The sequence below is a fragment of the Athene cunicularia genome (genome assembly GCF_003259725.1).
Source record: "Athene cunicularia isolate RWA chromosome Z unlocalized genomic scaffold, athCun1 chrZ_part3, whole genome shotgun sequence".
NCBI classification, from domain to species: domain Eukaryota; kingdom Metazoa; phylum Chordata; class Aves; order Strigiformes; family Strigidae; genus Athene; species Athene cunicularia.
The window spans coordinates 4431277-4548023 of NW_020799144.1; the positions used below are offsets into that span (position 1 = coordinate 4431277).

The window sequence follows — 116747 nt, forward strand, 5'->3', positions numbered from 1 at the left end:
GAGGTAAGGCGGGGGCGGCGGCGAGTCGGCTCGGTCCCGGCGAGGGGACGGGAGACGTCGGTCCTGCTGCCCCACAAACTTCCCGCCGTGAGCGGCCGCCGACTGGGACGCGCTCCCAGCGCTCCGCCCGCCCCAAATGGAGGTGCTTCTCCCAACTCCGCGGAGGGGGCGGCCCACGCTCTCCAAACGTGGGGGCTCGGCTGGTGCCTGCCTCCACCGGCGAGGATCTCCCGCTCCCCTACGCCCGTCGTGAACCGGTGCCTGGGGCCTTTCTCCCTCGGAAGGTGGCGGAGCAGGGGGGGGCGGAACCGGCCCCCTGTCCTGGCCGAAACGGCAGGTGGGCGCCGTGCGGGAGGACGGGACGGTCCCTGTGAGGGGCGCTTGGCTCCCCGGCCACTGACACTGTGTAGGCACACCAGCCGACTGGCCTGGAGCCCGTGGGAAGGTGCATTTTCCCAAATGCTTCTATTTATTTATTTATTCCCCCGACCCCCTTACCCTGTCTCCGAAAGGTAGGTCGCTGCGTGTTTTCCTCCAGCGCTCCAAGGGTTCGCTCAGGGGGCTGCTGGTTCTGCAGAGCTGTTGCCGCACGGTGGATGCCTGGGAGCCGCACCAGGGCAGGACCGGGCGGGAGAGGGTGCGCACAGATTAAAGAGAGAAATGAGGAGGCAAGTAGTCGTCAGACTTGGGTCTGGATGGCCTTTTCCCCTCTCTATTTAATCGTGTCCCCCTCCCAGCCCACTCGTCCTGCTGTCTTTCTGCACTGTACTCTGACGGGGGGCGGTGAGATCCAGAGCCCTGCTCGCTGGCCCTGTTGTACCCGCGCTCAGCAAAGCGATGGGAGACTCAGTACCGCAGGCTGGGAGTTTGTCATGGCAAACGCTGAGGCACAACCCATTTAAAATCGGCAGTTTTCCTGCTGATGCTGGGGATGAAGTTAGTGTCTCAAGAAACTTGCCGTGCAGCTGATTTGTGAGGTTTTTTAGTTGAGTGACAGGCACAGGGTGACAGATTTTATCTTTTTAGTTTTCAAGGTCACTCAATGAAAAACAGTTTGTGTAAACTCCTTGATCACTAGTGGAACACAGGATTTGAAATCTCCGTGTCTTTGCAGCATCACGATGTGACAGCCTGACAGCTAGCCCCTCAGAGTCTGACCCAGGGCTTGTTATGGAGAAACAAGTAATAGTCATTGGGAGGACCTGCAAACTCTAGAGGTACCCACTATAGGTTTAAAAGAGAATAGCTGCAATGCAAGCACAGGGTGATTCTGGTTGACAGGGGCTTCTGGAGAGTCCTGCTTGCAGCTGATTGACCCTACAGATCATCTGTCAGTTTTCTGGCAAGCCTGCTGCCAGCTGACATTTGAAGATGTAGGGAGCCTTCTTGCTCTCGCTTGAAGGTGAGATCAGTGTGCTCTATGGCTGGTTGTGGGCAGCTCTCATAAACAAAATGTTCCGATTGATGTGCAGGGGTGTGTCCTAAACCTAGTTAGAGCAAGGTTACCTGTATTATTATCAGAGGCATAAAAGGTGTTTAAGGATCCTTCCCACCCTTGCTTAGATTGCAGTGATTTCTTATATAGACAACAGGATTGTTTCTGTTCTCCAAGCCATTTAGTTGTGTTTTTACAAGCAGGTATAATTTGTATGTAATGAGGGATAGTCATGAGAAAATCTTCTGAACATTCTCAGACTGCAGAGTTTGCAGGCCAGATGCTCTGCAGATGCAGAGCCTGTTTCCCCCTTTTGCACCACAGAAAAGCATGTTATTGTAAAATTTGTAGACTCTTCTGAGTGGACCAACATTTGTGACAGCTTTGATTCCCCACTCTGTGGGGTAGAGAAAAGAGAGTTCCTGGCACAAGAGAAGGAGGAAACTGTTCTTTTGTAACAGGGTATGCACATCTCAAAGAGAGGGTGTTGGTCTGAAAGAAGATGAACACAGGTAGATACAGTACAGTCAAGAAATACTGAGTTCCAGAAAGTACTGAAGAGGAAAACGAGATGGATGGAGAATAGTGTGATGTTGTTTGGCATCAGGCAATTTGGAATGATGATTTAATGCTTTTTGCTGCAGTGTTAGGTTAGTAGCGGGTGCTGCTTAAGAGCGCATTAGTGAGTGATGTGAAATTTGGGAGTGGACCAAATCACTTCAGCTCCTTTGCTGCTATTTCTGTCACAATAAATGTTTCTTTATCAACTGCCAGCAAAGTACTCAGCATCATCTGAGATCTCTGAGGAAGGTACTCGCGTTCTGGAACAGAAACTAAGAGATAGAGAGGGCCAGGTGCCCTGGGAACATGAATCACAGGAGTTATTTAGAATAGCAATTGTTTAAAAATGTTACAGGAAAAACATTGTGCTGTTCTTCATTTAATACCCAGTCTTTATCATGAGTCAAGCAAACTGACATCTCAGATGGAATGGTTTATAGACAAAACACAATGTTATTTTAATTTTTCTGGTTTAGGATAGTATCTCAGGATTAGATGCTTCAGGACTGCTTTTGACACAGGAGTCTTGTGAGCCTCTTCTGAGCCAGGGACTTTTGCCTGTGCAAGTAAGATGGAGACAGAGAGCTGAAATGAGTAAGAGATAACCGGAATTTTAATGCTAACTACTGTACAATTAAATTTGCTTCCGGAGAAATTACTAGCTTACTACTGCAGTAAGCTTCTTTGGTGATGGTAATTAGCACATTAGTATATTAAAGAAAAAAGGCTTATGAATGAACTGCAGGTATAGGTGAAGATCTAATACTTGTATGTACACAGACTGACTGAGAGGCTCTTTTAAAGGAATTTGGACCAGATAACAACAGAAGAGGAGGTTTTGTTTACTTTTTGTCTGTGGTTGTTATGCAGTCTTGCTGCTGCATTCCCCTTTCTCTTTTGTGTAGGTTCTCATATGCAGTGGGTATTCTTCCCTGCTTTACTTTAAATCTTTACCTTGGAACAAAAGTATGGATTTTGTATGTTCGTTTTGTTTGGATAATTTCCTTTTGGTCTGGTGAGCTCAGGAAAAGATTCAACAAATGTTAGAGCAGGACAGAATATGGGATTGAAAAGTGGGAGAGGGAGGAAGAGACGGTGTAAAATTGAACCTTGTGAATTGTAACTTTAGTCTAATTTACCCCAAAAAGATAAAGAGGGACTTAAGCTAATCAAATAACTTCATGGGAACACACTTTTTTTACGAGTGAGGAGCTCTTCAGTCCATGCTTTACAAGATCTGTTTGATCTGGGAAATCTTGTGTTCAGATTTAATTTAAAGTATCTGCTGCTTTTGCTATTGAGGGTGTTTCCTTACCACACCAATACAATCAGAAAAAAAGGATTTTATATTTTTGCATGAAGATTGAACATACCCTCACACTATCAAAACATGCAGGTTTTTAATCCAGAAAAACTGTAGCTAGTAATATGCCAGGTACTTGATAATAGAGGACCTCTCCTCTTTTCAAAACATGTCTTTTTCCACTGTAGTAATCATTGGTTTGGGTTTATTATTTTTGTGATTTTACACTTAATACCACTTGGGGGTACAAAAAATGAAATTACTTATATCATAATTATGCAGCTCTGAAGTTTTAAAACAAATGCTAGCAGATAGATGAGTGCAGTCTCTAAATTGGGGACTGGAGGATGTGCTGAACAGGCATTTAAAAAACAGCTTGGAGAGGCTTGACACCAGCCCTTGACTGGGTGTTATTCTCAATGTGCTGAAACCAAATAAGTGTGGATGAGGTCTGTAAGAAATGAAGTTCTGTTTTATTTCTCACCTTTTGATCATGCATTCCTTACTCCAGCACTAAATCTTGGGAGAACTGCAATTTATCTTCTCCATCTCACAACTGTCTGTATTTCAAAGTAATCCAAGCTTTCACTGACCAGTACAACATGGTACAAATGCTAGCAGTGAACATTTCAGATAGCATTTCCCTGAAAAATATGGGCTTCCCCTTCTTCTTTTACCCAGAAAAATAGTCAAGAAACTATCCAGTTAGAGGATCTTGAAACATAGTAATTTTTTTTCTTAAAAAATTTTAAGTGACTTTGAATCTCCATAATAAGTCTAAGAGTCTTAAAACACCATTTTTACTTTCTCATTTTAGTGTCGCTTTTCCCATTGTTCTTGTGCGGAAGTACCCACTGACATGATAATAGAATGCTTGATAAGGTAGACATTGAAGTGGTGTGTATCCACAGTGTTATCAAAAGCAACAATCTAAAAAAACTTGAACAAATAGACATGTTTTTGTTTCTTTGGGTCTCCAGTTACACTAATCATAAAAAATTACAGGTGTTACAAAAAGTTTAATTGTAAAAATTACATGTAACAACAGTAATCTAGAAATTTTCATAGAACAGTGCAGTACTTAATTTCTAAGTACTCCTGTGTATTGGGTTTGCATGGCAAGGTTTTGGTAGTGAGAGGGCTGCAGGAACAGCCTCTCTGAGAAGCTGCTAGAAGCTTCCACAGTGTCTTGCAGAGCCCATGCCAGCTGGCTACAAGACGGACCTGCTGCTGGCCAAGGCACCTCTGGGGTAACATTGAAGAAGGGAAAAGAGAACTGTGCAAGGGCAATTGCATCTGGGAGAGAGGAGTGAGAATGTGTGAGAGAACAGCTCTGCAGACAGCAAGGTCAGTGCAGGAGGGCGAGGAGGTGCTCCAGGAGGCAGAGCAGGATTCCCCCGCAGCCCGCGGCGCAGGCCGTGGTGAGGCAGCTGTGCCCTGCGCCCAGGGAGGTCCATGGGGGAGCAGATCTCCACCTGCAGCCCGGGGAGGAGCCCACCCCGGAGCAGGGGGATGTGCCCGAAGGAGGCTGTGACCCCGCGGGAAGCCCGTGCTGGAGCAGGCTCCTGGCAGGCCCTGCGGCCCCATGGAGAGAGGAGCCCAGGCTGGAGCGGGTTTGCTGGCAGGAGCTGTGACCCCGTGGGGGACCCACGCTGGAGCAGCCTGTTCCTGAGGGACTGCACCCCGGGGAAGGGACCCACGCTGGGGCAGGGCGTGAAGAGCTGCAGCCTGTGGGAAGGACCCACCGTGGAGAAGTTGATGGAGGACTGTCTGCTGTGCGGGGGACCCTGCGCTGGGGCAGGGGAAGAGTGTGAGGGGTCCTCCCTGTGAGGAGGGAGTGACAGAGAAAATGGGTGATGGACTAAGCACAACACCCATCTCCTGCTCCTCTCTGCCACTGGGGAGGAGGAGGTCAGGTTAAGCCTGTTAAGGGAGGGGTCGAGGGAAGGTGTTTTAGGATTTGTTTTATTTCTCATTATCTTACTCTGATTTCTTACTTTTCCCAAGCTGATTTTGCTTTGCCCATGACAGTAATTGGTGAGCAATCGCTCCCTCTTTTTATCTTGACCCATGAATCTTTTGTTATAGTCTCTCTCCCCGGTAGTTGAGGAGGGGAATGATGGAGCAGCTTTGGTGGGCACCTGGTGTCCAGCTATGGTCAACCCACCACATCCTGTAAGGGAAAAGGTCAAGATTTAAAGTTCCTTGACTTCAAATAGTGGAAGACCATATTCAGTCTTGGACAGTGCAGCTCTTTCCACAGAAATAGAAAGTTGCAAATATATCCTCTTGGAGGGTTGAGACTGAATTCCAGATGGGAAATGTGAAAATAATATTGTCTACAGTAACTTATTTTTTTCTTCTATAAGATACCATTTACTTTAACTTGTAAAAGCAAAGATTTTTTGCAGAATGCTAGCATAGGCTCTTAAACACCTGTTCCTTATAAAAGCTTTGCTGACACCAGTCAGTTAAGTCCACCTGGATAACCCAAATTATTGCCTAATAAATGTATGGCTTTACAACCTCTCCATCTCCCTCTTTCAAAAAAACCTCTGCATCTTGAAATGGAAAAACAATACAGTACAGCATGCATGAGTTAATAGGCGTATCTGCTTTAGATTCATGGAAGTACACCACCCCCACCACCCCCCTGGCCCCCAGAAGCGCAGATGAAGGAAGCAAATGGTTCCACACACTGTACAGGAATGGTTTTTTGCTCATGATGCTGTTATTACCTAACCAAAACACGCTGTGATCCTATGAAGAACTGATGGAATTTAGTAGGAAGTGTAAGGTTGTGTCCAGTCGTATGTGCTAAAGTCTGTGCTGATTCTTGGCTTTTCAGAAACTGAAATCCAAGTGCAGATTTGAGCAAGGAGAAGTATGTCCATAATAGATAATAGGTACATAGATGCATCTTGACATCATCTTTCATGATGCTTTATGCATAAGGAAACCTCAAGTTCATGGGCTTCAGTTCAGCAACTTTCTTAGGTTGGGTATACAAACTTGAGCTCTGTTAATTCCACACAGTAACCATACATTAAAAGCAGTAAATTAAAAAAAAATATTAAGAATTTAATGTGCTTAATCATATTTTGCTGCTGTCAAACATCACTATGGTGTCAGCATAGTTGCAGAGTGTTTAAATTAACAAAACAGAGATTCCAGAGATTGATTAATGAGGTTGTTGGGATTTTAACATTTACTATGTGCCAAACTGGTCTTATGCTTCCTGTACAAGGTTAACTGTGCTGTTATGACTGTGATTGGAAGTAAATTTATATTCAGGAGTCTGAAACCCATTCTTTCCCGTCCCTGTTCCTGTAAAATAGAAGCACATGAGAGTGAACTGAATGGGCCTGATCTCCTTAGCTCAGTGTCTAATGTAGATGCCTAAAATTAAACAGTTGTAAGTATCCTGTTAATTGTACTCCTGAGATCAGGAATAATAATCGCATTCTATTAAGATGGCTACACGCAGAATTAGTTTTCCTTGGGTTTTTTGTTTGGTTTGTTGGTTGTTTTTGGTTTTTTTTTTCCCCCAAAGTAGGAAGGAATTTTGAGATACATATTCAGTTTAAATAAAGGAAAGACATGGGACTGAAGTTGCTGTCCAGCCCTCAGATTATCAGGCAAAATGTTGAGATTCTGTTCTCAGGTAATGGTAACAGCATGTTGCATTTTTTCTCTTCAGAGTATTCCCTTTTTCTTCACCAGTTTCATATACTCACATAAATATTTTAACTCTTTTCCTCTTACATTTCTATTCAACACATTTCATTTATGATAAACATATTTTAGGAATCAAATACTCTTAGAAATCTGAGGTGGGAAGAAATCCATGTTAGACCTCATCCGACTAATATATAAAGAATGGATGTGAGACAAGGATATTCAAGGTCTCTTAAGTAGCAGTTAAACTGATGAAGATGATGCCTTAAAGCACTGCTTGGGTCTGCCTGTATGAGGGAAAAAAAGGGGGGAGAGGGCAGAAATTTGGTTTTATCTGTATCCATATAGTAAATATTTTCAGATTAATCTTATCTGCTTATGAACTCAAAGCAGATAGAAGAGATACATATTTTTTATAGCATTGTGAACCAGCATAACTAAAAAACTCATGCTGTAGTTACTGAATTTGCGGTAAAGATGGGGTTTATGTTCCCACAGGATATAGAGATATTTACTTGCAAAATAAGGATCAAAGCTGGGAATTGAGTTTTCTAGCTCAGAAGGTCTACCCATCATTATTTTTGAATTTAAAGAAGTCCAAGTCATGTTAAACTCTCATCTGCTTTGTAAATTAAGATCTTTGTAGCATATAGGACTATGGAAAGGTCTGTCTTCCTTATGCATATCTGCATCTTGTACTTTTTTCTGCATTAGTGAAGTAATTCAAAAATAAAATCTATGTAGTGTCAATTCAAGAGTTTCAGGTCCTAAAACAATTTACATATTCTGTGGAAAGACTGCAAAGTTTTTTTATGGTGCGAAGAGAGAATACAGAGGAGCAATATCCACTTGTTATTTAAAGAACTTACCTTCTACAGAAGCAGTAGTGCCTCTTCACTTTACACGTTTAACTTAATGCGCTGAATGCTTTTTGAAAACAGGCCCCAGTTATCAATTTGTAAATTATTAAAATTTAGAAATTAAAAACCTATCAGAAAGGAGAAGATTGTCAGATTCTCACAAAGAATCCCAAAAAAAGATTATGTTACCTCTTTATGGCGTGTGTTTTTTCATAAGACTGTCAAAAATTATAAGACATGTTCTCAATTCCATTTGAACTGCTTTCCAGGAACAGTGGCTGTATTTCTTATCTTTTAGGAAATTGGTGATTCTTTGGAAGTACTTTTTAATGCGGAATGTAGTGCTTTTTAGGATGCATGTTTGAAAGCTGTTTCTTGCTTTTGATTGATCTTCTGATAAACATACCTCTAATTGCTCAATTTGCTGGTGAATTCCATTTTGGAATTTCTGAATCTTGCTTATATTCCAAGCACCAACAGGAAGATTTTTGCTAAACAGTTGGAAGATCTGTTGGAGGAACTCATAGATGATCATTGTGACATTCTTCTGTGTGACCTTGGTAATCTCCATGGGGAATCTGAAATCCGTTGTTTCACTCAGACATTCTTGAGAAGAATAGCCACCTATTGTCCACAGAAAGTTCATGTTGTAGTAGTTCACTTTGATTGCTTGGAAGAGGCAAACTGGATGCGAGATTTTGATGTACAATGCCAGTGTAATGCAAATTAGCAGTAAACTTCTCTGAACCAAGATGGTCATGCTGATGAAGTAGTCAGCACTTTTTTCCTTGCCTTTTTGCAGATCTCTGAGTTTGCAGTTTCTTGTTTGTCTTGTCTGTGCTCACATACTTATCTTTGGTGTCTCTAAATTTATTTCATTTGTATGACATGCTAAGTATTACTCATTTTGTAGGAATTGTGTTTTTGTCAACTGTGATCCTGCCAAGAATTTACTGTTTATTTCAGTTTCAAACAGTTGCAAAGGTTTGCTCATTTCTGTTTTGACTGTGTTTAACTGAAAAAAGAGTAAGTGAGTCAATCTGGCCAGTCAGAGGACATGGACGGATTAGCAGGTTAGAATCTGGTAAGGGCATTTCATCGTCTCATATTCTTAAAAGAATCACATCCCCAGATAACAGATATGAAAATATATGCTCTCTTTTTTTGTAGGACAAATTGTTTTGTTTGGGGAGTGACTTAAATTTTACTAGCAAACTAACCCTGTTGTTGACACAAGCATTGACTTACTAGGGGCATATGTTGCTATCACTGCGGTGGCAAGAAAATAAGTTTATACAATTCGTAAGACAGATGCTTTTTTCTCCAAAATGTCTGATAGTTTATAACTCAGAAGAGCTTTCTCCTACTTCATTACTTGATGAATTGCATACATTTTTAGAGCTGTAAAGAAAAGCATGCTTTTATGTAAAAAGAGGAATTCCTTACATTTCAGAGTAAGAAAACTTATGTTCTGAAGCCTCCTTCTGTGAAGACAAGCTGTCAAGGAGACTGAATTTATTTGTGTTGGTAGCAAAATGTCCTGTCTTCAGGACTACCCCAGCCAGTGTAATGCTGGAATGTGTCTCCCAGTGCCTGGCCAGTGTACTTCTCTGAATATCTAGTCTTTGGGCCATCTTGTAGTAGGACTGCAGGTAGCCACCAGTATGTTAACTGCCCAAAATGGTCTCAGCCTTTTGTGATGACTGTTCTGAGGTAGTGCTACCTCAGCACTGTGTCTTAAAGTGCTTGGTTGGTTCCTGAGTATGCACTAGCAAAGTGCCATGTTTTTAGGTACTGATGGTTTCCTCTAGTGCAGTACAGCCCTTTTAACTGGTTCCTGTAATCACAATATAAAAATTCACTGGTGACTGAAAAGAAAGACTGGGTTGAATATTAAGATAAGCAAAAGTTACAAGGCATTTAGCAGGCAGATTTGTTTCCCTGTGGAAATCGTTAAGGATTCTTAAATCTATACAAGAACCAAAGTGATTTGAGCCACTGAAATGTACAGTTTAGAAAGCTGTGAGACATGCTGATATGTAATTCAGCCTGCATAATTACAGGGGTATTTGAAAAATAATATGGAAGATATTGAAGCTCAGGAATGTTTGGTGTAAGCAGCAAAGAAACTCCTGGATGCTCTTGAGATTTTAAAATATTTTTTTAGAAAAAATAAATCCTGTTGATGCTTGGGAGGACCTGTTAAAATGTGACAAACTGAATGATTACTATGGATAAGCAGTTTCTTTAGCAAGCCACAGCATGACTTCAGCAGTTACACAGTAGGACTCTACTAATACATTCATGCTCCTATGGTTATTCTTGGTCTGCTACAGCTGATGCTAATGCTGTAGAAATGTTGAGGTATTGTTATAAATTATACACATCAAGGGATATTCAGAGAAGTTATTTTATGAATTAAATTGTGGGGATGATGGTTTTGTGTTTGACAGAGAATCAAGAAGGCTTTGGTAGATTTGATGCATGGATTTCCCCATATATCTTTTGGTGAGACACGGAATTATTTTCTCTTTCAGTTCTTACTTTTTTAAAAGACAGGATTATTATATTTCCATTGATTTTTGTTTGCTGTATCTGTTTGTATTCCTTAGCACATTTAAGATGTGTATGATTTCTAGTGTGTCAGGAGTCTAAACTTAGTTGGAGGAGTTGCCTTTTTAGTGTTGGTTTTTTTTGTTTTTTTTTTTTTATATCTGTGCACATATGGAAATGATTTAAGCTAAACTGTAAGTAGCATGTAGTGTTAACATATAGTGATAGAAAGATCAGAGCATCTAATTGAAATTTATTGTGATAAGAGGCTACTGAACTTGTACTAGAGTGGTAACCATAGAATCATAGAATGGTTTAGGTTGGAAGAGACCTTAAAGATCATTACCAACCTTGGAAGTGACATTAAAGATCATCTAGTTCCAAAGCCCCTGACACAGGCAGGGACACCTTCCACTAGCCCAGGTTGCTCAGAGCCCCGTCCAACCTGGCCTTTTACACTGCCAGGGAGGGGGTAGCCACAACCTCTCCAGGCAACCTGTGCCAGTGTCTCACCATCCTAACAGTGAAGAATTTCTTCCTTATATCTCACATAAATCTACCCTCTGTCAGTTTAAAACTGTTATCCCTCAATCCTATCCCTACACCCCCTGCTTAGGAGTCCCTCCCCATCTTTCCTGTAGACTGCTTTAAGTACTGGAAGGTCACTATGAGATCTGCCAGAAGCCTTCTCTTCTCCAGGCTGAACAACCCCAACTCTTTCAACCTGTCTCACAGGAGAGATGCTCCAGCCCCCTGATCATCTTCATGGCCTCCTGGACTCACTCCAACAGGTCCATGTCCTCCTTATGTTGAGGGCCTCAGAGCTGGACACAGCACTGCAGGTGGGGTCTCACAAGTGTGGAATAGAGACGGAGAATCACCTCCCTCAACCTGCTGGAAACACTGCTCTTGGTGCAGCCCAGGATACAGTTAACTTTCTGGGCTTCAGGTGTGCATTACCAGGTCCTGTTGAGCTTCTCATCAACCAACACCCCAAGTCCTTCTCTGCAGGGCTGCTCTCAATCCACTCTGCTCAGCCTGTATTTGTGCTTGGGATTGCCCTGACCCATGTGCAGGACCTTGCCCTTGGCCTTGAACTTCCTGAGGTTTGTATGGGTCCACCTCTCAAGCCTGTCAAGGTCTCTCTGGATGACAGTGCATTCTCCTGCAATTATCAGAAAAGGTCCCAGGACACAAAATGCATTTACTAGTTAGTCATTACACACAGTCTAAAGCAGTAGCAAATATGTTTCTCTGACTTTTTTTTTTTTATGTTGACTCAAAGTTATTGTTAAAAAAGGCAGTAGAGCATTATTTTTTAACTGAGGAGGTTATAGTGTCAGAAAATTTTGTCATTAATAGGCTTGACTGAGCAGAATAAAAATAAGTAGTGGACTGAATCAGATCTTGATTCATGGCTGGAAGCATATAGTGAGAAATTAGTTATGTATGCTGAGCTGAAATGGTTCATTCAAGGCATCATATGAGAATAAATCACATCACATTCATGTCTAGGTTACAGCTAGAGTAATCACATCAAGAATGTTTATACAGTAGTACCAGAGAGATGAGAGTCTGATCCAAAAGCTTTACCATCAGGAATGTGTTTTTTAATGTCTGGCCATGATTTGATAGTTCAGTTCAGAATTACATGCTAACTGATCTCATCTTTAATTTGGCTTACTCTCTACAGTAAAAATCTTAGGTCAAAATTCCAATTTGGTGTACACATGCATGGCTCTGCATTAAGTGAAACAACAACAATTTAAATCAGGTGAGGACAGTCCTTTCATCTACTAAAGCAACGTGAAAAACAGGTTAGTGTTGCATGACAAAGCTGGATCTGATTCACTGTTCAACACTTTTATTTTGTTTACACAGTGGAGAGCAGTCACATCCCCAGTCATGCCCTGTTTTACTTTCCACTGATTTCATAGGTGATCCATGAGCTATTTGGATGTTGTTGAAAAATGCTAAAATTTCAAAGGAAGATTAAGAATTAATTAAGAGCCTTTTAGCTGTTATTGGAGAAACTGAAGAAATTTTATTTTCTCAAAAAGGCAACAAGGAAAACCCATTCACAGTCACTCCTAGATAAGTTGATTGTGTGTGGTGAAGGAGAGAACCTTTTGGTCATGATTAGAGATTCGAGACCCGTTGGCTTTGTGCTGCTTATCTAGGGACAAGTAAGGATGATTACTTTCCAGGGAAGCTGAGTTGTCTTTACATGATACTGTGTGTAACTGCCCTACTTTGAGGACATCTGTTTCACCCACATGAAGATTACCATCTTCTAAATTAAAACTCTCCTTCACTGGAAACATAAGAGAGGAAGAAGAGATAGACAAATTTTACCTTGTAGTGCAAACAGTCCACCCTGAGACCAGTCTCCTCGCATTGACCCTTTGCTGGCTGTTCCTGCAAACATGGAAATACTTTCCGTGTAAAAATGAGAGGAATGGCTTGAATGAGCAAATCAGGAGCTATGGGTCTGTGTTTTTGTTTCAGGGCTTCAAGTTTTTCTAAGCTTTGCATTACATTCTTTCCTCTTAAACATCTCTCTGGAGTTTGGTTAAGGGATCCAGCATCACTGGATGAACCGTTTTTTCTCTAGTGAGATGAAATATGTTTGTTGGGTTTTGGTGGGTGTTTTTTACAGAATCACAGAAGGTTGGAAAAGACCTTGAAGATCATCCAGTCCAACCATTAACCTAACACTGACCATTTTCAGCTACGCCATATCTCCTCAGCGCTTTGTCGACTCTACTCTTAAACCCCTCCAGGGATGGGGACTTCACCACTGCCCTGGGCAGCCCATTCCAACACCTAACAATCCCTTCTGTAAAGAAATACTTCCTAATATCCAGTCTAAACCTTCCCTGGTGCAACTTGAGGCCATTCCCTCTTGTCCTATCACTTATTACTTGTTTAAAGAGACTCATCCCCAGCTCTCTGCACCCTCCTGTCAGGGAGCTGTAGAGGGCGATGAGGTCTTCCCTCAGCCTCCTCTTCTCCAGACTAAACACCCCCAGTTCCCTCAGTCGCTCTTCGTACGACCTGTGCTCCAGACCCTGCACCAGCTCCGTTGCCCTTCTCTGGACATGCTCGAGTCATTCAGTGTCCTTTTTGTAGTGAGGGGACCAAAACTGAACCCAGTCATCGAGGTGCAGCCTCACCAGTGCCGAGTACAGGGGTCAGATCCTTTCCCTGTCCCTGCTGGCCATGCTATTGCTGACACAAGCCAGGATGCCATTGGCCTTCTTGGCCCCCTGGGCACACTGCTGGCTCCTATTCAGCTGTCTGTCAATCAACACCCCCAGGTCCCTCTCTGACTGGCAAAATAATAATATAAAGATATAAAATAAAATAATTTTTAAATCACTCTATTACAGATTTTGTATGTCTGTAACAAGTATAAGCATCAATATGTCTTGTTGTTGTACTTACATAGGCTGTCATGCTTCAGTGAAGGCTAAAGAACTTTTCTTGGACTGTGGATCCCATTTTGTGCCAAAGCAGCTGAGGAAAATTCTGTGGCCCAGATGGGAGCTGAAAACAAAATACTGAAGCAACAGGCCTTAAGTACAAAGGACTAGGAGTCAACTGAGCGGAACTGAGATCCCAGATCTGAATTCACCTAGGTGATGCCTAGCTTCAAAGTGTCCTTCAGTCTTCCTGTATTTTAACTGTGCCTTTACAAGTTAGATACACCTAGCTGCTACATGCCTTGAGAGTTTATATAGCTTTCCCAGGCTCTATGTTAAGGTTGCCTAGCAGAAGCATTGTGAGAAATGCTGAAAAAAAGGGGAAAAAAATGGCTGCGACCTGATAAATACAAATCAGTTTTGAATTGAGATGATCTTAGTGTCTGAGAGAGAGGCTACTTTAATTTCTGGATTGTCTTTGTTTCACTGTTTGCTTGCTTGAGAAATAATGGTGATAAACTGTTAGTTTAGATGATAAAAAATATGCCTACACCCTCAGTGTAGAAAGAGACCTTGTTGAGGGGAGGGGGGGGAGCCTGCATAACACCCCAGCTGCTCCCAGTCCCATCACAGGATCCATCAGCCCAACAAAAGCCCAACTCCACAAACCCAGCAGAGCATGGGGCCACACTGGCAGGCAGGAACCCAAATTAAAGACTTGGAGGAAGGACCCCTTCCAGGATTGTCCTGGGGGAGCCTCACTCCAATGGCCTGGGAAGTAAACACATCAAGATGAATCAGTGCTGGAGTACCTTACGGACTTTCTGGGGGTTGCTGCCTAGAGGTAGAAGACACTTTATAGGATCCAGAGGAAGAGCATTTCAGGACCTATTATGGGATGGTTAGGGGAGGAGCCAAAGGTAAGGAAAGCAATGGATCTTAGTGGGAAGGAACAAGCATGTGATAATAGAGGGATGAAGAGATAAAAAGGACTGGTCATGTGTAAGTAGCAGCTGGTCAATACATTTCTCTGGTTGTGTCCTGTGCCTAAACAGCAGTATGTCCCTTCTTCTTAATAAACTCTTAAGTATTTTCCTGGGTGAGGGACTTTTTTCTGTAGGTGTGTGTGAGTATGGGGGGGTCTAAGTGCCAGCACCTAGAATCAGACCACAGGTAGGAGGGGCCCATGTGTCACTGGTACTAGCAACTGGAGAGACCAGAGTGAATGAATTTGAGTGCCAGAAGCTAGACAGCAGTCAGAGATGTGTGTGTCCGTGATGCCAGTGACTGCAGCAAGAGAGCATATTTAATAGAGTGTGTGAGTGCTAGAATCAAACTAGACTTACCAGTGAGTAGGTAGTGGGGGATGAGAGCCATGGGCGTGTCTGTCTGAGAGTGACACCACAGGAGGGGCTGGCTACTGGGAAGACCAAGGTCATCCCAGTTACCTGTTGTGGAACTCTGTATGTGTGTGCACATATGTGTGAGAGGGGGTCCCTACCTGCAAGTGGAGTGGGGCTGAAGACTTGGTAGCCAATATGTCCAGGTGCCAGGATCCAGAGACAGCTACAGGACCGGTGATGTGTCAAGCTCAGCTGCTGGAAGGATTAATTTTGTACCTATGTGTGTACATATATATCCTCCCTAGCAGATCTCCATCCTGCTCAGCAAGAGAGAGAAGGAAGAATCTATTGGTATTCATGTAACTGCTCTATGTGTCTGCCTGTGTTGTGGTCATGTTTATGCATATGTATGTGCTGTACATGCATGTGAGTGTGTGCTTACTGGGAATGCACATTCAACCTCACTACTGGTTGGACCTGGGGGCATGGGGCTGCAGTAACTTTGCCTTTGTTGGGCTTCTGGATTCTGCCCACTCTAACAAATTATGGTCATTTTCCCTTAGTCAGGGACCTGACCAGCAATTCCAGTAGGAAATCCATAGTCTCACCTAAGTGCTTTTAAAGTACCCATCTCACCTCATCCATGTTATTGAGGGCTGTGCAAGTGAAGGAACACTTGCAAGGATGAGTAGAAAAGATTGGTCTTTATTGGAATATCTGCCATGGGGAAAATGTAGAGGTCATAGCCTACCAGAAAAACAGGGGTGGAATATCCTACAAAGGCTGTTTGGTTTTCCAAGGGAATTTCCATTTGACTGCACTGTCAGACTCTTTGTGTTAGATTTTTGTGACTAGTGTTCTCATCTGCTTGCAATCAATTGTAATAAACAGTCAGACTAGCATTATTGTTCGTCTCTCTGTATAAGGTCATCTTGGCAGCCAACAAAATAACAGTCATGAAAGCATCTCCACAGTGATAGGAGATCTAAGGTTCCTAATGCTTTCTCACTCAGCTCAGTACTGCTCAGTGCTCGTCTTGTTAAAATTTGTGTTTGTGTGGTGAAATAAGAAACCAAAATGCCAGACTATCTTCGAGGAGAGAGAGTCACTTGGTTTTCCTGCTGAGCAACGTTTCTTTCTGGGAAGAGTGCAAACGTCACTGTAATTCTTCTCTCAGATGTGAAGAACCCTTAGGCTTGAATCACAGAATCCAATAAACATGATAGGGAAGGTTCCACCCAGCCAACTTGTTTACCCTTAACTGCAGAGGAAATGTTTCATGCTGCATGTGTTTTATAGAGATCTTTGTCAGTCAAATTACTCTTGGGAGCAAGCCTCCAATAGGGCAAAGATGATGTTGAGTTTAGGGTGAAATTTTACCACATACATCCTAATTGATCTATTAGCTCCTTACCCAGAGAGCTGGTCCTGTTTCCCTCCTGTTTGGCCTTAGGAGTGTTTCAGCTTGGGAGGCTTAAAGTGAGTGAAAAAGCCAATCCCCTTCCCTTTCTCTGACAGAGGCCAGGGGAGTGGGAAGGACAATTTTTTTCCTAATTTTCTACCTTGAACTGGCTAATCAGAGTAGAACTGGAGCTGCCACATAGGGACAACCAGAAGAACATGGCTATTAGTAAGCAGGACCTGCTTTCATCAGCAGGGAGCCTTCAGATCACCTGAGATAATATGTTTAGGCTTAGATGATCTGATCTTGCTGTTTTCCCATGACAAGACCTCTGAGGAAAAAAAAAGAATTATTTTCTTAGCTTTTAGAGTGATGTCAACAATTTGCATCAGGTCTTTCTTCCTGCAGGCCTTTCTAAGGGAGACATGACACTAAGAGGTAGTATTCTGAATTTAGGAGCTTGTGCTGTGTAGAAGGCAACCTGAAGTAGTCATGTGATCTTGTCTCATCATGACATCCACAAGTCCTATTTTGCAAGAGAGGGAAGCATTAGCTATATTGCAAGTGTCTCAGCTACTCATTTCTGGTACTGGCTCTAGAACGTGGAACAAAGCAAAACCATTTAAAACCAAATGAATAAAAAGCTAAGAACCTCCTCAATTTAATGTGAGATTTCTGACTATGGTATGTTGCTACAGACCTCTTTCTTACAGAGTTGGTGCCAGATACAAATCAGTCTGTGTTGTATGTTAGCCTATATGAGTATCAGAGACTACAAACATGCATTAATATTATCACACTTCAGAATATATGCATACAGTGGTTCTGTAGCCTATCCTGTATCATATTCATAGTAACAAATAACAGAGTATTTCTGGTTGCTTACATTGGGTGGAGGGGAGCTACTTTTATGATGTAATAAAAACTTCTTTATGTTGCTGGCAATGTGGCAGTTTGCTTGTGAAAAATGTCTTGAACAATCTGGCATGACTGTAGGAAGACTGCTAACTGAGTAGTGATGCAGAATTGCCCAGGCATAGTGAGGTGAAGACTTAACTGTACGTTCCAGGTGTGTTTATAATTCTTAAAATTCTATTTCACGAACTAATGAAGCCTGGTTTCTGACCTCACTGGATTCTCCAAATCCTTCTCCTTATGTTCCACAAATCTTTCAAAAGGTAAGACAGGACATATTGTAACTAATTTTCTATTTCAGTTCCACATGTACTGCATGATTAGATTTTTCTTTAGTGATGTCAGTAGTCTTGTTTTCATCCCCATCCAGCTGCTAATTTTGTGAACTCTGGATGACAGTATTTATTTTGAGGTTTGAACTGCTCTCTCAAACATCATTGAAGCTGGATGATGGTTTGGAAAATTATTGTGGGTAGCAAGACAGACAGTTGGACTCTGTAGTATCTTGTTTCTAGAAAATCGGTTGAGAAGTGTAATAGACATATAATTTTCCCTTAAAAAGTTGTTAGAAGTTAATAACACACATAGTATGTATTTGAAATTAAACATTATTGTCAAGTGTAGTTGCAGTGAGCTTTTTGTGAACGTCTCTGCAACAAGGTAAGGACAGAGTATTGACATCAACTTGTTTTAACAACAGGAGTAATGCCAGCTTCTGCTTGTTTGTTTTGTTTGTTTTCCCCAGGTAAATATTAGCTTTTCAGATTAGTTTGGTTGAAGGATTAAATGTTAAATGGTTACAGAGATACTTCACTCTGCGGTTGAGGGATTATCAGGGTAACAAAGTTGTTGTTGAAGACTCTCATAAGCCTTGACAGGAATGCGTGGTCCTATGTTCCTGCAGCAGGACAGACTCCAAGTTGGGAGCAGCTCATGTTGCTCCATGAAAATAAGACTGTATCTGCTCCCTGTCTGCCATGTGCATAGGAGTGGCTGTAGTACCATCCATTCTTACACTTTACACTACATAAAAAATAGTTCAGACTTCCTGCTTGAAGACCCCAAATGAAACCAGTGACATTCAGTTCACTTGCTGTGTAGATTGTGACTCCAGACTGAAGAACTGATTGTACTGTGTTTTGCTACTTAGTATTTTGCGGAAATCTTGTCTGTGAAAGAGGTAGGTGAGTTTCTTAATCATTTTCTTGGTCCTTTGCTCTATAGGAGATTGTTTGGACTGTAAGGGAGATTGCTTCTGGAATTAATGAATTGACACATGTGCCTTTTAATACTGTGCAGTTAGTAAGTGGTCTAGGCTTTTGGCACCGATGCTTATTTTGAAATTGTTCAGCGCAAATGACAGGCAACTGAGCAGGCTAGCACATGATATATCAGTGTTTTGGACAGAGTCAGAACACAGGAACTTGATGCTGCAAAGCTGTGAACCAGATCACCATAAAGCTTACTTCAAAGCCTATAGGAATGGCATCTTTAAAACCCTGGAGAGAATAAAGAATATAGGTTGCTGGGCTTCTGTCAGGACACTTGCATATTAGGCAGAGAGGGTTACTGTAGCAAACTGCCACAACTGGCTGCAGTGCTATAAATTTACTCATACCAGTTCCAGTGATTGACACTGACTAAGCAGCTGTATCCTCACTCCAGAGGCCTAGTAGTCACCTTCTGTGAACCATAATTCAGATTAGCTGTATGGATTTGTATCAGCATTGCAGTGGGATTGCATGCTGAATGCTGTAAGGAGAAAGCAGCTGTGGACCTCAAACCCCCACCTATTTCTAACAGTAAGGTTAGCAGGTTTCTGGAGAGGTTGATGATTTCCTGGAAAAAATGAAATGGCTCAGTGAATGTGTCCTCTTTTAGTCCAGTACTCCTCTTGACTGAAAAATAACCTGACCTGGAGACCCTGAGAGCTGCAAACTTTCCTAAAGCTTCTTTCATAAATGCCGCTGTTGCTTTTGTAGAGATTTATAGCAGAATCTTAGCACTAATGAGGAGAGAGAAATTCAAATCAGTACCAGTATTTTATTGTCATTTATTGTGATACAAAACACACACTGACCATGCAACAACATACTGAAGGGGCTAAAAGTTTTTTATTATGAGCATGCCCTTGGGCTGCTGTTTATGTGGCAGGATTTATCTGCTGTGCACACCTCTACTGAAAGAGTGAAGCAACTGAAATTTCTCTTGCAGCTCCCACACCACAAGGTGTTACAAGGTAAACCCCTGAAATGTACCAGTGTTTTGGCAGGTGTGTCAGTTTTGTTTACCTGTGATGCTATATCAAGTTAAAATAATAAACTAGAAATGTTCTGTAAGAAAAACTCTTGCAGCAGTGACATCACTGTTTATACGGTATCATGATAGTCTAAGGATGGGGGAAGAGAATTACTTTTATTGAGTAGATACAGTAGATAAAGTAACAGACAGGTTTTCTGGTAGAGAAGCTTTTTTTCTTGTAGGGAAGGGATGCCATTCAGAGGGACTTTGACAGGCTTGAGAGGTGGGCCCATACAAACCTCAGGAAGTTCAACAAGGCCAAGGGCAAGGTCCTGCACATGGGTCAGGGCAATCCCAAGCACAAATACAGGCTGAGCAAAGAGTGGATTGAGAGCAGCCCTGTAGAGAAGGGCTTGGGTCTCTTGGTTGATGGGAAGCTCAGCATGACCCGGTAATGCACGCTTTCAGCCCAGAAAAGCCAACTGTATCCTGGGCTGCATCAAGAGCAGTGTTTCCAGCAGGTTGAGGGAGGTGATTCTCCCCCTCTACTCTGCTCTCATGAGACCTCACCTGGAGTACTGTGTCCAGCTCAGGCCCAACATAAGGACATGGACCTGTTGGAGAGAGTCCAGAGGAGGCCACAGATATGATCAGGGGGCTGGAGCATCTCTCCTGTGAAGCCAGGCTGAGAGAGTTGGGGCTCCAGGGAGACCTTACAGTAGTCTTCCAGTACTTAAAGCAGGCTACAGGCAAGATGGGGAGGAACTCTTTATCAGGGAGTGTAGGGATAGGATGAGGGGTAATGGTTTTAAACTGACAGAGGGTAGATTCAGATATAAGAAAGAAATTCTTTACTGTGAGGCTTTGGCTGCCCCCTCCCTGGCAGTGTTCAAGGCCAGGCTGGACGGGGCTTTGAGCAACATGGGCTAGTGGAAGGTGTCCCTGCCCATGGCAGGGGTTTGGAACTAGGTGATCTTTAAGATCCCTTCCAACCTAAACCATCCTAGGATTCTGTAAAGAGCAGGTGTTGTCCACATTACGCTACTTGTTACGTTATTGCTTAAAATGTAAAAAAATTATTCTGGTTGTCCTGCATTTTTAAACTAAGATAGGTACTTCTGAGTCTCAAAGCCTCTATTTGAAAGGAAAGTCTTGTCTGCTACTGTGCAGTTAGTACCACATCTATTTTTCTGTTCAGAACTTGGACATTAAAAGAAGAGGTGAAACGGGATATGATTAGTTTAATGAAATAGAAATTTTAGTCCTTTTAATAACTCTCTGAGCTCAGAACAGGTTTGAGTTTAACCTAGTACTGTATGTACTACTCTTCAAGACTGCTGAAGTGTTTTTGTAACAAGAATGGAGTATGATCTTTTTTCAGATTTAATTGGCCTGGCTGTAAACAGAGCAGGGTTCTGATCTGCCCTGCAGATGGGTCATTTGGTAGGATAGCATTTGTGTGAGTCTGAAATTTCCCCACAGTCCAGAGTCTTTGGTAACTCTTAGGAGTGAAACTGAATAGGACCACTTTCTAAAGGACAGTTCCCACTTGGGCAGTACTATTATGTTTGTGATGGTAGGCAAGAGGACAGCCCAGTAAGTATGTCATCTTAGAGAGCTGAGAGAGCAATATTGGTAGTTATCTCTCTTCTACTTTATTTATTCCTCTGCTGTGACTGCTAGAAAGTTGCCTTTATTTTTTATCAGCCTTAGGTCCCAGGCAACCAGGACAGCTGTAGCTGGACTGACCAGTTTGAGAACTGCTGTTAAAAAAAATCCTTGACTTGTCAGCTGGGCCCCACAGATTCCATGTCAAGTGCAAAAACATACTTGCATGATCCTGATTACTAACAGAACATTCTCTGTCTACAAATGCTTGTGTCTTGGCAAGGTGATGAAGAGAAGTAACCTGCATCAAATTTTTGTGGTACTAAAAGGGTAAGGTTTTCCTTGCATTATTTCCCATTTTTAAAAAAATTAAAAATTAAAAGAGTATTTTGAGAAGTGGAGGGAAAGTGCTGTTTTGCTTTTATGGCTTTTTTTACCCATCTTATCTCCTTGTTCTGGGCCACATTTACTTTGTAGAGATGTTATTTCATCCACAAAGACAGTCAATTTGTTAACTTGGTGAGTGGTTTGTGGTTTGTTTCTTTTTTTCCTGTAGCTTATGCAGCAGCTTAATTTAACATGCTCCACAGGAAGGGTGTTGACAACTGATGTTGCTTGCGAAGCAACTAATAATTATATGATGCACCTACTGGCTCCCAGCGTGGGGTAAGAAGGAAGGGGAACTCCCAGCACTCACTGAGTGCTTAGCACTGACATGTTTTTTTCTGGACAGAATTTGGGCTGAATGTTTTAAGTCTTTGCATCTCTGTAAAGACAGTGGGATGGGATACTCACATAGACATTATCTTGAGCAATGGAGATAAATTGCAAACTGTTTCTAAGGAGTTTAATTTCTTGTAAAGAATGTCCCATAAGTAATACATACTCTTAAAATTACTATCTTTATAAATATCATGCATGATATTTTAATGGGGTCTTGAACAAAGTAATTCCTGAATTAAAGTATTTTTTCCTTAATTTTATTGTGGTTGTCAGCACCAGAACTATTATTAGCAAATAGAGGCCTGACTTCTTCCTTCAGTGGGATAATAATAATTCAGCTTGGAGGAGATACCTTTTGTTCACCTGATCCAAAGGACTTGGTTCTGGAAAACCGTTCATTGTGGTAGAGTCCTACCTACAACTTACACACAAGCTGGGATGTGTACAGAAATCACTTGATTAAGTTCAACCACACAGAGGCCTTTACTCTAGGTGCCCCAAGGTGAATGAGTTAACTTCTCTATTAATCACAGATTGATGAACAGATGTGCTAAATTGGAAAGAGGCACAGGAATGGGTGAGAAGATGCTGGGCCTTGGAACCTCAAGAGGCTTTTCGTTTTCTCTCATCAATAACGTTTGCCCTTAATACCATTTTTCTTTCTCTTCCTCAGAATTTACTGTTTTCAGACAGTGATCTTAGGCAACACCTTATGAAACTTTCCAGTCTAAAATACAGCTGTTTCTCTGGAAAGTGATACAGTTTCCAGAGCTAGGAAACAACACAGTGAAGAAGTGACTATCAGGCAGTTAGATGAAGGACTAGAGTACCTGCAGGAGACAAAGGTGAACTCATAAAGTAAATCAAATTCATCTTCTACTCTTACATCTGTCCTGAAAAATCTAATGAGTCATGTCCATACTTTTTCCAGTAACTTGAGCTGGCCCCTCCAACTTTACTATTTTCTGCTTTGCTTGCAACTTGAACATGCTAGATTAATAATTATGACCATACCTGTTCTAGTTTAATGACATTGAGATTTTAAGAGCAGTGCAATTTCCTAGTAGGCCAGAGAAAAAAACTTCTGGAGGAATAAGAAGATGTCAAGTTTGTGCTACCCATTTTTCTGACATCTGAAAGTCCAGACATTTAATTTCCAGTGTGAATCTATTCGATTCAGATGACTCTGTTATCCAGTGGAAATTGGGACGTAGCTTGAACCTGCCCACTGAAACACCGTGAGTTAAACAGAGGTGCCAAAGTCTGCTTCAAGAACATGTCTGGACTCTAGCTTTATGAACAGATGGCGACTCCAAATGAGGCAACTGTGATTTTCTTCCTTGGTCTTCTGCTGGCCTGATGCATGACCTTGGACAAATGACTTGCTTTCATGTTTCTTGCTTTCATCTGTTGTTCTCAAAGGACTTGAGGAGACAAATATTTTGTATAAGAGACAGTGGGATAGATTTTGATAAGAATTTTGTGGTTATATCTTACATCAGAGAGAGGGGACATTTGAAAACCAGGTCTTTTGCTATTATAATAAAGTAGCTTTTATACTCTTCTTTTTGGTTTATTGTACTGATAAAGACACCAAACACAACATGATTACATTAGTAGCCTTTAAAGAATTATAATGAAGGAAAATTCTCCTTGGGTTTTACAGGCCTGCAGGTGTAGGCTTCATACCTCCCAGCTTTTTCCAGTGCATTGTGCTAGCAATTTACTGGTTTATGCAGTGTCACCAAATGTGGCTGATTGCAGGGGCAGTGTGCTTCAACTGTAGGCCAGTGTAGGGGACAAGAGTCCTAACTAGTGGCATTCCACTGTAATCCCTGAACAAAATCTTGATTTGACACTACCTTTAAGAGACCTACCTCCCTTTTAACAAAAATGGTTAGGCTTAAAAGCCCTCTGCTGAAGCATCTTTCTCTTGGTGATGGAAGTAAAGAATAGAATGAAGTACTAAAAATATGGCTGATCTCTCTAGTTCACAGCATGGGGGTACATGATTTAACTCCCTTAGTGTCCTGAGAGCAAATCAATTACAAAAATAAATTTTTACTTACAGAATCCTTGGGAATTTTGCATTTCTTCCTGACTGCATATCTGGTTTTCTCTCTCTTTTATGAGGGATTTGGGGGAAGCAAAACTTTGCTTCTGCTTTTTGCTTTAGATGAGTTCTGCTGTGTGCTGCTTTACAAAATACAGTCACCCAAATGCCAGCCCCAAGTCACTTTTTTAGGCAGAATTGAAAATGATGTTATTAATGATTCAGCTCTTACCAGTAAAACTTGGAGCATGAGCTTGTAGAAGCCTGTGTAACCCAGACCTCCCACTCAAACAGGTAGGTTTGCTGCAGACAGTCTCCCGAATTCTCAAGTCTGGATGCTTTCCTTTGAGACAGGCTGCAAAATCCATACAGCATGATGGATGAGAGTCTGCTATAATTATCTCATTAAATGATATCCTTTTTAAGGTACTGTCTTCTGCAGAATACTATAATATGGAAATAAAACAGAATTTACCATATAAATAAAATCCTAGAGAGAAAGCTGTATCAGTCATCACCAGTATAGCTTCTATTTTCCAAATTCTAGCATAGCGCTATTCTTGTCTAGAAATTAGTTAGGATTTAAAGGTGGTTATAGCTTGAGGTCTTCTAAGAGAAATAAGGCAGGTATAAGGGGTTAATTTGTGCTGTAGTAGAAGGCTTCACATGCTAATATGGAGTGCATATTATTTATTAGATAAAGGATTTAGCCTTGAGAGTCTATTCAACTGGTTACAGCCCTTTAATGTGAGCCTGGTGCTTCATGGCAAACAATTCAATAAATGAAAATAAAATAAGGCGTCTGGAAGGAGACTGTATTTGTAAGAACATGGGTGGAGGCCATGTAAAACCATTTGAATTTAGCAGTCATTTGCTTTGGATGGGTAAGATCAAGAATAATTTCTGGAGAACTACCAAGATGGAACAAGAAAGATATGTTAATTTCTGGTGGTTTTTAGCAGGGCTGAATTGTTCAATAGATTACTAACAGTATTACTTAAAAATTGTTACTGAGCTCTCATCAGCATGTTTGCACTCAATGGAGTTTCAGGTGTTATACACCTTTGTAAGTAAAGTTACTTTAATGAAGTCCATGAGGGCTTTCTGTCTGCCATATTAGTGGTTAACCTGCTTAGATTTCTGAATTCTTTGTTATATTTTATATCTGAAGGTATTGAGTCAATGGAATTGCCTTGTGTTTAAGAGAAGTCTGGAAGAACTAACTTTTAAGTATCAGTGCAGTGTATGTGAGGACATCAGTGGCTGTGTTAACACCATAAGGCCCCTAATGGGATTAGGTAGAAAGTGTCAGGGTTTGTCTTTTTCTATTTTTTTCTTTTTATTGTCCGGTAGATTTCAAGTTGTATATGGCTAAGAATCTTAGTTCTCAGCAATATCATTTGCCACAGGAGGCACTTTATACTGCCTGTATTAAAATTCAGCAGAGAAGTATTACTCCTTTTCATGAAGACCCATGACAATTTTTACATAATAATTCATTTCTCAAAATGTCCAGCATCAGAGAAACACACAATGTTTTTCTTGGATGTATTAATGAAACCACATATAAGCATTACTGTGCTTCTGTTAAGACAGTAGACGTAAAATGTGCAGAGGACCATGCACATAATCTAATGATATGCTAATGGTGAGAGCATGAAGGGGGGTGTTAAGGATGGGATCTGCAGCTTCCAATTTATACTGTAAGAACTGCACATTTAGACTCATTACCTTAGACTGCCTTTATTATCAGGGGAGATGAGCATTTTTAAGTTTCGTGCATCTGTTGTATTTTACGTGTCTAGGATGAGATGAGTTTTGTTACAGAAACATATTTCTCTGCATTAACTGTAATGAGAGTCAAGAAACAAAAGTGTTAAAATCTACATAAATACCTACATTTGACAGATTACTCCCTTCCCAAAGGTTCTAACTGTAACCCCTCTGCTTCTTACCACTACCCTACATCTCATCCCAGAAGTAATAAATTTCCTGGGTTTATGTACTTTGCTGTGACACTAACGCATATGGCTTACCTGAAAGCTTTACCTTTTGCCATGTTCTCAATCATGTCAGTGGCAGCTGTGCTTGCTTTTGCTGGACTACTGTACTTATCTGTGCCAGAGCCAACAGTAACTTAGGTGATCAGGCTGTGCTGTATATGAAATTGTTTCCCTTGCTGGAATTGTTTTGTCCCTCTAAACTGTAAAGTCAAAATTTGTTTAGTTTTAGCCCTTTCAGAATTTAGCAATGTCAGTTCAGAGGCACAGTTGCCTTATTCTCCCTTTACCAGGTTTCTACCCTATAAGCTACTGATAGATAAGAGTTGCTGGAGTTGCTTGTTTAGGTACTTTGTTCATGCACTTATTTGATTTAATATGTGTGATTGTTTATTATGCTATATAATCTGACATTCAATCCGGAAAGGTAGAGTTGCTGAGTTATTATTTGTAGTTATTAGATTTCTAAGACAGGGCCATTAGTTGCTCTTACTACAGACTTGTGCTCAGGAATGCAGTAAATAAAGCTGATTGTAAATTAAGCTAATTACATTATTGTGTTGTTCATGGTAAAGTGCTGTCACTGGTGTTTAATTATGTCGTGATCACTGTGTTCATATTGCTGCAGTAACACTATCAGGCATTAGTATTAAATTCAGCACAATCTGTACTGGTTTGAGTGATCAAAAAGTAAGCTTCTCTTTAGACATGTCAGTCTTGTTCTGTTAGTTAAACTAAAGTAAGGCATGTACAATGGTCCAGTATATTTATATATTATATATTTATGTTAGAGCTATTTTTCAAACATGTCTAGGGCTCTTAAATTCCAGTATTTATTTTCAAAAGCATTTTATGGGAAGCACACAAAAAAATTCAGATTCACTAAAAGTGTATTTTTGCCATGATTTTTCAGGTTGAAAAACCAAATCTTTGTTGGCCCTCCTCTCTACTCTTTTACCATTTAGGCACAAAGGAGACAGAATTACTATTATTGGGCTGGTTAAGTAAAATATTATGTAAAGGAGCAATTGCAAGTGCATTTTCTGAAATGTTAAACCCTCATGAAGAAATGGCTCTTAAAACTTCGTAGTTAGTAGGTCCATTAACATCCCTTTGCATCTCATGGCTGACAGGTACAGTTTTTCCAGAGATGGTTCTTTCTTTTACAAAAATAGTTAAAATGGACTGTAACTACTTATCTTCTTCCAAAGGGTCATCATTATAGTTTTCCTCTGGAACTAATGTACTGCACTACTAAAAGATACTTGTTTCAAATCCATAAGCATAAGTGAATGTGTGTGGGTGCAACAGCAGAGAAGGACTGATACTCGGTCTACAAAACTGACATGGAAACTGGTTTTGAAATTTGAACTTAAATGGGAACATGTTTACTCACAAAAAGATTGATGCTTCACTTTAAGCAGGTGTTAATCTGATCATGGGATAAATTTAAGTCCTTACAGAATAGTTTTGTGCTATTCTGTGCTCCTTTTTGTCCTCCATCTTCGGGAAGCAAAACATGCCTCTGTTCTTCTTCTGTGCTTGGAGTGAGTATAGATTAAATGAGAATTTGTCTTTATACTGAAAGTTTATTCCTGAAGATCTTTCTGTGGGCATGCTAGTGTTCTAACTCAAAGCAGACAGTAGGATAACAGTAGACATTATTTTAGTTTTCAGAAACAGTAAATTGATTCCTTGTATTCCTCACAGATGTCCCTTTTCCTCAGTCCACTTCATTATACCTTCACACAAAGAGAAGAAGTGCAGCTGAAAAAATTTACTTTTTTCTGTTGCTGCCTGCACTCTTGGAATCTGTTTCAGTGAAGTCTCGTCTTCTAATGCTCATGTGAACAGTAGTACAGCAGTGCACCATCTGCACCTAGACTAATTGTAGTCATCTGGTAATGTCTTAGAAACCAAAACATGATGAAGTCTTAAGCAGACAAGAAGCGTAATGCTTCACATAATGTTTCCTGCATTTTTTTTAGAGAAGCTGTTCTGTAACATCTGTCTGATACTGGAATAAACCATGCAATTAATCTAACAGTTCTAATGACAAAGGGATGTGACAGATCAGAAGCGAGCATATAAAGTTACCCCTTACCCTTTAGCAACCGTATGTTGTAATCTCTTTTGTGTGAGGCACAGTTCAGGTACGGAGTATGCAGTTTCACAGTCTGGATACAGTATCTCTGCCACACAGATGAAATATGAGTCAGTATATGCAAAGACCTTTGTCAACAAGCAAAAGTTTTATGTGTCCAGCCTACCATAGATGACAACTGTTCTGTGGAGTTTTGCAGTGTATTATGTCTTTTGGCTTAACGGGTGTTGGATAGGTACCTGTGTATTAGAAATTAAGGGTTATATTCTGCCTCCATGGTTGTGTCGCTTGAAAAACTGGAGTTCACATCAAATGTACAAGCTTTGAAGGAAATTTATGGAAAGTGAAGGAGGCCTGTTTTATCTCTAGGCCAGAACAGCTACATATTACACTGAAATTCGAAAAATAATTTGGGATAGTGCCACAGAGACAAAGTTACAATCGTGGTGGAATATGGTCAACTTCACCAATAGGCCTGACATGCATAAAGTAACGACTTTTGTGTTAACAATACATGATACAAAATTAATCACCATACACCCCATTGTAAGTCTTGGAGTCAATTACAATGGGACTCTGCTGTACCCCTTTGAACATAAGACCTGGGCTATGAATACCGGTAATAAATGGCAAGCAGTAGATCTTGAACCCTGTATCATGAAAGAACAACAGGGATTTATATGTGAAAGTAATATCTTACTAACCCAGGATACCTGCTTAGATACTGACCAAAAGATTTGCCACTTTGAAGCACGCCCCAATGTAGATTTGAGGACCATTGTTGTCTATACCAGAAAGGGATGTGCATGTTTAAGGGCACTGTGTGACACAATAACCATAGATGGGCGAGAGAAGAAATTGATACAGCATCTAAATTATTGTATTTGTAATTTCACCATCATCCTGGGGTGCGATTTCACTTATTCTGCCCCGGTGGTTACACATTCCCTCTTGAAAAGCAACCTCAAGGTAAAGGTACCTCCTGTCCCCATAGGCTTAAATGTCAGTCATATAGAAAGCCTATTAAAACACCCAGATTTACACCGGATACTGGAAGAAGTTAAGGAAAAAGGGCAAGAAACTTTACTCACAACCTTTCATGATGGGGAAAGGATAAAAAAGGTCTTAAAGATGGTTGAGCAGGAAGGGAAACATAATTGGTGGGATACACTCTTCGGATGGTCGCCGACAACTACTGGAATCTTAAACAAACACAGCCCTTCACCCAGTGGTCGCTCTATTAATATCTGTAGCAATTTTGTTAATCCTTACTGTAGCTATATATGTATGGATCTGGAGACTTACAAAACGCTTGAAAGCTATGTATGATTCTTTATATCACAATCCGAGCTTTAAGCAATAAACTAACTAATTTGTAGGATAGTACTAACGTATTATAGGGCAAGGGAAATAGATTAAGTAGTAGATAAATAAGTAGTAAAAGAATTTACTAAGTAAGAAGAAAAGGGGGGAATGAGACAGGGAGTCTAAACAATCTTAGATTGTTGGTGCAAGGTCTGCGCAAAAACAAGGGGAGGCGTATGGGACTGTTCGAAAAAGACATACCAAGTACTGATAACGTTGCTAGGCGATTAACTCCTAGCCCAAAGAGAAGTCCCTCCTAGTCTTTGAAAAACAGACAGCCCCAAAACATTGGCCTGGAAAAAAGCCAGAGAACAACTGAGGCTGCACAGAGCGACAGGGAGAAAAGTTCATCAGCGAAGAAGAAGAGGAGACCTGATTACCATGAGAAGCGAGGGGAGGTGGGGGTAGACTATGTATATGTATAGGCGTTTTATGAATATGCACTATTTTGTAACATATAAGCCGGACGGGAGCTGCAAACGATGCGCATGCTTGTGGTGGAGCGATCCCCCATGCGCCCAGCGCTGAATAAACATACCCACTTTATAACCCCAAAAGTTATAGAGTGATTTCTCCGCAAAACATAATCTGCTTTACTAAATTACACTGGACTTTGAATGTTACAGTGTGCATGGGGCCTACACAATTTCAGAAGCACCCTTACATCTTTACGATATTCTCAAGATTTATCAATATGTTTATAATAAAGTAAATCTCAGGCCTGCAGAGAGGTCTGGATAGACTTCTGCAAGTTATCTGCTATCTTGAAATGTATAGGCATGACCATTTTACTGCTGTGAGCTTAATTTAATTGGTTCTGTTCAACTGACTGAAGGAAATACATTTGAATCTGAATATATGCTTGCATTTTTTCTGTATTCAGAACATTTCAATTTTGCCTATTGTTTTGACTATTTTTTTTCTTTCAGTAAGTAGTGGAAAGTGCTGTGCCAGTGTTCATATTTGTTTATAAATAAAACAGTTGGAGCTGAAAAAACAGAAGAGTGATGATGGTTTGCAGAATTTTGAAAATCATGATTTTCTGGCAGCAGTAGATTATTACATTGTAATTGTAACTGGTGTAGACAGTATTTTTGGTTCTTTCCTATATCATATTCCCTTACAGTGATCTTGTCCTCTAAATGTATATATTGCTTATACCACATTTTTCATGGCAGCTTAAGCAGGTATATTAAAGAATGAATCACAGAGCAGTGGATTTTGAATTCCCAGTTGTGCCACATCCGTCTGGCTCTGATCTAAATGGAGCTAATCCTGTTTTATTTTAGAGCAAGCAGGTGAAGAATTGGGTGATAGGCTCTGGCCTTAACAGGCTGTACGACTTGTACTATGCTGTCCTGTTCTTAAAAGAAGTAGTACACAAGATGAATACTTCTCTAATTGCATGTACTCCCACACACATACAATAATAATTTAATATTTGAACCTGTCTGCACATGATGATATAAAAAGCAGAAAATGCAGGTGGTTTATACTATCTGTGTATATTTGGCTGATTGTTTTCCATAATTGAACCTAGGGGTAGAAAAATCAATGTAAAACAGAATGTAGCCAACAGCCTTTGCTTTGGTGCCTACTGTCAGCCTTCTAAATTGCTGTTCAGATGGCACTTAAACTGAAGCCTGTTGCAGTTCCTGGATATGACTGGGAAACACCAAGTAGAGGAGTGAAGAAGGGGAGAAAGTAAAAAAAGAACAAGGAAAATGAAGAGGATATTTTGGAGTTAAGAGATGACTAGGAGGAATGGAAATGAATTGCAGAGAAAAAACAATAAGGGAAGGCATTTCTGAATCTTTTTCTGATTTCACAGCATTTCTAAGATGTGTGTTTTCAGCATGTGAAACAGTATGGGAAAAGCTGTCTATTAACTAACATCCAATATGCTGTAATCATGGGATCTTCAGATACACCTCCAGTAATTTGCACCTTGGTACTCCTCAGGTATTATCAGTGGTTCCTAAAGAAATATCTATAGTCTAAGTGTCAAATCTTGCTGGAGTCAGAGTAGTGGTCTGCAGGACAAAGAGTCTGCAGTCTGTAAGACCTCAGAAAACTGCTTGCTTATGAACTCGGTTATGTGGCTTGCCATCCTGGGTTCTCATGCATTTTTCTAAAGAAAACTTGGACTTCCATCCCTGCTGTGTTAGGACAGGGATTCAGTCATCTTAGTTAGTCACCTGTGTGGCATGCTTTTTAGAGAGCAGATGTATTATTATTTGGGAGTACTCTTGGGATCTGTGGTGATTGCTGGCTCAAAAATTATGATGGCATATGCCTCTCTAGTAGCAGATACCGTGTGTGATACAGCTGGGTTTACTTAAATAATTTGGAACTGGATCAAAACCATAATGCATGAAATTCACGGGTGGCAAAAGATCTGACTGAAATGGGATAAAGAATAGCAAGGTATCAATGCAATTTCCTAACCATTTCTTTATGTAGCAATTGGAATGATGAAAGCATTGTAAAGGGCAGTAGGACTAAGGCTTTTTGGGCTTAATGTCAATTTAGGAATAAATTACAGGTGCCAGAATTTGTGTGAAAATAATCAGTATTCTCAGTATTGTTAAAGATTGTGTAAAATTCTAATGGATAAATTAAAATGTTAAAATAAATACAATAAAGCCAGATAGCAGAAATGCTAAATAAATAGTGAGAAAAATACTCAAAGCCATTATCTTCTGGGTGTTGCAGGATGTATGTTTCTGGTAGAAAGAAGCAGAAGGAAAGAGATACAGAACCTGGACATAGAGACATTCAACAGCATATCAGATATTCGTTTCCATTATGATGTGAGCCAGGGTATGGCATCTTGGCCACGGTCTGGATGAGTGGGTGAAAAGTGTGGTACTGATCCAAGTGCCTCCCATATGGAAGACTGTACAAAAGTGAGAGGAGGGCTGGGGAAGGGTAGAAACCTCAGGTGCTAATAACCTGGTAAGACCAAGCAATAAGTGATGTTTTGTGAGGATATTCTTTGGTGTTATTTTTCTTCAGTTATATACAATTAAGTTGAATGTACAAATTATGATTTATATAAGGTTCTCCAAATTATCTGCAAAAATTGTGTCTTGCAGCCCACCTAGAAATACTTTTAAATCAGTTTTCCAGCAGCAGAATGTTAGTGGATAATGAAGTACCGTATATTCAGATTCTCACATTGGGAGTGAGCTGTTAAAAGACTAAGATAGAAGACTCAGAATCTGAGTGCAGGTAGTCCAGATGGTGCAGGTCTGCTTACTTCAGTGACTTCACACATTTTGGAGGCTTTCCTGCTTTTGCTCTCACAAAGCCCATTTTCTCTCTTCAGTGGTCTTCTGGGTTGTTTGTTTTTTGCTGGAATTACTGTGCTTCTGATGTCTTAAAGATTATTATACGAGTGTGTGAGTTTTATGAAATCTAATTTTGAGTGAATGAGAATCTTACTGGTGTATGGGTTATTTATACACATGTATTTAATGATATACTGGAGGTGCTGTGAATTTCTCTACTCCTGTAACTACCTGTTGGTTTAGATGTATCTTCTATAAAGATAGACTCCTCTGCAACATACACTCTCTTCCCCAGCATCTACACTCTCTTAGCAACTCTATTAGCAGTTCCCTCTAAAGCTCTACTGTCCAGCTCTGCTTTAGGAGACAGGAGGCCATGGAATGATGTATGCTGGAAAGTGGCCTTAAAGCTTCAAGAATTCATTAAGAAACATCACCACAGAACCTCCCTACTGACACTGTAGTTATACTAGCAAATAAAAGTTTGTTGTGGTGTTGCTCTGGTTGGGGCCCAAGATGGGAGACCTTTAGAGTCACAGCACATGCTACACACACATGTACAAGTAGAAACAGGAAGCTATCAGATTTCCTTCTTTCTTGGTCAGAAATTGTTGGGGGGTTACTGAAATTATGGTGTGGGAAACATGCTGCATGAACTAGTTCTGTAGGAGGAAGCTTAGCCAACTTGACTCCCAACTTCAAACTGTGCCAGCTTTACAGTCAATTTTTGATTAAAATCAGCAATTGGCTTTTAGTTAGAGCTAAACTGAGCAGTGCCAGGCTGTGGGCAACCACTCTAGTTCAAAGCAGAGTCCTTCAAAATGGCACCTTCCAGAGATTGTCAGCTGTGCTTTCCCCATTTACAGATAGCTATGGCTGCACAGACCACAAGAGGTACTCAATCAGAGTAAACTGCTTGCTATAATGGTCAGGAAAGAACCAATCTTAACCCTCCCTGCTGGTCATTTTTGCATGCTCTATGAATAATTATTTTTGTTCCCTTATTTCTGTAGTATTGGGTATTTACTGGTCACAGCTGTGGGCAACTTGGTTTGAAAAGCCAGATTCTTAGCTTGCAGTGAAGGGAGTTTTCTTCTTTTTATACCTGTTAAGAGGTTGGTCCTATAGCTCTGTCACAGTACATGTTTTTGTGTGTGGTTAGAAGCAGAGTAATACATAGTCCAGAATGGTTTAGGGGAACACTAAAACCTGATTTCAGGGCTAGTGCTGGATGAGAGTTGCTTTGGCCACAAACTGTAAAAAGTAATCAAATACTGCTGCCTGTAAAGTGCTTACCACAGGGACTAACTAAAAAGCCATGCAATCCCTCCTTCCAGATCAGTTTGTGAGGTAAGTTTTGTTTGCTGTGTTAAATGCCTTCTGAAGCACAGTATGGGTTAAGCAATATGTGGAAATGGCTTTAAAAGTAGTTCAGTTCACTAGAAAGTTAAAGCAGAATCATAAACTGGAAAGCTATTCTTTGGTGTGTAAGGGGAGGAAGGCAATTCCACCATTGTTCCCCACAGTGTACTGCTAGTGCATTGCTCCCCTAGTGCTGGTGTATTATGGTCTGTGCAGAGCTATCCAGTAAATACGGTCCTGGCCATTTACTATCTGCTAAACTTCATTAGAGGAGAGCACATTTTTTTCTGTCCTATACACATCACAGGGGAACAATCCTTGTTACAGCAATGGTTGTGTCATGCATTGGAGAGGAGGCTGGCTGTCCTCGTAGGAGGTAGTTACTATCCTCAGTGTTCTTTCCAGTATCAAGTGTTTGATATATCATGTCTCTGACTTCAATTCATTGCTTTCATTATATTTCAGGTATCACAGATGGCAAAGAAAACAGGTTTTTTGCTCCAAGTGAGTCCTAAAAGACTGCTCATCTAGAACTCTGGAGTGTGGATGATTACCTCGCCCTAGGTATTCTGTTTCTAGCCTGGTTTATGGGGGAGGTGCATATATTTAGCAGATTCTCTGTTTCTGCCTCTGTGCATAATAGTAGGTCATTTTGACCAAATGGTAAGATTGAACATGATAAAGTTGCAAGGTGATGATCAGAATCAGAATTGGAGAAAAATCTCTTCAGCCATCAAGTCAGTTTAGTCCTGCAAGTTAAGACCAATATATAAAAACAGGGTGGATTATTTATTTTTCTGAATTTTGAAAGCACAGATCACACAAGTAGATACTTATGACCCCAACACCAACTGCAAAGGCTATGCCTTGTGACTCCATGCTTTTGAAGCACAGTATGACTTGCCAAGTTGCATATTGAGCACTTTGATCCAAACCATGGGAAGCAAAGTTTTCTTCTGTGGTTTTGTACACTTAGCTTTTCTGATAATCATGCAGAGCTGTGGTTTAAAGTCAGTGGATTGAGTCCTACAGCTGCTGGACTTCCATTTCAGGACAAAGTTTTAGATTTGTGATATAAATAACTGAAAGATTAGAAATTAAATGGCTGTGAGTTTTTTACATATTTCTACATTTGTAGAGAACTATGCATTTTGCTTTGTCTTGATCAGCCCTGCTTTATAAAGACAAATAAATCCTATTTCCCCATTACTAATACTGACTTCACTGTCTTCCTTCTGGACGTTTAGTGCCCATAGCAATACCACTCAGTTTTGAGTTATTGGCAGTCAATTTGAGGGGCTGCATACGTCAGGCTTGACCTCAGTTACTGACTCACACATGATTTTTAGGCAAATTTTGTCTCTCAGCAACAAGGAGTTAATTTTTTGTAACTGAAAATCACCATGCCCATGTTGAGAATTATGTTTGTTAGAAAGGGTGCAGTACACCAGTTGATGTCATATTTTCCTTGCACATCTTTGCTTTGGAAAACATCTCTGAAATCCTGAGATTCTTAAGGCTGTTGTTGAGGCACTGTGTCACCAACCTGCCTCTCCCCTGTCTGCCCTCCCCACATTAACTTGAGCTTTGGTGGGAGAAGTCATATTAAGGCTAAGGGATCAGAATGGATGTCAGCTGACCTTTTTACATCTCATTCTCAGCATATATGCTTGCAGGAATTCCTGTTTTGTCCGTGGAGTGTTAGTTATTTGTCTCTGCCAGCATAGTGCGTATAACATGACTCTTCATTTGTATCTCTGTTTCTTTGCATGCTTTCCCTGGACAAGAGAGTGAATGGCTTTAACTGAAATGTTGCTGAGATGAAACATATGATTTAGACTTTTTTCTTAAAGCAGAACACATACATGGTTTCCTAAAGCTAAGATTTAGACCAAAAGTAAAACTTGAGTTTGGCTTCTGCATGCAGAGCAGGGTGCCTGAAGTTCTAGGAGATAAACTGCTGGTTTCTAGCAGATAAGCCACTGTATTGCCTTGTACAGAAAGACCTGCCCTCTGGTTGATCTGTTCACAAAGGAGAAAAGTAAGGCCCTGACAGGAGGTCTGATACCATACTTTTCTGTGTGAATGTTCTGCTGTTCCCTATCACTCATATGACTTGACTGGTATTTTTTCAACAGACTTAAGCAGATTCAGTTTTAGGCTTTTGTATGGGAATTGTGTGGATGTTCCCAGAGTGTAGGAGTGATCAGCAAATCATATTTTAACTCTCTCACTGTCTACTCAGTTGTGCCAGTGCTTTTAAAAGCCAGAATGTAGATGTAGGAGTGAATTAAACTAAACAGAACAAAGAGATTTGTGAAGATCAACCATAGTTTAATAAGGAGTTCTTACTGTCTTGTCAAAGGAGAGTGCTCAGAGTATAAAAGTGAGATTTTAGCTCTGTTGAAGTCAGTATCAGAACTCCCACTGACTGCAGCATAGTCAAAATTTAATCTTTAGAAACGGTGGAGTCAGAAATGAAACAAGCTGGAGGAGGCATGTGTATTATCATGGAGAATGACCATGTAATTTAATCTGTATCTTGTCTTCTTCTTCAAGACTGTTCAAATTTTCTTAATCCTTTCACCTGTCTTCTGTATATTGTTTTTAAAGAAATTAAAGCTAACAGTTCTCTGTTGGAGCAAATGATGCAATAAGCATGCTACAAAAGTGTAGCATGTACTGTTGTGGTGAGCACTCCACCCTCAGAAACAGCAAGGTTTTGACAGTGAGCTGTTCTATTGCTACTCCTGCTGCAGCAAGCTAGCCGAACCATCCAATCCACCTGTATGGTAACTGTTTACAAGAGCAATGATGCTGTGTTTTACAAGAGCTGTGGAAACAAGGCCTGTGCACTCCTAGAGGCTTTGCCTTGTTAGTGGAGATAGGACATAGCCAGTCGCAAGGGCTTGATAACTGAAAGCAGAGACTGTTTGTGTTCTTAGAGTGAATGCGGTTTAGTTTTGTGCATGTTATAGCCAGAGCTCAGACTAATAAAAGCCTGTGAGCCAGGAAGAGATCTGGAAAAGCCTGGGTGTGTAATAAAAAAACCGCATTCTAAGGGACTATCAGAATTGCATGCTTCACTGTGATCTGTCACTCTGTCAGACTTCAGCCTTGGTAATTGCTTGAGCTGGAGTGAGTTCCCCATGTTCTGTAAAAATCTGGGAGGTCTGAAACGGTCATGGTAAACACTGCAATTCACTAAAGTTGCCATGGCTGAAAAAGCATTCCCACAGGTTTCCTATTCTATCTGTCTGTCTCATTCTCTGCCTTCCACACAGACTTTTCCTTATGCTGTCATTTTCTCTGTGCTGTGTGGCCAGGCAGGGGATCAAATAAATTGATTGGGATGAAAAATTGGTTTGTTATTGCAGTTTATTCTTACTCTCATAGAGGTCCCTGCAAGGGAGTATATAACCAACTAGACCAAGTATCATAGGGGAGAGGGCAAGAAGGCTGGAACATGAGACGGGAGAAGATGAGTCAGGACAGACTTCTCAGAAAAAAATTGCAGCCATACATACCCCTACATGACTATCGGTCTGTAGAGGGTCAAGACCTTAAGTTCCGGTACGATAGAGGAACAGAGGCTGAGTTTTGGTGTAATCTGAACCATGCATTTTTTGCAGTTTCTTTAGTGTAGTTCTGAGAGAGGCCTACTTCAGTTGACCTTAAACTGTATGCTGCAGGAAGGTCCTGTTCCTGACTGGATTGTTAAAATATAAATGCTGTTAAAATATAAATTGTAGTGAAGAAGTAAGTGCCGGGGTATTCTTAGTATCTTCAGAGTGATCTGTGTACCTTTCCAAAACTTCAGATGATGTGTAATTACATTTAATACCTGTAAAAGGCACTAGAGTGATACTAGTTAAGAGTTGAGTCCTCTGTTAAAACAGATCTATCATCGTGGTGAAAAACATGATTCATTTGGGTTAATAAACAGCACTTACCACCTAAAATTCAAGCAGTCTTATCTCATTCTCCTGCTGTCAGACAGCTCATGTACTTCATCCTAGAAATGGTTGTTGTTTAAGTCCACTTTTAGTTGTTTTGTACAATTTTCCTAAAAGGAAAGGGGGACTTCTTTTTGTAGTCTCTGTAGAAGGGAGATTTGTTGAAAGAAATGGAATTAAATGGTTGTTAATAAAGCATTGGGATACTAAAATGCAACAGTTCTACCTAAAATCACCTCTGAAATATGCTCAAGACAAGTATGATAATATGATTAATGGCATTTGTCTAAAAAGGACTGCAAACTTCTCCACAGATGCCTGCCCAAGCCATTGCTACTCAGTCACATCAGAGGGACCAATCCTGTTCTTTAGCCATTTATTATTTTTCAATTTTATCCCTTCAAAAATGTCTGTATTTTGGCAGAATCATCAATTTATTCCCTTTGTCAAATGTTGCTGTAATATTTGCATACCTTACAGATTTTCAGGCAGAAGATGATTCAGTTTAGTTATTGTCACATGTTACATAACTACATTCATTTTTAAAGCACCCAGTTTTATAGACAGTTACCCATTGTATTTTGCTGGCCCTTTCCAATCTTTTACATTAGAAATGGGGTGGGGTGATTATTAGTCTAAACAAGAAAAGAATCGAAGGTCATTTATATTTACTGCTTTGAGCCTTGATATTTTGATTATGAAAATACTATTTATGCTATTTTCTGTGATCTCACACAACTGTGGCTTTTATTAGTTTAATGAAATGACTTGCTTCTTTTTTTTCCCCATGCACAGACAGAACAAAGGCTAGTTATTGCATGTCAAATGAATGGATGTTGCTAGTTTCTCGCTGTGGGAAGGCTTCTTTCCAGTTAGTGCATTTCACCTGGGTACCTACCTTGAGGCTGCAATGTTGGTACTGTGGTTATCACATATGGATTAGTGTAAGGTAATTCTAGTAGCTTTAGAGGAAAAGGAAGAACTTAGAGAAACCCCAGGAATCCTTTCTTGGGAAAGACATTAAGTCAAATTATCTTTTTTTTTTTCCTTTTTCCTAAAGTCCCTGGGACTTCTACGGTAAACAGAAGCAAATTCTTGTCCTGAAGCATCAGCAGGCTTCCTTACACTGGATCCTACCATTTACTATTGTTATTTTGTGTATTAAGTGACATGTTCTAGGATTCACATAAATAACGCAGAAACCATGGACAAAGGCTGCAACACGACATTTTTGTCCTCAATAGTGATGGTTCTACCTGAAAACTTTCACTGTAGAAGCCGTGGAGAAGCCATCCAAGGCAGCATGTGGCAAACTAAGACATTGTGGATACTTCTTCTAAGTCTTACAGTAGTAATCAGACACCCTTAATTCTGGGACCTTATGGAACTTGTAAGATTGTGGAGGATAGGATGGAATGTAGGAAAAGATACACTGACCCTTGGAACCTGGTTCCTGTGTTTGTATATGCTGCTTTTAAGAGACATATTCTCTTGGTATGATCCTTTTCCCTTTCCCTTTCAACTCTGGCACAACCATAAGGCAAATATTAAACTCCTTGTGTACATAATAAGTTAGTATCGGGAGGGGTTTTTTGCCCATGAAGAATATCTTCCCATATCATGAAATTTTCACTATGAATACAAATAATTGTAGAACTTCTTTTTTCCTCGTGGTTTCAGATAAAACTTAGCTGAACTGCATAAATTTGAGTATGTAAATAAGATATATGTAATATTATTGTTCCTGCTCACTTTGATGATTTTTACTTTGTAAATAGGAAAGGTGTTTTCAGATTTCAGGACAGGCCTTTCCTTGTTGGATAATTCTTTGTACTTCAGTGTGTTAAACAGAGAAACTGTTCATTGTATAATACAATACTGGCTCTCAAACAAGAGCCTGGAAATAGAAACAGCGTACGTTTGCTCAGTCAGAAAGGAGCGTGGTTATATGTATGTGCCTCCAAATAATGTGTTTGCTGCCCCAGTTATCTGATATAGCCATAGTGAAATGGCCCCTTGTATGGATAGCAAAGTACAAAGCCAAACATGAAAAGTCCACAAAAGGTTGGTCCTTAACGAGATTTGGATCAAATGTGTGCTTTCCTGCAGGCTTCAGCTGGCTTTGGATCAGACTATGCAAGTGTTCAAAATGGAGACTAATGTTTTGGAAAGAAAAATGTGAAAATCAGCTGATACTGAGTTGTTTATCAAACATGTATTGCTGGATAGACAGCTTACTGTAGGTTTGATGCTGGAGAAGTCATGTCTCCTTACTTTCTTGATTAATAAAAAGGAAATTATACCAGCTTCTTTTCCAGCAGCCCTCTGGAGTTTGCTTAATGCTCAGTAGAGTGCTGTGATGAAAGATGTGTGGTTATAAGCAGTATGTCATTTAGCAGTCTTATTACCTGTGATTTAATAGAAAGTATATGACGAAATGATACAGTATGTTTTTAACTCAGCAGTGACTCAGACATGATGGTGATCACAGCATGTGATTTGTTGTGGGTGGTTTTTTTAGTGGTATCTGCATGGGTAGGACTGGTTTATTATTTCCTATGTTGACTTGATATACCTGATACTTAGACTGAGTCTCTCTGTATATGCATGTTTCTACATAAAGCTGGGGACATCATTGATTACTGTGGTGCTGATGCCATGGATGAAACTTGTGAGAGTCTGGTTCTCTGTTCTGAGGTCATCTCCAAATCTGCAGTTAACCATTCTCAGTCATGGCTCTGCCAGCAAGTGAATTCAACCAACTGGATTATTAATGCCATGAAACAGTCCTTCAGAAAAAGCTGTTGGTGACTGTCACACATCTTCAGAAATACATTGCCCTGAAAAGAAAGAAGATGTAGTGTTGGAAGAAGTTATCTGCCTGAGCTGCCCACACCAGGACAGACATATATTAAGCACTAAGTTTAGAAAAGCATTCAGAATCCAAACACCATGAGCTGCACCATCATTCTTTATGCTCCATTGTATTGTTAGGACATACATAGTCATAAAGGATCAGAAGCCAGATTCTATCAGCTTTGGCACAAGTATAAGTCAGGAGCGGTGCTGCTGGCATTACTGTGATACAAGAGGAGACTGCAAAATACCTGTTAGCAATAGTAAAATTTAATTTTATATGGAGGAGGGTGGGTGCCACTGTACCACAGATTTCAAGGAGTTATAATTCTATCTAACCAATACTGCAACACTGTTCATAGTGTTTCATCTCTGAATTAACTCTCCCAAGACCAGTTGTGCTGATGAAACTGGGAATGTTTCTCATTATCATGGAGTGAAAATTTCCATGGAAGTGAATGTGGTGGTCAGCAAGCCAAGTTACATTCTCAGTGCTTTAAAAATCAGGTTTTGCTCACCATTTGTTGTTACCTGGTAAATTTTCCTTTTGCTAATGCTATATGGTTTTGAAGCAATAGCTTTGCTTTCTAAGTTCAACACTACAGAGTTTTAATTGACAGTATGTGATCTGGGGTGGAATGACAAACCTCTCATCACTGGTTGTTGATTCAAACACAGTGCAGCAACATGTTGGAATTCTAATGGTGAATGAGTTCCTGCAGTGGCTTAGTGATTCAGTCCAAAGCAGGTGAGTGGCTATCCTACCATTAACTAGTGATGCTTTATTGCCTAAGCAGTAAAGATGCTTTTAGAGCCCACAGACTTGAGCTAGAGTATTCCCATTAGCTTCAGCCTTTGAAGAATCCAAACCTAAAGTGTATATGTTTAATCTCTGATGAAAATCGGGTGAGCCTGTTCTTTTGCCTCTTGTGAGTAAAGTGAAAGCTGCTTTATTCAGGGAAATAATGGTGGTGCTATTTGTAACTGTTAGAAAAGCCTAACTGAGCTGGTTGCTTGAGTGGTGGGAGTAAGGGCAGCTGTGTAACCTGCAGGAAAGCAGTCGGTTTCAGCAGTGAGGGGGCGAATCTCAGAATTCTAGTTTCTTTTTTGTTAGCATTTGCATGAAGACAAGGGTTAATTAGATAGCAAATACACTCAGGAAGCAGCATGCAAGAAAAAATATTTTGGAGGGCTGATTCGACACAGTATTTCTGTGAAATCCAGGTCATACACTTCTCTGGTTTGTATTCTTGCATGTGGAAATGCATGAGAAAGTAAGTTTATCCATACCCTGGATTTGCAGAGTCTTTGGTCACCTTTTAAGAGAAAAAAAAAAAATCATCTAGCAGAGCTAAGTCTCTAAGAAAAATTAAACAGTGAATTTGAATTCTGCAGTCCAGCTTTGCAAAGATAGTATGTGGTTTTGTTCTGTGTAAAGTGATAGAAAGATGAAAGAGGAAAAGCATCAGGTTTTATTGCAAGATACTGAATAGAGGATTCTTCAGACAGGTAGAGGAAATTCTTGTTCTGATTCTGTTTTGATGGGTTAAAGAACAGTTTCATCTCAATGTGTAGTAGAGTAATCTTTTGGATTAGTCTTTGGGTTGAATTTGACCATGATGTATGTGTGCTTCCACAGGCAATTTCAACATGTAACCCTGGTACACAGAAGACTTCCGAGAATAAGTTGTTTGCTGAATGTTTTGGTTGCTTTTATTCTATATGAATTAGTTTTAGGTAGACTTACTGAATGTATGGAGAGGAGTGGGAAAGAGTATGTATTTGATATGGTTAATTATGTTTGCGTACTCAGTAGAAAACAGCTTATAAAATGTGGTGTTGGAAAAAAGTTTAACACCAGTAAGTACTGTGCTTCAAAATGAGTCTTCTGAAAAGGAGTTTTATTTGGTGCCCAGCTTGTTTTAAATAAAAACTCCTTGAATGTTCTGGTGAATATTTACAGGTGGGGAAGGGAGTCAAAGTAGCTACATAAGAGCACCAGGTATATTAAAGTGGGAAAAAAGGTAGTTAACTATAAAACTGTGGATCTAACATCCTTATTGAAAAATGGGACATTGGCTCCATGCCATCTCAAAGTGTGTTAGTCACAAGCTTGGTCTGTGCAGCAGTACTCACCTATTCTTTGAAATGCTTTTACATAAACAGATGACTGCCATAGAGCATTTGAAAGCTGGGGGTTATGGGTCTTAGTAACAAACAACAAAGCTGTAGGGCAAAGCTGTCTCTTTAAAGTGCCTTCATTTCCTGCCAATGACACTTAACTAAATTGTTCCAAGGCTAGTTTTGTTTAAAGTCTTCTTTCCCTGACCTTTGTCAGGTTTCAGGATCTCTGTGTTTGAACATTACTCCAAGGGGTGTGTCAGATATGACAACAGTCTCCTTGGAGTTCATCTCTGAACTTCACACATTTTGCTGGCCCAGAAAGAATGTTTATAAACTCATGAATGGAGTATCCCTCCATCATGCCATCAGCAGAAAGGAAAACAAGCAGTTCTCTGCTGGTTTTGTTTACCTGCTGCTTGGTGGCAAATTGGCTGGATGCTAATCTTTCAACTATTTGGGAGAGGATTTTTTTATGGCACCAGATACCTCTTTGCTTAGGTATGCTTTGTTTTCTTGTAGTGCTTCAGAAAAAAATACGCACCTTTTTCTCTTCCTTTCTGTCTCTCAGCAAAGCTTTGGGCAACTGTCTTTGCAAGAATTCAGTACTTTCCCTACACAGCCTAGTAAAATTTTCATGGACAAGATTTCTATTATGGGGAACAGTCGACCATGATGAGAATTCATAAGCCACTTGATAGGTTAGGATTTTTGTAGTGCTGTGCAAATTTAAAACATATTGTGTTATTTAATTTAAATCATGCACAGTTTGCTCTCTGTCTTTAATCATAAAACCTTCAGCACTAAAACAAGTCTGATTGAGATAGCCCCTATCTACCCTATCACCTACTAATTGCCTCCATTTACTGATTATAATGCTCTTCCACATATATATAAGAATAAACAAAACTCTCATGCAGTTGTTTTTTTTTTTTTCAGTCAGACTGGCTATCAACCGTTCTTTGTTGCCGGAGCAGGTTAAGACTTGACGGAACAACTCTTATGTCTATACTCTTCCTTTTGTAAGAACAATGCCAAGCATTCCCCTGTAGAGAAGATGAGTAGAGCTATAAAGAAAGTGGCAGCTTCACTGTTGCTTTCTAATCATTCTACACAGTCCAATAGAAAATTAAGACCACTACTGATCTCCTGAAAGTTGGTCAAGAAAAATAACAATCTCTGTATAGTTCTGTGCAAAACAGGGATTGCTTCTGTGTGATACTGTTGGTTTCACTCTAACTAGGTTCAAAATAGAGAACAAATATGGAGAAATCTTGCTTGGGGATTTTTTTGCCTGCAGAAAAGAGCACTGAAGCTATAGTGAATGCCTAGGGGCACCACTGGTCACTTCAGGAGCAGTTAGATAAGACATAAATTATCACGTAGTGTTCTGTCTACTAAATTTATACACACATTACATATGGTATGCAGCCACTGTAAAAATACAGCAAAATTAAAAGGTTGGTTTAAAAATGATCTAAAGACAGGAAGATTATACAAGATGTATTGAATTTCCATTTTATGTTAAGAGCCTCTATCTGGGTAAATATTTAAAAAGGACAGAGAAGTTATTTCCTTAATACCTTAAAAAATGACACTTGCTTTTTTTCCTTCAAATGTTCAGCAGGTTAGGGGTTGGATGGTTTTTAAGGCTATCTTGTTATGTATTTGATTTTCAGCTCATAATTACTAGAAAATTATGGTAAAACAGTAACAGACAGGGCCCAGTTTGAGTTTACCACTAATGTATATTGTTTTCATATCCTTAGGCACATGAAGCCTTTTGGGAAGGCTTTCAAGAGGAGGAGCTAGTAGACTGCTCTGAAGTTGATAAAAGCCTCTCTGAGAAAAAGAGCAGGACCTGGAGGACCTGTGATAGGGAACAACTGTTTTCAGATACCTGCATTAAATCTCAGCTGTTCTTTTCTGCCAGCCGCTTCAGAGCAGAAGATTAGCAGACATGTCCATAGCACTCAAGCAAGTCTTTAATAAAGATAAGACTTTCCGCCCAAAACGCAAGTTTGAACCTGGAACCCAGAGGTTTGAACTTCACAAACGAGCACAAGCCTCTCTGAACTCAGGTGTAGACTTGAAAGCAGCTGTGCAGTTGCCCAGTGGAGAAGACCAAAATGACTGGGTGGCTGTCCATGTTGTTGACTTCTTCAATAGGATCAATCTCATTTATGGAACTATCTGTGAGTTCTGCACAGAGAGGACCTGCCCAGTGATGTCTGGAGGCCCTAAATATGAGTACCGGTGGCAGGATGACATGAAGTACAAGAAGCCTACCGCATTGCCAGCACCCCAGTATATGAATCTTCTCATGGACTGGATCGAGGTGCAAATCAACAATGAGAATATATTTCCTACAAGTGTAGGTAAGTGTGAGGAAGAAGTCCTAAAGTATAAACTGTCCCTTCATTCTGCATATTAAGCATGTTTTATTCCCACCCTCATTTTTCGAGATTGTGAAATTCAAGCCTTTAAATGCCGGTGGGGAGGAGGAGGGTGTCTTGCAGGAATAGTGTGAAATGTATGAAGTGTTATCTGTGGCTGCTAGATATGGTGGGATTTGTTAGCCTAAAATGTTTTAATTCTACCATTTGTTCCTGGTAAGCCTCTCAGGTTAATCACAAAGGGTGGTCATCATTGCATTATTCGCTTTTTAAAAGCTAATCAAGTTTCGATTACTTTGCATTTTGCCTGGCCACTTAAGCAGATACAGAATTGATGGAAAGCAAAGCCTAATTAGAGTCGTATCCTCTCTTCTAAATGTGTACAGCTATATGCAGTACAAGGCAGTGGACAGGAATGCAGCCAACTTTGCTCTCCCACCCTCTCTTGACTTCCTATCCAAAACTGACAAATTGGGAAGTGAATTATTCTCCAAATTACTCTTTCTAAGAGTATATATAACTCAAAAGCTTTGTTACGGTTTAATCAGACAGCCCATGTAAGAAAGCTGTTAAGGGCAGCGCAATTTTCCTTTTATAATACTATAGTTAGTTCTCCTGAAGACTGTAGCAAGTAGGTGGAAGTATCTTTGTTGGAATAGTTCCCTCCAGATGAGGAGGACTTGGCAGAAGAGTGCATTGTGTAGGTAGACATCCTAACTTTATGACCTGTGGCTGCAGATAATAAAAGACGGGATGTTATACCTTAGAGATGTCAGTGTACTTATGTAATTTTTAGCAGTTTAGTTAATGAGTCCCGATTAATTTCTTACAAGTGGGAAACCTGGAAGCTTGCTGTAAGAAGTGTGAGGTGTTACATTTAAGTACTTGGTCCAGATGAGTAACAAACAAGAAGAATGCTCTTGTGTTAAAATTAGTTCATCTGAATGTTTTGCAGTTTATATGCAGCTAAAGGCCTGCAGCTAACTGGTAGACAGTACACCAAGAGTATGTGTCAACCAGTATTTCCTGACCTTTGAAATACCTTATTCTTGGCCTTGACAGCTATTTCTCTGGACAAACTTGTGGTTTGTTTCCCAGTTCCTATCACTTTTGTTTTCTAGGCTAATTGGTATAAAGAAGTCAATAACTATATGTTCTGTTTTTGGCTGGGGTAGAGTTAATTTTCTTGAGCTGGGAGAGAGTATTGCTTTTACTCTGAACTTCACCAGCACAGCAAGAAGAGGGAGGATTTCAAAGGAAGCAGTACCACTTACTTTGTGTAGTGAAAACCAGGTTTGATTTCTCAAGCATTTCTTGGTTTATGTTTCTTCAGGGTGAATGATTTTTGGAATTGAAGGTAGGTTGAAGGTGCAGTGAAGTATGTGATTTTGCTTTCATTAATATTTCTACAGGCTTTTATTATACCAAGTTTCCATCATGGAGTATTCCAATATTACTCTGCCATTGTAGTTTGCATATGCAGAAAATGTGGTCTGTCTGCAAGCATGGGGAGCAGGTAACAGGTAATAAGCACACTGGCATGCTGATGGGCCTTACTGAACCAACAAATAATCTGTAAAACAAGCTTTCAGCTCTAGATACTCCCACCTAATGTTTGTAGTAAGATACAACTGAAGAAACTTTTATCCTGAAGGCTTACCTATTGTAAGCCTAAGAATGAAATCAGTAAATACCCTCAGTCTACTATTATTCTCCTCCCAGCAGCTCCTGCTGTCATAGATTGAATTAAATCTGAAGAAATTGAGGAAGGGGAAAGACCTGTGGTCCCTAGAATGGGTCTGGATCCTTATACAAGTCAGAACAGGAATGCTTGACATCTGTGAAAAATCTTTATCTCACTGTGAGATAAAGGAGGGAGAGAAGTCTGCTTGAGCTTTCATGGAGTGGTAGACTGCACCAGGCTTGCATTACAGACAGACATGACTGGACAGTCCCATAAAGAGATTTTATAGATACCATTTGGAGCATTATTCCATAGGGCAGCACTTGCATCTGTATTCCATTCTCCCCTCCTCTTGACCCTTTGTTGCAGATACCATAGTGGCCAGCCACACACTTCTTGTCTTCTTGATTCACCGATTTGTGGTATGAAACTGTTGGTAAAATTGCTTAGGATGCCTTAGATCTTAGAATTCAGAAACAGGTGCACACTGCATTGAATCTGACATTCTAGGTACCTGTTCTCTCAGCAAGTCCCTACTTAGGCACCCAGAACAGTCAAAGAAGTTTGGGTCTGTTCCTAGGTAAGTTACTTTTCTTTCAAGGGAATCTTTCCGATTTATTTGCACATCAATCTCCCATCTGTAAAATGGAGATGATAACTACCTGCCAGCCTGTCTGAGTACTGCTTGTAAATCTGTTGAATGAAATGCAGTGGCTTGGCATGTATATTGTTACATGGTTTGCTTTTCACAATCACTCAGAGAGAGAAGCTTTGTTACAGTGTTGGGTACTGTTTGTTCCTACCTGTTCTGCAGCAGCCTTTAGTTAGATGCACCACAGGCTTAGTATTGATACAAACGTTTGTTTTCATTCAGAGAAATTGATGATGGTGTACATGACGATTGTTCATTCTTCAAACCAGTTGAAATAGATTTTTAAAGATTGTATACCAAGATATGAAAACAGAACAGGCTTAGATATGTCCTTACTAATAGTACAACAGTTCTAAAGCACTGAGTGGCTGTAATTTAAAGAGATTAATCTATTGCTTCGAATCTTTGTAGCATATGGTCTGCAGAGAGTTGTTCTGAAAAAAGTGTATGTCCAGTGGATGGGATTTGGGCTGACCTTTCCATTAGCAAATGAGTTTGTTAAAGAGATCCAGAGGGGGATTCATAGGAGCTGTCCACAGAAACCTGAACACATTTTTCTCAACTTAATCCTTTTAAACTTTTTCATTTGACATATCTCTTGCAAACTATCTAAAAAGGAATTTCAAGAACTCTGATTTAAGCACAGCTTTCATTGAGGAGCTACTTTGAAGGAAAATAATTTCATGATAGGAATAGCCAGGCTTGGTGGACTTCGTGCATTGTTATTGTTGTTCCTCTGTGGTTTAAAAAAATCCACAAATGCAGTTGAGTTATAAATTGTTATGGATATTATAGTTAACCCTGTCAGTGTTTACATTGGCATGGTGATCTCTGGCCATTTACCAGTCTCTATACTTCCTGTGGTCTGTGCTATTTCCTCTCTGCTTGCTCTAGTCATTCTGGTCTATTCATTTGCTGGTAAAGAGACTCTTCCTCCAGCCTACTAATACTAAACTGGCTGACAGGGGAAAAGGGAGCTGGTGTGGGAACAGAGGAGCTGTCAAGAATTGTGTACACATGACAAAAACAGGTGCTGAGTATTAGGACCACTTCTTTGTATAGCAAAGCTTTAAGGACTGCCTTTGTAAAATAGCCTTACAGCCTCTAGAGGATTTTAGACATTATTATGTCCTTGTTCTTATTTCCATTATTCTGAATTTCCTTTATACATTTTAAATGGATTTAAGGCATATAAGAGACTGACAGCTCTGGAAACAAGTTCTGTATGTAACCACAGATACACCCTGACCTGTCTCAGCCCTCACTGAATGGGAATGCAGGAAGAGAATGGGGGAGACTTCACTCTTTATGCCTGCTCAGGCCACTCTGGTGAAGCTATCCATATTAGTCCCCAGCATGAATTTTTGCAGCATGCTGGAGTTTTGTTTAGCTTTAGAGTAAACTCTCTTTGTTCAGTAAATACTAGTTGCTCTTCCAGGTACCTAGTAGTCTCACTATTTAAACACTTTCAAGGGATATATATTCCAGGCTTATATGGACAACTTAAATACTCCATAGCCTCAAAAGTTCATTTTCACACACCCTCCACCCCTTCTTTTTTTTATCACTGTGCTTTTTTTGGTAAACAGGCTGAAGAAATAATTTGGAGCAGGAAGCAGTAGATCCTCGAGACAGCTGCAGGTTTTGGTGAACTGCAGTTGTCAGGTTTTACCATATGTGTTTGGGCAGTGTCAAAAAAAGGGAGCTAAGAAAGCAAGCAGCTCTCTACAGCTTTGCTCTCTTCAGGCCCTGATTCCCAGACAAATTCAGTTGCCCTATTTTTTTTTTCTCTTCCTCACTGCAGTGTTAAATTGAGAGTAATTCTGGTTTATTTGGATTTTCAGTGGATGGAATGTTTTTTTCTGTTTTAAGAGTCACTGGGAAAGATATTCAGATATTTAAGGCCACAGGGGATTTTTTCATTTATTCTAATCTGACCTCCAACATAACACAGGCCACAGAATGTCACCACATGATTTCATCATCAGGTCCATAGTTTGAAATGAGAAGACAGAAGACAGAAAGTCCTGCTGATATAAACAAGAACATGAACTTCTTTTCTGACTTGACATAATGAAAAACTTTTCCTAGTGAGGACAGTAAAGCAGTTGAGAGGGACCCAGAGAGGTTGTGCTGTCTCCATCCTTTTGGGTTTTCAAGACCAGGCTGGATAAAGCCCTGGGCAACCTCATCTGATATGATGGCTATATAAAGCAGAAAGCTGGGATGCAGACGTCCCAAAATCTGTGCCAGCCTCAATTATCCTGTAATTCTTAATTCTAATTTCAGCATTGACAGGCTGCTTCAGGAACAAGAGCTAAATTGATTAGAAACCAGTTAAGCAGTTTAAGATGCTGCAATTTGGCATTTAATGGAAGTACAAAATCACTTTTAAGCTATGAGAGTTTTTGCAGAAGAGGATTTAAAAGGTTATTAAGTTACTGTAATCAAATAGCCTGGTTATGGCTGATCAAAATGAAAGTGTTTAAAACCTAGGACTTCAGCTGAAAAATTAATGTGTCTTTAGAAATACACTGCTTGGTCATGCTTGACTAGTGAATTTTGGTAGTTGGCAGCGTCAGACTTCGCACAGAGGATGTGTGTGGCGCTACTTCCAGTACTCCAGGAGGAGCCCAATATGTCACCACAGTGCATCAACAAAAGCAGACCAAGACTCTGGAGGGCTCTCAAGGATGTAATTCAAAATGACCGCTAAATCAAGAACTAAACTTTTACAATTGTTTCTTACTAATATTGTAGTAGAATGTTTCTGATTCTCTAGCAAGTAATAATAGTTACCACTTGGGGCACTTTTCTGCAGGGACAGAGGAGGAGCTGTCTGATTAATGTGAATAGAGACTCCTTGGCTACTTTTACTGAGCAAAGGCCTCTTCACAATACAGCCTGTAGAAATGTGGGGAGAGTGTTTGACTTCACTGACTTTGTCTTACAACTGCCCCTGTCTTACTGCTCTTCCAAAATATTAGGAGGTGCCCATAGTGTGGGCAGAGTAATGTTTGGTGGCATTTGCTGCATATACTTTTTCTTCATTCTTTGAAGCCACTGCAGTTGCACCATCTAGGAACCACCATTGCTTCATGCACACCTGTCCTCCAATAAAAAATGTACAACCTCTACAGATGTTTTTTGGTTTTTTAATTTCATTTTAAGACAGAGATCTGCCAGGAACTGAAGGGAGGGGTTAGATTGTTGCCTGTTAACTGGTCATTCGGTCAGCCAGTGGTGGATGCATATAGCTGTAGGCTACTGTGCAGGTTGAAGCCCTGCCGGGACCGGAGAGCACGTTGCCGTTGCCCCTCCCCCACCCACGCCGGTCGGGCTGGAAGTTAAGCACAGACCCCGGGCTGAAATAAGAAATTCAATACAACAGAGTGATAGAACAATCTGAACAACAACAGTATCAATGGTAACAACAATAAACAGCAATAACAGTGAACAAGACAAACGATATACAGAGAAATACCGCTAGGTGGTTTATGGAAAAAAGGTTCCCGCCACCGAACCCACCAAAGAGGGAAGGTGAAAAGGTTCCGCCCCTGGACCTGACACCTGCATGGTATGACTAACCTGGCTGGAGATCCCTTCCCCCTCTCTCTCTGCTGGGGAAACCTAACCTTATCCTAGCTGAACCAGGACAGCTAGCAGCTGAAGGCTCATGTAAATTCCAGACAGTCCTTTCTGCTTGAGCTTTACACCTGTAACACCAGTGCTGGCTTTGGGTCAAAGAAGAATTTTGTTTTGTAAAGCTTGTCTTCTTTTCACTATTGCTGCCCTTCCTTGGTCCCTTACCCATGGATATGCTTGCCAAGAGCTTTGAGTTATTCTGTTGTGCCAATGAAATAAACAAAATTCTGTAAGACTTAGGCTATTATATGATTGTAGCTTTCCTCTAGTCATTAAACTCTGAATTCTGTGCATATATGTGTGTTACAGCAAACTAAGAGCAGAAGCACACTTAGAACACTCTTTTAACTTTCTAACACTCTTAGAAAGTTTGATGTCTTGAAATATATGTGCCTGAAAAATACCAGTTAGATATTTTACAACTAGATTATACGTCAGAGCTTTCTCGTCCTGTGCCCTTTTCCCTGTTCTTGTGATTCAGAATCTAGCAGATGCTTCTGTGTAAACTAGCAGGCGAATCAACCCACAAACCTAGTACACTTCAAGAGTACCATCAAAGATTGATAAAAATTGTGTTGACCCCATCTATATGGTGGGTGACACAGTTTACCAGATAGCTATCTATCTGGCCTTCTTAGCATTGCATTACTTTATTGCTGGCTGATAATACTTTGGAGCAATTTGATTCCCTATTTTTATCTGGTATCTAAAATGCCTTGATTAGTCTAGGAATTCTGCTTACACAAGAATAGAGACTAAGGCATAATCTAGACAGTCTTTAGGTGCGCAGTCACTGTTGACTGACAAGTGACTGCTCTCAAAGCTATTCTCCCCAGCTGTCTTCCCCAGTGTACCCTCTTGATCTGATGTTAGATATTCTATTTGAGGAACTTCTAGGTCTGTTTCCAGCTCAAACATACAAATTAATCCATTTTTCAGTCTAGTTCTGATAATAATAGAAAGTAAGTGCAAATTCTTTAGCATATTCTCTGCTTTTCCGTGAGAAGGATTTAGCACTGCTGCTATGAAGGAATGTTGCCTTACATAGAGAATGCATATTAGAAGACGCCTCATATACCAGGTTTACTGTATTATTACAATCATTAAGGGCTAAAAAGCACTTTTACTAACAATGTAGAAAAGCAGGTCTTAGCAGATCTCTTCTTCCATTCTCCATGCCACAGAAATGTAAAAAAAAAAAGAATAAAAACTTAGGTGGTAGCATGAATGGTGGAGGGAAAGCTCACAGGAAGAGGGATGCATTAGCTGGCTCCGTGAAGGCTGAAAGGTTTCAGGATCTCTGCTCACTCTGATACTCTTTGAGAGGAAGAAAGAACTATAGAACACCTGCAAGAAGTGGTCAGTCCCACTTAGGAGCTGTAGTGGTCTGTCCTGTAGCTGCCAGGTCCCTTGTTCTCGAGGAATTTAGCTCTCCAGCACATTGTGATTGCACATACTGTGGGAAATTACTTAAATTAGTCTCTCAGAGTCTCTTCAAAGGATCTGCAAATCCACAACCACAGCTTCTGCCCTAGCTGAACTTGAGACCTCTTCTCTTTAGCTACCTTCACAGCATGGTTGATGCCTACAGTGTGTTGTCTATGGCATACTGGGGTTGAGCTTGTGCCCAGCTCAAGATTGTGGGAAATTTCATACCTTGAACATGCTTTGCCTTGGGTTTGTGTGAACTGAGTGTTGTGTGTATTCATTTCCCTGTTGAACAAAGAGAATAGCTCCTCATCTGAAACCTTATAAAAAAGACTTAGTCTGATATGCTGCAAAACAGAATATGTGTGAGGTAACATTTACAGATCGTGATGTCTTTATGGTTTATTTTTTGGAGCCCAAACTAAATAAGATTCATGAGTATCAGCTGTCTTGGTGGCTACTTTTTGTCTATGTTTATTTTGCCAAATTTGAGTTGTTATTTAAACTCAAAAATACTGTAGAAAATTTATGGTAGTCCCTACTCCCGTAAAGTATTTTAATCCTTAAGGTCAATCTTTTGAGGACAATGCTCATACTTTTGGGGCATGTTTTATGCAGAATCTAGCCAAGGGAAGAGGCATATGTCACTGAGGTCTTCAGCTGCTCCAGACATATAGTAACAATTATCAGAGTAAACTGTAGTCATAGGTATATGAAAATAAAATAATTTAGTCCTGTTTAAAGTACAGTCTCCCTTTAACTTCACTGTGGAGTGGCTGGAGTGCTGCAGTAGTGTGGTTCTAAGGGAACTTTTGAAAAAGCCTGAAGCAAGAACAAGGTCTTTGCTTCAGCCAGAGGTATATTCACCAATACTGCTTTGAAGTTTGACCAACTTCTTTCAAATAGAATTTTGGACTTCTAGATTCATGTAGGGTTTGTAAATAGAGCAAAATTAGAAACCTTAACATGGGAAACACATTAATTTCTTTTAAATAAGGTCCTCATGTCTTTTATAGATATTTTTTGGAGGAAAGTCAAATATGTTCTTAAAAAATATGGGGTTTAAAAACCCCTTCTGTTGATAAAAGCCATATGTGAGCCTTTGTATCAAAACAGCATGGCCAGCAGGACTAGGGAAGTGATAGTCCCTTTGTACTAGGCACTGATGAGGCCACAGTTTGAATACTTTGTTCAGTTTTGGGCCCTCACTGCAAGAAAGACATTGAGGTGCTGGAGTGAATCCAAAGTAGAGCAATGAATCTGATGAAGGGTCTAGAGTGCAAGTCCTGTGAGGAGCAGCTGAGAAAGCTGGGGTTGTTTAGTCTGGAGAAAAGAAGGCTGAGGGGAGACCTCATCGCCCTCTGCAACTACTGTAAAAGAGGTTATACTGAGGTGGATGTTGGTCTCTTTTCGCAGGTAACAAGAGATAGGATGAGAAGAGATTACCTCATGTCAGGGGAGCTTTAGATAGGATATTAGGAGAAATGTCTTAACTGAAAGGGTTGTCAAGCACTGGAACAGGCAGCCCAGGGAAGTGCTTGAGTCACCATCCCTGGAGGTGTTTAAAAGACGTGTAGATGTGACATTTAGGGACATGGTTTAGTGGTGGACGGGGCAGTGTTAGGTTAATGGTTGGACTTGATCTTAAGGGTCCTTTCCAACCTAAGTGATTCTGTGATTCTTTACTTTTTAAACACAAAAAAAGAATGACATATTCAGATAATCTGAAACATTTTTATGCGCAGTGTTCATCCTGATAATGTTGCACAGAAAACCATCAGGCTTTCTTATCAGTATTATTTATAACTGTAATTAAGTCACTTGTGTTCTTACCATTAATGACAACTGTAGTAATGCGTTTCTGTACCTACTTATGCAGAATTTCTCTGCCTTGAGAAGTTTATATGCTTGGAGAAACAAAATTCAGCAAGAGATTATGGGAAGAAAAATGATTCCCAGAGAAAAGCTATTGTTTAGCATGGTTCTTGCTAGACTTAATCTTTCTGCACCAGATTAGTTTGACCACTGTCTTCATCTGAACACTCACTGGTAGTGCTGCACATGACATGACTAGCCCTTTTCTACATGTTTGCATCTTAGAGTTTATCTTTGCTTCATAAGTTTGCTTGCATGTGTTTACATTGGAAAAGGCCATCCCAAAAAAGTGAAAGTAGGGGGTGATGATGGTGCTTCTGAAGGGGGTTTATTTCAGAGTCTCAGAGTGTCTTCTCTTTAATTTTATGGTTGTTTGGTTCACCATTTCTGTGCTATGTGAACCACTGTATTCCCTCATACAGGGGATTGTCAGTACTTGGTGCCTTAGCTATTCAGTACCTTGAAGAAAACAACTTGAAATCTCAACTCTGATGTGATGTTGGGGAAGGTATGGAAGGTATGTGTATTCCTTCTATTATACTGATTTTTAAGGATGATGAGAGGCCTGGTGCCATAACAGGTAATAGGCATAAAGTAGAAAGGGCAACAAGTCTCCTTTTTTTTAAAAATCTTAAATTAGTGCAACCCTGTAATGTTGCATGTAATGTTGCTTAGGCGGTAGAGGAGAAGGAAAAAGCAGAGGCCAGTCTTTATACTATTAATAACAAGGTTCATTTTATTAAAACAACTTTTCTACAGTACACTCAAAACTCCTGCTTATTCACTGTTCCTTTGTCCTCAGCAGAGGAGGTCAAGGCTTATATTTTCTGTTCCACAAGACTTTGTTAGAGTCATTCAGCCACTCATTAAAATGGAAGACATATAAGCTTGATTATCTTCTACATTCAGGAAAAGCTGAAATACTCTTGAAAATAGTCATTGGCTCACTAATGGAGAAGAGTTTGCAACTATCTTTTGTCATAACTACCAAGATATCATTGCCACACAGGATTCACAGTTTTTGGTCTCTGTTCAGCTGAAGCAAGCCTGGCATTGGTCTAACAGAAAGAAATGGAGATTAGTAAGGTGGGCATTGGGTCTAAAGTTGCCCCTTAAATTGTATTATCTTTGTACAGCTCATGAATTATTTATTAGACATCATAATTCTACCAGCTGACGTTCAGTAACCTTAAAATTAATGGATCAAATGTTGTTTTATTATACTGGTGTGAATCTACTATGATACAAATCAGTATGAATATCAGTTATCAGAATCCTTCCATGTTCAAGTTAATGCAGTTATTCTGATAAGTAGTCATACTTAGCGGTAGTATAAAACATCCTTTTTTTTTATTGATACTTGTGTACTGAGGGTCAGCATGATCTTTGATCAGAACCTATATAACAAGAATGAGCCTTACTTTACCTTGTCTCACTATCATGGATATGCCTCATTGCTTTTTATCTAGTGAAACCAGGCATGTGCTGCTGATTCCAGCTAGCATCCAACAGTGCTAAAGCAAGAAATACTCCATTAAATGATTTGGGAGTGTACACAAATGCTAGTTAGTGATACTGTAAAATGTGTTTCTTCATTTTGTGTTTCTGTACCTTGCTCACGTATTTTTAAATGAATAATTGTTTTCTTGTCAAAAATGGATTTTGAGCATAGATTTGTTTGTTTTAGATAGTTATGCTGTAATACTCCCCAAACATGTTTTCTACATATCCTTGCTAGTTGAAACTTCAAAAAGGAAGCAGCACAGAAGTTTCTGAAGTGTATTTGTGTGTGTATAGATCCACATTGAGTGGTAGAAAATAAAGTATCTGAAAACACTTGAACGGAACAGAAATGGATACTTGTCAGCTTATGCTCCATGTTGCAATGGACTGTAGGTGTGCTCTGTTACTGACACTGCCAACTGTTACATGCTGGGGGACCACCTGACTTCAGGAAAACTAAAACAAAAATTAAAAGTTTTGGTAGGTTGTTCCTCTGTCTGTTTCTATTTCATCCACACAGGGATGAAATGCTTTCATACACCTTAGTTAATATCCTGGAGAAATCCAAGCAGAAGTAGTTAAATACTGGCTGCTGGCCTTCTACTGCTGCAATGCAAATACTTCTATAAATATGGCCAACACAAGGCATGTCTGTAGGTGGTAAGTGAAGGGTTTTTTTCCCTTTATAATTGTAAGCTGGTTTTTTAGACCACTGTTGCATGCAAACTTGTCTTTCTACATGACCTGCTTGCTCCTAAAACAACTGTTCTGTGGCTGTACATGTGACATGTGCAACTTTACATGTTGATGGTTTTTAAGATCTTAGAACTCCATCAAGTCTCCCGTCTGCCCTCAAGGTAACTCTATGAAGCACTGTTACCCCATAAATATCTACATACTATTTGACTGTTGGAATTGCATAGATATAAGACAGAAGCTGGAATTTAATTGATGTTCTCTTTTGTTCTGGTCTTAACATACCTAGCTGCTGGCATAATTGTTTGTCTTCCCCCACCCGACCCCAGGCTGGGCAATTTTGTCTGGAACCCATCAGACAACACAGTCCAAGAACTGCTTGCAGTGAAACAGGAAACGAAAGGTGCATCCTGCATATGTATTTTGGCCTTTGAAGATGAAAGGTGAAGGCCAGCCTTATCAATGTACCTATGACAGGACAAGCAATTGTCCTACAAAGAAATCTGATGAGTTACAGAAGTGATGTAAGATAGTTATCTTCATTCTTACCTTCTACCAGCCATGTGGACAGAACTGCCTAAGTTGCCTTAATTGAAGCAAGAAACTTCCCTTCTTCCCCATTGATGGTTAATGTAGCTTCCAAGTACCTAAGCAGCACACTGTGAGATGCAGGCAGCTGTTGTTACACTGTAACTCAGTTTACTGACTGGGTCCCCAGAGAGAGGCTCTGCAGCCTGACAGTCATTCTAAGGCTGCGTAAGTTCTATGTCACAGGGATGAACAACTCTTACAGTAAGAATTCTTTTGTTATGGTAGGCCATTTGCCACAAAACTTACATGTGCAGCATATGGAATGTGGAAATATCAAATAATTTTCAGTGTTTGACACTGTACAAGACCCAAAGTCTTGTGGTTAAACATTTAACCTCAAAGAATTGTTTTCAAGTAGAGAAAACCACAAAGCCAAGGTCTAAATTGTTCCATTTTTCCTGAAGACTGGCACAAGATGCTCTCCAGAGATGATTCACCACAGTAGTTGATGCCTCCACATGCAAATAGATACAGGAATTTCCTAAAACACAGACCTCTGTAGTGTTTCATGAGTCTCTCTTTTCAAAAGTTTTGCTTTAACTGGAAAATATTCTGAGCCATGCTTAGAATCCTTGGAATAGGGGGTAAATGCAGGCCATGGTACCTGGTGTGTGACTGTTTTGTATGACTGAGCAGAAGAACTCACTGACAGCAAAGTCAGAGATTGGGAAAGACCTGACAAATGCTCAGAACATCTCAGCAACACAGTACAGAATGAAACAGACTTTACAGACAGTGCTGATGTGGAGGATTTTTTTCATCTTTCCATCTCGCAGTGATTCACATGTCTATGTCCTTCCACATGCCTGAAAATACACAGTGGAAACTTTATTTGCTTCTCATAATATGCATCAGTGGCACTTTGACTCATGAGAAGCAATAGGAAGGTTGCCGAGACATCTGGAATCAAAGATGATCAGGAAAGGAGTAATCAAAGTTTGTTAATAGTTGGAAGGGGAAAGGGAGGTCAGTAAACAGATTGTCTTTGAAAGACAAAACTCTCATCTGGATATAGAAAGAAGTACCTTTTCTTTTAAGAAGCAGATGTTCAGCTGAAACATTGTAGTTTACTAATAAATGTATGCTGTCAACATTATCATGGTGAAATAATGGTAATTGTTGTTCGTACAACATCAGCTCTAATCAGCCTTAACAGAAAGAACTCAGACCTCTAATAGAGAAGTCCCTAAAGCTTGAAGCTATAGTACTCAGCAACGAAGCCACTTCCAAACCACATGCTGGATGAATCAGACCTTTTAGAAAAGTGCCAGTGAATATTTGGGCATTAACACAATACATCTGTTTAGAATTTATGTGCTTTAGAATTAGTTGCATACCATGGCTGCCTTTTCACTTGGAGTTTTAGAGCTCGTTTTTGGTTGGGTTTTTTTTGTAAGATCTAATTGTTGAAGAGCCCTTAAAGCAAGGTAAATGTTACTCTTTCTTTTCTCAAATAGGAGACCAGACCTCAGGTAATCAAAGATTTTGCATAATATATGAGTAGCTATTCAAATAGGAAATTCTGAGTAGAAGTGATCTTGGATTACTTACACAGTGGTTCATTGGTGGATCCAGAAACAGGTAGTGTCAGTGATTTCAGGAATACTCTTGAGCTGTTCCTAAACCCCTAGCTTTGTGTATGCATTTGGAGTAAAGGAAAAGAAAACTGAAAGGCTTTAAAAAGACTTCAATTCCGTGCATTTCTATCCCAACGGGAGAATGCTTGACGGAGTTTCTGGAGGGATTAAACTTGGAGATCAGAGAAGGGTTTTGCCTAGATGTTTGTTTTACATAGGACCTACAAGACTGCAGTCTTTTGAATACGTGGTTCCAGATTCATGGGTTTTGAGCACATGATTTGCAGAAGAAAGGCTATATAGTTGAAACTAAGGGTCCATCCAGACCAATATGGGAGAAGAGTGTAAAAAAAGCAGAAGGTGCTATTTCCTAGCTTCCAGCAACACACATAGTAGAGATTGTCTCAGAGGTGTCATAACATCCTTTGATTCAGGGGATTCTGACAAGAATGAGGATCTAACAAATAGCAGTCCCACTGTTTTATCTTCATGGTGACTCTCTGTTCTGCTCATTTAAGTTTTGTACTTGTTTGGGCTGCAATGAGAATTTCTGCCTATAAATTTTTCTTGTGAAGAGAAGAGCAGTTGGAAGGTTTGGGCTGAAGATACATCCTTCTGTTCTCCTTTACAGTGAAAGTAAGGGATTAGAAAATTTATGCCAGTTTTGTCTTTCATTTACACTTGCAATTCCTTCAAATACTTTACAAATTTTCTTTGGACAGGCATGTTTTTAAAACTCTTTATGTCACAGTAACTATCACATCCAGCCCCAAAATTTGTGAATAAAAATCAGTGCTCATTTTAGTATTCAGGTTGTGTTGTAACTTGAATTAGTTGATTACCAGTTAGCTAACAGTATATATTTTTGCTTCAGAGATCACAATCATTTGTAGTTGTCCCAAGGCACATCAACAGCTGTCAAGAAAATTTTAAAAAAATATTAAAAAAAAGGTATTGCAATTTAATTGCCTTCTGAGAAACCAATAGCAGCAAAAGAGAAAGAAATAAACACAACTGAGTCGATGCAAAGAAATCAGGGTTATTCACTCATGTGAACATTTGTCACTGGGTTTGTAGTAGTTTTAGTTTTGCATACTCCATGCCTCCTGCAGACAGGTGGGTTGCAGGACACTGAGGATTTCATTTTGAAGCTGCAGCTGCTTGCACGAGCTGAGAAGCTTTACAGTAAAGGAAGCAATGATGTAAATATTCAATATGAAAAAATGAAAAACGTGGAATGTAGCCGTCAGCTAAAATGAAGTATTTTCTTGTTATCTCTCGTCATCTGCTCAAACTTATCCTAGCATGTCTCCTATTATGCGGGCTCAACTGCTAACACACACACACACAACTTCCTTTCATTCCATTTAAAATATGTCTTAGTTCCCCTTTAAATAAAATTTTAAGATCTTTCCATTCTCAGAGTAAATGCTGGTGACATAGACACCCTCCTTGATCTTTTGAGTAGGCTTTTTTTTATGTGAGCTTTTATAGGGGTAATTTACAAAAGTTACATTTGTTGTATCAGGATCTTGTTTTGTCGATAGTGCAATTTTCCCTGACATTTTTTTATCATCAAGTTGGGTTTTGTAAATACGGAGGGAACAGAGTCATGCTCTGGCAGATGTTATTGTCTTCCAGTGAGATTTCTGAATGTAAAATCTGAACTTTTTATAAAACCTTTCTAAGGCAGACTGATTCTATATGGCATAACTGGGAGCATTGAGCTAATTATTTTTGTCATTGGAAGTAGTTCAGAGGGTGTAGGCCAAAATAGAGAAAAAAGCTCAGTTCTTTTCAGCAGCTGCAGTCTGTATTCACCGCTTAGCCAAAGCTGTCCTAAAGGTCTGGGAAAATTTCTGCAACAGGTGGGATCCTCAGACGTACACCAGTATCACTGTAGTGCACCAAACCCAGTTTAGGGGGGATGTAGGATGAGGGAACAAAACTGGATTTCTGCTTTGAGTTCTGTGTCAGGCAGCTGCAGAGATCCTGTGAAAAATCAGAGCCACCTTTGAAAGCTATTTAATCTCTTGCTTTATCCTGAAGTCAAACCTACAAAAGCTCACCTGAAATAGCAACAGCTAATGAACTGTACCTGCCTTTCAGCATCATAGCTATGGAAGCAATACACGGAGTTAGAGATCTCATTAAAATACTGCTCTTTCAGAGAATTCACAGCCCCTATTTTTTCTAATAGTTTGACTTTTCAAATTGAGCAACTCCTTTTCAGTCTTACTACATGTTACATATTGTGATAATGTCAACTCTCATCTGCTAAATTTCTGGCCTCAGACTACTAAATAGACATTTACAAACTTTTCCAGTGATAACTAACTTTCACTCTTCTTCCAGTATCCAAGTCATATTCTGTCAGATATCTGAAATACTGGATATCCAAACAGATTTTGAAAATCTCCAAACAGATTTTGAATATCCAGTATCCAAGTCATATTCTGTCAGATATCTGAATCTGTTACCAGTCTCCAGACTGTGTTGTTGGTCTGAAGTGGAAATGTACATACATTCCTCTTTTGCTGTTGGGGGAGAAATTGTTCTCTGAACTTGTCAAGATGCCTATACTCAGTACTGTTTGGTCTAGATCTGGTATCCTAAGTTCCTCTGTTAAAGTACTCCTACAGCTCTTGGAGTACAACTCCAGGTGGGAGTTGTACAGTACAGCTCCAGTACAGCTCCAGGTTGGCAGGTGGGAACAGGCCTCCTCACCTCTTAATATGGTTCTGTTTAAATAGTTCCCCTAGCAGCTCCAGTGTAAACATGTTCCTTAAAGGCCATGAGTACAGCATGGTAAGAAAGTGAGCACTCGGTCCCTGATCCTGACACTTGGAGCTGTATTAGACAGTATTACAGAATCACAGAATAATTTAGGCTAGAAGAAACTTCTTGAGGTCATCTAGTCTAACTCCCTGCTCAAAGCAGCGTCATGTAGAGCAAGTTATCCAGTCATCTGATGGAGACACTGCAAACTTTCTGGGCATCCAGTTGCAGTGTTTGACCACCCTCACAGCAAAAAAATGTTTTCTTGTGGTCAGATGGTATTTCATGTCTTTTTATTTGTGCCCATTTTCTCTTGTCCTGTCAGTGAGCACTATGGAGAGGAATCTGTCCCCTCATCTTCATTCTTCCCCATCAGGTATTTATACACATAGGTAAGATCCCCTGAGTCTTCTCCATAGTGCAACATCCTACCACTTAGCCTCCTCATATGAGAGATGTTCCAGTCCCTTCATGATCTTTGTGACCTTGTGCTGGACTCTGTTCAGTTAAGCCCATGTCTTCTACTGGGGAAGCCAGAACTGGACCCAGCACTTGAGATATGGCCTCACCAGTGCTGAGTAAAGGGAAGGATCACCTCTCTTGACCTGCTGCCAATGCTCTTCCTAATGCAACCCAGGATACTGTTGGCCTTTCTTGCCCTGAGGGTGTATTGCTGTCTCACGGTCAGCTTGGTCTGCCAGAACCCAAAGGTCCTTCCTAGCAAAGCTGCTTTCCACTCACTCAGTCCCCAGAGTGTACTGGTGCCTGGGTTGTTCCTCTCTAGGGGCAGGCCTGCACATTTACCCTTGTTGAACTTAATGAGATTACCCTCCATCATTATGGGAAACTTCCTGAAAGAATAAAGAGCAGTAGGAAAGCTGTAAGAGTTTCCTGTGATATGGAAAGTGGGAGGAACTGTTTACAAAAGTCTTAAACATGGAGGGCACCAGATTAGTTCTCAGTGATACCGTGCACCTGTGTACTAAGTTGTAATAGCAGAAGATGTTTCAACTCCCAGGGTTGACTATGAATAATTGCCGAAGAAGGTCAAGCAGACCAAAGGATTATTAGTGGGTGAGCTAACAGAATAAGGAGCAACAAACCAGAGACAGCCAGAGACAGCTGAAGTAGATTGTACTTCAGCTTCAATGGCAACTGAAATTGGTCTTTTCTTCCCAGAAAGAGCTAACCATTCCTCTTGATGTGCTGTTACTGCAGGGGATGGGACAATTAATTTAACTGTTGTTGCTTTACTTTAGCCATTAGGTATTCAGTGTTACCCTGTCATCTGCCTTGCTGGTGTTTTTTTTTCTTCTCTTGATTCAATTGGCCCAAACATTATTTTAATTAATGAAATCCATTTTGTTGATTACTTTTTGTGTCTGTATTCATCTCCCTGTCCTTACTTACACCTTGTATTTTTTTCATGTGAGCCTTTGCCAGCTGTATGGATGCATTTTGATTACAGTCTGGATAACTGGTCATGATAAAATGGGTATGGTGGCAGCCAGCAGAAAGGGTTTCAAAAAACTATGTCTATTTTCAGTAGACCCATCTTCATAAGAGTCATTTGTTTGTGTACATTAGTTTCTCTTTCTCTGGAAAATTTGTTTCAGGGTGACTTGATTTTCTTTAATTCAGTTTCAGCACCTTGTCACATAAACTATCTCAGCTTACCTCCTAATATGTAGAGGGTTTTTCTGGTTTTTTTGTTTGTTTTTTTTTTTCTGAGAACCAACACAATTGAAGAATACTGTATATGAAGGCTTTTCCCTGTCTAGTCCTTGTTCTTTATTCATTTTTGATTAATCCCCATGAAAAAAGTGGTCTCTTGATCATGATACAATTATGATATTTGCATACTGAAAGTTACTTTTCAGTGTTGACACTGCAGGTGTGAAATGCATAAAATATTGTCTAGAAAAGGAAGCAAAGGATAGGAGTAATAGTCGATTTCTTCCACTGTGGAACTGAATAAGGTGAGCAGTGGAGTTCTGCAGACTGACAGGTTGGGACTTTGATTGCTTAACACAGTCATAGGTGAGCTGGAAAAAAGGGTGAGCAATGAGGTGGTAACATTTGCTGATGCTATGAAGTTATTCAGGGTCTCAGGACACAGACTGACTTTGAAGGATTGCAGAAGGCAACACTGTGAGACAGTAACTGAGAAATAAAAAACCGTATATAATTCACTGTAGAAAAGTAAGAAGTGATGAATGTGAGAACAGTCCTCATTTCTGTGTAGAATGATGATCTCTGTGGTGACTGTTGCAGTTCAGTGCCAACCACATATTAAGAATTACTAGGAAATAAATGGGGAGTAAAACAAAAAGCATAATTATGCAATTGTCTAAATCCCTGTTTCTCCCACACCTTCTTGCAGTTCTCTCATCACAGAGAAGGTAATGTTAAAACTGGAAGAGTTTCAGAGAGGGGAGCAAGGATAAGCAAAGGTGTAAAAATGCATTTGAATTAGGAACAGAGGAGTTGACTTTGACACGCCTTCATAGAAAAGAGGCAGGCTGATGTGCAGGATATAGTATGAGCATTGCAGGCAGGGTTTGCTTGTTTACCACTTCTTCCAACCCAAGAACTCCCTGAGGAGAGTGGGGCACAGAAGAAACGCAGTACAGGGCAGATAGCAGAGCACCTTGCCAAAGGAAGCTGTAAGTGGAAGAGCTACAAGGTGTAGCGGGAGAGGCAGTTTGAAGAGAGATCCACTTCAGATCTACTGTAGCTACTTAATAGACAAGCTACAGTAGGCTCAGCAAATCGCTTGAGCAGATGATCAAAGGCAAGGAGGACATTATGAGGAGAAAGTATCATATATCAAATACTGGCCTGAACCAGACCTGTTGTTTTCATGTTCCTCATGAAATAAATTGCTTATTCTTCGTAAGACCTTTGGATGTAGTGTATTTGTGTCTACACGTAACTCGGCTTGAACAAACATGTAGTAACAAATGGAAGCAACATACCCCAAGATGCTGCTGTTCTGTCTGTTGCACCCTTCTAACAGATGGTGCCTCCACTTGAGATCTGCTTGTGAACCAGTACTCAAACTGCTGCACTTTTCAGCACCTTTCGGTAAATGACCTCTGATTAAATTTTAGAAGTAGATCAGACATAATATTAATAAAGTATGTGAAGGGAGTGTAGTGACACGTTGAAGTGGTAACAGCCAATTGGTTTGCTGTGCCCCATGGTCTGTCTGCCTGGGCTGTAAGTTTGAGAGGAGACAGATGCATTTGTGGATGGTAAGCTGAAAATCTGCATTGTTTGGCAGTGGAGTAGATCTTTTCAGTTACACATGCAGTGCTACATTTAGCCCTGAGTGGAAGGGCTTTTTTTCTCTGTTACTACTGTGTTACTAATACTCAGATTTTCAAGGGGGGATAACAGATAAGAAATTTTGTAACGCTTCAGTGAGAAATGTTTGCTACACTAGGGCATCTCATGTAACTTGTACTTGTCACCTCATGTTGTACACTGAATTATTTCAAGAAGCTTTACCACTTTACAAAGGTAGGTGTTTAACTACCATCACATAGTGGAGCAGCTCCTCTAGTTTTACAGGAATAAAGCAACCAACTTGTTTAAGAATTTTTTTAACTTCTTGAAGTATACCTTATCCTTTGAAATATTCAATCAGACAGTACATTTTGCCACTATAAAGGACCAGCAGTATTAACAACAGGTTTTTGTTGGGTTTTATTTTTTTGAGTGCTTGGACAAGTGCTTGGTATCATTGCAAATTCTGACCATAATTTTCCTGGGCCTACATGCATACTATTTTTGTCATTTCGGGAGAAGGAACTGTCCTGGGGCATTTTATGCAACAATCAAAAGGGAGTATTTGTAAAGAGTCTTTGTAAAGCTTTATGTAGAAAGTCTCAATGCAGAATAAGTTACCTTTCTTCCTGGGGCTTGTATTTTTGTGGGGAAATACAATTACCCTTTTTGCAAATACTGAGATGGAGCAACCTCATTGTTTTCCTTTCCAGTTCTGAGCAGTGTGCATTTATCTACACGGATCACCCAGAAATCGGAAACCATTAATTCTGAGTGTATTGTAGTAGAAGTTTAACTTCATGGCAATTTCAACGTGCATTGCATATTTCTGTCTCATTGTGGGGGTTAGAAGAGTAGGAATAACCTCATGAAAGTTACAGTTTTGCTAATCCTCACATTCAAAGTATGTAAATCAAACCAAAAAGTGTCTAAAGAAAAATACTGTTTGTTAGTTTTTTCTGAGTTTTGTCAGAACAAAATGTTTAGAGTTTTCTTATTACATAAGAGGATAATACAAGATGTGGAAAAACGGAAATGCTAAATAAATTTTCAGCCATAAGAAAATTTACAAAAATAATAAAAGCTCACGTAGAAATTTAGTAAGGCATCAAAACCAAATCAGATTGTTAGTTAGATGAATAATTTGACTCTAAAAAGTTTTCTTTTATACAAGATACCAAGAGGAGGAAAAGGGCCAGCCTAGAGGCTGGCAGAGCTAAAGACAGCTTTGCAATCCACCACTTGCATGGTACACTATTTTGGTATTAACATGAGAAAAATATAAAGGAAGTAGAGCAAAAGACAGAATGAAAACGGAAAGAAAGCACAAAGCAGGTGGGACATAATTCTGTGATTCCACAAAGCCCTACCTTCTATATTTATTATTAAGCTTGTGCTTACATCACCCCTCTTCAGGTAAACACCCAAGAGCTAACACGTAAAATGGGCAATGGTAGTACTAGAGAATCTTGCCATTAGCTGTCCTTATGTTACTTTTTTCTTTTACTGACTCCGCTAGTTTTCTGATAACAGGAATGTGATGCTTTAATGGAATTGCATACTCATAGAATAGTTTAGGCAAATTGCCTTCAGAGGGAATGTTATTCCTCTTTCCCCTCAAACTATGGGGTTTCTAAAGCTGATTACAAATCAGAATGGCAGAAATTTTCCTTCTTTATCATACAGAGGTTTTGTCAGAAAATTTAAGAAGTTTTATTTCTATGTTCTCTGTTGGAACAGCTTAAATTTAACTGAAAAGAGTAATTTAAAGGTAAGCGGAAGGTTGATCTGTATGCTGACTAATGAGGCTACATATTTTGCACTTGAGTTTCTCTCTTTAATATTTCTGGAGCTGCTGCATATTCTCCTTTTTGCACCAGAAATTTTAGTGGAGATACTGCAGCTGCTCTTAGCGCTTAGTAGTGCATCATAAAAACAACTGTGCCGTAAATGCATTTTTTGAATTGTCAGGGTGCCACAAACATCTCAGATTCAGGGATCAATGCAGCCTTTATTCTAACCTGAAGTCTGTTCTAACCTACTGCTAGGAAAGAAGTAAAAGTATTACAGACTGTACATACTACTTCATGATCTATACTTGGGGAGATCTTTCTTTATATATATATATTCTTTCATTTGCCTCGCTGTTAAGCAATACTCTCCACAGTCATGGCAGTGCTTCTGCTGGGACTTACTGTGACTCAGTGATGGTCTGGAGAAGTTCTAAAACTGTAGCAAAGATTTTTGTAAAGGACCATCCATAGCAAATTTTGAATGAATGAACAGACAGTGTGGTCAGTGTGATGTCTCTGTGTGGTCTTCAGTCATCTTGTATTCAAATTTAATCACAACTTATAAGGCACCTTTTGAATGAACCTTCAGTCTGTCTTAATAACTGGTAAAGAGCAGGTTTTAAAATAAAGTTATTTTGTTTAGTCTTCTGAATTCTGTGTTTAGTGTTCATCTTTCAAACTTTTTTTCTGCCAAATCAAGAAGGCTTAGACCTTGCATTTGATTTTGGGATAAATATTAGAAGATTTTGTGTATACATGTGTATAAAACCAGCCCATTTTTTTCACATAGCCCAGTGATTCCAGAAGCTTAAGTGCTGCAAGAAAAAATGTCCATATAGGAACACTTGTGAAGGTGTTGTAAGAGTTTCCCATACTCCCTGAAGCAGCATGATTGCATAAGCCCTTGGAGACATCTGGGCATAAAGTCTGTAATTTTTGTATGTCTTGCAGCCTTCACAAAGTTTAGAATATGTTACGAGGTCTGAGCATATTCCTTCACAGAGTATGCTCAAGACCTTGCTCTGAGACTGGTGAGCACACTGTCCTGGGAACAGTCCCACTGAAAAGGTATTCTGAATCAGGAGCAGGAGTGCAAGACTAATCATGATGATACTTTCAGAGGAAAAATAAACAGACTAGCAGCAACCTGAAGTCTGTGGAGAAGAATGCAGTTATATCCATTGAGTTCAGGGTAAGCTTAACTCAGTTGCCATAAGTAGAAATTTAGAAACTCTACTAGAATTTGTAATAATGGACTGCCCATACTGATGCAGTGCTGCAGTTGAACATTTTTTCATATTTACGCTTTTTTTGTTAATAGAAAGGTGACGTTTCTGGGAAGCAATGAATGGTTTCCTAACCATGGTATAGCCAGAAAGTATGACTTGATGCAGTATGTGAAGTTCTCTGCCCTGCATATTGAACAACACACTACACTGTGGTATCAGTCTGTTATGGTCAAATGGAGTATAACAGCCATCTCTTTCTTCTTACCACTTCTATTCTGTCTAGGTTTTTACCCTTAATATAGCTTGCTTGTTGCAGGAGTTTTTTGTACATAGTCTGTAATCCTTTTTTTTGGAATGTCATTGTATTTTCCAGCACAGGTCCATGCTGAACCTGAGTGGTGGGCCACAGAACATCCTCAATACTTTCTCTTTTCCTCAGAGCTACCTGTTAATTTTTAAATGTAATAGATAAAGTTACTGGATCTCAGGGCATACACAAATAACACTTGACTAAAGAATATATTATCTGAGTTCATAATTGCTTAGTTAGTGTTTGTAGAAATCTACTTTTGAGTTTCAGCAATCCTATGTGTATTTGCAGATGAAGGCAAAGTATTGAAACTGTAGACGTGTCACAACACATCGCTAGATCTCTTCCTATGCTTCCATTACTCATGCAGTAGCCTCTTGTGGTGTGCCAACAGTGCATACTATGCTATTGATAAATGTTTTGCTCAGTGTTTTGCTGTTATCCTGACTGAATTATGTGATCAAGTCAGAGAATATCAAGTACTTGGTCTTTGCAGACCATCCATCAGTTCTGTCATTATAGTTACTAGCAATGGACTCCTTGCTGTGAAAATGTATGAGTTTATTGCCATTGTTCTTTGAACAGTCCCACTTCCATGGCCATGTTAAGCTGTTGCTGTCAGCAGAATCATAACTTCTGCTATGTTTATCTCTGAGATAAGAGGAAAGAAAAAGTCACAGTGCCTTGGGCCTGTGAACTCTGGAGCCTCTCTGTATCTTCTGTCACAGGTGGAGTTCTCCAGTGTACTCATAACAAATTGCACCCCATTAGACATTACTTCCATAACATTCAGCTTCCAGGAACATCACTAAAGGGTAAGTTGGCAGGCTGACCTATCGTGAAGATCTAATGTTTTAAGACACACTGAACTGGAAATTTTGAGGGGTGAGTGGAGGATTTAAGAGACTAGTATTGACACTCTCAGGATTTTAGAAATCAAAAATATAAATAGGTTTCTTGTGAGTAAGCAGGAGGAAATAAAAAATCCATTTTCTCTATGATTTATTCATGGTTCTTATTCCATGGAAGAGCCAGCTTGAGCCTGGCATCTACAGATACTCCTCAAAATGCCAAAGTGAAACCTTTAAAAAAGTCTTTTCTTGCCTGCCAGCACACTGACCTGGCAGAACTCTTCCAGTAAACATGTGTCATAGAAATGGGTCTGTAGTAGTTTGAAGCTTCCCATCCAGATTCTTAGTAGTCCTTTTTTCAGGAATGCACAGCTGACATCATCCAGGTGCTAGTAGCTAATTTGTCTTTGGCAGCACTCTCTGAGATGTAGATGATCTGCATCTGTCACAGATGAAAGTATTGACATGGTAATAATTTAGGAAAATAGACTATTTGTCATGGATGAAAGTATTGACACGGTAATAATTTAGGAAAATAGACTAGATTTATTAATAACTATCAACTATTTGTCAATACAAAATAACTCAGAAAGAAAAGCGACTTATCCAGGTTCTAAAATGACAAGATTCACTAACTCACTTAACGGTACCTTAATTTCTACACATATGTACATGCGCATACACAAACCAGACATATACATACAGGAACAAAGGGGTTTGGATTCGGTAAAATGAACACAAAAGGGACAAGCACACAGGAACAAGGGTAAGGGTACGTACCCCCACACACACCTCCACCAATAAACAGGTGAAATAGAAGCTAGCTCAAAGAAAATTTCCCTCTCGAGTTTAGAGCAAATACTCCCAATGCCTCGGCATTCCTCAACGGGCGATAATTGAGACTCGAGCGGGGGGACTTCGCCCTGGCCTTCCGTCTGGGGCAGATGAGACCTTAAGCGTTTTGGTACCTGAGAGGCGTCCCAGTTCATGCTGGTCACAGGCCCGCTGCGATCCAGGAGAGCTCAAAGGGTCTCTCTGGTGGTCGCAGTTTATAGGGTCCAAGATAACTGACTTTTGTCAAATATTATCTGGTGCCTTCGGGCAGTTGCACAAGAATTTGAATAACATGCAACCCTGTTATTGTTCCATCTGATCACATCCCAGGCACAGGTGTGTCAGGCCATCAGGAGATGATGGGCCATTATAACAGTTTCTGAGCAATTGGGGGGGGCAGGAGCCAGGCTCCTCAAGGTTATCAGTCCTTATCTCCACAGATTGGTGTATGGCCTGGGGGAATGTGGATGGAATCACACCTGGCACCAAGCAGCCCAACAAGGAGGGCAGGGAGGGGTAAGAATTGCACCACCACAGCATCTTACATAGTTTCTTAGTGCTCAGAGCCAAAACACACGGACTCAAAGCCTGCAAGCACAGAATTTATGGAAACTAGCACCTGTGCTACTGTGTCCCTCCTCTTTAAGGATGCTTATGGATAATTGCTGAGGCCAAGACCACATTCACTCATCATCCTGCTTTACAGACAGGAAATTTTAGAGTGTCCAGATACATAAAGTTGTCAAATCTCTGTCAGGTTTTACACACAAGTTTTATCTGTCCTTCAGTGTCTTATCTTTCAGGCTGTATGTCACAGTGTGACCATATACATTCCCATACCCTTAAAAGGTGATTGATGTTACACACCGTATGAGCAATGGTAGAGATCATATAAACTTAAGTTAAACCTATAGATAAAAATGTATAGACATTAAAACATTAAATGTGAAGATAAATGAATGTTTGCTCCTCAGATGATTAATGTTAAACATATAGATAAACCAGTCTTTTCAGACAGAAACTCAAAAGTGTATGTTTAGCTCTATCACTGCTTACCCTTGCTAGTATAAGTGCACTTAGTCTTGCTGTAGGTTTTCAAAGCTGTGCTAAAGCCGATAGCAAATCTCTGTAAATCCCATCTTCAGTTAAATTGTCCTTGTGTAATAAAAACAATATGGGGATCTGACCAGTATTTCAATTTCATTTATAAGGTGAAAGGAAAGGCAGAAGCATGGATGGTATCTGTTGTGTGTCTTGAGGAGTGGAGTGGGACTATATATTGTTTTTCTGGCATATATAGAAAAGTATTTTATTACTTTGTATGGAAAGCAGGTACCCTGAAGAAATATTTTATGCTTCTGTGTTTGAATTTCTTTAGGCCTTTCATTTATGAAAATTAAGGCCTAATGAGTGTTTTGTTGTTCTTGTAAATGAAATAAAAGTAATTCCTGCAGACTAGCCTATAGCAAAAGATATTAAGTTAAAATAATCTTTGCCTTATTCTCCTTTCAGTTCTGTGACATTCAGTAGGCTTTAAATGAAATAACAGAAAATGTTTACAGTTTTCAAGACCCGAAGAGTTCATGCAGCTGAAGCTGTTGCAGTGTAGAAATGTTCTTTATATAATAGTTAAAACTCTGTTGATAAGATGGTGTTGCCCCTGAGTAGTGGGGCCAGAGGTGTTTCTTCTAAAGGTAGTATTCAAGGCTGTTTAAACTCTTTGATATTCCAGACTTCAGTGAGTGGAAATTAGATGATGGATGCTGAGTAAGGGAAGGCTTCAGAGAGTACTGACCCTGTTCTGTTAAGGAGAAAATTTTACTCTAGTGAAATAAGGGTGCCTCCCTTTCTCAATTGAATATAATAGAGCAAATGAACTTATTCTGGTGTAGTTGTTTTAAAATATTCCTTTCATTTATTCCTCTTTAAAATTTTTGGTCCTGTAGTGTATTTGATTTTTATTGACTTATTTTCATTCACAAATTTTATTAGCAAATGAATCTTGCAAAAGTAGTTGGTTGTGGTCAAGTTTGTGCAACATTTGAAATTGTTTCTGTAATTGTCCTTTGCTAGTGACATCAAAATAATATGCTACTTAGCTTCATGATACTTTAAAATAAACAGGATACTCTTGTGCATTGATCTTCCAGACTAATTTTTAATGAAATTAGTGGTAAAACTTCTTTTGATTTCTGGGTACCAGATGGTCTCCGAGGCATCTGAAGAGTCAGATTCTTATCTATTCATGACATATTGGAAGGATCTGTTTACATGAAAGTAGTGCCTTTGTGTGGGCAATAGTAGTTTTTGAGTGCCTTGTAAATCCAAGCCTTACTAGCCTATACTTTAATAGTAAAGCTAGTCTTATAGGGGCATAGGCAATCAAAATATTCAAATCCTCTTTGTGCACCTTTAGTTCCTGTTTTGGAATTACACTGGATTCAAAACCTGTCAGTTAATGATAGCTTTTATGCATACTTCACAGTATGAGTGTGTGGGGGTGTGTTTTCATGTGTGGATTTGTGTGTGTATGCATGCATGCCTGCTGACATAACCTGAAATCTCTTGGAAAGTGTTGTCATCTGTGAGCATAAAGTCCTGTGTACTCTGTTTCCTATTCCAGAATGATTTGAAATGGGTTTTCTTTTATGAGATGAATATGTTACTGTAAAATGCAGGAGCACTTTGAGGAGCTGGACTTTACCCACCGGGCTACAGAATCATGGTGTGTCTTCTGCTGCCTTCTGACGTTGTGAGTCTTCCTTTCAGCACAGTGGCGTCAAGATGGCATGAAGAGTGCAGGCTCCCAGGTTCATCAGTTTTCTGTTGATAAACATACTTCCCTGCAAAACAGTAGAAAGAGATTTGAGTATCCGTAGTTCTAGAACTACCGCCAAAAAACCTGAATGATATATGAAAGACAGACAACCGTCTCTGGCTCTGCTCTGAAATTAAAACAATGACCACTGCCTTTGGTACTGAACCTGATGCAACCAATGCATACCAGGAACATGCTGAGTGTTTCTTGGAGGAAAGATGGATATCCTTTCTAGTGTTTGAACATCAACTGGGGCTTATATGGTAGGGAGGGACTGACCTTTTCCAGTAAGGCAGTTCTGAGAAAACAAAGGAAGGAAAACTTTGTGTGCCTGGGAAGGTCCTCAGTTGAACAAGGGCCTGGATTGGCAGCGACTGAAGACAGAGTTGCTCAGGTTGCAGTTATAGATTTCTGAACAGTGAATCTCGCTTAGCTCTCCGATGTTTGAGAGTACTTAAGTGTGCTGGGAGGGGGTTGCTTGCTTCTTTTTTCCTCATCTGATAGGTTCATTCAATTTTACAACCTTCTAACAGTTATAAAAACAGAGTAGTGAAAAGCATCTGTTGTGTTACCCCCAGATCTTATGTTATAAAAGCAAAAATAGTTAAACATGTAGAAGCAGATTTAAAAGCCCCAACTGGCTCTTGCTTGTCAGCCTGCAGAATTCTCTCCTAGGATGCCAGACTTTATTCCAGGCTGTGCTGTTATAAATCAGGAAAGTCAGGGACTAGGATTCTGTTGTTAGATTTTTTTGTTCGTAGTTTTCTGGACCAGAACTTCTGACCTTCCACTAAACTTCCCTTGCACACTGCTGTATAATTGTCTTTCCCTATCTCATTAAAGAACTACAAGTTGTTTTGCGGAGAAATCACTCTATAACTTTTGGGTTATAAAGTGGGTATGTTTATTCAGCGCTGGGCGCATGGGGGATCGCTTCACCACAAGCATGCGCATCGTTTGCAGCTCCTGTCTGGCTTATATGTTACAAAATAGTGCATATTCATAAAACGCCTATACATATACATAGTCTACCCCCACCTCCCCTCGCTTCTCATGGTAATCAGGTCTCCTCTTCTTCTTCACTGATGAACTTTTCTCCCTGTCGCTCTGCACAGCCTCAGTTGTTCTCTGGCTTTCTTCCAGACCAATGTTTTGGGGTTGTCTGTTTTTCAAAGACTAGGAGGGACTTCTTTTTTGGGCTAGGAGTTAATCACCTAGCAACGTTATCAGTACTTGATGTCTTTTTCGAACAGTCCCACACGCCTCCCCTTGTTTTTGCGCAGGCCTTGCACCAACAATCTAAGATTGTTTAGACTTCCTGTCTCACATTTTACTGGAGAGAAAAATAACTTATTTAAAACTTCTGAATCACCTCTAAAAGGAACTATCGATATGCACTGAGGATGTTTTCATACACATACAAGTTATCACAGATATCAAAGGGCTGGAAAATGACTTGCATTAGGAGACACAAAGGCAGTGATCTCAGATGTTAGAACTGCCTGAATATGTCTCCTAAAGGCCCACTGAAAAGGAATTTAGCACAGTAATGATCTGAAGATCGAATGTTTCCTTTGTGATATTAACCTTTCAACTACAGTTACTTGTTAATGGCATGCCATGAGTTCTGGGAAATACAAGTCCTCTGTTTTTCATTTAACTGCTGAAACATCTGTGTCTTGGGGACAGAAGGCTGTTTTGTCTGCTTCTGAGTGCATCTCCAAGACCATGCTGCTTCCTTCTTCTAATAATGTTTCATACCGCTGCATCTTGCTGCATCAGTTAAGCCCAAGAGAGGCCCTTAGAACAGCATGTTTCTTCCAGTGTCCCTGTGAAATTAATGGTGAACCAGAATGTTTGTTTCCTGAAGACATCAGAAGTTAATAAAAAAATAAAAGCCACGCTGGCCAGTGGTGCACTCAGCCTGGAAAGCTGAAACCATGTCATTACCCAGAAATTGACACACCATAGTAAGTATTGTAGGAACAAAGTTATTAAAAATCTGCAAGGTGGAAAGTTTCTCCATTGATATCTTAGTGAGGCTCCAGTGTTCATACATTTTTTTTTCCTTACATTCGCTCATCGGTTAGTAAACTCTCTTTTCCCATCCTAAGCTGTTATATTGCCAAATGGCTGCTGTATTTTCTGTCCCAGGAAAGGCTGCATTTTGTTCATGTGTACTACAGTTTCTGCTTTGGCAGAGAGAGCTCTAAATTATTCTAATGATTCTCAAATCCTATTTTAGACTAGGTATATATTAATTCCATATAAAGTTGTTCAAATGCAATGCTCCAACAAATCTCATTTTGTTACTGTGGTGAAGATGGATCTTCCAGGGCAGGTGAGTTACACTGTCACACAACCATGACTCTGCAGCTTTTTATGACATTTACTGTTCTCATTGCCTCGAAGACCTACAGATCTATTCTAATAGGTTTATCAGCCTGATTATTGTCTGGGGTAAAACTAGTCTTACATGGTACAGGCAGCAAGAGTATTTGGTATTGCAGTGTTTCTTTTCTGTTCATTTGCAGCAGCAGCAGAAGGATGACAGGAAGGATGTCAGATTGTACCCAGGAACAGCCTTTGTAAATTTGCATAAAATCTAAGGGATCTGGCTTATGCAGCACAAGGTTCTATGTCACTCTGTCCTCTGATTTTGGGGAGAGTCAGTTCAGGTGATTTGCATACTTAGGTGTTTCACAGTATTTGCATTATGAGACACCTATTCTGGTAAAATTGTTAATTAAATGGCAAAATTCAGTGCCATTACTCATTTCTTGATATATGGCAGCAGGGAGACGTGTTGTGGATGTTCAAGTAGTGCAAAGGCTCAAACAATTTTCTGATCTGTACCCTGTTCCATTTAGAGTTCTCTCCAGGACAGCACATGAGTACCTTTGTTGAAAATCTGACAGTGGGCCTGCCTGCTGATTTATTCGCTCATGAGTAACATTGTTAGAGACAGTCCCATTTAAAAAGATGACACCATTTTGCTTAGAAAGGCATATAATCTCGAGTGTTTTCCTTCTGCTCTCTCTGATATGAGAGCAGCAAGAAGGGCAGTATCAGAAGGATTCAGGTACATGGCTAGTTTATCCCTAATATTTTGCATCTGTCTGCTTATTTCTGTGAGGAACAAAGTCCAGTAAAACTGATATTGTTCTCTTTGACCCTTGAGACAGACACTTTCTTGACTAACAAACTGTGATAACATTAAAATCTGCTTGGATCAGGGTAGGTGTTTTTGCAGCAAAGCTTCCAGCAATAGCTGAGGGCATCTTCTGCAAATTTTTATACTTGGGGCAGGGATAGGAGAAGGAAAACATGGAAGGAGGAGGGGAGGAAGGGTTTGGTTCAGGTGCCTTCTTCAAATTATTACTTTCTGCTAACACTGTTTTCTTGCTCCTTATTAAAAAAAAAATTGAAAAAAATCTTACTTTACCAGGTTGGTATGTTTTTAGGCTGTGTTTGCAATAGTATAGTGTCAATCATTTTGCCAGTGGACATGCGAGTTTCTCTTCTTTCCCCCATCTGTATTTAAAAAAAGAGTTCATTATGGCTGTGGCCTGTAAAAGGACTTTCGAATGTGCAGCAAAATTTCTGTGCACAATTGCCAAAGGGCTTACCAGCTTCCCTTGAGTAAAGCAAGACATCAAACCTCACAAATACAGAAGGTCAAAGCTACTCATGCCTTTGGCATCACAGAAGATTTAACTGGGCAGTCATTTTCCTTGCAACTTACAGGCAGGAGTGTGAGCCAGTCAGTCACATGTAACATTACAGGCGAAAAGTCTAGGCTGCTCTGGTATCTCAGCATTGACTTTCTGGGACCATATACTTTCTGACTCTTGCCTAGAGATAATCAATCAAGCAACAAAGACAAATTGTATCATGACTCTTCTTCTGTTGCTTCTCTAATCTGTGCAGCTGACCTAGTTCAGAGGAGGTTGTCATATGTATTGAAGTAAGACAATTTGATATTGTTGTATATCAGAATTTTTGCCTGTTGCGTTCATTGCAGAACTTGTTACCTTCCTTGATCTCCAACGAATTAACTTTTAGTCTCTCTGTCTTATCCCACCATTTTTTTGCATCATACAAAGAACAGGTTTTATATCAGCAGGGTTTAAACGAGAGGACCTTCATCATGGCATTAAAATATCTGTGTTTTAAACCAACAGACTATTAACTTACTGGTAATCACTGCATGTTATTGTGACCAGCCTTTTGGGCAGACAGCAGTCGTAATACTGCTTTTGGGGAGTGTTTTGAGTTTTGAGGAGAGCCCTGACACAGTGCAGTTGTCATGTATGTGGAATACTCAGAGAAAAAAGGCAACAGATCAGTGACAGGACTCACATTGTTAGCACTGTGCTGTATGTCCGGTTAGTGATGTATAGATTAGATCTGGATCCTTACTCCAGCACAGGAGCAAATCACCTGCCAGCAAAATAAGAACATCTAAGGAATGAAGTAGATAGCCTACAGAGAGCTGTGGATATAAGACTGTTTTCAAAAAGAAGGGAGAAATCCCCCCATTTTCTGATGGAAAAGAACTTGATAAATGGATTGGGGAAGTTGAGTTTTGGAAGTTGTAGAGTCCTACTCATGTTAGAAATGAATGGCCTTTTCTATCAAGTCAACACAGTCAAAAAGGTCAAGCGAGTATGAGGAGTTTGGAGCAAAGGGGAAATGACATGATTCTTCCCCTGTGCTGCTGTGGTGCATCTGTCGCCAGGGTATATATAGATGCAGCTTTTCTGCAGGAGGCCTTCTGTTAGTACAGCACCGGCAAGTACAGCACACACTCCAGAGAGGTATGGATGGGTACAGTCATGCTGGCTGTGTTTGTTACTGGTTATACCATGCCTATCCACTACCCACTGAATTGTTTCCCAATTGCATATATAGCCCTGAATTAAAGGAGCTTCTACTGTGTGACTGGGACATTTGAAAGCTCCTTGCACGTTCCCGGGGCATAATGGGGAGCTCTGGGATTTTGAACATGAAGTTAACAAAAAGGATCCTTCTGTTGCTTTCTTGTCATGCAGAAGCACTGAGGCTCAGCTTGCAGATGAATCAAGGCTCCAGTTCACTCATCCATAAATACTTTTTTCAACAAATAGCAGCTACCTCCAAAATATCAGTGTCATCTTTGTGTTTCTTTGCCTTTTGATAATCATAACTCAGCAATCTAATTTGGTGTTTCTACATTCTGTCTCTTTATAGTATCACACTGCACCTAGTAAGATAGTCATCTTTCTTGGAAGTTTCTTTCACTGTTGAAAAGAATCCAAAGTTTAAATAAATACTTGGACTTTTGGTGGGTTTGAGTTGTTGTTTTTTCTCTTCCTCTTCTTTTTTAACTACAGAGTACCAGGAAAGGAATTATTAAACCTAGACTCCATGTTAAATGAGGGCTTGGAGGGAGAAAAGTCAAAGGTTACTGTGTCTGAGCTGAAGGACAGAGAACAGACTCCTTAACAAGTCAAGGATCTAAATCTAAGCTACTCCATTCCCAAGAGCCACTTGTAATTATTATGTTCTGTGGTTGATTTATTTATAACTATAGCAGTTGCAGTGGGAACAAAACATTAGGCCAAATTCTGACCTCAGAATATAAATCTAGAATCATTTCACTCTGATTTTTAAAATTTTGATAGCATTTCTTCAGATTCATTCTACCATAACTGAGATCAGACTCTGTTCTGTTGTGTTAGGGTTTTTTTCTTTGAAATTGTATTTCCCATCCTTTTGTCTAATTTTGAATACAAAGAGCAGCAGAGTATATGCTTAAAGTAGTGCTGCAGCCACTTTCATATGTTCATCTGTACGTTGAGGCTGACCAGACTTTGAGCCTCCTCTGTAAACTCCGTGGACAGACTGGCTGGCATGCTCTCCAGGGCTAAGCACTCTATCTCACTGTACAGCTACCAATTGCTTTCAGTGATACAAGGAGGCACTTTTAAACTACTGAGGACACTGTCAGTTCATAAACCAGTTTTGCAGGAAGAGGAAAGAAGTCAGAGGGCCATTATGCCATACCCAGGTAATAAATCTGTGGTAGCAGCAGTGTTTCATTGTTTATTTAAGAGTAAATAAAACAGATAGCTTTGCTTCCACAACGACAAATGAGACTACACAGCCTGTCTGAAAACTTAATACACTTGAGGAGCAGTGAGAATGCTGCAAGTTTATTATGCACCAGCTTTTTTTTTTTTTTCTCTGTGTTAGTTATGTGTCCTCAAATTGACTGCCTAACACGTCTAAAAAGCTGTCAGATGAAAGTCCTCACTCGCAGCAGAAACAGTGCTCTATGGCCTTTGCACTTACTGCCTGTAACTTAAGTGGGAACATGGGCTGTAAAGAAGTTAAAGGATTTGTCATCTTGGTTTATTCAGCTTGTTTTAGTCAGTTAATACATGAGTTTCTTCATTGTAGTAACATTCTTCAGTAACAATCATATATCAACCCATGGAAGATGAAACTAATTATTCTCCATTTTGAGACGTGCCTGTTCTGGATCAGAAAACTGAGTGCCTTCAAGAATTCATCTCTCAGTTCATTGAAGCAGCTTGCAGGGACAAGTGCCAGCTATTCTCCTTCCCCCTTTTTAAAAACTTAACATTTTCTTGGGTATATTTAAAAATTGTGGTTTGGGTAGCTTTTACAAAAATGTAAAGCAGGCTGCTGCTGTAATCATGCTTGAATTTAGCCATGCTCTGATGGCTGAGGTGTGATTACCTGATTGATAAGCAATTAAGTGTGGTTCCTGTTATGTTTTTTGATAGATTGTATTTATTTTGCCCTTGGAAATAGCAACAATTATTTGTTATAATCCAGGCGTTCGGCTAATTGCATGGAGTTTTGATTCAAACATTGCCAAGACATCTGTATGTATCGTCATTTCCATAGTTTAGCTATTTCACAAGTGGGATCCCCCAGGGATTGATACTGGGCCCAACCCTGTTTAGTATCTTCATAAGTGATCTGGGTGATGGGATCAAGTGTACCCTGATGAAGTTTGCTGATGATACCAAATCAAGTAGGGAAGTGGACACTTTGGACGGGAGAGGCGCCCTGCAGGAAGACATGGATAAGCTGGAAGAGTGGGCTAACAAGTTCAACAAGGCTAACTAACAACAGTGTAAAGTCTTGCCCCTGGGAAAACATAATCCTGGAGTGCAGCACAGGCTGGGATCTACCTGGCTGGGGAGTGGCTCTCTGGAAAGGGACCTGGGCGTCCTGGTGGATGACAAGCTCAACATGAGTGAACAGTGTGCTGCAGCGGCAAAGAAAGCCAACAGGATGCTGGGCTGCATCAACAACGGCATCACCAGCAGAGAAAAAGATGTCATTATCCCACTCTTCTGAGCGCTTGTCAGGCCACACGTGGAATACTGTGTTCAGTTTTTGTCCCTGCTATACAAAAAAGATGTGGACAGGCTGGAGAGTGTCCAGAGGAGGGCCACAAAGATGATCAAAGGACTGGAAAGCCTGTGTATGAGGAACGGCTGAGAGAACTGGGTTTGTTCAGCCATGAGAAGAGGCTTAGGGGAGACCTCATCACCATGATCCAGTATTTAAAGGGTGGTTACAAAGAAGATGGAGACTTCCTTTTTACGAAGAGTCACATGGAGAAGATGAGGGGTGATGGGTACAAGTTACTCCCGGGAAGATTCACATTGGACAAAAGAGGAAAATTTTCCACAATTTTTCACTGATATAATCTCCCCAGGGAATTGGTGGATTCCCCAACACTGGATACTGTTAAGATTCAGCAGGACAGGGTGCAGGGTCATCTCGTCTAGGCCGTGCTTTTGCCAAGAAAGGCTGGACCAGATAATCCTTGAGGTCCCTTCCAACCTGGTATTCTTTGATTCTGTGATTCTGTGATGTCTTGTTTCATGACCTGAGCATTTAGGCCTCCTCCATAACCTTTGATATTAGCTTTAGCATTGAATTGAATGGATGTGACAACCAAAATCAAACATTTCTTAAGGAGATAAAGTAGTTGTGCTTTGATAGATGTAGCTATTTCTCTGGTTCCCAGTTTGTACGTCAGGAGTAAGAAGGGCTGAACTGCATCTCTGAAGCTACTTGAAACTATATCAAGAGGATTTGCCTCTGATGAATCCAGTAGAGACCAAACAAACTGAAGACACTTTCCTACCTTATCTGTGCCACAGCAATAGAAAATGTAGATGCAGTTTGGGGATGCACTGACCAGAACACTTCTGCATGCTGATGTGCTTCCCCACTTGCATGCTAACAGGCACAGCTGTGTTCACATCTGCAGTAGATATACCCTGGTTTCTCCTTGGCCAGGGAGTCCAAAGTAAGGCATATGTTTCTATTGATGGGACCCAGACTAGTGACAGCCACAGTTGATAATTTATGTAATCTATAATCAAAAATCTGTTTTCAGTGTGGAAATTCTCACCATTATGTCCTCACGTCCTCCACAGTGAAACTGGGCAATTTGTCCATTAATTCACCACTCTTACAAGTGCCAAACATTATTCAATAGGAGGCTAAAATTTGAAAACTAGAAAGCTTACAACAGTGTCACATTAATATCTCCATATTCTTTCTGCAAATAATAAACATTTTTCTTGTTAAGAGCATGAGCTGGGCTTTTAGGGAGTATGGGACTGGTTTGGTGTGAGGCTTTGGGTTTTTTTAAAAAGAAGCAGTAAGTTACAGTTGTAGTTCAAATCTAACTAAAATGTGAATTATAACTAAAAAATCAGGAGGATGTGCAACAAAGAAAAGTAGCAGTAGAGTTTCGAGCATGGCACTACAGTCATCATGTCCAATGCACAATCATAGAATGAGATGGGGCAGCTCAGTGCTACACAATGCCATGCACGATCAGTCTTTAATGAAGGATGGTTTTGAAGGGATTATTGGTGCCACACTGGATGCCTCACTGTTTAGTTGCAAATGTTGCTTTTTCTGCTGCTTTGGAGTCTCCAGCTGCAAAGTGGTGTAACTTCAAAGATATTCTGGAAGAGTTGTTTCTGTGTGTCTGTAAGAGTTTTTCTATTAAAAGAGCAATCATAGTGGTACACGTAACTGGAAGGAAGGTGAAAGCAAGGGTCCTTCAGTCAGTTATTTCAAATTCATTATTAAGTTTGATGCTATGAAATGCTGCTGTTGAATAAGATGAGCAGAAGAGTGTCTGTTTCTGGGATGAGCTCTGTATGTATCAGTATGAGGAACATCCACCTCAAGATTTAAAGCCATTGATGTTAATGGGACAGTGTGAACTGCAGTGAAAATCATGTTTCTGAACATTATAATACTCAGTGTTTATCCATTAAATTACTCAGGGAAAAAGGACCAGTACCTCTTGGTCTTGATCCATTAGAGTTGCTTAAGTATTTGTTTACTTTAGGAACTAGCAGTCAGATAAATGTATGGATTAAGTGATCTTCTGGATTGGAAAGCAGGTCTAGGAGGTCATAACCTATTTTGCAATTACAAACTCACACTTTGCTCCAAAGCTGTTGTCTTGGGAGTATGACAGAATGGTTATGACAACCCTGCCTTCTCTATTCACAGGTGTTCCCTTTCCAAAGAACTTCCTTCAGATCTGCAAGAAGATACTCTGCCGGCTTTTTCGTGTGTTTGTTCATGTCTACATCCACCACTTTGACCGTATCATCCTCATGGGGGCTGAGGCTCACATCAATACCTGTTACAAGCATTTTTATTACTTTGTGACAGAACTCAACCTCATAGACCGCAAAGAACTAGAGCCTTTGGTAAGTGTGTGGTCTGGAGAAAAGCTCTAGGAAATTTTCCTCCTACGTTCACTGAGCATTTCCCACACTTGTTGCAGTGGGTTTCTTCTGGGCATAAAGGTCCATGGTTGAACACAAACAGTTTAGAGGGATGAACTCTTGCCTCTGTCCATAGACCAATCCCATCTGCTGCAGTATTTGTGAGATGCTCAGTAGAAAGAGAAAAGCACAATGTATTTCGTATGGAAAAATACAAGGTGGGAAATACTGCCATACAAAGTGGGAAAATAGAAATTCATTTGTCTTCAGCTTCTTCCTGTACTATATATTTTATTATAATTTTATTCTGACTTTTTTCACTGGTCAGTAACAGCATGGGAGTACCATGTGAATGGAACAGTTGTCTATATAGAGGTGAATTGTTTTCTGTTTTTTTTAATCTTTAACTAAGTGTTTGTGAAAGTACTGAGTGTGTTAGATCCAGAGCACACTCTGGATCTAAGTGAGATGAATGAGGTGAGACAGAGGTTCAGATAATTAGCAGCGTAACAAAACCAGACACTTCCTTTTGGACTGAAATAGATCAAAATTAAATTCATTGTTTCCAAAAGTAAAGCTTCAGAAATGGAAACGCTTTTGCTGTTATTTGCAAATGCAAATCAAATCAACATGTAAGCAGAGAAGGAAAAGTAGGGTGTAATTCAGAAAACAGTTTATGCACAAACCCCCACTGTGGGCATTTAGCCAATTTAAAAGGGATCAAGGCAACATTTCTCCGTGGGTCAGAATCTGGAAAATACTGTGTTGTAGAGCTTATTGATGAAGTGCTAGAACCACTGGGATTTTTTTTTCCACAGAATCACAGAACAGCTGAATTTGGCTGGCACCTATGGATATCATGTAGTCCAAATCCCTGCTCAAAGCAGTGTCACCTAAAGAGGGCTGCCCAGGACCACGTCAGATTTTCAGTCATTCCATATAAAGGCACATTGCAAAGAGGTTTATAGAGTAGTTGGTATGAAACACTTCTGAAAGTGTGGCAAAGTGATGTTTACCTGAATTTTTTCAGGAATGGGAGCTGTTGCAGGTGTGGTGCTTGTATATGCTTATGCTGATTGAAGGGAGGGACTGTAAAGTCAGACAAAATAAGATGGTCTTGTTTCCAGTAGTTCACAAGGCCTCCTGAAAGACACTGCATATGGTATGTATTGATAGCTTGCAATGTATCTGTAGTTTCTTTCTAGATAGGAAAACTTAATATGCCACCTAATGTGTCCTAAGGTATAGAAGGAGGCCCTGCAAAAGAGAATTTCCCTGCCAGACTAGATCCTAGGTTAGCTGTGGCTGATAAATTCTGAGGATGTGTCACAAGCAAGATAAAAGGCAGGGTATCTCAGAGGTAGGAGGACATGCAGTCTTAAGGCTGTTGCTAGATACTTGCTTGCTTCTGGAATACATAGAGCACAGAAATTATTTGATGCTGCAGCTGGTGGTTAACAATATTCCTTCACTGAGCAGACAAAGAACTGGGGCCAGTGTGGCGCAGGAGGTGGCCCAAGTCCAGCAGCAGAGCAAGCTAGGAATGTCTCCAGCTGGTGTGTGCTTTCCTCTTGCATTCCAACATTGCCTCCCTTCACAAAATTATCCTTAGGATCATCATATGATGCATATGATTAACTTTGCTGAGATGCAGGTCTCCCAGAAAAATGTTTCACCTGCACTGGGGAAGCACTGTGTCAGCAAACTGACAAACCTCCAGCTGCTTCTGTCTTCCTGTCCTTGACATGGGTGGGTGTCAGCAATGTGGAAATGCAGAAGAAAACCATATGTCTGTATTTTCATCTTCAGCTGGGCAGAGAGAAGGGAAGGAGTTGCCAAACAAAAGCAGACGTTACAAATATCTGGAATTTTAATGCTGTAGTTGAGAACAACCTGTGCCCTGCCAGGTTCACCACGGCAGGAAATGAGCCCACATTATCTCCCATAATTAGAAAATGGGCCAAGAGCTGATTAAATAAACAGACTGCCACATGCTTTAATAAACAGGAAGGCAGTGGATTTATCAACATAAGTTCAAGAACGGAGAATAATTGGGGAAGCAGGCAGTAGATTAATAGTAATGTTAGCCTGCAGAACTTAAACTCTTTCTTTAAAATAGATTTTATGACCCTTTTGCAATCTGCTGCAGCAGTTATAAAACCCAATTAAGCAGATGAGTACAAATAGAATTCCCCTTTCCATTTGGGAGTTGCATCACTTGTCCTTTCTGCAGTCAAAGAGGGGGCTATAGTTTAAAATGCTGCATATCTTTCTCTCAACCCCAGCACTGTGTTAATTTTGGAGATCCCAAGTCTTTTCTTAGAGCAGTTTTATGTGGGGACAAAAAAGGAAGCTGGCACAGTCATTGACCCCACAGGTGGTCCTGAGGAAAAAAATGCATGTCAGTTGGTTTTTTGGGAGAAAAGAAGTCTGGAAGCATATCTGCCCTTTCCTGAAGCTAACAGGCAGACAAGGAAGACTGCACAGTGAGAGCTCTCAGAAGATCTTTAAGGTATGTCTCGATGGGGAGACTATCAGGAAGTAAGCTAAGGTTTGAATTTTAAGATGTGGCATTGGCTTTGTGCTGGCTCCCTGTATGACCAGCTTTATTTTCCACTGGCAGTAGTTCACCTTAATTCATTTCTGAGCCTCTTCCCATGGCCAAAACTGTCTAGTGGAGTGGTGCCTACTAGCTCCATCCCACCCTCCCCCAGTGTTGGTGAGTGCTTCTATAGGGTGCTTTAAACACTTCATCTAAATGTGCTTTTTAGTGAGAATCTTAATGCAGCTGCCTCAGCACAGTAACTTACTGTTGAAACAGCAACCACAGCTATGGCAAGTAATGCCCCTCTACTTCCTTCCTGTGATCCCTTTTCTCTAACAACAGATTTCGTAGTGTGTAATGTGCCAGAGTACTTTTTAAGCACATCACAAGCAAAACAGTCTTGTTTCGGGAAACTGTACTTAATTTATTGCCAGTTAACAAAATTTTTGATTACAGATCTGGCTATTGAGGAAAAAAATGTAATTAAACAAAACACTTGGTGAAGAAATGTCTTTCTTCCCCAGTCTCTAATTCAGTAAAAACTTTTCTTCTCCCCTTCCAGATCTCAATTTACCTTGGTTTTGCTACACATTAACACTCAGCTACTCCTAATCTCTTTGGTGAGATGAGGGGCAATGCAGGAGACCGGGGATGTGCATGCTGCTTCTTGCTTCTTAGTGTTTTCCTCCACTCCAGCATGGGTTTACTGTAGGACACTGGTGTCCCTGCTGTGGTGTGGGTTGCCCATGACCCACAGTCCCTTAAAGGGTGTTCCTGCTCTGGCACAGGGCACTTCCTTCCAAGAGTACGTCTCCAACCACATTCCCAGCAGTGCCACGAGTTGTGTATCCTCTCCTCTTAGCAGCCGCTGCTTTCTTAAGTATCTGTGAGCAGAGGCACCATGTGCCTCTCTGACTGGTGGAAGTTTTGGCACATGGTGGATTATTTACAGCAGTTTCAGGGACAGCTGAAAGTAGCTGTGACTGGCACAAGGTAATTCATGGCCTCCCACCACAACAAGTCACCTCCATGTCCTGTTGCTACCAAAACCCTGACACTTATGTCCAGTACAAAGCATCCTCTGCAACGTAAGTGATATGCAATCTGTTGGTTAAAGACTTGCTTTCTGTTTCCAGTTTTATTGTGGGTTTCTTGCCTATCTCTGGGATATAGTTCTCTTAATGAATCTTCCCATGTGGAATATAAGAATATTTAGCATTTGACAGAAGTATTGTGAGCCTGAACTTAACAGTGTTTTCAGAGTATTCTGATGACACAAAATAAGAGTTGCTGTAGGAGTAGTTTGCTCTTAGTTCAACTTCCTACCTTCAGCAGTAGGCTGAAGTAAGCTGTAAGCTTGACATATACAAAGGGAATGGGAAGACCAAAACTTCCTGAGTTCTTTAACTTGGTGTTTCTTGATTTGCTTTGCTGTTGCTTTAGGACTTCCATTGGTAAAAATGGGAAGTGTGCAAACACTATGCTGTCATGCTTTCTAGCTCTGTAGACTTCATGTGAAACTAGCAGTCCCTTTGGGCTCTGAACTTCAGACCCAGACCCCTGTTTCCTTGCTGTCCCAGGGAAGATTTGGTATCTTCAGTACTGCTTTATAGAACACCTCATCTTTATTGCGGTGTTCTCAATACATGCAACTACATACTCCATTCTCACTTGCAACCCCGTGTAGCTATTTGTAGTTAAAATATAACCTGAGACCTGGTTTTAATATATCTTGCTGAGACAGGTCACTCATCAGCTTTTTTTTTGCTTTTAAGGAATACAAGCTGCTGTATGCAAGGCAACATAATCCCTTACAAATAGTTCTTGATTTCTTTAGCTCAACACAGCATAAATCGTAACAAATCTGATTTTCCCTTAAAGAGAGCTAAGTACCTTCTGTGATACTTCCATCTCAGAAAAGAAACGCTAATTCCTGGAATAAATTACTGCTACAGGTAGAACAGGTGCCCCCTAAAGGAATCTGTGATTTCAAAGTGTGTTCTAGCAATGTGGCAGCACCAGGTCACAGAAGTTTCTCTGGCATAAATAACATTGTTTCAAAGAAAAATAATCCCGTGCAAAGCATTTTGTCAGCCAACAGTTGATGATGCAGTCTGTGTGTATTGCAGTATCTTGTTCTGATTTTTTAAATGTATGCATTTTAATTTGCCTGATATTTCTGCCTTGTGTTTGTCTGAGTTAAGTCAAAAACAACAAAAAAAAGACACCTAAAACTGTGGTGAGAGTTCAGTGCTAAATTTGGAGGTCTGAGGATGCTATAATTCACTTGAAAGAACAAGATTCCCAACATGCATTTATGTTTTTTTTAAATTTGTGAGAGGTATGGACCTAGGTCTTTTTCTCACTATTGCACATTACTCATTAACATAACTTTAAATTATATCTCTAAAAGAGGAGTGATGGGGGAAAAAAGATATTTGGTCTTTTTGCTGTGCAAATATGGGCAAAGTCATAGAGGGCCTGAGAACATGTGCAGAACTTGTGTATTTGATATGTACTCTGAAAATTGTGTTATAATAAAAAAATCTAAGTGGCAAACCCAAGTATATTTCATCTCTCCATTGTTACCCAGTTACAGAACTGTGGTCAGGTCACACATTCATATTGTGCCAGGAAGCAGTGGGACGTGATATACAAGGAGGATCCAGCCATGTAGGAAGCAATGATTCACGTGGTTTGAGTACATTTGCTTCTGTCACAGCTATTAGGGATTGCCAAATGCACAAACCTGTTTGACAGAGGTACTAGTATATGCCATTTTTATACATTTTTCTGTTTAACCAATGTGTCCTCTTATGGAACAAAGAGTACCTTCTTTACCTCCTTCATAGGAGGCCACCAGGTTGGTCAGGCAGGACTTGCCCTTGGTGAAGCCATGCTGGCTGTCTCAAATCACCTCCCTGTCCTCCATGGAACTTCACATAGCTTCTAGGAGGATCTGTTCCATGATCTTCCCAAGCACAGAGGTGAGGCTGACAGATCGATAGTTCCAGGGTCCTTCTTTCTATCCTTTTTAAAAAATGGGTGCAGTGTTTCCCTTTATCCACTCACAAGGGCCTTCACCTGACTGCTGTGACTTTTCAAATGTCATGGAGAGTGGCTTGGCAGCTACATCAGCCAATTCCCTCAGGACTCTGGGATGCATCTCGGCAGGTCCCGGCAGGACTTTGTATGTTCAGGTGCCTCAGGTGATCATGAACCTGATCTTGTCTTACAGTGGAAGGAACTTTGCTCCCCCAGTCCCTGCCTTGCAGTCCATCCACTTGAGAGGTGTGAGAAGAGAGATTGCCGGTGAAGACTGAGGCAAAAAAATTGAGCACCTCAGCCTTCTCCTCATCTGCTGTTGCTAGTTTGCCAGTTGTGTTAATCTGTGGATGTACACTTTCTTTGACCTTCCTTTTGTGGCTGGCATACCTGTGGAAGTCCTTATTCTTTGCATCCCTTGCCAAGTTCAGCTCCAGCCGCACCTTGGTCTTCCTGACCCCATCTCAGCATAACCAGGCAACATCCCTATACCCTTTCCCAGGATATCTGTCCCTGCTTCCACTGCTTCTGCATTTCCTTCTTGCCCTTGAGTTTGACCTATAGACTAACTCCTTGAACAGCTGGAATTTTTTCCAGGTCACTTTCCTGTGCAGTTGCACATAGCCTAATATTGGCACAAGACAGGTGGTGAGAAAAAGGAGCTGGGGGAAACGTGATGGTACGACTGTCACTTTTGTGGCAGCCTGAACTTCTGACAATACAAACACAGCCAAAAGTGTAGTCCTTCACTGTCTGCTGGAAGAGTGAGTGTCCCTACCTTCCTGTAGGAGTTTGGGCTTGCAGCAGTTGCTAGTGCTAGTCCTGCCAGGTGTTTCTGGAATCACAGAGAAGTCAGGATACCAAATGAAGAAGTCTCTGTTTTCACATGAGTTTCTCCAAGCACCCTGTCTGTTTCAGGATGAGCTAATTAAAAGTACTGTAGACAGATGGTGCTCAGGAGAACACTTTTCTCTTTTTCGTGTTTTGCTTTGTGTCCGGGTTCAGCTAGGATAGAGTTAAGTTTCCCCAGCAGAGAAGGGGGAAGGGATCTCCAACCGAGTTATTCATACCATGCTTACATCAGATCGGAGCTCGGGAACTTTTTCCTTGATGGCTTTGGTGGTAGGGAGCTCATGGCGGGCTTATTCCGTAACCATTGCGGTATTTCTCTGTATATCTTTTGTCTCGTTCACTGTTATCACTGTTTATTGCTGTTGTAATTGCTACTGTTGTTGTTCAGATTGTTTATCACACTGTTGTATTAAATTTCTTCTTATTTTAAGCCGGGTTTGTGCCTCACTGCCAGCCTGACTGGCTGCGGGTGGGGGAGGGACAATGACAACGTGCTCTCCGGTCCCGGCAGGGCTTAAACCACCACACTTTGCCAGGGCTACAGCAAGGCATAAAAGTCAGTCCCCCAGTTCTGTCACTGCTGTGCATGAAGCCCAAGTAGCTGCTGTTTAACATCCAATTTCCTACAAACAGTACATCTTTACACAAAATAATTAACATCTTTGTTCCATCTTTGCCTATACCACAAAAAGTACTCATCAGGCAATTCTTTGCCAGAAATGCCATAGACATAGTAGAAATACCATAAACATAGCCCATCTGGCACTAGCCCCATTCAGCACTCTCAGTGAAAAAAGCCATACTAGCAGGCTTAAAAAAACATAGCAAAGTATCAGCATTTTAAGAAGGATGCACTCAGATGAAGCATGGCTCAGTGAAACAAGATAATTCAATGAGACTTCTTTCTACAGACAAATTTTTCGAGCATGTATTTTAAAATAAAAATATAGCTTCCTTAATTCAGTTGTTTTTTTTTCAAATTATTGTTTTATCTGCTGAGTTAAATTTTTATGTTTATGATGAAAATGAGAATTTGTGCTTTTCCAATCCTTTTTCTCCATATGTCCATTTACAATCTTCATGAAAGCAGTGATAGTACCCATAAATCAATAGACTGGGAAATATAAATTTTCTGCCAGTCAGGAGAGAACAGTTTGAGCTCAAAAGTGGAGAAGAACTAATTTCATTAAAGTCACTGTGTTCTTGTTATCACTGTCTATTATAGCTACCCAATTCTATTTTTATATTGTTGCTCATTGCCATGAATGTACAGCTTTTCAGATCCCTCTGAAGTGCCCTGTATTATGGCACTTATAAAAAGCAAGACAACAATAATATTAACACAGAGTTTTAAAGATATCTCTGTCTTTTTATTGTTATAGACTTCCCAGCGTGTTCTGCGTGCTTTTTGGATGGCTAAAAGGTTCACCCCTTTAGTTAGTGAACACGTAAGGTTTAATCTTGTTTAGAGTCATAGATGCTGCTAATGCTCCAGAAGGATAACTGATCATTCCCTAATTAATCTGTCATTAACAGATTTTCACCCCAAAATCTACCAGTGAAGCTTCTGTATGAAAAAATTATCTTTCTGCTTTCCTCATGCCTTAGGGCATTCTGAGAGAGACCTGGCAACCCCCTGCCACTATAATAAGAACAAGCAACCCCAACCCTAATAGCTCCTTCTGGAGACATTGGCACCTAGCTTTCCCATCCCTTCTGATGTGCGTTTGTCTCTCCTCTCACAAAATTAGACACCATGCCCTCTACGACATGGAAATGATGACCAGCCTCTCTTAATATAAAATTCACTTGCTGAATATTTACCAAGTGCCTTGTAGAAAACTTTTCCCAACAGTTGCATGTGCCAGTAAATGTAGAACTAATACCCAATATGCATGTACATACAGGTAACTGAGTCAGAGGTTGTTTACCTATGTGTGCGTGTGTGTTCAGTGCCTCTCTTTAGACATGTAATGTAGGCATGCAGGTATTCTAAAACTGTTCAAAATTCAGATACTTGTGTGTTCGCAAGTTGTTGCAAATCCTGATATAGGAGTCTGATGACTACACCAATTTGTCATGGATAAGTAGAATGCCCCACACTCAAAAGAGAGAGGCAGCAGTATGTTTTATTGAGTTAGTTCAATAAGCTTGATGGAATTTAACAAAGTTTAATAGTAGTTTACCAAGGTTCAGTAAGTTTGATGGCAAGATTCACCTTATTAATTACTTCGTGGAAGAAATATACAAAGGAAAATTGAATTAGAATGATTCACACAGAGACTGGAGATGCAAAGGGTAAGGGAGACCCTCCCACTGAATCCCAAGGTTCAGAGTGGACCCCCTTGTTTTCTAAACTCCTATGGAGCCTAGGTGCAGCCAGATCCAATCTTGGTATCAGATTTGGACCACAGTTTATGTCTAATGTAATTATCTGTACAAAGTTTATAACAATTAATATTGAATAGCTACATGGATTAGTAAATTTTCATTAGTATTAATTCAGCATCTGTCAGTTGCTTACCAAGGATCTGTTGTCAGTAAGGGGTCTTTCTGCCTTGGGCAGGGAAGGATGTCTCAGTCTCAGGTAAGAAATCTCAAACCTTGAGAGGTGTCCCTGCTCAAGGGGAACGTCACCAGTTGTGCACTCCAGTTGCAGTTCTGGGAGAACTCAGATTGGGCTCATCCAAAGATCTGTCTTCGGTAAAAGGTCTCTCTGCCTCAAGGAGCAACCCTGAGAGTCATCCCAGCTCAAGGGGACATCGCCACCATGCTGCCTAGCAGGGAGAGCTCAGAGAAGACTCACTTAGGCAGTCGTATTTATGGAATAAAGCAGTTGCCTTGTAGTCAAATCACATGTGATGGGAAAGGTATGTGCAAGACTCCTTGTACCCACAACTTTGTTAATTCGTAAATGAGTCTTGGAAAAGCCACCTGCTATTCATGGGCTAATGGCATGATGGGTCTTCCAAGCTCATATGCATTGATGCTCACTGTGTCACTCAGCTCCTTTGTGGGTTTCCTAGAGGAGTTCTTGGCCCTCCTATGGCTCAGGCCTTTGCCTCTTTGGAGTCTGTACCAAACTACTGCTAATTTGGTAAGGGGTCAAATGCATCTATCACACAAGTACAATTCACAATATGAATTTATCTATAATTTAGTTATCCTACAAGGTTGTTGCTTATAGTTGCTTTAAATTTTGTTATTCATCACAAAGTGGTAGTGACCTAGTACTTGATCAGGTATTATCCAAAATTAGATAAATACTTGTTCAGCCAACTTTAAAGTAGGTATAATTTTCTTTCTTTTTTTCCACCCTGGTTGTTGTTTTAGTAAAAGTGTCCCCGTTCAGGCAAGGCTTGTTACTGCTGTCAACTAGCCAACAGTATTTTTCTCTTCCTTAATAAAAGGGGAAAAAAAATAAACCAAGTATTCCCTGCCCCCAGTCCAGCTTTTCCACTTCAAGAAGATATGGTGATAATTTCCAATAGGATTCCTTTTATATTGTAAAACTGATGAGAATTTCTCAACAAGAAACCAGTAGTAGCTGAAAAAATGCCATCTTTTTCATCTCCTTCATTTCCTGCAATAAATTAGAGGGAAATGAGATCTCTAGGACTTAACACTGCTGAAAAAACAGGATTCTGAACTTTGATGCACAAAGAAAGCAGAGTCATAAGATGCACTGTGGTGCCGGAGTTTCTGAGTAAATAATTTTTGGCATGCATGTTTTTAATTACTATTTTTATAACATCAGCTTCTTTGCTTGCACTGAATACAAGCACACACTGCGGAGAACAGGAGGACAGGAGGACTTCCCTACTGACAATTTCCTTTGTGTCATCAACTCATCAGAGCTTTTGGAGTGGTTCCATTTGGTGCTCTGGATTAACCGCTCTGCTGTCTTGTGCTTTGACACAATTATCTCTCTTTTTTGCATGTACTTAAGTACAGGTGTCTGTTGTTGGTGTGGAGTACATCACTTAAGTCCTGTTTTAAAGTTGAGCTAATGAATGTAAATTATAGTCTGTTGAATAAAAAGGGCCTCTCCAAATTAATCCACATTTCAGTTTACAATAAACCATGCCATATTTGTACTTCAAAGATATTATTAAGATAAAGAGTTATAGTTAACAGTCCAGAATAAAGTGAGAACGGAAAATTTTTGAAGAAGCTTATTCCTCCAAATGTCTTCAATTTTGCAAAACATTAGAAGAGCAGAAATTGCAAAACAGCATCCATCTCATACTTTTCCACTTTTCTTTTTTATTCTTTTTTACAGTGAATTCCTATGAGATTTCTATAATACAAAAGACATGCCACAAAAATTATTTTCCATAATTGTTTAATTCAATTTGATCTTCTGATGAGTTAATGTGAATCTTGCCTAGTCAGTAGGTTGTTGCTCTCTGCTAGCACAGTATGTGTGGGGGTATCTGGCTTGGTTACAGCAACAAGAAAAAAAATAGAATAGAAAAAGGCCATTGTGGTTACAAAACCACAAAAAATGACAGGTGCCTTCCACATCAGCTGTGATACAAAAAAGGAATTTGAAACTGGTTTCTTTATAATGGATACGTAAGTGTTTCCTCTACTCTGCCCACCATGTGAGTTTCCTGCACATTGACCTGCCACTGTGTTTAAATTCTAATCTGAGTCAGAGCCAAAATCGCTCCTTAATAATCACGTGATACCTTACTCTGCTTGTTGTAGTATCTTGTAGCCGATGTGAGTCAGAGTTGCAGTTCATGCCCAGTCAAGGGAACACTCTGGAGAATGCACTGTGGGTATAATCAGAAAGTGACAAAACTGTTAACAGTTTAATCAGCTAGGCTTTTCCCTCTATAATTTATATGGATCCATTTACACTAGTTCTTATACTGATTAGCAAAAGCGATCCTTGCTGGTTCTCAGTGCTCTGTGTGGAAGGCACATGAACAGCAAGCAAAGACTGGAAAAAGCTTTCTCACCAGCACTGAGAAGAGTGTGATGGGAACTCCTCCACCATGGTCCCTGTAGTGCTTTTGGAAATGCTTTTGTCCTATCTGCATAAGCATCTTGACTGGTTTTATTACTATGGAGAGAACTACTGCTGTTCATCCTCTTTGACAAAATACCATCTTCCCAGTTTACATGTATCCCGTGCTTCTCTGAGTAACGTAGATCAGCTACCCTTACCAAGAATGAAACAAGCAGGCAATTCACTGATTGAGTGTTGTCAATTTTCACAAATAAAAGACTGTAAAAAGAAACCAACAGCAGCAAAACTTGAGATTTCCTAGAACTCGAAACAACTTGAAATTTTGGATAACTATTCAAAAAATACCAGTAATTTCCTTTCTGTGACACTTGATGGCTTAATCCAGTAGTTTAACTAACATCAGAAGGCAATTGTGAAGACATTATTAAGGATGTTTCATGAAAGCTGTTCTACCTAACTAAAAATACGTATTTTTATAATTTGAACAGTACTTGTTGAGTGACTCTTAGTTTTATTGAGTGTTGAATTGGGCTGTTATTACTCTTTCTAAACCCACACAAATCGACAACTGAAAAACAGCAAGTCCACTTTTTCTAACTGCCAAAAGAAAAAATCTAGTGCCACATGAACTTGACAGTTTTGTAAAAAAAAAAAAAAAAACAAACCAGAAAATGTATTTATTTTCCCAATTAAATGGATCTCTTAGTGTATAAAATTATTTACGTAAAATACCTACTATATGCAGCAAAACTGTCGTTTATAGTAGAGAACTGACGTATCTCCTGATAAATTTTCTGCAGCATTTTATACTAGAGATAATGGTACTGTTTGCTTATTGTCTGCATGATCTGAATGTTAAAAGGAGCACAGTTAAAGTCCACTAAATAGGGTGATGCACTAAAACCAACCACAGAAGGACTTTTATTTTACTGTTACAGAAGACAAAGACATGCAGAAGGTGAAAGTACCTCCTTAAAATACGATGCCTTTAAGCAAGTCAGTCGTCCAAATGCATGTTGTGTGTATCTATCTGGATCTAACCCTACTGAGAGGTGCATTTTGCAGTGTAATTTCCTGATACTGTTCCCTCTTGCAGTCAGTTGCTAACATGCCTTTGTCATCAGTGATAAGGGATTAAATTTGCAGGCAGGAGTATTATTTGTGTCCTGCAAACATCACCATACAGATTCAGGAGTAATCAACTAGGATTATCATCAGGCCACCCTTAGTTTCAAAATAAGGACCCTGAAGCCAAACAGATTGTAGGAGAGATTGAGGTAGCCCTGTGCATCATGGTAATTGAGACTCATTCAAGTGGAAGACATCCTGAAACCTAACATAGGAAATACCCAGATGATCAATATGCCCATTGGATAGCAATTACCAGGCTTTTTTTCTGTCAGTATACAGAGAGAAGGGCAACTAAAGAAGTAGAGGAAATTTTGTAAGTAACTTTGGAGAAAAAAATTTCCAAATGAAGGTTCAAGGCATGTCTCTAAATGAAAATGCCAGACCAAAAGCAAGTTTTGCAAATGACTTAAATGTTACAAAGCTGGCTTCAGCCTTTCTATCCTGGTCAATTAGCTATCTGAATAAAGATTAGTTGTGCAGCACAGGATCGTAGATCGCATGGTCTGTGCTCTTCCATAGTAAACAGCCTCTTTTGTGACCACAATACAAAGAGCTTTGTCTGCATGGCAATTAATTTGTCAATTGTTGAAATCTTTGTGGAAAGAACAGCAAAAAAAGTCATTTATGCTTTGAAGAACAGTATGTAAAACGATCTTTCAGACCTTTTGCTTCTTCATCTACTTATTCTGTGGTTCTGATTTGAACAAGATGACTGTGAACTGGCTCCATGCGTACATCACTGAGCCCCTCTGCGTATATATGGGATTTCCCTTGGATGTGGCTTGCTTTTCTGTCCGTGAGAGTAGAGAGGAGAAAGGTATGTCCCAGGGATGCTTGTGACTGCTCCAGCAGAACCTTCTAATCATGAGCCACATATCAGATGGGTTGTTTGTGTATTGCTTTCCCGCCCAACACTGTGTATTTGTTCACAGGAAGGTTACACAGATATTAAGTTCCTTAATCTTAAGAATAGGGTTAAGGCTGGGCCTTAATTCTGGGGGGATTGTAGTGTTTGGGGACATGAGTACATGACAGACTACATGTGGAATGTTGTTTCCTCTTAAATTGGTATGTTCAGACAAGTGAATTGGGCATGGTGTCTGGGTCTGGTATCTACTTGCTGTCAGCTACTTGGTCAGGTCTTCCAAGGGTACCTTTGAGCCGAGTGTCCCTGCCTGTTAGGAAGTATTAAGTTTCCTCTAACCACTTCTCTGCTTAGTTAGTTGTATCCACAAACTCCTCACAATCTTTAAAACAGTTGGCTGAACCAAGCTATTGTCACATCATCCTTGTAACTGACAGCTGGCAGTAGGAGGAGCTCAAGAGGGGGAATGGCAAGCGCCCTTGGCTGTGGTTTGGGGAGCTGGAAGTGAGGGTGGAACACAGGCACTGAACGAGGATTCAGATCTTTAAAGCAGCCCTGATTTTAGTGAAGGTGACTACTGCATTCAGTAATTTTTTCTGGTGTTTTTATAGAATACTATTAGTTATGCTATTTACTCATATCACTTCACCCACTTTCCCATCAGCTTTTGCACAAGACAGACTGCAGACCTCTTGCTTCCATTAAATACTGGTACAGAGGTGATGTCTGGTGATTTAATGCCTTATGTTTTGCCAACTCCATATTTGACTTATGCAAGCATTGAAACACCATTTTCTCAGAAGAACAAATTTTTACTGGGGAAATCAATCTTGTAACCCATTCAGATTTGATCAGCACCTCCCCATAGGTAGGTTTGTCCCATTAAAAAGAGATTTCTGCAGCTACTTATGCATGCGCTAAGATGTCAGATCTTTTCCATTCTTTTCCTGCTTCATTTAAAGGCAAACTGAGGAGCAGAAATTAAAATAGGTATAAATTTATGTGCTAAATATATCTGACATGCATGTTGGAGCAGTAGGGAGGAGAGGACCAGACAACCATCAGATATAAAGATTGATTACACTTTTAAGACTGTGGTGATTTTTTCCCTTCTTTTGGGAAATCATGTTGGTACTCCCTAAAAAATATTGAGGAATGCATCCTTCTGTGAAATCACAAATATTAATGAAACAGACAGATTTCTGGTGCTTACAAAGTGGCTTGTTAGCATTAACTCCAGCAAGTAAGAAAGTACTTTAAGGACTTGAAAAAGAATAGCAATTGTTTCACTTTAAGTTACTTAGAAGTTAGTTCTGTGTTAAGTTCTCTTCAGTGGTTGGTCTGTAGGCATATTCAACACACAGATTTTATTTTCTGCATTGTATTTTGGCTTTGAAAACCTGCATTTATTTCTACTTTCATTTTTTTATTTAATTGTGTAATCCAAAATTGAGAGCAGGAACAAGTCTGAATGCAGTGATACAGGATAATGCTCTGGAATTTCTTGTAATTTGTTTACAAGAGGAGGCACATCTGGTATCAGAAGTTCTGGCACGGAGAGTTTCTGTTAAAGATGTTTTGGGTCAGCACAGACTTTAAAACAGAAGTTTTAAATATCTTTATAAATGTTTGTGTGTGCCTGTCTGTGTCTCTGTGTCTGATGTTCTAATTTGTCTGTCTAACCTTTATATTTCATTTAATATCCAGCTAGGGCTGAGTGTCGCAGTACCTTAAGCCCAAGAGTCAGCATTTCCAGTCTTCCTGCCTTCTCAGAAGAGTCAGTCAACAGCTAATTGTCATTTCCCATGTTTGGGCAGTACCCTTACATGCCTTTAAGTGATAATTATTAGTCAAGAACATACCTCTACACCTTTCCGGAATTAAAATGAACGGTAGAGTTTCAGAGAAGCACAAAACAAGGAAGACTCAGGAAACCCTGAAGTAGACTCAGCTCTGAGTGTGTTAAAGGCAGTGCTCGCATAATGGCTGGGCACCACCAGAGTAACTAGGTAGCCAGATCTGTGATAAGGTGGGGGGGGGGACACTTCTCTGCTGATCTAAGTGGAGTGGGACTGTGTGCTAAATTCCCTGGTGCCTATCAGAACCAGTGGGAGATTTTTCAGCAGGCTCTGTGAAGAGCGGGTAATTAGTTTTTAAAGGTAAGTATCTCTGAGAGAGCGTTTGGCAAGTAGGAGTGGTTTGCTCTGTGAAAGGCTCAGCAGTAAGCTCTGCAGCACACAGCATGCATCGTGCTGCTGTCTGGCCGAGGTCGGATGCTGTGGTATGACCCTTCCTCTCATTCTCTCCAGCATTTTGAGTGAAGCTAACTTTTTCTTTGCTATCTTCAGAATTCTATCAATCTCTTTGAGAAACTGTTTCCTATTTGTTTTTCTTCTCTATTGTAAATTCATCTAAGAAAAAAACAACTAGGTCAGTCTCACAAATGATGTACTAAATCGGTGTTACAAAGATCATGCTGGTTTTCATTTTTTAAAAAAAACACACCTAGTTCATTGTTATTGGTGGAAATCAGTAAAAGAGACACATACATACAGGAGTGCAATGTGACCGTATACATGTACTTCTTTGTCCTTCATTTACTGCTAACAATATAGGTCAATACAGGAAAAGTCTCTGTGCATCAAAATTACGGTGTTTTGTAATTTTTAACATTTTTCTGACTTTACATCTTTGATGAGTATTTCCAAAACCAAAGCCAAGCAGATGTTGGAACAGAAGGCCTGTTAAGTAGAAGCAGGGAGAAAGCTGCAGAGCTGTTTTCAGCAACACTCTCCTGACAGAGTGGGGAGAAGAGGATTTAGGGGGAACAGTGGATGTAAGGGACTGTGAATATAACTGTATAACCAAACAAAAATCCAGAAGTTAAGGGAGGTAGAGACTTGGGAAGAATTTTTATTACTATTTTAAAAAAGTCTGCCTCTACAGAAAAGTTAGGAATGGCATAGTCAGTTCATGCTGCATGACTCTTGAGCAGTGAAATGCTCACAGGTGCACGTAGCTGAAACTCATGGCAAACTGGTTTAAAGCCCTCTAGTTTACATCTCTGGCATAGATTACCTAGACTCCTACTCTTTACTTTGCCTGGACACACTTATCCAAGTTTAAACTCTTGCTTCTGATGCTGTTCGTTTCTTTGACGTAAAAATGGAGACACATTTTGCGTGTTGAGTGTGTTGCTTAGGATGTTTTATTATTCTATCAGGAGGCAGTTTGCCTCCCACTGCTCCTGAAGGAGGGTGGCCAAGATTACAATGACTCTGATACTGTCCACATTCCCCTCTTTACTGCTTTTCTAACAGAATAAGATGCTACTGTCTGACTACAAACAGCTGTTCAGCAGCAGCTGCAGAAAGAATTGATGATGTTCCACCTCACAGACCTATCAGCTGTAGTATTGGTAGTACAGTGTGGACATGGAGACACTGAGTATGTGTAAATTTAGGGATCTGCAAAATGCTGCCTGGAGAGACATTAGCACCTAATTTAATCTTCAGATAAGGGAAATAAAAGCATAATGTAAAACTCCTGAAGAAAACACAAGACTTTGGCAACAACATGTTTTAGGTCCTTTCCATTTGCAGCAGATTTTGCTGAAGAAGGTGCTGAGCAGTCTCCACAAGGTGTGTGTCTCCTTGGCCCACAGCAACGAGCCTGGCACCACGAGCCTGGCAGTACCCTGCCGAGGCAGCTGGAACTGCCGACCGCTGGGGAGCAGGCAGAGCAGCACCTAGCATCCTGGGCTGGGGAAAGCACCTTTGGAAACGATGTCAGGCCAGGTCAGTGAAACTTCTGCATAAGATTCTAAGCGGAGAAATGATCTGTTAGGCACAGAGTAAGATACAGTTACAAGACTGTCAGGAAGCCATTAGGTATTAGGTACATTAGGTATTAATGATACCGTTACATTAGGTATTAATGATCTTATAACAAATTATTTAAGCAAGCTAAGATTTTCAGATCTTCTGATAACTTGGTAAACCTAAATAGATTTTCCAAGTGAAATAGTATACGGCCTGGAGACACTATGATAAAGGCCCTAAAGGGTGTGGCGACCTTTAGATGTGGCAGCCCTTCGGCCTTGGCACACATTTATGCTGTGTGTGTAGATGGACGGTCAGAAAATCTGCTGAAAAATATGAAGAGTGGATGAAGAGAACAGATCGGCCAGTTACCAGAGAGTTTGTATCAGAGTGCCTGTAAATCAGATCAAATAAAATCCTATATGGATCCCAAATTCCGTTTCTGCATTCTGTGAATGCTCCAAGACCCTATCCTAGAGACAAATACCACAGCTCTGGTCAAGTCAAAGATTTGTGTCCACCTGCCCTTTGTGTCCATGTGTGGGCAGAAATAACAAGGCAAAGAATGTATCTCCATGTTTCCTGTTGGCTGCAGGTTCAATGACAACGACTGGAATCCTATTTCTTACATTAAATTAAAAGGTTTCTTGCTTTTGCAGGTGATTTTTTTCTTTTTTCTAGGATACAGCATCATTTACCTGACATGGCTAGAGAATTAGGGTATTAAAGCTGTCAAAAAATGACAAAATGCTGCATGCTATTTGCCAGTTAGGTTCATTGGCCTTGAAAGTGGTGGAGAGAAGCAGAACCATGGTGGCATATAAAACCACATGAATTTGCAGAGATGCAGAAATGTTAACTGGGAAGAGGTATGTGCACACTTTGCAGCAAATGCCATTTGCTTTTTAATCTCTCTTTCTTGTTTTGCAGAAAGAGATGACAACCAGGATGTGTCACTAAAAAGCTACCCACTGAAGAAAAGCAAAGTCCAATTTCCTTCTTACTACAGAGTTCAAGAATGTGACAGCCCTCATGGGCTGAGCCTGCTTGTTAATCCATGAAAGCAGGAAAGTTGGGAACCACAGTTACTTTCACAAATTTTTCCCACCACCATCAGTGTTGTTAACCCTGAATATGCTGCTAGGAATATTGTCTGAGCAACATGGATTATGGAAAGAAGAATCAATTTCATCTTAGTTCTAGCTCCTTCGTTAAGGATGAGAACCATTTCAGCCATGAATGAGAGACTGTGCTCCTGCTGCTAAAGCTAAAGCTTTATTCAGGTCCCTGGGCTGACCTCCAGATTTTTGTTTTGAAACAAAACTGTATTGTTAGCTAAAATGTTGTTTTCTTTTTCTTTTGTTTCTTGGTATGTGCTTTGTTTCCTAAGTGCAGCAAAATATTAAGACGATCTGGAATCACAGAAGACTTTTAGCCTTTAACGACTCCCACCCCTCACCAGGCCACTGAAGGCTTGGCCATAATTCCCAAATGCCATCGAGCCTTATGTTTCCAGGAGCACAGCCCTGTCCTTCAGCTGATCAGGCAGTTTGTGCTTGACGGTGACTCATAATTGGGTGACAAGGGGACAGTTTCTGATCTCAATTACATGAGCAGGAATACAGATATGGCTCTGCAGTGTTGGTATTTTCTTTGAATTCGTACCAGACACCAATTCATGACTGACAGCAAATCTGCTTAGTATCTCTACTTTACATAAAAAAGCAGCTATAGTCAGCATTTTCACGAAGTACCCTATGAAGTACACCAATCTGTCATATAATTTGATATCCTCCCGTCTCCTCCAAAAAGGATCCCTCTAATTCACCTTAAAGTTTCATCTTTTCAGGGAAAAAGAAATTTAATTTTAGTAACTGGGAGGGAGATGTGGTAAAAATTAGTAGTATAAAGGTTAGAGTAGGAGGGACTGAGTGAAGGCCTCTATTGCATCTAAACAGTGTCCAGCAGTGTGGTTTGCTTTCTGCACTGGACTAACACAAAATTTTTTTCCGGTACTCAGTCCAACTTAACTAACCCATATATATGGGTAGCCTGGAAAATCAAGTCTTCTATGCCAAACATACCCTTATAAGAGGCTTTCTTTAAAAAAAAAAAAAAAAAAAAAAAAAAAAAAAAAAAGAGATACAGCTGAATAAATGGGAATCCGGTGGAATATACCTATATATTCTGTGCCTTCTAATGAATTTTGCACATTTGTGTGGTTGTGAAAGATTACGCCTTCCTGAGTAAGTGCTGAACCCTGTAGCTGCCTCGCCTCAAGGTATCAGAAGCAAATCTCATAACATCCAGCGACTGGAACATTTAAAACAGGAGTAGCAGACACTAAAGAAAAACAGCAAACCCTTTCTATCTTATCTTGTGGTACATTCTGATTTGCTTGCCTGCTTGCTTAAAATAGGGCTTGTAAATGTTAGTGATCAGTCCTTGCTGGGACAAAGGGTTTTGTCTGTGAACATTCAGTGTAGCTATGGTGGAGGCTTTCCTGCGTCTTTAGAATTATGCAAGCAGCATTATCCTTTGATTTCAAGGGGATGGACTGAAGTGTTCCTACCTCCTTCGGTGGTCTTTGCAATCAGGTAATTTCCTTGGGGATTGGAATGCGCACACAGATAATTTCTGACCTGCTGGAACTTTTGCAGGTTATAACTAGCTTGTGGAATTCATTGCCACAGCTACTGCTGAGCTTAGTTGCCTCATTTTAAAGAAGATGAGAAATGTCACATCTATGAAAGAAGATACATGGTACGCGTGGATGACAACTGCCTGGTATTACAAAATCAGTTGCATATGAAATGGTTTCTTGTACTCCTCTGAAGTGCCTGGGCTGTTGTACTGTTGGAGACAGAGCTGTAGCCAATACAGTGCTCTTGAATTTCACTGTGGTCAGTTGCCATCTGGTGTTCTTATGGCTGGGCAGTAGTGCAGTGCTGTAGATGCTCTGCATGAAAATGCAAATGTGTGGAATTCTGTGCATAAAGACTGAAGTCACTACATAAATTGAAAAACATGGTATTTTATGCATAAAATAATTTATTCTTCATTTTATTATGCTATTACCATATGTTGTTTTGAGTCTATTCACTGTAGGTCAGTCTGAAGAGGAAGCAGAATTTGTTCCCAGTTACTTTGAATTATTTCTGAATAATCTTTCTGTGAATGCATTAATTTTGTAAATTCATTGATTTTGTGAATGTAAAACTTACCTGTTGGGAATATTTTCCTTTTTCTAAAAGTGTTTTTCGTAAAATCTCATGTTTCCTTTTCTAATACAGCACACTGTATGAAGCAAAGGAGGGAAATGCAGATCTGAACCCTAGAGGGTTTGTGTTTGACCTGGTGAAAATTCCTGCAATGGGAAAAGCCCATTACAACCCAGGAGCTGAACCAGCCACAAAGAAATGGAAAACTTATTTGTTTTGGTTGCTTACTCTGCTGGGAAGAACATGGAGTTTGCTAGGTGATGAAACAAGCTTCCTGCAAATGACAGGGTTTGGCCTTCGGCTGAATATCTCCCAACAGGTACTCTTGCTTCCACTGCAGAGACATTCAGCCACAGCTTGGCCATCTCATGCCATGGGCCATTTATCATTTTCCCGTGCCTGTCCCTATAAGGACAATGTCTGGAATATGGCATCACTTATAGAAATATCATATTACCCCTTCCCATAGAGGAGAGAGGGGCAGCATCCTCTTGGATCTCATGCTCAAGAATTCCAGCTTCATGAGTAATTTACTCAAGGCCACATCTGGACAGAACTGTGTTTTCATTGTTAATTGCAGGTCCTGATTTATGTGATTCCTCAGGATATGTAACGAGAACTGAATTTAAACACGATTGTATGCAGAGGCACCCATTTCACCTATTAAGAAAAACTTTCTACCTGGTCTTACCAATTACATATGTTCCTAATCATTCCAGCATTTCATATGGTTCTGGATTTGCAGGGGGAAGGGATTGTTGTTTAGGTTTGGTGTTTTGGATTTTTTTTAATAATCTATCTAGTGTTTCAATCAGGTCTTGTTTTCCTTGCCGAAAAAACAATTTTTTTTAGTCTGGTGCTTAAGAGATGCTGTTAGTGTTAAGCTTTAAGGCACTGTAAGAGGGATCACTGTAGCTGACTGAGACCACAGTCAGCTTTATTTCAGATGTGATCCTGTGATACCAAAATTGACTTCAGTGATTAAAGATATAATAGATTTCATTGATTGTCTCTGCAATAAGGGATTTTGTAATGAACTTCTACTTTGTGTGAACTAGACTAGTGTCACTATATTGATAAATGTAACATGAAACAAATCATAATGTAACCTTGCTTAGGTTTTAGAAAGGATGGAGTCCCATAGTCTGTCAAAGAGTGCTTTTACTGATACACAGCAGTGAAATTGATGATTTTCCTCAGATTTGAGAGCAGTTGGGTGCTTATGAAAACTTGATTTTTTTCCATTAACTCAATCTCTAAGCAGCAGAATTTATACCAGACAAGATATTTGATTCTCCCAACCAGTGAATTCATTAAGAACAAGGCAGGGAAGGAGGAGAACTATTAATGTATAACTCTGTGGGGACCTACTGACAACTATTCAAGACATGCAGAAACCTAAGGGGTAAACATTGACCCAGTGATCAAGTGCAGAAAAATTCCTGGTGCTCTGTGGAAAGGACACAGAGAACGATATGAACCACTATTACCAATTTTCTTTTAACAGTAGACTAAAAAGGTCTTTTAGCACCTTTGTAGTTCTAGTTGAATAAATTACACATTCTAGAGCCCTCTCACAAAAATCCATTCCTTCCTTTAGCTTTTTACCTTTTCTGCATGTTCTTCAGGTTTCCCAGATTTTCCAGGAGATCAGAGCTGGCCTTCTGCTTTTTGACCTTTTTGCTTCCCTAAGGACAATGTTGTTACAAGAAGTAGCTTTCTCACCTCTCTCTATGCCCTCTCAGGAGAGGACACCAAGGGTTAGTTTTGCATTATGTCTTCAGAACAGCAAAAGCAAGAGAGCAGGAGGTACCTGCAAGCACTGCAAAACAGTATGCACTATGTATAAAATGCTGGCTATTGTATAAAATGCTTTAAGTGCTTTAGAAAGGGGATAACACTGGGGGACCCAGTATAGACAAGTGGTCAGTGTTTAGACATTTTTTTCCTATATATTGGAAGAAATTAAAGCCATTTCTAGTAATTATGGAGACTGTTCCAAGGGCAAAGCAAGCCAAATCAGGAATAAAAATTTTGGTATACATTTAAATCTAAAATTATTAAACTTAATTTTTTATGTATTTCATGCTAAATAGAGGGGCAATTTTTTTCAAGGTCTGGCCAAATAAGTTACAGCTATTAAAGTAGTTGTTTCTTTTCTGTTTTGGTAAGTTTTCCTGTTTTAAAGATAGATATAATATAATAAAGAGTTATAACAATATTCTACCAGGGAAAAAAATAAATTACTTGTCCAGTCTAATACCTCTGTGTGTGTGTATGTGCATATGTGCATATGTGTATATATATATATATATATGTTAGGGTGGGGACATGGACGTGGAAGTATCAGTGTGTGCATATGTACACTCACTGCTCTTCTCCACAGAATACATTTTTTTATTTTGGTAATTTTTAAGGGGAATGCATCTTTCTAAGAGTAACTGGTTGATTCTTTTTCCAACTGCATGCACCAGTGCTGTTTGGTATGTTAATTTTTTTTTTTAATGGTATCAGGCTCTTCCAGTCCTGTTATTAAATGGTGGCTCAACTGTATGGGAAGAGAGACCAACACTAACTGTTGTCATTAAAAGAAAAGAAAAGATTACTTTTCAAATCAGTCCTAGTGGATGAAGCAATGAAATCCAAGTATGAATGAAAGAAACATAACTTTGCAGAAGTGTAGTGAAGTTGTTTTGGATCTAACTCTTCTGCAAGAAAAATGCATGTGGTTTTCATATCACGGGGTAGATTTTTCTGGCAGGCTCACAGTACTTTAGAGGTGAGTGAGATCCATCACTGCCAGTGCACCAACTTCCTCACAGCCCACCTGGAACCCACGAGACACCAAGAAAAATAGACCAAACATCATGCTAATGAAAACTGGCCAGTGTCTCACTGACACCAGTGGGATCAGACTAGCCATTCAAGTAGCCTTTCTTTAGCTAAGCTGGCTTCCTTAGTACTTGCCTGTCTGTTCTTCAGTTTTGGGTAACTCACTGGTTTCATCAAGTTCTTCAGCTGGTTCCTGATGGGGCACTTCAAGACAGGAGAGACATGTAAGTAGCACCAACGCCAGTTCAGGGCAAAGTTTCATCTAAAACCAGAAGAGACTTGGTTAGAATTTGGCTGCCACAGAAGGAAATGGATGTCAAAAACTGTTTCCAGCATATGGATTTACCGCTCATTGGACTGTTCTCTTTGTCTCTTGGCCTGATTCCTAAAACATGTAGAACCATATATATATACACACTATTATATATAAGGCTACTGTATACTGAATACGAATCATTTATGGATCTTGAGGGAAGCAAGAGCATAGGGGTTAAGAATGACTGCCAGCTATGTAGAGACAGCACCCAGGAGAAGAAGAGCTGATGCTGGACTTGGAGTGTCTCTGATGGTGGGGAGGAGCTGAAGATTAGAGATGCTGGAACTAAAGGAGTAACTAGTAAACAGCTGCTGAGGGAAGCTGAGGAATTTGGCAGAGAGGTAAGAAGCCCAATGGCAAGGGTAGCCGGAGGGTTCTTGGGGTAATGTAAATATCAGTACCCCAGAGGGTTATTCCACCATTCACAGGGCCCTCAGTACGTTGGAAAAAAAAGGACAAACAGGAGCCTCATGAAGATTAATAAAGGGAAATGCAAAGTCCTGCACTTGGGGAGGAACAGCCCCAGGCATCAGTATATTCAGGGGGGCACCCAGCTGGAAGGTGGCTTGGCAATCTGCCCTCATGGCAAACAAAGCCAAAGCCTCTCCTGGGCTGCATTAGGAGGAATGTTACCAGCAGGGCAAGGGCTGATCCTTCTCCTGTGCTCAGCCCTGGTGAGAGACACCTGGAGTGCTGGGTCCCAGTCCTGGGCTCACCAGTGCAAGAGACAATACAGGCTGGAGCAAGCACAGAAGAGAGCCAGGAGGATGGTGAAAGGACTAGAGCATCTCTCACACAAGGAGAGGCTGGAAGAGATGGGACTGTTTAGCCTGGAAAAGGCCCATGGGGAATGTTGTCCATACGTATAGAAATTTAATGAAGGGACTGAAGAAAGACTTTTCTCAGTGGTATCCAATGACACAAGCAATGGACACAAACTGAAGTACAGGAAAATCCTATTAGAAATTTAATGAAGGGACTGAAGAAGAAAGACTTTTCTCAGTGGTATCCAATGACACAAGCAATGGACACAAACTGAAGTACAGGAAAATCCTATTAAACGTAAGGAAACCCTTTTTCTCTGTGAGGGTGGTCAAACACTGGAGCAGGTTGCCCAGAGGTTGTGGGGATCACAACTCAGGTTGCCCAGAGAGGTTGTGGGGATCTGTCTTTAGAGATGCTAAAAAACCTAACCAGATGCAACCCTGAGCAACCTGTTCAAAGTGATCCTGCTCTGAGTATGGGGTTGGGCTAGCAACCTTCAGCAGTGATAAGACTCTTTAGTCTGCCATTGTTGGTTTCCTTGTCTGGGCTAGAAAAGACCTGTGATGTCAGGGGAAGAAGCTGCAGTCAACTCTTCCCTCTGCGGCTTTGTTGCATGCCTCCCTCTATTTCCCTAGCCTGCCTCCATCAAGCAATGAAAGCTGAAGAAGGCACCTTGTGGGTCAGCCAAGGAGCAAAGCAGCAGAGGAGTGTTGAATCCCACACCCTTGCTACACTGGAGACATTGTCTCAGCTGTGTCATTGGCACTGGCCCTGGGATGGTGATTGCCTGCTGCTGCACAGTACGATAGCAAAGCAGAATTCAGCTTCCCTCTTCTATTCCGTACTGCTCCTCACAGTCCTCAAAATAGACATAAAATAAAAATGAGGCAGATCCAGTGAGCAACACAGTGAAAGCCAAACAGATCTGCCTGATTTAAAAAATAGTTCTTCCATAAAACAGATGGACTTAATGATTTGAGCCCTTGGACTGTATTTAATGTTATAGCAATTGGAGCAATTCAAGTAAATTGACTGGTCATCTGAAAGTGTCACCTGCCTGGTGCATGCTTTTGATCAAGTGGAGCCATGCTGGCACCATTAGTAGCAGAGTAAAAGCCACACATTAGTCCTAAAAGCCATACTGTAGGTGATTACTAACCATTTACTAATAAATATGACACAAGTGGTGGTAGTCAGGAGGAGAGGTGGAATCTTATTGCACAGACAGTAAATCAAGCCCCCCTCCTTCTCTAAGCCACATTATAGCACACTGTAGTAGTCAAACAGGAAAAAAACCAAAACAAAAAAAAAAAACAAACCACACAACACAAACCAAAGAATAGACCATTCTAAAGTTTTACATTTATATTGTATCAGCCAGAAGCTGTGTCACAAAGCCCTCCAAGAGCACTACAGAATCTCATCAGGCTACTCACTCAGCAAATCAGGACACTTTTTAGTTCAGTGTTACGCACCTGTCATGTTATTTTCTGCCTTAAAATGGGCAACTTCTGTCAGCTGGCAGTACTCATAGGTGTCATTGCTGTTCATAGCAAGAGGCTGACTTCTAAGAAGTGGTATTGCTTTCACCAAGGAAGTAGTGGAGGCAGTTTGTTGAACACACCCATCCATCTTTGTATGGATGTAGCAATAAACATGGCTGGGAAACCACTGAACTTAACTGCATCTTTTATTGTGATAGCAGAATTCAGGCCTAAGGTTTGGAAGACCTGCTCAGTCTGCCGATAGGTCTAAAGTCAGCTGTGAGTGATTATCCAATCTTTGTGCTGACACGCTGCACTGGAGTGCATGTCACTTGCAGTCCCTGAGTTCCAGGCTCTCCTGCGCTCAAGCTGTAAAAGTCATCAGTTTCCACAAACGGTTCTGTTCTGCTCCCAACAGACAAGTGCTTAGTAAACTAAATGCATGTGCACTTTATGCTATGTTAACAGGAGTGAAAAACAAACCACCTAAATTTCTGAGACTTTCTTTTAGCAAATGACTAGAAAGTATGCTAATAGGGCAGTCTAGCAACTCACAATTACCAGGAGTTTCAGTGACACCCATGTGTAAGACCTGCACAGTTAAACCCAACAACTGTCACCTGCCCTTCTAGTTTCCGCCATAGTAACCAAATTAATACTATGCCAAATGAATCTGATTACTTGGTTGGTTAATTTTAGGTAGCTATGACATGATCAAGTGTGAAGAGAGAAATGGTATATACTAGTTGACAAACTCTTCAGGGATTAAAAAACCCCAAATCCTAATCATCTAATACACTGCATTTATCCTTCTCAAACTGGATGGTATACAATAAATTCCTGAGCTGGGGCATGTAGCCTGAGAAGCAGGGCTGTTTTCCTTAGTAAGCAGGTCTCACTGGCAGGACATCCTTCGTTAAGTGTTCTTGTGCTAGATTTTCTTAGCAGAAAAAAATATCAGTATTAAAAAAAAAAAAAAAAAAAAAAAAAAAAAAAAAAATGTATTGTTTTGTTGCATTTGGGGCCCATTAATCCATCAACCTGCTGGTAATGTACTTCTAAGCTGGTCATCTGTGGTGGTGAAATCAGACTTGCCTAGCCTGTGTTTATAGCTCTGAGTTACTTGGACATGACATACAGTTATAAAAATGGGAGGAAGGTTAGGCTAAAGGAAGAGGCTGAGCTGACCCAAAAGACTCTGCTTGTAAGTGGCACTTAGTGTCAGCAATGCATGATCCTGAGCTTCCCAGTATCTGGCCGACTGTCAAAATGTCTGTTGTAAATACCGCATGGAAAATTGAATTTTACTGACTGATGAATGCCTTGAATGCCTTTCAGGGTTCCCATCTCAAACAACCTGAATGCTCCTGCAGGTGAGCGGGAACTGTTGTAAAGCTGCTACCTTAGTCTGACACAGCATTTTGTTGCTATTAGCTAACATTTCACAAGATGATTTCATTGGATGGACCTACATAAATCACTCTTTATGCTAACCCACTGGAAAAAAAGCAATTTCAAAATACAAAGTACAGCAGAGAAGAAACATATCTTAGCAAAGGAAAAAAAACTAAACAAAAAACCAAACCAACCAACCAAACAAACCCAAAACCCCAAACCAAACTCTGCAGTCCTGGAGAATGATGTACTGCAGTTTTTGACACTAACACTTCAGGTGCTGGGAAACACAGTGTCTTCAGTTTGTTACTTCTGATTTGTGGGTCCCTGCATTTCCACAGTTGTCATGCTGCAAAGTGGTCTCTGAAAAACGATCAGACTACTGAAACAGGGACATAATAGAACTCAAAACTTGCACCTGATTTCAAGCAAATGTCTGTAATTTGACCTTTGTAAAGCCTTACCACAGCAACTCACCCATTAACAGACTGAAATAACAAATGGGACTAAACTTTATTGCCATTTCCTGTGCTCAGTTTGGAGGTGGTTTTGCAGGATTCAAAGTGGACCTGATGCATTCATTCAAAACGCTTAATTGTTCTAACAGGTTGGCTGTTCCCTGAGGATCTGTGGACCAGCCAGAGGGTCGTTATTAGATCCAGCTAGGATTTGTTATGTGCCACATTCAGAAGGATGAAAAAAGCTTCCACTTTGCTCGAAGGAATGAGAGGGATACAGGGCAGAGCAACTGGCAGCGCAAGTGAGTCAGGGAGAAAACTTATTCTTTGAACCAATAAAAGAATGAAAGACCATAAGGAGAGATAAGTATGGTATTTAAGTTTTCCTAGTGAAACAGCTGGAAATCATTACCAATTTTTTTTTTTTTTTTTAAAGTGGAAACTCTAAAATACTATTTTTTTTCTATTCTTCTAATTCCTGTGTGAATGTACAAAATTCAGCTGTTGCCCATATACTTTTATATTTAAATAACATGAAATCAGAATGTCTCTTCTGTACTTGTTCTGACTGTCCAGACATCAGGCACTACAGGTTGGATTTTCTTGGGGTTTTGGTGGGTTTTTGTTTGTTTTCTTTTTAAAGTTTCTGTGCTGCACTGCCTCTGTCCTTCTGTTCTGAGCCTAGGGTGATGTGGGGAAAAAAAAAAAAAAAAAAGAGAAAGATGAAATGTCAAAATCCTTTTATCTTGCTCTTTCTGTAAGCTAAAGTCATCGAGCTTTTTTCTTGGTTGTCAAACCCAAGTTCATACAAGTGGATTCCTAAAGTCCTGCTCAGAATAAACCTATGGCAAGGAAACAGCATGCTAGAAATAGCACTGGAGCTGCCAGTTCTTAAGGTTGCTGTGTAATTGCTACGTAGCTCCTTAGTTTAGAGATTGAAAAAGCTGTATTTTCTCTCAAAGTGAAATGCAACATACTGTGTTTGCAGATTTTAACTAAAAAATCTAATTCTGCCATGGACGGCCAGAATGAAATAGACCTAAGAGTTTTCTGAGCAGAAGTTAGTTCATAGATTAGTATGAAGTTCCTCACAGTATATTCTTTTCTGGGGTTTTGATTCCTTCTTTGGTATTTGGGGGTTTGTTGGGGTTTTTGTGTGTGTGTGTTTGTGGGTTTTTTTGTTGATACCTCCTCTGGTACTTGTTTTGGGAAAAAATAAGTAAGGAAATCGTAGAACATTACATATTTGGCCCAAGAATATTCTCTGCAGGCAGGAGGTACTATCAGCTCTGGTGAACACTCAGCTGGTCTTCTGGAGCACTCAACGAGGGCAAAAAGAGGAAGAGGTAGTCTTAAATAGATTATGTATTTTTACATATGTGGAAGGTAATGAATTTTCAAAGGCCATGACATGAAATTAACAAGATAGATCTCATTAACTTTGGTCCTATAGCAATACCTATTCATTAAAGTGGAAGCAGTATAATTATTTATTGGAAAATGAAAATGGAAGAGAATCTGTGATCAATGGTGAAAGGAGAAAAGCAAGTAATAAGACAATGAGGTGGTTGTAAATCAATTGCAAGACAGCTAAGAATTAGTATTCTGAAATTAAACCTGTTATAGATGTTCTGTATAATACAGAAGTATACATATCTTTAATTTTCTCTGTATGGAAGCAAAATATATATGTAACCAATCTGGATAATTTCAGTGTCCTGCTGTTAAAGTTGGAAGGTGGTTTAGGCCGTGTAAATAAACAAATGTTATTTTTGAAAATAATTTTGGACATCCTTAATTAAGGGGGCAGTTTAAACCTGTTGTGCTACCTCAAGCCAAGATCTAAATTGCATGTCTGCTACTTTTGATATCAGTACCTTCTGCAAGGAAATAAAACGTACCTCAGAATCCACTTTGTGACTACTATGCTGTCATTATACTGTTTTCCCAGCACTCTGAACTGACTGGCCTCAATACTCCAACAGCATTATTGTAGTAATTCGTACACACTACACTGAGAAGTATCATCATGTTACGTTACCTTCAGTTATGGCAGATCAGATGCACAGCAATACTGTCCATGTATGTTCTCCAGCAAGTCAGTAATTTAAACAGCGGTGAAGATGCTTATACAGATATTTTGCCATGCATTTGCAGGAGATGGTACACTCCCTGGCAGCATCGTTTGGTGTCCATGAGGAGGAACGTGGTGGGTACGTACCAGCAGTCTCTCCACAATGTCCCTGTCAAGGATCAAGTACCCCCTGCAGCAGGCCAGGTCAGCAGATGGGGCATCCATGGCAGGGAATCTTTCACACTTCCTCCTGGTGCAGTTGCAGGGCTCAGCTCTGCTCGCTTGTCTGCTTCACTGGACACTGGAGTTGTTAGGACACTGAAACCACTCTTTATCTGAAGGACTAGCCACACTCAGTGATTACAGAGAGGCTGTGAGGTTATGCAGGGTGGAAATCAGAAAGGCTGAAGCCCAACTGGAAATTAATTTGGCCTCTGCAATCAAGGATAACAAGAAAAGTCTCTATAAGTATGTCAGTAGCAAAAAAGTCCAGGGATAGTCTCCATCCCCTGCTAGATGCAGGAGGAAATTTGGAAACAAGTGATGAGGAGAAGGCTGAGGTGGTTAATGCCTTCTTTGCCTCAGTCTTTCATAGCAAGGTGAGTTGTATTGAGGGAATCCAGCCTCCACAGCCAGAAGACAAAGACTGGGAGAACGACCCCCCTGCATTGCAGAAGGAGACAGTCAGTGCCCTGCTGTATCACATGGACATACACAAGTCTATGGGACCAGACGGGATACACCCGAGGGTGCTGAAGGAGCTGGCTGGGGTGCTCGCCAAGCCTCTTTCTATCATTTACGAGCAGTCCTGGCTGACCGGGGAGGTCCCGACTGATTGGGAATTGGCCAGTGTAATGCCCATATATAAGAAGGGTTGGAAGGATGATCTGGGAAGTTACAGGCCTGTCAGCTTGACTTCAGTGCCCAGGAGGCTGATGGAGCAGCTCATCCTAAACACCATCATGCAACACATGAGGGACAACCAGATGCTCAGGCCCAGTCAGCATGGGTTTGTGAAAGGCAGGTCCTGTCTGACAAACCTGATCTCCTTCTATGACAGGGCGACCTGCTTGTTGGATGAGGGAAAGGCTGTGGATGTAATTTACCTTGACTTTAGCAAGGCTTTTGACACCATTTCCCACAGCATTCTCCTGGCAAAAATGACTGCTCGAGGTTTGGACAATCGCACACTTCACTGGGTTAAAAACTGTCTGGATGGCCGGGCCCATAGAGTTGTGGTGAACGGAGTTAAATCCAGTTCGGGGCCAGTCACGAGTGGTGTCCCCCAGGGCTGGGTTTTGGGGCCACTCCCGTTTAACATCTTTACTGATGATCTAGACGAGGGGATCGAGTGCACCCTCAGTCAGTTTGCAGGTGACACCCAGTTGGGTGGGAGTGTTGATCTGCTCGAGGGTAGGGAGGCTCTGCAGAGAGACCTGGACAGGCTGGAGCCATGGGCTGAGCCCAACTGGAGGAGTTTCACTAAGGGCAAATGCCGGGGGCTGCCCTTGGGCCACAACAACCCCCAGCAGCGCTACAGGCTTGGGGAGGAGTGGCTGGAGAGCTGCCAGTCAGAGAGGGACCTGGGGGGGTTGATTGACAGCCGGCTGGACAGGAGCCAGCAGTGTGCCCAGGGGGCCAAGAAGGCCAATGGCATCCTGGCTTGTGTCAGCACTAGCGTGGCCAGCAGGGACAGGGAAGGGATCTGACCCCTGTAGTCGGCACTGGTGAGGCCGCACCTCGATGACTGGGTTCAGTTTTGGGCCCCTCACTCCAAAAAGGACATTGAATGACTCGAGCGTGTCCAGAGAAGGGCAACGGAGCTGGTGCAGGGTCTGGAGCACAGGTCGTACGGGGAGCGGCTGAGGGAACTGGGGGGTTTAGTCTGGAGAAGAGGAGGCTGGGGGGAGACCTCATCGCCCTCTACAGCTCCCTGAAAGGAGGGTGCAGAGAGCTGGGGATGAGTCTCTTTAACCAAGTAACAAGCGACAGGACAAGAGGTAATGGCCTCAAACTGCACCAGGGAAGGTTTAGACTGGATATTAGGAAGCATTTCTTTACAGAACAGGTTGTTGGGTGTTGGAATGGGCTGCCCAGGGAGGTGGTGGAGTCCCCATCCCTGGAGGTGTTCAAGAGTCGGGTCGATTTAGAGCTTAAGGATATTCTGTAGGTTGGAACTGTGCTAGGCGAACGGTTGGACTAGATGATCTCCAGGGTCCTTTCCAACCTAGATGATTCTATGATTCTGTGACTACACGTGGAGCTGGAATGATCCTCCTGGTGCAAGAAGTGAGCAGCTCCCAGCCCTCACCGTCAAGGGAGTCCCCATTTCCCAGCTCGGTACACAGATTCTGCTTGCTCCTCCTTGTTTAGACATGATGCAGTCAAGGTCTTTCTTGATGGATCTGAGACTGTGCAACCTGTTGACTTTCTCTTGCTGCTCCTTTACTGGGCAATGGAGATCCTCCACCAGCACACACCCCCTGTGAGCACAGGCACCATCACCCCCACCCTGGCCTCTGTGAGGCCCCATTTCTCTGTACTGCATTGTCCCACACCCGGAGACCTGCATCCTCCTATGGGAGTCCCACCTTGGTCAAGATCAGGAGCAGCTGCTCCAGTGGGTGCTCAGGACTGTGATCGGTGGTGCATCACCACCATTGCTGAGCACACATGCACAGTTCTCAGCAGAGTTCCTGCCCCCCTCTGCACAAACTGTTGTGCAAACTGCTGGACCTCTGTGCTTTCTCTGTAGCTGCACTCATTGAATTGAGGTGCTGAAAGAACATCACATTGAATCCAAGGCAACTTGCAGTGTAAGGGCCAGGAATAATCTGAAGCTAGTGGCTTTGGTTTAAACATTGGCAAGGATTTTTTTTTCTTTTCTTTTTCTCCCTCCTTCTCTATGTTCATCATCACCTTCTTTTTCTTCTATTCAGGTTTTGTCTTCCCCACAGCAGCGAAAGAAGGAGGATAAAGACTATCCTCTGGTTTGATGATACAAAATCATTGCACGCTGGGGTAACAGACTGCTGACAACCAGCTAGAGTTCCTTGTTATTTCTTCACCTCAGCCCTCTCCAATGTCTTCCAAAATGTTTTAATGTTGTTTTTTTTCCATAGCCTCCTGTTTACCATGTGTCCAGTTCTGTTTACTCAGCCTTTCAGCTCAAAATCACATTTGCTCATGTGTTGCAGTGCGAACTTCTTGGTAACTCTTAATGTTGCTTTATGTCCTTGTTCATTAACTAGTCAATCAATAATTTTCAGGCTGCTTTGAATATGAACCCTAATTTTCAGTGCCACCGTGCTATGCTTAAGCATAGGGCTCCCATTCTGTTTAACTTGAGTTCCTTGTGGGCAGGTCTGTGCCATCTCTGCAATGACTGTGTGGGGAATTACCATGTGCAAGTCGCCTCTGTGTTGTTCCTCTCACCTGTAGTGAAGAATTTATCACCTGAACACAGTCTGCCTCAGACAGAGGTTGAACCTTTCTTTGTCTCCAGACATGCACTTTGATATTAAAAAAGGCATATCATGTTTTACACCAAAAAGTGTTCAAATGCCCACGTCTGAATGGGAGTTTGAAAAAGTAGTGACTATTACCACCAAAACTGAACAACTCTAGGAAGGGTGATGGCTGTAAGAGCACAGTTCATTTTACGGTGTCAAAAGCCATTTTACTGAACTGCCAAAAGCTACAGCCTGGATCTGTATGTGCCACACCAGAAACGCTCTTCCTTCTCATCTTTGCATCATTCTATCAACTTTAAAATTTTTGTTGATGTGAGAAATGTGGGTCAACAGTAAATCAGCTTATGTGAGTGCTGATTAAATAAGTATCTATAAACTGTGGACTTCTATTCTCCTCGTGTGATTATATTGTTCTCAGCTTTCGGTTTTTCTTCATTTTTTTTTTTTGTGATACTCTTTCAGCACGTATTTTTTCATTTACATTTTAAAAACCTGACTCTTCTTTCTGTAGTCAGCAGAGGGAGCTATGTCACTTACTTATGTAAGACTGTAGCGGTTTGTGCTTTGAATCTTCCGCCCCTTCCCCCCCC

At 40.5% G+C, this 116747-nt stretch overlaps 2 protein-coding genes across 2 annotated transcripts; one reads left to right on the forward strand and one right to left on the reverse strand.

Moving 5' to 3' along the window:
- Positions 1-8030: 8030 nt before the first annotated feature.
- On the reverse strand, positions 8031-8597 carry IFNK (interferon kappa). The gene has a single exon (XM_026866489.1). The coding sequence runs from the start codon at positions 8595-8597 to the stop codon at positions 8031-8033; it is 567 nt and encodes a 188-aa protein (XP_026722290.1).
- Positions 8598-34686: 26089 nt separating this feature from the next.
- Positions 34687-102212, forward strand: MOB3B (MOB kinase activator 3B). The gene is made up of 4 exons (XM_026866573.1): positions 34687-34788; positions 44927-45535; positions 82679-82881; positions 101070-102212. The coding sequence occupies exons 2-4, from the start codon at positions 45118-45120 to the stop codon at positions 101097-101099; spliced, it is 651 nt and encodes a 216-aa protein (XP_026722374.1). The 5' UTR covers positions 34687-34788; positions 44927-45117; the 3' UTR covers positions 101100-102212.
- Positions 102213-116747: the final 14535 nt, after the last annotated feature.

Coding starts and splice junctions, on each gene's coding strand:
- MOB3B (XM_026866573.1), top strand. CDS start 45,118: ATGTCCATAGCACTCAAGCAAGTCTTTAATAAAGATAAGACTTTCCGC. Junction 45,536..82,678: donor TATATTTCCTACAAGTGTAG/GTAAGTGTGAGG, acceptor CTCTATTCACAG/GTGTTCCCTTTCCAAAGAAC. Junction 82,882..101,069: donor GCAAAGAACTAGAGCCTTTG/GTAAGTGTGTGG, acceptor CTTGTTTTGCAG/AAAGAGATGACAACCAGGAT.
- IFNK (XM_026866489.1), bottom strand. CDS start 8,597: ATGACCATCTTGGTTCAGAGAAGTTTACTGCTAATTTGCATTACACTG.